At 41.6% G+C, this 111,201-nt stretch overlaps 4 protein-coding genes across 7 annotated transcripts; 2 read left to right on the top strand and 2 right to left on the bottom strand.

Annotated features, from left to right (window-relative positions):
- Positions 1-18,731: 18,731 nt before the first annotated feature.
- Positions 18,732-26,705, bottom strand: LOC139469732 (uncharacterized). Of its 2 annotated transcripts, none has more exons than XM_071251998.1 (5): positions 26,513-26,705; positions 23,980-24,096; positions 23,691-23,774; positions 22,196-22,354; positions 18,732-19,512 (listed from the first exon to the last, which is right to left on the bottom strand). In XM_071251998.1, the coding sequence occupies exons 1-5, from the start codon at positions 26,700-26,702 to the stop codon at positions 19,436-19,438; spliced, it is 627 nt and encodes a 208-aa protein (XP_071108099.1). In that variant the 5' UTR covers positions 26,703-26,705; the 3' UTR covers positions 18,732-19,435. The 2 variants fall into 2 exon arrangements, with proteins under 2 accessions (XP_071108099.1, XP_071108100.1); XM_071251999.1 differs by having other exon boundaries at positions 19,428-19,512; positions 22,174-22,354.
- A 1,543-nt stretch (positions 26,706-28,248) lies between these two features.
- LOC139468578 (calcium-activated chloride channel regulator 1-like) lies at positions 28,249-48,599 on the top strand. The gene is made up of 12 exons (XM_071250642.1): positions 28,249-28,556; positions 33,002-33,287; positions 34,028-34,320; positions 35,176-35,421; positions 38,572-38,799; positions 39,937-40,123; positions 40,965-41,074; positions 41,646-41,873; positions 44,119-44,389; positions 45,061-45,228; positions 45,671-45,925; positions 46,693-48,599. Exons 1-12 carry the CDS (start codon positions 28,377-28,379, stop codon positions 47,166-47,168), a joined length of 2,928 nt encoding a protein of 975 aa, XP_071106743.1. The 5' UTR covers positions 28,249-28,376; the 3' UTR covers positions 47,169-48,599.
- A 5,453-nt stretch (positions 48,600-54,052) lies between these two features.
- LOC139468577 (major facilitator superfamily domain-containing protein 6-like protein B) lies at positions 54,053-62,613 on the bottom strand. 3 transcript variants are annotated; one of them, XM_071250640.1, is made up of 2 exons: positions 62,550-62,613; positions 54,053-61,820 (listed from the first exon to the last, which is right to left on the bottom strand). In XM_071250640.1, the coding sequence occupies exon 2, from the start codon at positions 61,738-61,740 to the stop codon at positions 59,785-59,787; it is 1,956 nt and encodes a 651-aa protein (XP_071106741.1). In that variant the 5' UTR covers positions 61,741-61,820; positions 62,550-62,613; the 3' UTR covers positions 54,053-59,784. The 3 variants fall into 3 exon arrangements, with proteins under 3 accessions (XP_071106741.1, XP_071106740.1, XP_071106742.1); XM_071250639.1 differs by lacking the exon at positions 62,550-62,613 and adding an exon at positions 62,441-62,468; XM_071250641.1 differs by lacking the exon at positions 62,550-62,613 and adding an exon at positions 62,032-62,098.
- A 168-nt stretch (positions 62,614-62,781) lies between these two features.
- Positions 62,782-110,793, top strand: LOC139468576 (putative pyridoxal-dependent decarboxylase domain-containing protein 2). The gene is made up of 24 exons (XM_071250638.1): positions 62,782-62,969; positions 64,977-65,053; positions 67,069-67,143; positions 67,474-67,557; positions 71,653-71,808; positions 73,538-73,727; positions 74,549-74,617; positions 75,523-75,601; positions 75,909-75,993; positions 76,589-76,709; positions 77,094-77,249; positions 77,934-77,984; positions 80,204-80,278; positions 80,751-80,814; positions 83,280-83,368; positions 84,041-84,146; positions 84,544-84,602; positions 84,755-84,867; positions 85,906-86,030; positions 86,600-86,718; positions 88,217-88,309; positions 89,438-89,534; positions 102,321-102,633; positions 104,581-110,793. Exons 1-24 carry the CDS (start codon positions 62,793-62,795, stop codon positions 104,624-104,626), a joined length of 2,619 nt encoding a protein of 872 aa, XP_071106739.1. The 5' UTR covers positions 62,782-62,792; the 3' UTR covers positions 104,627-110,793.
- Positions 110,794-111,201: the final 408 nt, after the last annotated feature.

The following is a 111,201-nucleotide window of genomic DNA, read 5'->3' as shown; positions in this document are numbered from 1 at the left end:
TTCTGTATATTATAGCATTTCAGATATTGATGATGGTGCCCATTCCCCCTGGTATCTGCGTAGTGTTGGCCGGATGCAGCAGCTAGCACTAGCAAATGCGAGGAGGAAAAATCACCCGGAACCAGCTTCTTTTCTTTGTAGATGTCATGTATTGCAAAAATACGAAGAGGACTAAGTGATTGCAGCCTAAAAGGAAACAGTATGGTTTTTCAGATTGCTAAGATGAAAAGCCCCAATTGGATTGAATGTGTGCATAGTATGTAATTGTTCACTCTGCCGGACACTAATCCTTCGCCATCATGCTAAGATAATAGACCCAATCAACAGCTTTTGTCAGTCGATCATCTTGCAGTCGGACACCACTCAATGTGCAGTGACAGGTGCAGCTTATTGCCGTGTCAGCGTCTCCTCTCTGTCATGAGAGTTGGCTATATTATGAAAACGCATTTGCTTGATGGACAGTTGTATCTTTCCATTGCAAATCAGACAACATAGGAAGAATGAAGTCCAATCAGAACGCATGCCACTTGATTCCTTGCATGTGTCTGTTGCTTGTTGGATAAACATGACTAGCACTAGCGTATGCTGGGGGTTACTCGGCAACACTCATCCTATTTCCCGTAGTGGCAGCAAGAAGAAGTTTGGAATTGTCAGCAAGCAAATGGACCCTGTATGCGTCCCGCATCTGTTTTGTGCATGCTTGGATGAAAGGCTAGCACTAGCACATGCTGGGGGTTTACATGGTCACTAATCAAGGCGACCTTTTTGAGTATTTGACATGAAGAAAATCGGATCCAAGTCTGCTTGACTTTTCCTTGCATCTGTTATGTGCTGGTACAAAATGAGAACTAGCACTAGCATATGCTTGGGGAAGTTGGCAGGAAATTCAACTCTCTCAAGCTTCAGCATGCTTCATGCATTTGGATGAAACCGAGGTTAAATCGCTGGTATTTGACATGTGCTTGCAAAAGTTTCAGCTAGCACTATCAAATGCTAGGGGTTTTCCCAGGGTACTTTCTGCAAGGTCGTTCTGTATATTATAGCATTTCAGATATTGATGATGGTGCCCATTCCCCCTGGTATCTGCGTAGTGTTGGCCGGATGCAGCAGCTAGCACTAGCAAATGCGAGGAGGAAAGATCGCCCGGAACCAGCTTCTTTTCTTTGCAGATGTCGTGTATTGCAAAAATACGAAGAGGACTAAGTGATTCCAGCCTAAAAGGAAACAGTATGTTTTTTCAGATTGCTAAGACGCAAATCCCCAAATGGATTGAATGTGTGCATAGTATGTAATTGTTCACTCTGCCGGACACTAATCCTTCGCCATCATGCTAAGATAATAGACCCAATCAACACCTTTTGTCAGTCGATCATCTTGCAGTCGGACACCACTCAATGTGCAGTGACATGTGCAGCTTATTGCCGTGTCAGCGTCTCCTCTCTGTCATGAGAGTTGGCTATATTATGAAAACGCATTTGCTTGATGGACAGTTGTATCTTTCCATTGCAAATCAGACAACAAGGGAAGAATGAAGTCCAATCAGAACGCATGCCACTTGATTCCTTGCATGTGTCTGGTGCTTGTTGGATAAACATGACTAGCACTAGCGTATGCTGGGGGTTACTCGGCAACACTCATCCTATTTCCCGTAGTGGCAGCAAGAAGAAGTTTGGAATTGTCAGCAAGTAAATGGACCCTGTATGCGTCCCGCATCTGTTTTGTGCATGTTTGGATGAAAGGCTAGCACTAGCACATGCTGGGGGTTTACATGGTCACTAATCAAGGCGACCTTTTTGAGTATTTGACATGAAGAAAATCGGATCCAAGTCTGCTTGATTTTTCCTTGCATCTGTTATGTGCTGGTACAAAATGAGAACTAGCACTAGCATATGCTTGGGGAAGTTGGCAGGAAATTCAACTCTCTCAAGCTTCAGCATGCTTCATGCATTTGGATGAAACCGAGGTTAAATCGCTGGTATTTGACATGTGCTTGCAAAAGTTTCAGCTAGCACTATCAAATGCTAGGGGTTTCCCACGGTACTTTCTGCAAGGTCGTTCTGTATATTATAGCATTCCAGATATTGATGATGGTGCCCATTCCCCCTGGTATCTGCGTAGTGTTGGCCGGATGCGTCAGCTAGCACTAGCAAATGCTAGGAGGAAAGATCGCCCGGAACCAGCTTCTTTTCTTTGCAGATGTCGTGTATTGCAAAAATACGAAGAGGACTAAGTGATTCCAGCCTAAAAGGAAACAGTATGGTTTTTCAGATTGCTAGGGCGAAAAGCCCCAAATGGATTGAATGTGTGCATAGTATGTAATTGTTCACTCTGCCGGACACTAATCCTTCGCCATCATGCTAAGATAATAGACCCAATCAACACCTTTTGTCAGTCGATCATCTTGCAGTCGGACACCACTCAATGTGCAGTGACATGTGCAGCTTATTGCCGTGTCAGCGTCTCCTCTCTGTCATGAGAGTTGGCTATATTATGAAAACGCATTTGCTTGATGGACAGTTGTATCTTTCCATTGCAAATCAGACAACATAGGAAGAATGAAGTCCAATCAGAACGCATGCCACTTGATTCCTTGCATGTGTCTGGTGCTTGTTGGATAAACATGACTAGCACTAGCGTATGCTGGGGGTTACTCTGCAACACTCATCCTATTTCCCGTAGTGGCAGCAAGAAGAAGTTTGGAATTGTCAGCAAGCAAATGGACCCTGTATGCGTCCCGCATCTGTTTTGTGCATGCTTGGATGAAAGGCTAGCACTAGCACATGCTGGGGGTTTACATGGTCACTAATCAAAGCGACCTTTCTGAGTATTCGACATGAAGAAAATCGGATCCAAGTCTGCTTGACTTTTCCTTGAGTCTGTTATGTGCTGGTACAAAATGAGAACTAGCACTAGCATATTTTTGGGGAAGTTGGCAGGAAATTCAACTCTCTCAAGATTCAGCATGCTTCATGCATTTGGATGAAACCGAGGTTAAATCGCTGGTATTTGACATGTGCTTGCAAAAGTTTCAGCTAGCACTATCAAATGCTAGGGGTTTCCCACGGTACTTTCTGCAAGGTCGTTCTGTATATTATAGCATTCCAGATATTGATGATGGTGCCCATTCCCCCTGGTATCTGCGTAGTGTTGGCCGGATGCGTCAGCTAGCACTAGCAAATGCTAGGAGGAAAGATCGCCCGGAACCAGCTTCTTTTCTTTGCAGATGTCGTGTATTGCAAAAATACGAAGAGGACTAAGTGATTGCAGCCTAAAAGGAAACAGTATGGTTTTTCAGATTGCTAGGGCGAAAAGCCCCAAATGGATTGAATGTGTGCATAGTATGTAATTGTTCACTCTGCCGGACACTAATCCTTCGCCATCATGCTAAGATAATAGACCCAATCAACAGCTTTTGTCAGTCGATCATCTTGCAGTCGGACACCACTCAATGTGCAGTGACATGTGCAGCTTATTGCCGTGTCAGCGTCTCCTCTCTGTCATGAGAGTTGGCTATATTATGAAAACGCATTTGCTTGATGGACAGTTGTATCTTTCCATTGCAAATCAGACAACATAGGAAGAATGAAGTCCAATCAGAACGCATGCCACTTGATTCCTTGCATGTGTCTGGTGCTTGTTGGATAAACATGACTAGCACTAGCGTATGCTGGGGGTTACTCGGCAACACTCATCCTATTTCCCGTAGTGGCAGCAGGAAGAAGTTTGGAATTGTCAGCAAGCAAATGGACCCTGTATGCGTCCCGCATCTGTTTTGTGCATGCTTGGATGAAAGGCTAGCACTAGCACATGCTGGGGGTTTACATGGTCACTAATCAAAGCGACCTTTCTGAGTATTCGACATGAAGAAAATCGGATCCAAGTCTGCTTGACTTTTCCTTGCGTCTGTTATGTGCTGGTACAAAATGAGAACTAGCACTAGCATATGCTGGGGGAAGTTGGCAGGAAATTCAACTCTCTCAAGCTTCAGCATGCTTCATGCATTTGGTTGAAACCGAGGTTAAATCGCTCGTATTTGACATGTGTTTGCAAAAGTTTCAGTTAGCACTATCAAATGCTAGGGTTTTCACACGGTACTTTCTGCAAGGTCGTTCTGTATATTATAGCATTTCAGATATTGATGATGGTGCCCATTCCCCCTGGTATCTGCGTAGTGTTGGCCGGATCCGTCAGCTAGCACTAGCAAATGCGAGGAGGAAAAATCGCCCGGAACCAGCTTCTTTTCTTTGTAGATGTCATGTATTGCAAAAATACGAAGAGGACTAAGTGATTGCAGCCTAAAAGGAAACAGTATGGTTTTTCAGATTGCTAAGATGAAAAGCCCCAAATGGATTGAATGTGTGCATAGTATGTAATTGTTCACTCTGCCGGACACTAATCCTTCGCCATCATGCTAAGATAATAGACCCAATCAACACATTTTGTCAGTCGATCATCTTGCAGTCGGACACCACTGAATGTGCAGTGACATGTGCAGCTTATTGCCGTGTCAGCGTCTCCTCTCTGTCATGAGAGTTGGCTATATCATGAAAACGCATTTGCTTGATGGACAGTTGTATCTTTCCATTGCAAATCAGACAACAAGGGAAGAATGAAGTCCAATCAGAACGCATGCCACTTGATTCCTTGCATGTGTCTGGTGCTTGTTGGATAAACATGACTAGCACTAGCGTATGCTTGGGGTTACTCGGCAACACTCATCCTATTTCCCGTAGTGGCAGCAAGAAGAAGTTTGGAAATGTCAGCAAGCAAATGGACCCTGTATGCTTCCCGCATCTGTTTTGTGCATGCTTGGATGAAAGGCTAGCACTAGCACATGCTGGGGGTTTACATGGTCAATAATCAAAGCGACCTTTCTGAGTATTCGACATGAAGAAAATGGATACCAAGTCTGCTTGACTTTTCCTTGCGTCTGTTATGTGCTGGTACAAAATGAGAACTAGCACTAGCATATGCTTGGGGAAGTTGGCAGGAAATTCAACTCTCTCAAGCTTCAGCATGCTTCATGCATTTGGATGAAACCGAGGTTAAATCGCTGGTATTTGACATGTGCTTGCAAAAGTTTCAGCTAGCACTATCAAATGCTAGGGGTTTCCCACGGTACTTTCTGCAAGGTCGTTCTGTATATTATAGCATTTCAGATATTGATGATGGTGCCCATTCCCCCTGGTATCTGCGTAGTGTTGGCCGGATGCGTCAGCTAGCACTAGCAAATGCTAGGAGGAAAGATCGCCCGGAACCAGCTTCTTTTCTTTGCAGATGTCGTGTATTGCAAAAATACGAAGAGGACTAAGTGATTCCAGCCTAAAAGGAAACAGTATGGTTTTTCAGATTGCTAGGGCGAAAAGCCCCAAATGGATTGAATGTGTGCATAGTATGTAATTGTTCACTCTGCCGGACACTAATCCTTCGCCATCATGCTAAGATAATAGACCCAATCAATAGCTTTTGTCAGTCGATCATCTTGCAGTCGGACACCGCTCAATGTGCAGTGACAGGTGCAGCTTATTGCCGTGTCAGCGTCTCCTCTCTGTCATGAGAGTTGGCTATATTATGAAAACGCATTTGCTTGATGGACAGTTGTATCTTTCCATTGCAAATCAGACAACATAGGAAGAATGAAGTCCAGTCAGAACGCATGCCACTTGATTCCTTGCATGTGTCTGGTGCTTGTTGGATAAACATGACTAGCACTAGCGTATGCTGGGGGTTACTCGGCAACACTCATCCTATTTCCCGTAGTGGCAGCAAGAAGAAGTTTGTATTTGTCAGCAAGCAAATGGACCCTGTATGCGTCCCGCATCTGTTTTGTGCATGCTTGGATGAAAGTCTAGCACTAGCACATGCTGGGGGTTTACATGGTCACTAATCAAAGCGACCTTTCTGAGTATTCGACATGAAGAAAATGGATACCAAGTCTGCTTGAATTTTCCTTGCGTCTGTTCTGTGCTGGTACAAAATGAGAACTAGCACTAGCATATGCTTGGGGAAGTTGGCAGGAAATTCAACTCTCTCAAGCTTCAGCATGCTTCATGCATTTGGTTGAAACCGAGGTTAAATCGCTGGTATTTGACATGTGCTTGCAAAAGTTTCAGCTAGCACTATCAAATGCTAGGGGTTTTCCCAGGGTACTTTCTGCAAGGTCGTTCTGTATATTATAGCATTTCAGATATTGATGATGGTGCCCATTCCCCCTGGTATCTGCGTAGTGTTGGCCGGATGCAGCAGCTAGCACTAGCAAATGCTAGGAGGAAAGATCGCCCGGAACCAGCTTCTTTTCTTTGCAGATTTTGTGTATTGCAAAAATACGAAGAGGATTAAGTGATTCCAGCCTAAAAGGAAACAGTATGGTTTTTCAGATTGCTAAGACGCAAATCCCCAAATGGATTGAATGTGTGCATAGTATGTAATTGTTCACTCTGCCGGACACTAATCCTTCGCCATCATGCTAAGATAATAGACCCAATCAACACCTTTTGTCAGTCGATCATCTTGCAGTCGGACACCACTCAATGTGCAGTGACATGTGCAGCTTATTGCCGTGTCAGCGTCTCCTCTCTGTCATGAGAGTTGGCTATATTATGAAAACGCATTTGCTTGATGGACAGTTGTATCTTTCCATTGCAAATCAGACAACATAGGAAGAATGAAGTCCAATCAGAACGCATGCCACTTGATTCCTTGCATGTGCCTGGTGCTTGTTGGATAAACATGACTAGCACTAGCGTATGCTGGGGGTTACTCTGCAACACTCATCCTATTTCCAGTAGTGGCAGCAAGAAGAAGTTTGGAAATCTCAGCAAGCAAATGGACCCTGTATGCGTCCTGCATCTGTTTTGTGCATGCTTGGGTGAAAGGCTAGCACTAGTACATGCTGGGGGTTTACATGGTCACTAATCAAGCGACCTTTCTGAGTATTCGACATGAAGAAAATGGAATCCAAGTCTGCTTGACTTTTCCTTGCGTCTGTTCTGTGCTGGTACAAAATGAGAACTAGCACTAGCATATGCTGGGGGAAGTTGGCAGGAAATTCAACTCTCTCAAGATTCAGCATGCTTCATGCATTTGGATGAAACCGAGGTTAAATCGCTGGTTTTTGACATGTGCTTGCAAAAGTTTCAGCTAGCACTATCAAATGCTAGGGGTTTCCCAGGGTACTTTCTTCAAGGTCGTTCTGTATATTATAGCATTTCAGATATTGATGATGGTGCCCATTCCCCCTGGTATCTGCGTAGTGTTGGCTGGATGCAGCAGCTAGCACTAGCAAATGCGAGGAGGAAAGATCGCCCGGAACCAGCTTCTTTTCTTTGCAGATGTCGTGAATTAAAAAAATACGAAGAAGACTAAATGATTCCAGCCTAAAAGGAAACAGTATGGTTTTTCAGATTGCTAAGACGAAAATCCCCAAGTGGACTCAATGTGTGCATAGTATGTAATTGTTCACTCTGTCGACACTAATCCTTCGCCTTCATGCTAAGATAATAGACCCAATCAACAGCTTTTGTCAGTCGATCATCTTGCAGTCGGACACCACTCAATGTGCAGTGACATGTGCAGCTTATTGCCGTGTCAGCGTCTCCTCTCTGTCGTGAGAGTTGGCTATATTATGAAAACGCATTTGCTTGATGGACAGTTGTATCTTTCCATTGCAAATCAGACAACATAGGAAGAATGAAGTCCAATCAGAACGCATGCCACTTGATTCCTTGCATGTGCCTGGTGCTTGTTGGATAAACATGACTAGCACTAGCGTATGCTGGGGGTTACTCGGCAACACTCATCCTATTTCCAGTAGTGGCAGCAAGAAGAAGTTTGGAAATCTCAGCAAGCAAATGGACCCTGTATGCGTCCTGGATCTGTTTTGTGCATGCTTGGATGAAAGGCTAGCACTAGCACATGCTGGGGGTTTACATGGTCACTAATCAAGGCGACCTTTCTGAGTATTCCACATGAAGAAAATGGAATCCAAGTCTGCTTGACTTTTCCTTGCGTCTGTTCTGTGCTGGTACAAAATGAGAACTAGCACTAGCATATGTTGGGGGAAGTTGGCAGGAAATTCAACTCTCTCAAGCTTCAGCATGCTTCATGCATTTGGTTGAAACCGAGGTTAAATCGCTGGTATTTGACATGTGTTTGCAAAAGTTTCAGCTAGCACTATCAAATGCTAGGGGTTTCCCAGGGTACTTTCTTCAAGGTCGTTCTGTATATTATAGCATTTCAGATATTGATGATGGTGCCCATTCCCCCTGGTATCTGCGTAGTGTTGGCCGGATGCAGCAGCTAGCACTAGCAAATGCTAGGAGGAAAGATCGCCCGGAACCAGCTTCTTTTCTTTGCAGATTTTGTGTATTGCAAAAATACGAAGAGGATTAAGTGATTCCAGCCTAAAAGGAAACAGTATGGTTTTTCAGATTGCTAAGACGCAAATCCCCAAATGGATTGAATGTGTGCATAGTATGTAATTGTTCACTCTGCCGGACACTAATCCTTCGCCATCATGCTAAGATAATAGACCCAATCAACACCTTTTGTCAGTCGATCATCTTGCAGTCGGACACCACTCAATGTGCAGTGACATGTGCAGCTTATTGCCGTGTCAGCGTCTCCTCTCTGTCATGAGAGTTGGCTATATTATGAAAACGCATTTGCTTGATGGACAGTTGTATCTTTCCATTGCAAATCAGACAACATAGGAAGAATGAAGTCCAATCAGAACGCATGCCACTTGATTCCTTGCATGTGCCTGGTGCTTGTTGGATAAACATGACTAGCACTAGCGTATGCTGGGGGTTACTCTGCAACACTCATCCTATTTCCAGTAGTGGCAGCAAGAAGAAGTTTGGAAATCTCAGCAAGCAAATGGACCCTGTATGCGTCCTGCATCTGTTTTGTGCATGCTTGGGTGAAAGGCTAGCACTAGTACATGCTGGGGGTTTACATGGTCACTAATCAAGCGACCTTTCTGAGTATTCGACATGAAGAAAATGGAATCCAAGTCTGCTTGACTTTTCCTTGCGTCTGTTCTGTGCTGGTACAAAATGAGAACTAGCACTAGCATATGCTGGGGGAAGTTGGCAGGAAATTCAACTCTCTCAAGATTCAGCATGCTTCATGCATTTGGATGAAACCGAGGTTAAATCGCTGGTTTTTGACATGTGCTTGCAAAAGTTTCAGCTAGCACTATCAAATGCTAGGGGTTTCCCAGGGTACTTTCTTCAAGGTCGTTCTGTATATTATAGCATTTCAGATATTGATGATGGTGCCCATTCCCCCTGGTATCTGCGTAGTGTTGGCTGGATGCAGCAGCTAGCACTAGCAAATGCGAGGAGGAAAGATCGCCCGGAACCAGCTTCTTTTCTTTGCAGATGTCGTGAATTAAAAAAATACGAAGAAGACTAAATGATTCCAGCCTAAAAGGAAACAGTATGGTTTTTCAGATTGCTAAGACGAAAATCCCCAAGTGGACTCAATGTGTGCATAGTATGTAATTGTTCACTCTGTCGACACTAATCCTTCGCCTTCATGCTAAGATAATAGACCCAATCAACAGCTTTTGTCAGTCGATCATCTTGCAGTCGGACACCACTCAATGTGCAGTGACATGTGCAGCTTATTGCCGTGTCAGCGTCTCCTCTCTGTCATGAGAGTTGGCTATATTATGAAAACGCATTTGCTTGATGGACAGTTGTATCTTTCCATTGCAAATCAGACAACATAGGAAGAATGAAGTCCAATCAGAACGCATGCCACTTGATTCCTTGCATGTGCCTGGTGCTTGTTGGATAAACATGACTAGCACTAGCGTATGCTGGGGGTTACTCGGCAACACTCATCCTATTTCCAGTAGTGGCAGCAAGAAGAAGTTTGGAAATCTCAGCAAGCAAATGGACCCTGTATGCGTCCTGGATCTGTTTTGTGCATGCTTGGATGAAAGGCTAGCACTAGCACATGCTGGGGGTTTACATGGTCACTAATCAAGGCGACCTTTCTGAGTATTCCACATGAAGAAAATGGAATCCAAGTCTGCTTGACTTTTCCTTGCGTCTGTTCTGTGCTGGTACAAAATGAGAACTAGCACTAGCATATGTTGGGGGAAGTTGGCAGGAAATTCAACTCTCTCAAGCTTCAGCATGCTTCATGCATTTGGTTGAAACCGAGGTTAAATCGCTGGTATTTGACATGTGTTTGCAAAAGTTTCAGCTAGCACTATCAAATGCTAGGGGTTTCCCAGGGTACTTTCTTCAAGGTCGTTCTGTATATTATAGCATTTCAGATATTTACGATGGTGCCCATTCCCCCTGGTATCTGCGTAGTGTTGGCCGGATGCAGCAGCTAGCACTAGCAAATGCTAGGAGGAAAGATCGCCCGGAACCAGCTTCTTTTCTTTGCAGATGTCGTGTATTGAAAAAACACAAAGAGGACTAAGTGATTCCAGCCTAAAAGGAAACAGTATGGTTTTTTAGATTGCTAGGACGAAAAACCCCAAGTGGATTGAATGTGTGCATAGTATGTAATTGTTTACTCTGCTGGACACTAATCCTTTGCCTTCATGCTAAGATAATAGACTCAATCAACACCTTTTGTCAGTCGATCATCTTGCAGTCGGACACCACTCAATGTGCAGTGACATGTGCAGCTTATTGCCGTGTCAGCGTCTCCTCTCTGTCATGAGAGTTGGCTATATCAGGAAAATGCATTTGCTTGATGGACAGTTGTATCTTTCCATTGCAAATCAGACAACATAGGAAGAATGAAGTCCAATCAGAACGCATGCCACTTGATTCCTTGCATGTGCCTGGTGCTTGTTGGATAAACATGACTAGCACTAGCGTATGCTGGGGGTTACTCGGCAACACTCATCCTATTTCCCGTAGTGGCAGCGAAAAGAAGTTTGGAAATGTCAGCAAGCAAATGGACCCTGTATGCGTCCCGCATCTGTTTTGTGCATGCTTGGGCGAAAGGCTAGCACTAGCACATGCTGGGGGTTTACATGGTCACTAATCAAGGCGACCTTTCTGAGTATTCGACAGGAAGAAAATGGAATCCAAGTCTGCTTGACTTTTCCTTGCGTCTGTTCTGTGCTGGTACAAAATGACAACTAGCACTAGCATATGTTGGGGGAAGTTGGCTGGAAATTCAACTCTCTCAAGATTCAGCATGCTTCATGCATTTGGATGAAACCGAGGTTAAAACGCTGGTATTTGACATGTGCTTGCAAAAGTTTCAGCTAGCACTATCAAATGCTAGGGTTTCCCACGGTACTTTCTGCAAGGTCTTTCTGTATATTATAGCATTTCAGATATTGACAATGGTGCCCATTCCCCCTGGTATCTGCGTAGTGTTGGCTGGATGCAGCAGCTAGCACTAGCAAATGCTAGGAGGAAAGATCACCCGGAACCAGCTTCTTTTCTTTGCAGATGTCATGTATTGAAAAAACACAAAGAGGACTAAGCGATTCCAGCCTAAAAGGAAACAGTATGGTTTTTCAGATTGCTAGGACGAAAAGCCCCAAGTGGATTGAATGTGTGCATAGTATGTAACTGTTCACTCTGCCGGACACTAATCCTTCGCCTTCATGCTAAGATAATAGACCCAATCAATAGCTTTTGTCAGTCGATCATCTTGCAGTCGGACACCACACAATGTGCAGTGACATGTGCAGCTTATTGCCGTGTCAGCGTCTCTTCTCTGTCGTGAGAGTTGGCTATATTATGAAAACGCATTTGCTTGATGGACAGTTGTATCTTTCCATTGCAAATCAGACAACATAGGAAGAATGAAGTCCAATCAGAACGCATGCCACTTGATTCCTTGCATGTGCCTGGTGCTTGTTGGATAAACATGACTAGCACTAGTGTATGCTTGGGGTTACTCGGCAACACTCATCCTATTTCCTGTAGTGGCAGCAAGAAGAAGTTTGGAAATCTCAGCAAGCAAATGGACCCTGTATGCGTCCTGCATCTGTTTTGTGCATGCTTGGATGAAAGTCTAGCACTAGCACATGCTGGGGGTTTACATGGTCACTAATCAAGGCGACCTTTCTGAGTATTCGACATGAAGAAAATGGAATCCAAGTCTGCTTGACTTTTCCTTGCGTCTGTTCTGTGCTGGTACAAAATGAGAACTAGCACTAGCATATGTTGGGGGAAGTTGGCAGGAAATTCAACTCTCTCAAGCTTCAGCATGCTTCATGCATTTGGTTGAAACCGAGGTTAAATCGCTGGTATTTGACATGTGTTTGCAAAAGTTTCAGCTAGCACTATCAAATGCTAGGGGTTTCCCAGGGTACTTTCTTCAAGGTCGTTCTGTATATTATAGCATTTCAGATATTTACGATGGTGCCCATTCCCCCTGGTATCTGCGTAGTGTTGGCCGGATGCAGCAGCTAGCACTAGCAAATGCTAGGAGGAAAGATCGCCCGGAACCAGCTTCTTTTCTTTGCAGATGTCGTGTATTGAAAAAACACAAAGAGGACTAAGTGATTCCAGCCTAAAAGGAAACAGTATGGTTTTTCAGATTGCTAAGATGAAAAGCCCCAAATGGATTGAATGTGTGCATAGTATGTAATTGTTCACTCTGCCGGACACTAATCCTTCGCCATCATGCTAAGATAATAGACCCAATCAACAGCTTTTGTCAGTCGATCATCTTGCAGTCGGACACCACTCAATGTGCAGTGACATGTGCAGCTTATTGCCGTGTCAGCGTCTCCTCTCTGTCGTGAGAGTTGGCTATATTATGAAAACGCATTTGCTTGATGGACAGTTGTATCTTTCCATTGCAAATCAGACAACATAGGAAGAATGAAGTCCAATCAGAACGCATGCCACTTGATTCCTTGCATGTGCCTGGTGCTTGTTGGATAAACATGACTAGCACTAGCGTATGCTGGGGGTTACTCGGCAACACTCATCCTATTTCCAGTAGTGGCAGCAAGAAGAAGTTTGGAAATCTCAGCAAGCAAATGGACCCTGTATGCGTCCTGGATCTGTTTTGTGCATGCTTGGATGAAAGGCTAGCACTAGCACATGCTGGGGGTTTACATGGTCACTAATCAAGGCGACCTTTCTGAGTATTCGACATGAAGAAAATGGAGTCCAAGTCTGCTTGACTTTTCCTTGCGTCTGTTCTGTGCTGGTACAAAATGAGAACTAGCACTAGCATATGTTGGGGGAAGTTGGCAGGAAATTCAACTCTCTCAAGCTTCAGCATGCTTCATGCATTTGGTTGAAACCGAGGTTAAATCGCTGGTATTTGACATGTGTTTGCAAAAGTTTCAGCTAGCACTATCAAATGCTAGGGGTTTCCCAGGGTACTTTCTTCAAGGTCGTTCTGTATATTATAGCATTTCAGATATTTACGATGGTGCCCATTCCCCCTGGTATCTGCGTAGTGTTGGCCGGATGCAGCAGCTAGCACTAGCAAATGCTAGGAGGAAAGATCGCCCGGAACCAGCTTCTTTTCTTTGCAGATGTCGTGTATTGAAAAAACACAAAGAGGACTAAGTGATTCCAGCCTAAAAGGAAACAGTATGGTTTTTTAGATTGCTAGGACGAAAAACCCCAAGTGGATTGAATGTGTGCATAGTATGTAATTGTTTACTCTGCTGGACACTAATCCTTTGCCTTCATGCTAAGATAATAGACTCAATCAACACCTTTTGTCAGTCGATCATCTTGCAGTCGGACACCACTCAATGTGCAGTGACATGTGCAGCTTATTGCCGTGTCAGCGTCTCCTCTCTGTCATGAGAGTTGGCTATATCAGGAAAATGCATTTGCTTGATGGACAGTTGTATCTTTCCATTGCAAATCAGACAACATAGGAAGAATGAAGTCCAATCAGAACGCATGCCACTTGATTCCTTGCATGTGCCTGGTGCTTGTTGGATAAACATGACTAGCACTAGCGTATGCTGGGGGTTACTCGGCAACACTCATCCTATTTCCCGTAGTGGCAGCGAAAAGAAGTTTGGAAATGTCAGCAAGCAAATGGACCCTGTATGCGTCCCGCATCTGTTTTGTGCATGCTTGGGTGAAAGGCTAGCACTAGCACATGCTGGGGGTTTACATGGTCACTAATCAAGGCGACCTTTCTGAGTATTCGACAGGAAGAAAATGGAATCCAAGTCTGCTTGACTTTTCCTTGCGTCTGTTCTGTGCTGGTACAAAATGACAACTAGCACTAGCATATGTTGGGGGAAGTTGGCAGGAAATTCAACTCTCTCAAGATTCAGCATGCTTCATGCATTTGGATGAAACCGAGGTTAAAACGCTGGTATTTGACATGTGCTTGCAAAAGTTTCAGCTAGCACTATCAAATGCTAGGGGTTTCCCAGGGTACTTTCTGCAAGGTCTTTCTGTATATTATAGCATTTCAGATATTGACAATGGTGCCCATTCCCCCTGGTATCTGCGTAGTGTTGGCTGGATGCAGCAGCTAGCACTAGCAAATGCTAGGTGGAAAGATCACCCGGAACCAGCTTCTTTTCTTTGCAGATGTCATGTATTGAAAAAACACAAAGAGGACTAAGCGATTCCAGCCTAAAAGGAAACAGTATGGTTTTTCAGATTGCTAAGACGAAAAGCCCCAAGTGGATTGAATGTGTGCATAGTATGTAACTGTTCACTCTGCCGGACACTAATCCTTCGCCTTCATGCTAAGATAATAGACCCAATCAATAGCTTTTGTCAGTCGATCATCTTGCAGTCGGACACCACACAATGTGCAGTGACATGTGCAGCTTATTGCCGTGTCAGCGTCTCTTCTCTGTCATGAGAGTTGGCTATATTATGAAAACGCATTTGCTTGATGGACAGTTGTATCTTTCCATTGCAAATCAGACAACATAGGAAGAATGAAGTCCAATCAGAACGCATGCCACTTGATTCCTTGCATGTGCCTGGTGCTTGTTGGATAAACATGACTAGCACTAGCGTATGCTTGGGGTTACTCGGCAACACTCATCCTATTTCCTGTAGTGGCAGCAAGAAGAAGTTTGGAAATCTCAGCAAGCAAATGGACCCTGTATGCGTCCTGCATCTGTTTTGTGCATGCTTGGATGAAAGGCTAGCACTAGCACATGCTGGGGGTTTACATGGTCACTAATCAAGGCGACCTTTCTGAGTATTCGACAGGAAGAAAATGGAATCCAAGTCTGCTTGACTTTTCCTTGCGTCTGTTCTGTGCTGGTACAAAATGAGAACTAGCATATGTTGGGGGAAGTTGGCAGGAAATTCAACTCTCTCAAGATTCAGCATGCTTCATGCATTTGGTTGAAACCGAGGTTAAATTGCTGGTATTTGACATGTGCTTGCAAAAGTTTCAGCTAGCACTATCAAATGCTAGGGGTTTCCCAGGGTACTTTCTGCAAGGTCGTTCTGTATATTATAGCATTTCAGATATTGATGATGGTGCCCATTCCCCCTGGTATCTGCGTAGTGTTGGCCGGATGCAGCAGCTAGCACTAGCAAATGCTAGGAGGAAAGATCGCCCGGAACCAGCTTCTTTTCTTTGCAGATTTTGTGTATTGCAAAAATACGAAGAGGACTAAGTGATTCCAGCCTAAAAGGAAACAGTATGGTTTTTCAGATTGCTAAGACGAAAAGCCTCAAGTGGATTGAATGTGTGCATAGTATGTAATTGTTCACTCTGCCGGACACTAATCCTTCGCCTTCATGCTAAGATAATAGACCCAATCAATAGCTTTTGTCAGTCGATCATCTTGCAGTCGGACACCACTCAATGTGCAGTGACATGTGCAGCTTATGCCGTGTCAGAGTCTCCTCTCTGTCATGAGTGTTGGCTATATTATGAAAACGCATTTGCTTGATGGACAGTTGTATCTTTCCATTGCAAATCAGACAACATAGGAAGAATGAAGTCCAATCAGAACGCATGCCACTTGATTCCTTGCATGTTCCTTTGTGCTTGTTGGATAAACATGACTAGCACTAGCGTATGCTGGGGGTTACTCGGCAACACTCATCCTATTTCCCATAGTGGCAGCAAGAAGAAGTTTGGAAATCACAGCAAGCAAATGGACCCTGTATGCGTCCTGCATCTGTTTTGTGCATGCTTGGATGAAAGGCTAGCACTAGCACATGCTGGGGGTTACATGGTCACTAATCAAGGCGACCTTTCTGAGTATTCCACATGAAGAAAATGGAATCCAAGTCTGCTTGACTTTTCCTTGCATCTGTTCTGTGCTGGTACAAAATGAGAACTAGCACTAGCACATGCTGGGGGAAGTTGGCAGGAAATTCAACTCTCTCAAGCTTCAGCATGCTTCATGCATTTGGTTGAAACCGAGGTTAAATCGTTGGTATTTGACATGTGCTTGGAAAAGTTTCAGCTAGCACTATCAAATGCTAGGGGTTTCCCACTATTCTTTCTGCAAGGTCGTTCTGTATATTATAGCATTTCAGATATTGATGATGGTACCCATTCCCCCTGGTATCTGCGTAGTGTTGGCCGGATGCGGCAGCTAGGTCTAGCAAATGCTAGGAGGAAAGATCGCCAGGAACCAGCTTTTTTTCTTTGCAGATGTCGTGTATTGAAAAAATACGAAGAGGACTAGGTGATTCCACCATAAAAGGAAACAGTATGGTTTTTCAGATTGCTAAGACGAAAAGCCCCAAATGGATTGAATGTGTGCATAGTATGTAATTGTTCACTCAGCTGGACACTAATCCTTCGCATCATGCTAAGATAATAGACCCAATCAATAGCTTTTGTCAGTCGATCATCTTGCAGTCGGACACCACTCAATGTGCAGTGACATGTGCAGCTTATTGCCGTGTCAGCGTCTCCTCTCTGTCATGAGAGTTGGCTATATTATGAAAACGCATTTGCTTGATGGACAGTTGTATCTTTCCATTGCAAATCAGACAACATAGGAAGAATGAAGTCCAATCAGAACGCATGCCACTTGATTCCTTGCATGCGTCTGGTGCTTGTTGGATAAACATGACTGGCACTAGCGTATGCTGGGGGTTACTCGGCAACACTCATCCTATTTCTCGTACTGGTAGCAAGAAGAAGTTTGGAAATGTCAGCAAGCAAATGGACCCTGTATGCGTCCTGCATCTGTTTGTGCATGCTTGGATGAAAGGCTAGCACTAGCACATTCTGGGGATTTACATGGCCACTAATCACGGCGACCTTTCTGAGTATTCCAGATAAAGAAGATCGAATCCAAGTCTGCTTGACTTCCCTTCCGTCTGTTCTGTGCTGGTACAAAATGAGAACTAGCACAAGCATATGCTTGGGGAAGTTGGCAGGAAATTCAACTCTCTCAAGCTTCAGCATGCTTCAATACATTTCTGTTGAAACCGAGGTTAAGTCGCTGGTATTTGACATGTGCTTGCAAAAGTTGCAGCTAGCACTATCAAACGGTAGGGGTTTCCCACTGTACTTTCTGCAAGGTCGTTCTGTATATTATAGCATTTCAGATATTGATGATGGTGCCCATTCCCCCTGGTATCTGCGTAGTGTTGGCCGGATGCAGCAGCTAGCACTAGCAAATGCTAGGAGGAAAGATCGCCCGGAACCAGCTTCTTTTCTTTGCAGATGTCGTGTATTGAAAAAATACGAAGAGGACTAAGTGATTCCAGCCTAAAAGGAAACAGTATGGTTTTTCAGATTGTTAGGACGAGTGGTAGCCCCAAGTGGTTTGAATGTGTGCATAGTATGTAAAGTTTCACTCTGCCGGACACTAATCCTTTGCCATCATGCTAAGATGATAGACCAAATCAACAGCTTTTGTCAGTCGATCATCTTGCAGTCGGACACCACTCAATGTGACCCCCCCCCCCCCCCCCCTCAAATACATTCTTACTGTACCAATTAGATTTTAACTGAAATGAATTTTAAATTTCAATGGGTAAATAAAGAAAATAATTCAACCGATAGAAGACTATTAGGGGCCACGGCGGGTACCGCTTGATTGTAAACATAACGGTCAGTCAGTTGCGAGTACAACGCCGCCAATGGTTGTGGTCTCTCATCACAGTGGGGAGCTTTGACTGGTGGGTGCGATGGCACCGAGAGCTCGGGAACGGACGGTCGCTGGGAGGCGCTTGATATGAACCACCGATAATGCGTTTTCTGGGTGTGTATTGTTGTGGGGAATGGGGATTGGGGACTGTGGGATATCGAGTGTTAGTTTGTTTGATTGTTGTTTAACGACGCAATCAGCAATATTCCAGCTGTATGACGGCGGTCTGTAAATAATTGAGTCTGGACTAGAGAATCCAGTGATTGACATCACAAGCATCCATCCAGGCAATTGGGATACGATGACATGTATCAACCAAGACAGCGAGCTTCACCAACCGGTCCCGTTAGTCGCCTCTTACAAGCATAGTCGCCTTTAACGGCAAGCATGGGTTGCTGAAGGCCTGATATCGAGAGTGAGGTCATCAGAGTGAAAGGGTTTAACTCCGCTTTAAGCAGTATTATGTCACGGCGTGTTGGATTAATGTGAGAGGAAAGCTTGAAGTAATGCAAGTCTCGGACGTATACTTTCTGTTGAAACCTATGAGCAAGGGTTTGGTGCCGACAAACCTAGATACATACTCCGGGCGAACCGTCATTCAATGGAAAAGGTTTAAGTCGATTTTATGTAGACGCCGCCCTGATCCACATTGGGTTTTAATGCCAATGCAATTAGCTGTGTTAAGTGTAAGAATAAGTTCCTTAACAACTGTCAGTGCATGGTGGATGCATCATCCTTGAAGTATTTATTTTGGCTAAACACAAAGTCCCCAGCCCCACTGAACATGGTCAATGCCACCTATCAAAGAGCAAAAAGAAGATCATCTTATGTTACATTTAAACTTAGAAAATATAGTGAATATGATTTTAAAAATACATACACATTACTGATATATTAAATTAATACAAAAACCAGTCACAATTTAACAAATAATAGTGAAAACATATGTATAAACTCGTGCTTGTGAAACCTGTGGCTATTAATTCAATGACATTTCCACCATGACTCTTTGACATATGCACAAATTGTGTGGGACTAAAGGGAGGCTGGGTGGATTTTCGATTATAATCCACCATCAACATAAAAAGTACCTTGCACGTTTACCATTGGTAAAAATAATTCTCAAAATAATTCTCAAACATGAGCTTCCTGTAAAATGTCAGCCCTCATATCATATGAGGAAAAACGGGTTGGACAGCGAATCGCAGCGCCTTAGTGGGTCAGGGCCAAGTGAGCTCTTGAACCTGGAGCGTTTGTGATGAGCAGTCAGAAACCTTGTTCTGTATGTGGTACCAATGCAGACTGTAAGCATGGAAAGTATTGCACTCCGTGAATGGTGTGTTGACTAATGATGGTGTTAATGGTGCAGTATATATCCTGTAGTTAGGATCTGGGGGTTTCGGCCACACCTCGTACTGTCTATGATGGATCATGTTGTTGTTCAGTTAACCCAATTTCAGCAGTGGGTGCCGTTGAACCCCCACCATGGTGGGAATCTGAAACGACACATACATCGTTGAACTAAACGAAAGTATTATTGTTTTAATTAGCATCCACCATTCCTTTTTCAAAGAATATTATATAAACACATGTTTTAAATATAGTGTAAAAATATAAGCATACGACCGATATGTATGTAAAATCCGGTCTTCTATGCAGATTAAAAACAAATGTATCACAATGTTATAAAGTCTGTAAAGTTTAGAACATGAAATCAAAGAATACCAGTTGTTTGTTTGTTGTTTAACGCCGCACGTACAACAATATTCCAGCTATATGACGACAGTCTGTAAATAATCGAGTCTGAACCAGACAATCCAGTGGTTGATATCATGAACATCTATGCCCGCAATTGGGATCGAAGACATGCATCAAACAAGTCAGCGGACCTGACCTCCCGATCCCGTTAGTTGCCTTTTCAGAAAGTATGGGTTGCTGAAGACGCGTCTGTTGAGAAGGGTAGATGGATTAGACACACGTATACCAAGTATGTAGTAAGGCCTGATAGTAATACTTACTGAGTGAGTGAGTTGGGTTTAACGCCGTTTTTAACATTATTCCAGTTATATCACAACGTGTTAGCTTAATGTGGGAGGAAAGCCCGAAGTGATGCAGGTCTCAGACGTTTACCACTTCGGTGAAACCCACGAGCATGGGTATGGTGCTGACAAACCTAGAAACATAATCGGGGCGAACCGGGATTCGAAACCATAATCATAGGTTTCTGGCGTGCCCAAGGGACGCAAATCTGCACAGCAAAATGCGGCGCCTTAGACGACTGGGCCACCCGTGCCCCCTGATGGTAATAAGTTAAATGTCTTCTTTAACATAAATAATGTTAGAATTACAAACGTTCGAACAAATAATTACCATTATTTTGAACACCATGAAGTAATATTGTTAACCGAGAGCCAATGATGTTGATTAAGTCGACCTCCTCCTGTCGGTGTCATCCTCAGCTTATACTGGTATTTACGGCACGCATCATATTACTTTGTTAACTTGAAGATTATTTATTAAGTCACCAATCTCATTCATTAATACCATCAGTTAAGTTTAGAACATGTAATCAAATTTTATCAGCTGAGGACAGATGGATTCGATACACTTATGCCAAGTATACAGTACGACCTGATGAGTTAATGAGTTACATATCATCTTGAACAATAATAACGTGTGGGAATTACAACCTTTGGAACAAATAATTGATTTATCTTAAAAATCATGAAGTAATACCATTGTTCAATAAGTGTTGCCGTTGATTAAATAAACTATCATGCACACGCCTTCGCCTACCAGTGCTATCCTCAATTTAAGTTTGTGCTTTTGTACGTTTAATATATCATTGTATAATCTGAAGCTGTAATAAAGTTAACTTCGTTTATAACGAACACGCTTATAACGAACTTATTTTTTGGCCCCGGCCATTTGCTGTATACATGCATATAACGAACTGCGGTTGTAACGAACTAGAATTAGTGGTCCCTTTGAGTTCGTTATAACCGTAGTTTACTGTAAAGTAAATTTGAGTTTAGTTGAGTTGATAAAATCTTCTGGAGATAACTCTCGATCAATTCTATTTCCCCCCGATTCCCTTGCCACCTACTTGTCGCTATTCTCCAGAAACCGAGGAACGCAGCGTCATCTGCACAGTTACTAAAGGAGGCAAGGGCAGGGTTTGTTTTATTTGTCTGTTGTTTAACGCCGTGCATGGCAATATTCCAGCTATATGACGGCGGTCTTTAATTAATCGAGTCTGGACTAGACAGTCCAGTGATTGACATCATGAGCATCGATTCACGCAATTGGGATACGATGACATGCATCAACCAAATAAGCGAGCCTGACCACTCGATCCCGTTAGTCGCTTCTTACGACAAGCATAGCCGCCTTTTACGACAATCATGGGTTGCTGAAGACTTATTTTACCCCGGATCTTCACGGTCGATGACAGATTAGGAAGCAAACTAAAACTGTCATCTGTTGAAGATCCACATACAATTTAGTTTCCTACTTTGTCCCCCGTGATACACAGCCATGTGAGTGTGTGTGAGTGTGTATGTGTGTGTGTGTGTGTGTGGGGGGGGGGGGGGGGGGGGGCTAAACTTTGGGTCGAGTAGTTACCATGTGTGACATGGATGACCGTGCACTATTGTCCCCCCCCCCCCCCCCCCCCCCTCCCCCCGGCGACCCGACTGATGCCCTTGGTATTAAGTGTTGCCTACTCCAGACAAGAACATTTAGACTGTCTGGATGCAGCTGTTATATATATATTACATTTCTGTCTAAAAACATTTATCCACTCACATTCATGCCTGTCTAAGACTTCACACTTTCCCTTTACTTACCTGTTTTAGCCAAAGAGAATATTTCAACACATTCTTAGAAAAAACAACTTTGATTCTTTGTTATCTTTAAAATATATATTTCTTACTTCTACTTTCTAAAAATCATTACCGCATCGGTCTTGATATGGGTCTGTATCTGAAGAAATTGGGGGCGGCCTGTTGCCTAGTGGTTAAAGCGTTCGCTCGTGGAGGACCCGGGTTCGATTCCCGACATGGGTACAAGGAGTTGAAGTCCATTTCAGATGTCCCCCGCCGTGATATTGCTGGAATATTGCTAAAAGTGGCGTAAAACCATACTCACTCACTCACTTAAGAAACCTAGGTGACGCACCTGGATCCTGGAGAGGCGCATGAAAGAAAAAACATCTGTATGAGTACTTCCTGACTTTCCTCAACTTTAGGAATGCCATAGTCGTTACAGCTGCTGCAGATAAGGTCACGATCAACACTGCTACGAAGGTGACTGTGACAACAGCATGGTTGGTTGGATCTGTGGAAGTGAGTGTTCACGTTTAGACGCCTTCAGCCCAAGTCAAAGTTAAATATCAAGATCATTTATAAATTAGGAGACACATACTGTGTAGAATCAATGAGGTGTATTAAATTTGGAACTGAATCCACGTGAGGCTTCAAATGTTTAATTTGGTGCAGGCCACGATGCTGAGTGAAGTGTTGAGTCGAAAAGCATAAGTGGGTTTATAATAGCCAGTATTTCATTTGCTACAGTATACGCAAAACACTGTTTTTTACATCATACACGTGTTTATACTAGGCAGAGAAAGCGTGTAGCACGGCTACTTCCCAAGCCAACATGAAGAGGGCACCCAAACACTTTATCTTAACCGCTGTGACCAGTCAGAATCGAGTGATTTCAAAATTCCTGGGAGAATACCTCATTAGCCGGGGTCTCTTCACTCATCTCAACTTTGAGAGAGACTTAAATTATAGCATACATTCACAAGGGATAGATTATTCCGAATTTCAAGAAGTCTATACTTTGTATTAATTAGGCACTGTCATATACAGGATGAATATGAAAAAACGAATCAAATGTACTCCCTGTAAACGATTTCACTGAAGTCAACCTACTGTTCAGATGAGACATCAAGAACAATGTTCTGAACAATGAGGAATGTGAGTGACATGGCTTCAATTAAACAATCAGCATGGAGAATTGCTAAAATCTGTGGATATACTGGAAATACATTACATTCTCGTGTCTAGTTTGTTTGTTTGTTTGTTGTGTAACGCCGCAATCAGCAATATTCGGCGGTCTGTAAATAATCGAATCTGGACCAGATAATCCATTGATTGATATCATGAGCATCGATCCACGCAATTGGGACGCGATGATATGCATCATCCAAGTTAGCGAGCCTGACCACCCGATCCTGTTTGTCGCCTCTTACGCCAAGCATAGTCGCCTTTAACAGCAAGCATGGGTTGCTGAAGACCTATTCTACCCCAGATCTTCACGTGTACTTGTGTCTAGAATGTACTTGAAATAGAACCTCTCGCAGATCAACGAATCTCCGGTTTTGTAAAAAAACAACATCTACTGTGGAACCCGGCCATGACGACTACTGAATGTGCTAACCCTTATCTACACTGAAATCAGTTATCTCTTAATAAGCAGAAAACTAAACTGTGAAAGGCATGTAGAAGTGATACACATAAGGAAGAGAATTTATGGTTTTCAACTTCTTGATTATGGGGAACACAACGTTTCGTTTCCTGATGAGGGATATACTCCCCAAAGTTGTGTTCCTCATAATAAAGAAGTTGACATCCATATATTTCCCTTCTTGGAAAACTAAAGTGTTTACGTCCAGTCCTCCTGTTGTCTGTAGGAGTTGGCGACGGAAGGTCTCGGGGAATGGGCGTTACAGTTTGCCTCACTGGTGTTTCAACTACAAAAAAGGGTAAAACGTTAGGAAGTGCAATGCATACTGTCATGTGTTTTAATGATGGATCTAGACCATTGTGAATATATATATAGACTTGTTGACGTTCGCAGTGGCTTCTGTTAATTTTTGCGTTACAAACTTCTATGTTCTCGTTATCACCTGGAAACCTGATGAGTTAACATGAAGAAAGAAAGTTCGTGTGGTGTACCTGGACATAAATCCATACATTTGTTTTGAGTTCCCCTCGCTTCCGCCTGATGACAGAGTTCGGCACAACTTCGACATCCGCCCACGTCAACGTCGTAGTAGTAATCAGACTGACAGGCTGCAGGATTAAAAGTGACACGTTCAGGAATGGCAGTACAGCTCGTGAGTGAGTGAGTTTGACATAAACATAGTTCCTCTTGTACTGGCTAGGCACCAGCTTTGTGTGTTCGTGTTAGGTGATGTTAGATACTGCCTCGTTCCAAATTCGGCAATGGGCGAGCTACTCTGAAACGTCTGCTGGCCGCTCCTCACTGACCTGCTGTCAGTTTTACAATATAAGATCCTTCCAGCTAGGGACCAGAGCTATATATAAGCAGCGTATTTGCGTAAAATATTCCCAAAAAATATTCAAAACCCAATTACTTTCAATTCACTTGCGTACAGAAACGCATGCATTAAATGAAAACCTCAAATGTATAAAAACAGCACGCGTAAATACCCAATGAAGCTTTTCCAGCATGCGTTCAAAACAGCTAAATTCCGAAACACAATTACGACCTCATCTAGTCAAGCCTATATATTAAGAAAAGTAATATATACATCTAAAACATTATTTCATTTTTTTAAAATCTTGCAATGTTCACCAATTTTGGGAAAAACCCAGTAGAGTGATGAATAAATGAGTGAAAGAATATTGCATTGGTTGCCCAATGAGAAATGTAATCACCCAATTAAAATAGAAACCTAGAGTAAAAATTCAGTTGCTCAAAGAGTTATCTGGAGCTCTGAAGGGATATTTTCAGTGAACTGCAGTGGACTAGATGAAAAGTTCATAAAGACACTAGGGTGCGTCATGCTGCGGTAGGTGTTTTGTTAGCCTTGCTAGTTGGCTGTACTGAATCATAAATCCATGGGTGTATAGTAATTCTATCCTTGTAATAAACAAGTCTACATCTATCCACTAAGTGGTACACTTCGAGTCAACATCAGCAAAATAAAACTTTGATTGTAAATGAATTTGAATATCGTAATTAACAAAACAGTATCTGTCCTTCAAGAAACTTTGATTGGACCCAAACAGGCCTTGAATTTTCAAAAAATGACTTGCAAATAAACAATATCAAATTCCACTTTAACAGATACGTTAACAGTAGCTTCTGAACTTCTGAATATCATATTGTTTATAAGAGGCTAACGTATCAACATCACCGAGAATCTTTCAAGTCGCACTTGTGTCTCTTACCAACAGTGACATCCATACACCATAACATATTTAGAAAGAAATGAATGTTCGTTGTTCTGGCTGACATGATAATGACATTATGTTTGCAGATACACAAGATTACTTCGTCAAAATGTTTAGAAAAGTAAGGAACTCAATCGATCGATCGATCCCTCTCCCGAACTCATTCGATGGTCAGTTTGTTAGCATAGTGCAAAGAAAGCTTTAATAAGTGTAACGTCTATTGCTCATAAAGTTGGAACGATATCACCTAATATCTTCTTTCAGCTTTTTGATACTCAGATACGACCAATTTTATTGTGTGGTTCTTAAGTATGGGGATTTCAATGTCCTGACTGTTAAGAGAAGGTTCACTTATTAGCATGTAAAAACAATTGTTTTTACTTGCATTTCGCGGCAATCGATCGTTCTGACCATTGGGACAGATTAATACTGGCGAGGGTCAATGATCCCCGTCGGTATACATATAACTTCTACAGAAAAAGGTCTGGCACTACAGAAGATAACACAGTGACAAAGCTTTGTGGTGACAATGTAATGTATATGTCTTAAAACCATGTGCGGGGGACATGTAAAGTTTGTACAATCACAAGGTATTTCCGGTATTGCCTTGGAAATTTTCCCACGAAAGACAGCTCTTAGTTGTTTTGTGTATTGACGGAGGGACATTAGTGACAATTAGAGTATAAGTTATTGAACTTTTTTATATAGGAAACTATTGGTGGTGGAGGGACAACACAATAATGGAAACGTTCCACTTAAGACAAGATGACTATTTTTTCTTATTATTTATATAATCTAGAAGTTATGCTTTAAACTAATAAGTATTGCCTGATAGACATGTTTCGTGTGTTCCGTGGTTGCTATCTTAATTGTCCCTGCAAACACGGACCAGGTCGTTAGGAAAGCATCATCAGCCGTTAGGAAAACATCATCGTCCAATCCCGCTGATGGTCCGACAGTTATGTGCAGGAGAGCAATTTGTCCCTAATGTCCGCTTATCTAGACTTGCCTGGTACAAGAATAGAATAACTATACACCGTGGACTTTAATTCAGTCAAGGCTACACGTACAACGATATGCATTCTAGCTATTTTTAACCTACTTTCCTTCCGGGTCAATGGAAAAGTCGCTGAGGTGATTACGGTCTGAGTTCAAGTGCAAGTTCACTGTGTTACGTAAATGCAAAGTCAACTAACAGTTTATGACTCTACCATGTCTCATCAGTACAATACAGCCATGCATGTTGAAAGCTTCATTTGATAATGGTATAGCTACATTATCTGCAAACCTTGATACCTGCACCCGAGATGACAGTCGACGCCACCTGTGCACTGTTCGGAGCAAGGTTGACAACTCCGGGTACTGCTGTCAAAATATTCACCGGGGCTGCACACCTCTTTGCTGCCCGACGGGCACACTAACACGTACAAACACATGCCGAGTTCGGAGTAACCTAACTCCATATTACGCAAGCACATATTTGATACTACGCAGTTTGTTTGTAAACAACACCTTATATGGACAGTGGCTGCTACTAGCTATACAACAGTTGTTTACAATCAGACTCAGCTGGGACCCGCGTTTGAATATTTGTGAATGTTTTGGTGTAATTGCTTTCATAATTGTATCTAGATTAACTGAAGTCGTTGTTTACTTTTGTGGGTGAGATGAAATGGAGTATACGTCGCGTCCAAGATTACTGTACTTATATAGCGACGTGCATGCACGTGTGTGTGTGTGGCTGCTTGTACTAGTCCGGGCTGATGCCGATTTATAGTGCTGGCCCACTGAGATACCATGCCGCAGTTTAACATGAAAACCCCACTCAGACACAGTATACTGACTCCGAGCCAACCATGCAGTCCTTGTTTTAGCTCCTTAATGTCGAGCGCCAGACAGGGTAACAACAAGTACCATCTAAATGTAACGTCGCATCGGCATTATTTCAGCTATCTGTAGTGGTCTTTGCATATGTACTATTATCAATCAGACAAACGTGTGTGTGTGTGTGTGTGTGTGTGAATGCGTGTAAAGTAACCACCTGAGTTTATTTATTTCATCGATTTTGTCAATAGTCCATGGTATTTATTATATAATAATGGGACTCTCGCTGCGTAATAGGGTATTCCGCTCACAAGGGCCGAAGGTTCAAGTAAACTTGTTGTATGGCCCGTTGTCCGTTCCTCCATTAAATTTCCATTTCTTCGCCGAACCGACTAAAGGGATGGCAAAATAGGTACTGGGAGAATATCATGACGTATGACCAGTACGACTCGTGTATGCTTAATGATAATAATAATAATAATAATAATAATAATAATAATGATAATAATAATAATAACAACAACAACAACAACAACAACAACAATAATAATAATAGGGAAATATCATCAATTGACCCATATCAGATATAATTAATTAAATGTAATGATTCACAAATTCGGGTTATTCCAACAGCATAATATCTATCTTTTACTGACTTTCACTTCCATTTGTTTCTCCTGACAAAGATTCACATGCGATCTACCGCAGACAGTGATATTGTAATGTTTGGGGCGTGCTGTCTTTCACCTTTCACGCATGTGTTGTTTGTTTTGTCTGTTTTTTGTTTAACGCCACACTCGGCAATATTCCAGCTATATGACGGCGGTCTGTAAATAATCAAGTCTGGACCAGACAATCCAGTGATTGACATCATGAGCATCGATCCACGCAATTGGGATACGATGACATGCATCAACCAAGTCAGCGAGCCTGACAACCGACCCCGTTAGTCGCCTCTGACGACAAGCATAGTCGCCTATAACGGCAAGTATGGGTTGCTGAAGACCTATTCTACCCCGGATCTTCACGGGTCTTCCACTCATGTGTATGCATGTATAGGGCCATATTCCCAAGATACGTACACGTTGCTTTATCACGATGAGTGTTATCACTGACATGGCAGTTATCCTATTTGTGAAGTACATCCAACACCGTCATCAATAGAACTTTGATCGTATCGCCACTGATAACTCTGCAGTCGGTGGACAGGTAAATATACAACTAACGACCTGGTCTTCACAAGCTTAATACAAACATCACGAAAACAACGCCAAAGGACCAAAGGCAACCTTGACACTAAGACAGAATGTAAAAGTGGTTACATTGTGATGGAGCCGTGTAGACCAGTACTAACGATATACCTGCTGCTGGCGTACCTAACCGCCAAGCAGACTCAAGCGATAACCCGTCCAACAGCCATAAAACTGGAGAACAATGGATATACTAAGGTTTTGTTTGCTATACACCAAGACGTCACAGAGAGTCAACCACTACTGGACTCTATTAAGGTGATTTACTGGATTATGTTAGCTTTCTATTACACAATATGGACATTAATACTACATGAATTATTGAGTGTTTATATTAGGTAAGATCTGTATCGCTTCTTACGTCATATATTCGAGGAGGAGTTGTACTTGAGTGTTTGAGACGTAAAAACTGTTGAATGGATTCTAAAAGTATGTTTGTGTTTCACGGTTTTATTATAACCGAGCTAGCCATTTATTGCTGCGAAGGCCAAAGGTTAAAATTTTAATAGGCATATTGGTTTGTCACTACCTTATGTCGCCCATGTAACCTTTATATGTGCCGCCAGTTTCAATTTACATCTTTTCCAAACAATACGTCTGGTCTGTGTCAATCATTGGCATTTCATTGTTTATGCATAATACAGAACGAGTGGTTATGAGAGACTATGGCAGAGAATAAATGTTGCATAACGGCATCGCATGAACTTTGATAAGTCATCAATCGTTCCATTTTTTGGACTGATAAGAAAACATTTTACTTCCTAAAGGTTGATAGTTTGTACACTCAAGACGAAAGTAAAATCATTTTTCAATTTTAATCAAGTTACATTAAAAAATAGACATAATATGTTTTTTTTTGTCCCTTCTGACATCGTTATATAAGAACTGAAAGTAAAAACAGATTTTGTCCACGAGAGCTACATGTACATCTGAACTGAATATATTTCTGAGTAGATAACAGTTACATATACCCGATAGCTATGAACATGAAAACTACTTTGCCAATAGTTTTCACAGTTTATGATAATTAAAAATATACAGTGGTGACTGTCAACATTCTCCATATACAATACTATTGGGAGTATTTTTCATGACTCCTTAACATACATGCGCGGGCTGGTCAAAAAGTTCTAAGCCTAACAAACAACACAATTTGAAATTGTGAAACTGTTTTCAATTTTATTTTTCAACATAATCTCCCTGCTTTTCAATACTCAACGATCGTGAAGCCTTTCGATTCCAGTAAGGAAGAAGTTTTCTGAAGCCACCCTGAAAAACCCATTCACGGCAGCTTTGAGGTCACCGTTGTCATAGCGCTTTCAATGATGGTGTGGAAATCACTTTGTGCCAGGTCTGGCGAGAATGGAGGTTGAGGAAGATCTTCGTACCCACATTATCGTAGAGCAGCCTTTACAAGTCGAGAGATGTGAGAAGAGGCATTGTCATGAAATAATAGAACTCCATCAGCCAGCATTCCTCGCCGCTTTTGTTTGATAGAATCTTACAGGCGATGAGGCAAATCAGTATAGTAGGCACCGGTAATCGTCTTTTGACTTTCTGTGTAATCAACAAGGATCACACCTTTTGCATCCCAGAATACAGTGGCCATAACTTCCTTCACTGATCTTGAAGACATGAATTTCTTTGGTGCTGGAGAAGTGGAATGGTGCCATTCCATGGATTGATGTTTTGACTCGGGATCATAGTGGTAGACCCATGTTTCATCACCCATTACTAATCTCTTTTTGAATTTGACGAAATCTTCCTCAATATGCTCTAAATTGTCTCTGGCAATGTCAGTTCTTCTTTCCTGAAGATCCGAATTTAGAAACTTAGGCACCCAATGAGCAGATATATTATTCATCTGTGTAAATGTTTATGACTAATAGTTTCAATGGATCCATGGCTCAGACCTGTGTCTTTCTCAAGTTCTGGAATAGCAATACGTCTATCTGATAGTATAAGTGTTTCTATCTCCTTGATTGAATCTTCATTAATGGAGCGTTCAGACCTAAGGTCATCATCAAGGCTTGTTCTCCCAGACTTAAATATAGCTGCCCAACGTTTAACAGTGGAATAGCTAGGTCACATATCTCGAAACACTTGTGACATGCGGTCGTGAATTTCTTGGAGAGTTCTTTTCTCTGAGGTCAAAAACATGATGGCTGCTCAGTACTCGTTCTTTTCCATTTTGGTGTCCTATTGGACCCCTATCAACTGGCTGTCACTAATATACAAACGGATGAAATATACTTGCAATGAACTACACTGGCTAGTTCACTTTGTTATGGCCCATAGTTGAAAGTAAGTCAGACTTAAAACTTTTTGAGCAGCCCTCGAACATACATATAAACTTATTCAACAGAATTATACACATTTCACCTCAGATCCATGTAGGAGAACGGGATATATTTTTGCAACCACTTTTTAAATAACAATAATACTTTATAAGACCTTTTCAAAATCTGACAATGCTCCCAGAAGAACCCTCTTGGTTTGTGTTGCAGCTCTATTGGCGTGTACATTTTCCATGTAATTGTATGAATGAATGGGACTCCCGAGATATGCATTTGATGCAACTACCTATAAATGTTCTATCCGCGTATCCTTTCATTCCCGAGCGCCTCCGTGGTCTAGTGGTAGAGCGTCCGCCCAGAGAGCGGAATGCCGCGTCATACAAAAACAACGTTTAAAGGTGGTACATTTTGTTACCCTGTCTGGCGCTCGGCATTAAGGGCCAAAACAAGGAGTGGTCGGCTCGGAGTCAGTATACTGTGTCTGAGTGGGGTATTCATGTTAAACTGTGGCATGGTATCTCAGTGAGCTAGCACTATAAATCGGCATCAGTCCGGACTATAGTACACACAAACACACGCACGTACATGCACGTCCCTATATTAGTGCAATAATCTAGGACGCGACGTTAAACCCCACTTCACCTCACCTCACCTTCTTTCATTTCTTGGTAATTGTGTTCCACATTTGAAAGCTAGTTTTGAAATTTTACTTTTGTTGGCAATAACAGTTAATCTGATTTGTAAAATTTTGTGAGCCACGCATCGTCCTTGATATTACAATATCACCTGCCAAGTGAAAAAGAAATACCTTAATGGTTCCTGAGTGGAATTGTGTAGCAGCTGCAGGATCTTTCTGACTTCTGTATCTGAACAGCGTGGCCGTTCATAAAGAAGGAGAAGGGGCATGGACTTACAATACACCCTTGACCCACACTCATATTACACATTTGTCTAAAAGATAATCCTTGTGACATGTATTAACACTTTGATAAGACCTGCACAACGTTCTCCGCACCTTGTTACTACTATCATATGTCTGAAATAGTCATCACAGATGAGTCAGATGTGAACATATGACCAATGTACATTGCATAGAATGTGTCACGATTTGTGTAAATGTACTTAGGTATTGTTAACATCAGCCTGAAAATGTAATCAACGTCGAATACCTGTGTTTTCATTGGACCAAAATAACATTTCGTTGGTTATAGATGTCACCATTTCTCGGAGAACGGATAACATAGTAATACCACGATAATTATTTTGATCATTTGTTGCACATGGTTTTTTTAAACGGGATCATAATTCGGATCGATAAACCAATCAAAATGAATGTTCATTGTACCATTACTGTCTCGAGTAGCATTGTATCAATACTGTCATCACTAGTATTGCGTAAATACCGTCATCCCCAGCATTGTACCAATACTGTCATCACAAGCATTGGATTTATACTGTCATCACTAGCATTGAATCAATAATGCCATCACTAGCATTGAATCAATACTGTCATCACTAGTATTGGATCAATACTGTCATCACTAGCATTGCTTCAATACTGTCATCCCCAGCATTGTACCAATACTGTCATCACAAGCATTGGATTTATACTGTCATCACTAGCATTGTTTCAATACTGTCATCACTAGCATTGGATTTATACTGTCATCACTGGCATTGCTTCAATACTGTCATCACAAGCATTGAATTTATACTGCCATCGCTAGCATTGCTTCAATACTGTCATCACTAGCATTGCTTCAATACTGTCATCATAAGCATTGGATCAATACTGTCATCACTAGTATTAGATCAGTACTGTGCCATCACTGGCATTGCACCAATACTGTAATCACTAACATTGCATCAATACTGTAATTACTAGTATTGCGTTAATACCGTCATCCCCAGCAATGCTTCAATTGTGTCATCACTAACATTGCATCAAAACTGTCATCACTAGAATTGCATCAATACTGTTATCACTAACATTGCATCAATATTGACATCACTAGTCTTGGGTAAATTTTGTCATCTCTGGAATTCCACCACTGGTATTGCACTCATACGGGCACCGTTCTGATCGCATCGCGTTCGAATGATTATTTCCTTAGCTTTTCAAGGCCGTATACCCGTGCTAGTTGGGTTCACGAAAGTGGTAAACACCTCACACCTACTTCACTTCGGAGTTTCCTCCTACATCGATCTGACACGCCGTGATATGACGGAAACATTGTTCACTCACTCACTCACTCACAATGAACGCCTCATTTTCAATGATCGTTTTCATTGCATCATCAACACTGTCACATCAGTGATTTGTTCGTTTTTCTGTTGCTTACATTGCTGTCATAGCATGTAAAGACATGTTTAGGATACTGACGTTACCAGGGTTACTTTTGGCAGGACATGATAACGAAGTCATCAGCCTTCATGTACACGGCAACACAGAAACGCGCGTACTTCAAAGAGGTTACCATCCTTGTTCCGTCGACATGGACGGGAAGCTACAGCGACGCGACCTCCGAGGTATACACAAACGCCGACGTTGTTGTCGAGAAGGCCGGCAGTCGGTACGGCAGCGAGCCCTACAGTCGGACGTACAGTGGGTGTGGCAGGGCGGGCATCAGGGTGTACCTCACTGAGGCATTCATGACCAGCTCGTCAGCAGTCACACAATATGGACCGAGAGGTGAGTGAGTGAGTGAGTGAGTTAGCGAGCGAGCGAGTGAGTTAGTGGGCGAGTGAGTGAGTGAGTTAGTGGGCGAGTTAGTGAGAATGAGGCAGTGAGTGGGCGAGTGATTGAGTGAGTGGGCGAGTGGGCGAATGAGGCAGTGAGTGGGCGAGTGAGTGAGTGAGTGGGCGAGCGGGCGAGTGAGTGGGTGAGTGAGTGTGTGAGTGAGTGGGTAAGTGAGTGAGTGAGTGAGTGAGTTAGCAATATTCCGGCAATATCAAGGCAGGGATCACCAAATGTGGACTTCACACATTGTGCCTGTGTAAAAAAAATCCTTTATTTGGTTACATTGGAGAAGATGAAGAAATAAGCTTATTGTGATTAGAACAATTTCCTTTTACTTGTGGTTAAAATAGTATATGATGTCAAATCACCGAAGAAGTATTTGGTGATGGAAGAGTATATTGAACGTGTATAATTGTACGCCGCTGTCTATGTGTTTGATAGTTTTACTCATGCAATATCAGGGCGGGTGACACCAAGAATGGGTTTTATACGTTGCACCCAGGTGGTGAACTCGTGACGTGACGTGACGACCGTCAACACTATAACGTCTGGGTTATTTATGGGTGTACATGAATTCTCTCTGGCACACCCCACTGGGTTGACGTTCAATGCCCAACACCGCCAAAGAGTGCTGTTCTGTCATCAGTTCTTTTTTCGCATTACCATCTACCATTTCGTTTCCATGGTTACAGAAAAGGTTCTCACCCACGAATGGGCTCACTTCCGGTGGGGCGTGTTTGACGAGTACCCACAAGAAGGAGAGCAGAAGTTTTACTTCTCTCCATCGACAGGTAAGATGGAGGCTGTGCGTTGCAACATCGAGATCTACGGACAAATATATATACGGTATCCTAACGGGACACTCATCTTCTGCCGCGACCTTGACCCTCATACTGGGCGGTTCCCGGATGATTGCTCTTACCGACCGGATGCTCGCAGAACTAAAAGTGTTTCTTCCATCATGGACAGAGTGTCCATCCGTTCGGTAAGAGTTTGTAATTGTCTGGAGTGAGTGAGTGAGTGACTTGGGTTTAACGCCCCTTTTAACAGTATTCCAGTTACATCACGGCGTGTCAGCTTAATGTGGGAGGAAAGCCCGAAGTGATGCAGGTCTCAGAAGTTTACCTCTTCAGTGAAACCCACGAGCACGGGTATGGTGTTGACAAAACTAGAAACATAATCGGGGAGAACCGGGATTCGAACCCACAATTGGCCAAAGGACGCAACTCTGCTGAGCAAATCGCGGCTGCTTAGACGACTGGGCCACCTGTGCCCCCGTAATTATCTAGATTTGCTATAGTGAGTGAGTATTTCAGCAGTATTTCAGTAATAGCACGGCGTCCCAGCTTGATAAGGACGGAAAGCCTTAAAGAATGCCTTAACTTGTAAAGTATGAACGTCGACTGTGTAAGCCCATATAGAAATACAAAATAGTACGACTTCGTTTTTCATTTATTGAAGATAAGTACGTGCATTAGAGATCTCTTACCCGATATTGGGGGGCGTAGGGTAGCCTAGTGGTTAAAGCGTTCGCTCGTCGAAGACCCGGGATCGATTCCCGACATGGGTACAATGTGTGAAGTCAATTTCTGGTTTCCCCCGCCGTAATATTTGTGAAATATTGCTAAAAGCGGCTTAAAACCTTCGCCATTCCCTCTTACCCGATGAAACATATGAAACGTTAAAAAATGTTTTGGACTGTTTTAACGAGTCGCAATCTTCTTCATTATTATTATTATTATTATTGTTGTTGCTGTTGTTGTTGATGATGATGATGATGATGATGATGATGATGATGACATGATGATACTGCCCTGCTGACTACCTAACTGTTGTGCAGATCGTGGACTTCTGTGACGACGATCAGAGTAACACAGCCAAGGTCCACAACAGGGAGGCCCCCAATAAACACAACCGGATGTGTGGTCAACGCAGCACGTGGGCGGTCATCTCGGAGACGGAGGACTTCAAGGAGGGTAACAATCGTCCAAGGGACGGGATAGATACCACGCCCACTATCAAGATTGTCAAAGCAACCACAAAGAGACGTGTGGCACTTGTGCTGGACACATCAGGGAGCATGCTGGTAATGTTCCACACTACACTGTCGGGCAGAAGAAAGTATACAGCCATGTTTGATTGTGGCTAATAATGAAACAAACAAGAAATGGTTATTCGATGGTGATGTATTTGCACGAGTATCATAGTAATGTAATGCAGAGATAACTTTTGTAATTTTGTTGGTAAAATTCAATTTTCCGAGATCCGGGTTAGAATACGTCTCCATCAACCCATTCTTGTCGTAAGAGGCGACTAACGGGATCGAGTGGACAGGCTCGCTGACTTGGTTGATGAATGTCATCGTATCCCAATTGCGTAGATCGATGCTCATGGTGTCAATCACTGGTTTGTCTGGTCCAGACTGCCGTCATATAGCTGGAATATTATTAGGTGCGGCGTTAATCAACAAACAAACAAATCCTATTTTCAAGACTTAACTGTACACTTTCTTTGGCCCGGCTGTTGATATGAGATATTTACATAGATTTACTGTGAATAGTGAGTGAAAGTTAAAGCGACATTAAGTCATATTCCAACTATATCATGGCGGTCAATAAAACATCGAGGTAGGGTCAGGCGAACCAGTGACTGACAGCATGAACAATTATCAACGCCATCGAGGCATAACGACACACACTCAACACAGTCTACGAGCCTGACCACCCGATCCTCTATAATAGGCGTTTACGCATGCGCGAGTTACTGGGAGATAGTGTTTACTCGGAATCACCACGTGGGTGTATTTTCGTCTTTACGTGAGTGAATACGTTAAGGAAGCTTCCACGATATCAGCCCCAAACACAGGTGTTACAGAACGTATGTTGTGGTGACAGACATAATGTGCTTCAATGTACACTCCCACCTTGACATTGTAAGATTGTTACAACAGCCGCCGAGTGTTTGTGCTGGATCAAGATAGAGGGTGCACGAGATAACGGATGATCAGCATTATGTTATTTCTATATTTAAGTCACTTCTAATCTGGATGACACGAAGGAGTGTCAGGGTGTTGTTTTTGTGAAATAGTGATGACGAACTCCGAACTCCAGATATTTCCGGACATTTGGATAGCCTAGACACGCTGATTTCGATGGCCTGGGTTCGATTCCCGACGTGTGCAATGTGTGAAGCCATTTCCTAGTGTTCTCTGTCGGGATATTTGTGGGCTCGCTGGCTCACTCACTCACTCACTCACTCGCTCTCCCACCCACCCACGCACTCACTCACTCACTCACTCGCTCTACCACCCACCCACCCACTCACTCACTCACTCACTCTCTCACTCACTCACTCGCCCACCAACCCACCCACCCACCCACTCACTCACTCACTCGCTCACTCACTCACTCACTCGCTCACTCGCTCACTCACTCACTCACTCACTCACTCACTCACTCGCTCTCCCACCTACCCACCCACCCACCCACTCACTCACTCACTCGCTCACTCACTCACTCACTCACTCACTCGCTCTCCCACCCACCCACTCGCTCACTCACTCACTCACTCACTCACTCACTCGCTCTCCCACTCACTCACTCACTCACTCACTCACTCACTCACTCACTCGCTCACTCACTCACTCACTCGCTCTCCCACCCACCCACCCACCCACTCACTCACTCACACACTCACTCACTCGCTCGCTCTCCCACTCACCCACCCACTCACTCACTCACTCGCTCACTCACTCACTCACTCGCTCGTTCACTCACTCACTCACTCACTCACTCACTCACTCGCTCGCTCTCCCACCCACCCACCCACTCACTCACTCACTCACTCACACACCCACTCACTCGCTCTCCTACCCACCCACCCACTCACTCACTCACTCACTCGCTCGCTCGCTCTCCTACCCACCCAGTCACTCACTCACTCACTCACTCACTCGCTCGCTCACTCACTCACTCACTCACTCACTCACTCGCTCGCTCTCCCACCCACCCACCCACTCACTCACTCACTCACTCACACACCCACTCACTCGCTCTCCTACCCACCCACCCACTCACTCACTCGCTCGCTCGCTCTCCTACCCACCCAGTCACTCACTCACTCACTCACTCACTCACTCACAGATATAACCGTTCCGATGTATTTGAAGAAAATGGCGTTGATATGTCGCATAAATATAAAACTAAAAAATGAATAAGGTATTACAGGATGCAAGCAAGATCTACCCAAAGTTGTATTGCAAATAGTGACTGAGTGAGTTTCACGCTTTTTCATTTATATCACAGCGTATCAGTTAGTCGTGCATATTTAATTGTGTGACTTGTGCTACCTGACCTATTGTGGGTTTGGGCCGAAATGTAGAAAAGCGGTCAGAAATGGATGAACAAATTTGTCTAAAATGCTGCACTGACTATGGTTGAGTAATTACAGCCTGTCTACACGGTAGTACTCGACTGAGACAAGCTCACATCGGTGTGTCTACACATAGGACTGACACCTCTCCTTTTCTGGGTACAGCTAAAGTTATTTGGTGTCAGACGTGGCCTGGAAGTTCCATGTGTGTAGGTGGGGATTGTTACGTAAGCCTATATCAATTATTTTCTCGTTACTTCGATTTTTTTCTTGTAATTTTGATTATTTTCTTGTTATTTCAAGTTTGTCTCAAAAACTCGAACATGCGAGAAAATAATAGAAATACCGAGAATCGAAATAACGTGAAAAAAAACTCGTACTTTCGAGGTGAGGTGGTGTGTGTGTGTGGGGGAGGAAATAACGTGAAAAAAAATCGAAATTTCGAGTTTTTGAAATAAACTTGAAAAACATAACTTGGAAAATAAACGAAAACATATTCGGAATAACGAGAAAATAATCGAAGTAACGAGAAAGAATTCGAAATTTGGATAAAATAAATGAAAAAACGAGAAGTTTCATTTAAAAAAATGAATGCTGCCAAAAAGACACCGTAAGGCTTTCGATAGACATAATTTACTTTGACAGTAAGAATGAGAAACCCGCGTAAGCGGTAAACAAACCAAGGATCTTAATCGGGTCAAATATGTGAAGATCAGATCCCGGTACGGCAAAGATACATAGCCGCGAACAGTGGCGCTTCAGACGACTGCAGCTTGACACGTGTCCTCTGAATCAAATAATAGATAAATCTGTTAAAAGATCAATACCTTAGAAATTTATCAATTTTTATTTTTTGTTCTCACAGAATGAGGACAAGCTTACCCGACTACGGCAGACGGCCTCCAATTTCATCATGAACGGCGTTGACAGCGACGCTGACGTCGGAGTAGTCTCCTTCAGCAGCACAGCCCACATCATCAGCCCCATGACGCCGATACAAAACAGCTCCGCTAGACACGACCTGAAACTCTCCCTCCCTCGGACTGCCCTTGGGGGTACCAGCATCGGCAAGGGGGTCAGGACGGCGCTTGAGGTGAACTAAATTATGTGATGTAGCCATTTTTGGGTAAATCCAGTTCTGTGAATATGTTTCTACAGTTATAATATTTAAATGCTGTATGTGTATTTCCTGGTACTTCAAAGATTATCCAGACCATTTTGTCTCAGTCACTAAATTAATACCCGTGAAGATCCGGGTTAGAGTAGGTCTTCACCAACCCATGCTTGCCATAAGTGGTGATAATGCTTGTTGTAAGAGGCGACTAACAAAATCGGGTGGTCAGGCTCGCTGACTTGGTTGATGCATACTGGGGTATGCGTCATCGTATCCCATTTGCGTGGATCGATGCTCATGATAACAATCACTGGTTTGTCTGGTCCAGACCCGATTATTTACAAACCGCCGTCATATAGCTGGAATATTGTTGGTACTATATTCTCCGTATTAAAACGTTACGATAAAGGAAAGGTGAGAAAGTTCCACTTTTGGCCGTTTTTGGCCATGTTGTGGTCTCTACGAGTAGCGAGTTAATGAAGTCAATTACATACCACGTAAACAAAATTCCTATGGCGATGACGTACAATATAAATTTCTAGAGGTAAATACTTTCCCAAAGTCACTTTAATGCTATGCCAAGGCCATGTGGATTGTTACAGTACGTCGTTTGGTTGTAAAGCTATGCCAAGGCCATGTGAATTGTTACAGTACGTCGTTTGGTTGTAAAGCTATGCCAAGGCCATGTGAATTGTTACAGTACGTCGTTTGGTTGTAAAGCTATGCCAAGGCCATGTGAATTGTTACAGTACGTCGTTTGGTTGTAAAGCTAGGCCAAGGCCATGTGAATTGTTGCAGTACGTCGTTTGGTTGTAAAGCTAGGCCAAGGCCATGTGAATAGTTACAGTACGTCGTTTGGTTGTAAAGCTATGCCAAGGCCATGTGAATTGTTACAGTACGTCGTTTGGTTGTCTGTTCATCAACTATAAATACGTGTTACGTCAGTCGTAAGTTGCTGCATATCTGCGTGTTGTCCATGAGTGTGTAACTGTGCCCCCCCCCCCCCCCCCCCCTCCCCCGGTAGATGCGTGTTGTCCATGAGGGTCTAACTGTGCCCCGCCCCTCCCCCGGAACATGCGTGTTGTCCATGAGTGTCTAACTGTGCCCACCCGGCAGATGCTGAAGGACAACGGCGAGAACGCCAGTGGGTCTGCTATAGTGGTGTTGACAGACGGTGTTGAGACAGTGCCCCCCTTTCTAAAAGACGTCCTACCGGAAGTAAAGCAGGCGGGTGCCATTGTCAGTATCATGGCCTTCAGCTCCGACCCCGATGACAACTTCGCCAGCTCCGCAACAGACACCGGTAAGCCCTGCCAATAGATACAGTACAAAACAACCTTAGCGCTACGACTGTCGTCAGTCTATGTTAAGGTATGGGAGTTACGATCACCTTAGCACTAAGATGGCTTTATGCAACGGCACCATGCTGTGTAGGATCATCCTTAGGACAGACTTTTTTGGAAATTGGCTTACGAATTCGCCGACTCAAAAAACTTGAAAAAGGATTATATAGATATATTCCGCCCACCTGAAATAAGTTAAATATAAAAAAAACCTCTTTTTTAGCTGTCGCTGTCACTATAAATTATTAAAAATACTATACTTAAAACCTTTTGAAAATCTATATTACAAACTTCAAAACACGAAGTATGACTCCTACCTATTTCAGATTTTGAGAAAGTGAAAAAAGAAATTTAAACTGGAATTTTAACTTTTAATATTTTCGATCTGAAACTTTGGGTCTAAAAATTCGTCTCACGAGTCGTAGCGCTTAACGGTATCTGTTTGAGAGCCGTTCCTCGAAGAGATCTTAGCGCTCAGTCTGTGTTACTATCCGTTAATACGGTCGTAGCGCTAAGATCAGTTTGAGAGGGGCCCGGTTCATAACACAAGCAACCTTCTCTGACTTTATATGTGTGAAGTACTCAAGTGCTCACCAATTTCCGAACGCATGATGTCACCGCCGTCACAACGATCCGTAGATTCCTAGTGTGTTGCTTCTAATGTAGATGGTCCTCCTGAGATAGAGATACGAGCTTGGGTTTAACAAAGGCTTAAACAATTTGTTTCATTGGATTGTTGTTTTCAAGAACTTATTTGTATGTTGGAAAAAACATGTTTTAATTGAGCGTTTTGTCCGGCAGGGGGCCTATTCTACTATGACAGCAACGAGGCAGGTTCTACTTCTCTCGGCGACGCCGTGTTCGACATCTACACCACCTTCAGGCATGACAGACAAGACAACGCGGTTCAGGTGATATTTGCGTTTTAGTTGAAGGGATGTATGTTTATTCAGGCCAGTGTTATCAGGGTAGCACAGACCCGTGGCTAACAATTAAGGAGATAATCCAGTGATTGACATCATGAGCATCTACCTACGCAATTGGGATATGATGACATGCTTCAGCCAAGTTAGCGAGTCTGACCACCCGAGCCCGCCAGGCGCGAATGGCTCATTTGCCTAGGACACCGTAGCTCGTTATGCAGGATTGCCTTCCTTAGCAATGCCAGGAGCCGCTGGTTGTAGGGTGGAATCAATCTTGATCCATGTTCCGCCAATGCCACACCTGCCCCGCGTCAGTTTGGCATGGCTTTGCTGTCACATTAAATCCAACTCCCTCATTCACTCTTCCAATGTCAATAACGCGCGCATAAAGGGAAATAATGTAATATTTGGAAAAGTCCAATTTTCTGACTAATTACACAAGAAATATAGGGAGGGTATGATGCATTCGCATGTTTATAATCATCGTTTTATTCATAATCTAAGAATGATCTAATATCTATAGTAAACACAGTACACACACAGTTTCCGTTACTTACAGTTGCTGAGCCGGGCCGCGGGTCTGGTGAAAGGAGATAACATTTCTGGTGAGGTTAATGTTGACGTTGACATCGGCAGAGACACACATTTCTTTATGACGTACCTACAAAGTGAACCTGACGTCACCATTACGTCACCAACAGGGAGGATATACAAGAAAGTATATCCCGAGTACTCGTGTGATAACGAATTCAAGACTATCAAAGTAGCCATCCCTGAAATTGCAGAGGTAAGCGGACGGACATCCGGGCACCGGGATATTGTTCATTATCATAAAATGATCAGTGTATAAGAGTTATGGCAGTCTCAGGTATCTGGCATCTACACTGCGACTTACGCACGACTAGCTAGCCCTCGTTAGTCAGCTGTCTGTCAAGGCTCACCTTCGATATAATTTTGATTGCGTTGATACGGTTTACAGATCTAAATTGTGTTTGCTGTATACTCCAAAGGAAGCTGAGAATGTGACTGTGGCGATGAATAAGTCGATGTATTATTATTATCATCCTGTCTGGTATGTTGTCATATGTATTGACCAGTAAAGTACGTTGGCAATCAATGTTAAACAGTTAATCAGATGGTCCCCATGTGACATTGGAAGGTGGATAAATAGCGGAGAGAAACAAATGTCAGACGTGATCTGCAGATTGATTATCATTGTGGCTCTTTGTCCGTACTACTAGTTATTATCTCCAAACTACGGTGCGAGGTGGGTGAGATGTACTGCCCAAAGGAGGTTAAGGAAGTATATATATTACTAAAAGAGTCCCCGTTAGATTCCGTTTATATTACGAGTGTGTTTCAAAAGCTCAAGTTAGATACCTTTTGAAATACACGTATTGTAATAAAATGTTATCTAGCGGGGAAGAGTTTAGTAATTTATTTATTACTCACTTGATAAAACTTTGCACATTGTCGAGATTCAACGTAGAAAAACGATATGAATACAACATTCGGAGGCGATGATTCGAACACAGACTGTTCTCTCTAGATGCAACCGGGCGTAAGAAATGATAAGTGCCGGCTCTAATATCATGTCATTAACGACATTTACATACAGAAACATTACCAAGTTAAAGACATCTGCATTCAACGAAAGATGTAGCTTCAATTTCGGTTCAGTGTTGGTGAGGGGAGCTAGCAGACGACTGACTCATCGAATCATGTCGCCCGATAAAAGTTTGAAAATCTCAGGCTTGCCAAGTAGTTTTCAACTTTTATCGGCAAGTGCCTATGTAGCCCTATTTATGGCCCAGGTTTGATTACGGTAATGTCGTTGTGACAAAGCCATGTTAGAGACTGTAAAGCCAGGCCTCTGGTTATCGACTATTTGACACCAGTGAGTTGCCTCGTGGCCTCGTACGAAAACTCATGATAAAGAGTCCAGGAACTCCAGTACAAAGTTTTGAAAGCACAGCTGATGCTTCATACAAAAACCAATAACACTGAAGCGTGAATCTGATCCCAGGCCTAATTTATATAGTTGTATTTAATTTTGAATTCGTTTCTTTGCGAATTTGTATCAGCTTCCAACATATTGATTTGGTGCACGGACATTACATAAGGAGCCAGGTAACTCCATGAGAATAAGTAGCCAGGTAACTCCATGGGAATAAGTAGCCAGGTATCTCCATGGGAATAAGTAGCCAGGTATCTCCATGGGAATAAGATCAAGGTATCTCCATGGGAATAAGTAGCCAGGTATCTCCATGGGAATAAGTAGCCAGCTATCTCCATGGGAATAAGTAGCCAGGTATCTCCATGGGAATAAGATCAAGGTATCTCCATGGGAATAAGTAGCCAGGTATCTCCATGGGAATAAGGAGACAGGTATCTCCATGGGAATAAGTAGCCAGGTATCTCCATGGGAATAAGTAGCCAGCTATCTCCATGGAAATAAGTAGCCAGGTAACTCCATGGGAATAAGTAGCCAGGTATCTCCATGGGAATAAGATCAAGGTATCTCCATGGGAATAAGTAGCCAGGTATCTCCATGGGAATAAGTAGCCAGGTAACTCCATGGGAATAAGGATCAAGGTATCTCCATGGGAATAAGTAGCCAGGTATCTCCATGGGAATAAGTAGCCAGCTATCTCCATGGGAATAAGAAGCCAGCTATCTCCATGGGAATAAGAAGCCAGCTATCTCCATGGGAATAAGTAGCCAGCTATCTCCATGGGAATAAGTAGCCAGGTATCTCCATGGGAATAAGTAGCCAGGTATCTCAATGGGAACAAGTAGCCAGGTATCTCCATGGGAATAATGGAGCCAGGTAACTCCATGGGAATAAGTAGCCAGGTATCTCCATGCGAATAAATAGCCAGGTATCTCAATGGGAATAAGTAGCCAGGTATCTCCATGGGAATAAGTAGCCAGGTATCTCCATGGAAATAAGGAGCCAGGTAACCATGGGAATAGTGGAATTTCAATCCAGCTGGCGTCGCACCCATTTATTTACTCACTCTGTTTCCCAGAGTGGACGGTGGAAATACTCGATGACCAGCACAGATTCCGACTATCAGAAGGTGTCCATCATGGTGGTATCCAGACCAGTTGACCCCAAGAGGGCCCCCATCAGAGTCGAGACGTCCATCACGTCCAGCAACACCAACTGGCCAGCACAGGTTATCCTGTACGCTGACGTGACCAAGTCTATACACCCTGTTACTGGACTGAGGGTACAGGCAGTTGTGGATAGACCTTTTGCAAAGCCTTACATTGTACACCTTCTTGACAACGGAGCAGGTGGGGTTCACATTCTTCTATAAAATGAGACATTTAATACTTGTATCCGCTGCAATCGTGTTGGTTTAGTGTGAATTGGTACTCCTATGGCGTCCGTGGGGTATCCCACTCTCAGTCTGTAACCTAACCCGGGACATTGTGGGGATTCCGGGTTACATTTGATCCCCAGGAACGTATGCTGATCGGAACAGTCTGTGAAGTGAACCGGGTGGTCTGATTCGGGGGCTTGGTTGATGGCGTGTCACTGTAAGCTTCCGCGTGGATCGGTGCTCACGGTATCAATCAGTGTATTGTCTGGTGTAGATTCGATTATTTACGCCCATCGTCATATAGCTTGGATCATGCTGAATGAGTCGTCAAAGAACAAACACAACGCGCACGCACGCACGCACGCACGCACGCACGCACGCACGCACGCATACACACATACCTTACCCGAGATATGTAATAATGAAAAGTGCTCATCTGATGTTTGAACAGAGGTGGATATCCATCGTTCACTTAATTCAACCAATGAGTGACCTGTTTTACTCCACTCGAAGCATTCTTCAAATAATATTACCCTCATTTAAATCAACATGTGGACTTGTTGTAACGAACACATAACGACAACTCAAATATGCCAGGAATAAAAAGAAAAGTTGTTTTTTAGACACCCCCCTGTATTCTAGGTGCTGATATCACCAAAGACGATGGAGTTTATTCTCGATATTTTACCAAGTTTTCCGGAAACGGTCGATACAGTGTTCGGATCGAAGTAAGCGGAAAGGGTATACTCAAAACATACCAGCATCCATCCAACACAGATGGCTTTCTGTTGGAGGACCACTTGCACCCAGGCGAGTACACTTTGTGTTAAATGGTATCACGTAAGACCATAGCGGGCAATGGTAATTATGCGCAAACTTTATTATTAATGTTTGAAAGAAACATCAGTAAGACCCAAGCGGGCAATGGTAATTATGCGCAAACTTTATTGTTAATGTTTGAAAGAAACATCAGTAAATCTGACGATGCGGGTTATATGACTTCATGGATTTGTCAACACTTAGGCTTGTGTACTGAAGTTAAAAGCGGGCACTTTGGTGTCATTTGTATGCGAATTGTCTTCACATCTCATAACGTTTCTATCCCTTCAAAACGATGTCTACACGATTTGATGATAATCGGACATTGTACCACAGCGTGTGTACAGAACAGGAAACTTGCAAGGCAGAATATTATAAATTGTCCCGTGGGCCTTTGCGAGTTTGGTACTATACGGTGTCTTGTATTCTTCAGAGCCCATTGTCCGGAGGTCAGTCTTCTTGTACCCCCTGTCCTCGCCTGTCAGTCGAGTAACTTCAGGGGGAGCATTTGTGGTCAGCCACCCCAACCTAACCAAGTCATTTATGCCATTCGACCCTGCAATGCTCAAGCGTGATGACCTTGCTCCGGTCAGGATCACAGACCTCAAGGTCATGAAGACGTCACACCAAGAGGGCACTGTGGTGTTGTCGTGGACGGCGCCGGGAGACGACATCGACTACTATACAGGTATATAACAAGGGGTTTAAGCGCCACGGTTCCACTGCGAAAACGTTGAAATCAGTTTCTTGTTTGTAATTAAGAGTAACAAATTGTGCTGGTTTAATCAAGTAAATGTGTCCAAACACGGCAATACTACACTGGATTGGAGAGTCACACATTGCAACACATCCATGCAGAATGTTTGGGATGTATGAGGTGAGGTGAGGTGAAATTGGGTCTTGGTGTGTGTGTGTGTGCGTGTGTGGCTGCTTATACTAGACCGGACTGATGCCGATTTATAGTGCTAGCTCACTCAGATACCATACCGCAGTTTAACATGAATACCACTCAGACACAGTATACTGACTCCGAGCCGACCAGTCCTTTCTTTAACCCTTAGTGCCAAGCGCCTGACAGGGTAACAACAAGTACCATCTTTTGACGTCTTTTGGTATGACGCAGCCGGGGATCGAACCCCGGGCCTTCCGCTCTCCGGGCGGACGCTCTACCACTAGACCACGGAGGCGGTCTCGGGATGTATGACATAATACAAGGGAATTTATTCAGGATAACAAACACGTATGTCGGCAATCGACACTGAGCCATCGGCCAACAATTACTCTTGACTCGTTCATGTCTGGCGGCTACAACCTCATAGTTGAACAATATTAACTTAACTGAACACTAATTAGTAATCCAATTTCTTATCGTATTCCTCACAGGGGAATATCTAAAGTATACTTAATTCTTACAATGGGCATTTCCGTTGTCAAATGTTGTCAAACTGATTTCAGCCCAGCGTTACCAGATCCGTATTGCTCCAAACGCCGACGACATGATCAACGACCACCCCACCGTCAGTTTAGTCTCTCAAAAGGATGTTCTGTTCGGAGATCTTGGAAGTCCCAAGCCAGCTGGTTCCAGTGAAGTGTTTAAGCTGAAACTGAACGTGCCGCCACTGACTAACGCCAGCTTCGTGTTCTCCATCAGAGCCATTGATGACGTCGGAAATTGGGGAGATAACTCTAATTATGCTACAACTGCTTTTGGGTTTGTACCTGACTACACAGACCCTGACTATGTAGCTCCAGAGATGGAGAAGTCGAGTCCAACCGGGCCCTCTAGTAGCCAGAAACTGGTTATTTCAGGCGTTGTTGGGTGTTTGGCAGTACTATTGGCGTTGGTGATAATGGCGTCGCTGGTGCTGTTCAAGTGTGGACGAAAACCGAACTATGCTGATGAGAAGAAACTAAAAGGTGGAATAGTATAGAATTCCTCATGTTACCGGTAAATCCGTCTTCTATTGTGAATGGACAACACCAACTTTAGTGAACAAAACACGTTAGAGATCATAACTATTTTGGGGGATATTGTTTTGATGTGAAGACTCACAATTTCATGAAAACAACACCCTTAAAATTATTCATGATCTCAAAACTTTATTGATGAAATGTTTTCTTCAGTATATTATTGCCGCAATAAACCCAGCCTGTTATATTAATTCATGAAAATGCGATTGTTCATAAATCATTTAATTTCACACGCACGCACACGCACACGCACGCATATACATTGTCAATTGCGGAAAAACTTGGGCTAGGTCAGACCAGTCCGTAGGGCATTGGAAGTCGAAATGTTACACTCCGGACTGCTCTCCTAAATAGCCCCTCAGAAACATGATTCGGCTAGAATGTGAATGTGGAATAACAAAATTTAACAGTATAATAATCATCTGATCAAGACCCCGAACACAAAAAAATATGTATGTGTTGTAGTAAAGGATCATAACACAGCATTGATATTGGTTATATATACTCCTGGTGTTGAAAGAAGCGTCGAGGTAGCCGAGATGTCAAAGCGTTAGCTTGTCACGGGCAGGATTCGCGACCTGGTCACCGGTTTGAAGCCCATTCTATTTGTGTCTGCGATAGCTACAAAGGCGGCTTAAAGTCTCACTCACTCTACGTTTATTTCTATGGCGGGCACTACCGGTAGAGTAGAAATACTTACATCTTTCGTGAACACCATTGGTTTTCAGTGATCCATCTACATCATTGTCACTACTATCTTGTCTCTTACACCTAATAGAATTTGTTGATGCAGATAATCGAGACTGGTTCTTCCTGGCGTTGACGTTCTATATTTACATGATATCACATATTCCGTACTGCAGGGGCAAACTGTAGAAGATGTTTACATGATATCACATATTCCGTACTGCAGGGGCAAACTGTAGAAGATGTTTACATGATATCACATATTCCGTACTGCAGGGGCAAACTGTAGAAGATGTTTACATGATATCACATATTCCGTACTGCAGGGGCAAACTGTAGAACATATTTACATAGCTTGTTATAGCTATTTCATGGTTACCAACTGTGATGGTTGATATGTGCGCTTCGCGCCCGAGTGGGCGGTATCCTAGCTATAATATGACGGCCTGTTAGTAACACATCATGAACTGTTACAACGCTCGTTAATAGAAAAATAAACTATTATCATCTGTTTATTAATCACTGTAGTGTGAATGAGTATTTGTTTGTAGACCGAAAATCAGGCTAGTGGTTGATAGCACGATCAACGTTTCGCACCGTCGGGGCCCGATGACACACAATCAGCTGCATAGCCCGACCACCAAGACCTCCCGATCTCAAGTTATTTAGCTCCTACGACCACAGGGGCATCCCGAGGGCCTAGTTTGACCCCCACACGGTTACAAACAATACGTACATTGTAGATTACAAGTGACATTCCGACTATGTTTTCTTGTATCATTACAACCGTACAATAAACTTGTCCTCGGCCCTTAATGCTTCAAGGGATGTCTGTCCTAATTATCCTGTTCTTATTGTATGGGTATGGTCATGGGGTGAAGGGGGTTTAACGTCGCGTTCAAGATTGTTGCACTTTATATTGCGATGTGCATGCCGGTTATTTAGTGCTAGCCCACAGAGATAACATGCCACAGTTGAACATAGATACACGCACGTCGCTATATAAGTACAATAATCTTGGACGCGACGTTAATCCCAATTTCACCTCACCTCACCTCACCTCACCTCTCCTCTCCTCTCCTCACCTCACCTCACCTCACCTCACCTCACCTAGCAGCGAAACAACAAGTACCATCTGTAACATATTTTGGTGTGACGGGCAGTCGCTCTATCAACTATACCACGGAGGAGACGGTATGGATACTACATGGGAAGATCAGCTCTCACATATGACCTGGCTGGTTAAACGTTAGGTGTGTCTTCGTATTGTGATAGCTGGAGTGAGTGAGTTGGGTTTAACGCCGCTTTTAACAGTATTCCAGTTATATCGCGGCGTGTCAGCTTGATGTGGGAGGAAAGCCCGAAGTGATGCAGGTCTCAGACGTTTATCACTTCGGTGAAACCCACGAGCACGGGTATGGTGCTGGCAAACCTAGAAACATAATCGGGGCGAACCGGGATTCGAACCCACAATCATAGGTTTGATAGCTGGAAACTGAGGCCCAACAAGACGTACATGCCGACCACATAACGTTTCTATTCGGATACATTATTGCTGAGGGTGCCAAGCCTCTCCTCCCGAATACCATCTAATTTTTCACTCTGAATTTCATTGTTCACCCCGAATCCCGATTCTCAAAAGCATTGAGAAAAGAGGGCAAACACAATATATCATAAAGGAAATATTTCCGTACATCATTAATTGTTTTTTAAATGTTCAGTCTGCGTACCAAATACGATCTTATTTGCGTCCCGCGTACCAAACTGCCGAGTCCCAAATGCCCTCTAAATAGACCCCCGAGTCTCGCATACCAAAAGGGGATTGGCAGCCTCATTACTAATAGTAATAATCATGAAGATACTACATCAGCTATCATTCACATTACTATTGGTGAATCGTTCATGATATCACGGATGTTTATTAGTTAGTTAGTACATATATCCGTGGTCAAATGCCCCTATACCCAAGACTTTCAATGAAATATATCGAACAGTAACAATACTGAGGATGTCAACTCCACTCCCTGAAGCCCGAGTACCATCTACATTTTCACTCTCATTGCTCACCCCTAAATCCCTAATACTAGTTAAACCAAATCTCAAAAGCATTGAGAAAAGGGTGCGATTTGACGACAAATTACTGAAAAATATTAGAATGTATAAAGCATTTTTACGTCCCCATTGTTTTGTAATGTTGACTCTGCGTAACTAATGCGATTTTATCTGCGTCCCGCGTATGCCACTACAGAGTCCCGAACACCCTCTAAACAGACCCTAATCCCGCGTACCAAAATGGTTCGCAGTCTCCATACTTACTGCAGCCATTCATACTGTAGTACCTGAATTGATAGGAAGCAATTTAATCCCGAGATAATATCCCGATAATACGATCTTTAATCTTGCGCACAAAATATCAAGCCTGTCATGAAAGCCGATAATAATTTCGATCAGGGCCAGGAGCTGTAATAAAGGCGCCCTATCTCCGTATTCCCTGTGGTGCAAGTGCATTCGCCAGCTGTGATACTGTAGAGAAGACAGGCTATCCAGTAACGCCGATATGACAGCTGCCTGCCTACTCCATATAACATGGCAACATCTGGCCAAGCCTCACTGGGTCGCACAACCCTGAATCATCAGAACTACCTCAGCTAACTACATACAACAGGCAGAACCATACAGCAATAACCATAGAAGTGGATCTCTGTAACAACATAAATTCGGACTCCCTTGCTCCAAACCATTTTTGTTTCAATCAATATGATCAGTGAGTCTATATATTTTCTTATATAGATTCCGTGTTGAGAAGTATTTGAATTTTTGCACTGTAACTATGCTTGTTTTCAAAAATGAAACTATTTATAGTTGTACAATGTCTTGTAATTATTTATACATAGTGACTGCTTTCAGGCTATGTGTATATGTGCATTATTGCATCATAAGTTGAATTAAGAACTATTGTATACTGTCATCTGTATATCTTATTGCTCCTTACAATCTAACTGGCCTAACAGTCGGTAAGTCAGTGAGTATGGTTTAACACCACTTTTAGCAATATTCCAGCAATATCCTGTGGAGGAAACCAGAAATAGGCTTCACACATTGTACCAATGTGAGGAATCCAGACCAGGTCTTTGGGTGACAAGCGAATGCTTTAACCACTAGACTACCCCACCGCTCCGGCCTAATAGTAATATATGCTAGGAAACACCAGCATCATGAGTATGAAGCCGTTGACACGAGTGAGTGAGGGAGTCAGGTTTTATGCCCCTTTTAGCAATATTCCTTTATCAAGTCCAATGTCATAGCTGAGACCACCAAGATCCAGGAGTTGTGAATGCTGTAACCACTAAGTTACCCCAGCAACTCACAAAACAAGTACCCATGGAGATTCCTGGTCAGAATATGGACCCCAGGAACCTTTGCTTGTCCTAAGAGGCAACTAAATGGATCGGGTGGTCCCGCTCTGGGACTTGGTTGATTGGATGTCATTGTATCTCAATTGAGTGAATCGATGCTTATGATGTCAATCACTGGATTACAGAATGACATCATACAGCTTGTATACTTGAGTTGCATGTTAAACAAGAAACAAACAAACAAACCACAATAACACAAGCATGGGATGAAGACTTGTCAATAGGACTAATCTCCTTGTTCATCTTCCCATCATGTCCACACCAGTGCCTGGAGAGCTGTCAAATCTAATTTATGGTTTTCAAAATTGATCCAATATATATATTTGTCAAACATGCTAAATCACAAATGGATTCTGCAGTAGACAAAAGTATTCTTACCTTTCATGATCCAGTCATCAACATATGCTACATCCAGGTGCGTCAATGAAATGTTCAATAACACCCATATTACTAACTTACCTTCAAAATCAATACACACTATCAGCAAGGTCAATAGAAAAAGAACATATTTCTCCATTTCAGTCCAATATTTAAACATAAATTGGCAATCTGTTGCACTTTTTACGGAAGTAATTGTTCCACTTGTCTACTTTAAAACTGAGAGACTGGACTCAATATAATATGTATCATACACGAAAGTACTCACCACTTGAAATAATGTGTGTGCTCATCTCAAAGTAGGTCAAAAGAACCTTAAATACAGGTACGTGTTTTCTTTCAGTTCGTGATGTTAATAATGTATGCTGTTAGTATAGTTGTTCACAGTCTCCTGTTTGCCAACCCTTACCCAGATTGTAACCAATGGATATTTCTTGAACATGTTAAAAAGCATTCTTTGCAAATATTGTCATTACCTTAAGTAATAGTCCTTATCCCAAGAATAACCTTTTTTCACATTATTAGTATTTGAACTCATGCAGCTTTCTGACCGCTTCCGTGGTCTAGTGGCAGAGCGTCTGCCCGTAGAGCGGAAGGTCTGGGGTTCGATCCATTGCCGCTTTATACCAAAAGATGTTAAAAGATGGTACTTTTGTTACCCCGTCTAGCGCTTGGCATTAAGGGGCTAAAACAAGGACTGGTCGGCTTGGAGTCAGTATACTGTGTCTGAGTGGGGTATTCATGTAAAACTGCGGCATGGTATCTGAGTGGACTAGCACCATAAATCGGCATCAGTCTGGACTAGTACAAGCAGCCACACACATACACACACATGCATGCACGTCGCTATATCAGTGCAATAATCTTGGACGCAACATTATACCCCATTTCACCCTCACCTCAACTCACATGAAGCTATCTTTCATTAATTATTAATCGCGACATTTTTTTATTCTATTTCAAGCTGAAAGAACTATAGTGGTGTCACAAGCATTGTACACCCAGAGGGACAACATAACTCACTTCAAATAAGGAATTAATAGCTTTATTTTCTCATCTGGAAGGATTAATTCATTTAATCTTTCATGAAACTATCGGAACATAGTGAAAATATTTCATAACATAGTCAAGGAAAAAACGAACAAATGTATACATTATTGCTATCAGCAGTAACACGAAGGCCCCGTCACACACTTGAGCAAGAACAAGCAGCCAATTATGCACAAAACTCACATATCCTTTCAGGTATATAATCACGTATATCCTGCCAATGGAATGTCAATGTCTTCTTTATAACTACCAGGCAAAGAAGAGTATACACTTGACAACTGGACTTGACAAAAGAAATTCAAAGGTTACCAAAATTACTAGGCTGAAAACAGTCGACGAAACAGTGAAAACTGAGTGTATATTTTCTTTTGCCTGGCAGTTTATAAGTTCTGATTGAACTAAGTCTTGTCATTGAACACCTTTTGGGATTTTGTTTTTGGGAATGATATACATCCTAAATGGAAAACATTATGGTATCAGTGCCTCCTAGTTGTAACAACCACTGTGACACACACTCTGCAAGTATGGCCATTCAGTATATACATGTCATAGTGCTGGTTAGTGTGAATATACAAGACTCTGAAAATACCACAACAATTGGAATTCATAACAAACTACTTCCAAGATAATGGTTTGTATCCTATACCGAAGTACTGAAACACTGTGTCTTTCTGTGTATGTGTGTGTATCTTTCTCTGTGTGTCTGTCTTTCTGTCTGTGTGTGCAGCTGTGTGTAAGTCTTTGCATGTGTGTCTTTCTGTGTGTGTGTTTATGTGTCTGTGGGTGTGCCTGTCTGTGTGCATCTGTGTATGTGTCTGTGTCTGTGTCTGTGTATGTCTCTGTAACAAACACATACAAAACCAGGCAGGTACATGGTATACCCATGAAATATTTCTATTGTCATGGAATGCTTGCAGACAAAACACTGTTTCAAGGTAACAGAAAAGAATTAACAAGAATATATGCCCAAACAAAAGACAACATAAAAACAGAGATTATCCAGACATAAATACATAAATAATTGGAGTAAATAATGTGTATGAAGACATACACCTGTCACTCAGGCAATAAAAAAACAGAGACAAAACAAATAGAATGTGTTAATATCAATAGCTTGTATATGTTGTATATTGGATTTCAATTGAACAAATAAGTTATACATAAGAAACAAGAAAAGTAAATACTTCATGATCTGACAACAATTTATACTACAACCTACAGTAAATCAAAGTAAATAAAGTTGACTTAACACTAATATTTACAATACACACATAAACTTGATAAAGATTTTCCTAAATGATTGTCAAGTAAATATGAAGAGAACTTATGAAAAAATATAACTTATTAGACTTTAACATGATGAACTGGTTCAATGTTTAACTAATAAAGCCTGACGTAAACATGAGGAACTGGTTCATTAATATATCTTATACAGTCTGACGTAAACATGAAGAACTAGTTCATTATTTTAACTAATAAAGTCTGACGTAAACATGAGGAACTGGTTCATTAATATAACTAATAAAGTCTGACGTAAACATGAGGAACTGGTTCATTATTTTAACTAATAAAGTCTGACGCCAACATGAGGAACTGTTTCAGTAACACAACTTTAAAGCCTGACCTAAACTAGACAAACTGGATCAGTAAACTAAGACACAAGCCTTAAGCTCAATATAACTGTTACTTTGTGAAATCTAAACAATACATATTGTCATGAAAGATTATTTACAACTTAACTGGCTGAAAATACTTCCCACAACCTCATACACTTACAATGATATAACTGTTATATTTTGATACACAAAACAATATTTTAAGTAATCATATAGTAAAATTATCACAAATCACATATAATTGCACTCACAATAATACATCTACTGGTCACATGGTACCATGTGATGCAGTTAGCTGGTAAACAATAAAGGTAAACACCATCAATTAATACTGACCATACAAAACTGAAAATGTCCCCAGCATCATGTACCAGGTACAGCGTTCATCCAGGAGGAGATTTCATACAAATTGATTACAAATAACATAAAATGTATAATTGGATGTGTGAGATTCTCAACAAGACACAAAGAATAATAAGAAATGTGTCTGTACTTGAAGAATGTGTACCAGCAGTTGTTTCATATGCATCGACAGTGACACAAAATGTTCAACTATCCACCAGCTACCAAAGATCAATTAACAAAAACAAACCATTCTGACTAATGATAACCATAAATATATGTTTCTATATCCATATTACAAAGTAAGACCAAAACAAACACGCCACATTTAATTTGTTAAGAGCTGATTGAAAAGCTGTTTCAAGGATAAATAATATGATGAATCCGATTATATGAAAATAAGGTTTGCATTAGGCTGCAGACAAATCTTATTTGATATTTGATGAGAATGTAAACATATATTTATTTTTCAGCACCAGAAACATAAACAAATGGTTGGTTTCAGAACAGCAATATATTTTCTGCAGCTAAATAATGACCTTATATGTAAACAATAAATACTTGAGATGTATCACATGGAGCATATTCAGTAGTTTTACTCACGGTCCTGAACGTTCCTACCCAGTGACATGGTATAAACACAAGCATCATTCTCCAGGACAATCATTTTCTCACCAATCTTTCAAAGTTTTCTAACACAAAAGGTAACCAAGTTTCAAAGACAAAAGCAAAGGCACATGTTTCATGGAGCATCTGTGACAGGATTATCTGTAGGAAAAGGGATGACAATACACACCAGCTGATGGACAGAGCAAGTTTGGTCCACAACAAAGCCATGGCTAATGCTCCATGTTAATGCAGATACCTACACAGAAAGGCTCTATGATGCCTGTTCTAGAATCAACGCTGCCCACAATTTAACATTAACACATGCAATGTATATCCAAAACATATTGCAACCTCTTTAATAACCATGCATTTTAAAAGAATAATTCATCATATAGATAAATATACACATGTTGGTTGGGTGTGACAGTGAATAATTTAGCCGGCTGAGGGAATGTTTACGAATATATAAACATGTATACAACAACACAAACGGTCGTGAGGAATTATGTCAAGAATGGTTGCATTCTTAATAAGTTTCAATAATCATCATGATAATCCAATATGTCCTGTTCCTTAACACTCTGGCTTAACAGACGCTACCACACTAACTATTTATAAAATAATCATAATACCTATTTTGCTGTTCATTGATGACATGTCAGTATTGAAAAGAAGCAAAACAAACATGAAATGATATTTCCATTGTATTATTGTCAGCCCAAGACAAGGGCCCACTCAGCTTACTCCACTACTCCAGTACATAATACCTCAGACATCAATGGAGTGCAATATTGCATGAAAGCATGTAAACCATGTCGTGTCACATCCCGCTGCATGTATAACATGACGTCCTTTTCTATAAAGACTAGTTCTTCTGTGCTTAACAGACATAAGTATACACTCTTATTTGAAGACAAAAGCACACAGATACCAACAGTTACATGAGGTTCATGCCTTCCATCAGTTTCTGTCCTAGCATGTGACAGTCACATACAGGAAGCTAGGTCCAGTGTTGGCGAGGAGAGTGCAGATCATAGATCTGGGTAATCAGGGTACAACTACACACTGACTCAGCCAGTGACAGTCACATACAGGAAGCTAGGTCCAGTGCTGGCAAGGAGAGTGCAGATCATAGCTCTGGGTAATAATGGTACAACTACACACTGACTCAGCCAGTGACAGTCACATACAGGAAGCTAGGTACAGTGCTGGCAAGGAGAGTGCAGATCATAGCTCTGGGTAATAAGGGTACAACTACTCGCTGACTCAGCCAGTGACAGTCACATACAGGAAGCTAGGTCCAGTGCTGGCAAGGAGAGTGCAGATCATAGATCTGGGTAATAAGGGTACAACTACACGCTGACTCAGCCAGTGACAGTCACATACAGGAAGCTAGGTCCAGTGCTGGCAAGGAGAGTGCAGATCATAGCTCTGGGTAATAAGGGTACAACTACTCGCTGACTCAGCCAGTGACAGTCACATACAGGAAGCTAGGTCCAGTGCTGGCAAGGAGAGTGCAGATCATAGATCTGGGTAATAAGGGTACAACTACACACTGACTCAGCCAGTGACAGTCACATACAGGAAGCTAGGTCCAGTGCTGGCAAGGAGAGTGCAGATCATAGCTCTGGGTAATAAGGGTACAACTACTCGCTGACTCAGCCAGTGACAGTCACATACAGGAAGCTAGGTCCAGTGCTGGCAAGGAGAGTGCAGATCATAGCTCTGGGTAATAAGGGTACAACTACTCGCTGACTCAGCCAGTGACAGTCACATACAGGAAGCTAGGTCCAGTGCTGGCAAGGAGAGTGCAGATCATAGATCTGGGTAATAAGGGTACAACTACACACTGACTCAGCCAGTGACAGTCACATACAGGAAGCTAGGTACAGTGCTGGCAAGGAGAGTGCAGATCATAGATCTGGGTAATAAGGGTACAACTACACACTGACTCAGCCAGTGACAGTCACATACAGGAAGCTAGGTACAGTGCTGGCAAGGAGAGTGCAGATCATAGATCTGGGTAATAAGGGTACAACTACACACTGACTCAGCCAGCTTCAAACACCCCCTGCAGGTTTTGTCCAGCTAATCATAACTTCACTATCAATAACATGGAACGGATTCAGGAGAGCTTTCTGTCCTTCAGTTTCCTATGGTAACTCGATGAACAACAAAAGATGCAATTCTGTCAATGGTAAATGACTACGCTGCTCCAAAACATGCAATTCTGTCCAATGGTAAATGATTGTATAGTGGCAAACAAAACAAGATGTAATTCTGTCCATGGGTAAATTATTGTATACTGCTAAACAAAACAAGATGCAATGCTGTCCAATGGTATATGATTGTATATTGCTAAACAAAATCCAGATGCAATTCTGTCCAAGAGTAAATTATTGTATACTGCTAAAGAAAACAAGATGCAATTCTGTCTAATGGTATATGATTGCATACTGCTAAACAAAACCCAGATGTAATTCTGTCCAATAGTAAATTATTGTATACTGCTTAACAAAACAAGATGCAATTCTGTCCAATGGTATATGATTGTATACTGCTAAACAAAACAAGATGCAAATCTGTCCAATGGTATATGATTGTTTACTTCTAAACAAAACCCAGATGCAATTCTGTCCAAGAGTAAATTATTGTATACTGCTAAACAAAACAAGATGCTATGCTATCCAAGAGTAAATTATTGTATATTGCTCAACAAAACAAGATGCAATGCTGTCCAATGGTAAATGATCATATACTGGTTATGGCAAGGGCAGCACATCGTAGTATTGTGGAGACATCAAAATACAAAAGCACATGATTTCTATTTCACAAGCAGCACAATCCATGTAGTATCAGGTCACATCATAAAGAAAGGCCACATACATTATATATGACATAAAATATTCATGTGAAAATATCTGATTCACAACCAGTGTTTGATAGAGAATAAATGATGTGTGATTTCAACTACCATGTCAATAAAATGTGGGCTTTGAGACTTTTGTAAACTCTCAGATGAAAATGGTTAATGCTTCACAATATAAAACATATTCCACAGCTTCCTGTAATCAGGTTTAAGTGGACATTTCAGTCTATTTCCTTTTTTTTAAAAATGAAAAAAAGCTCAAATAATCCAAGTCCATGGGTAATCAAATACTGTATTCCAGTATTTTACTCATCAACGAATATTTTATGAAGGCCTTTCCTAGGTGTATTGTACACAACTCTTTATTTGGTTACGTATAAGTTTGAACAACCCCACAACAACAAAAAAAAGAAGACACCGCCCACCCACACTATATTTTCAAAACCCATTGCCTGAGAACAAATTCTTTTATTTTTTTTAAAAATACTTCTTCAAACAGGACATACAACATGTACAACCCTTGTCCTTAAACAACCCGAATGTCCATGTTCTCTGTAACATACAAGAGAAACAAAAAGAACATAATTATTCAACAAAAAAAACAGCATCATCACCATGCAGTACTACCATGTGTACCCACCAACATTACTGACACACTACTGGCACAAACATTATATCTAAAACAAATTCTATAACAATTCTTATTACACAACGAATTGGAATTTCAATCACTTTAAATCAAATAACCTTTCCATGAAAATAATAGGGAGATTCAAAATACTTCAGCTGATTTTGAGAAACATATACATGTAGTACCTGACATGCATAAGCATGATAAGTATAAGTATTCCTATCCAACATGTTGAAAAATGTTCAAGTCTCTTCTTTCAAATACCAGTTGCCATGTTGCATTAGTTGGCATGGTTCAGGTGCCAGACACAAGGCACTAGCTGTGAACATGGTGAATAGTACAAACTGACTGGATACTCCTTCCAGTCACACATTCTCCTATCACATCAGAGACTTACTGAATGATGACATATGGTGTTTAACTGATGTACATGGTCAATGCTTTCATTTTCAGGTAAATAGTATGATGTAGGACTGGGACGGTTAACTCGGGTACTTGTGTCGGTTTGGTACTGAGTAGGACCCGGGTAAACACAGGACTACCTGGACCTGTGCCTAGTCACGTGATATATAGTTTAATGACAGAAATTACTCCATGGTTACACTACATGTCTCTAATACAGGCATTTCTTTATGACTTATATATGTTTGAATAAAGATAAAACTTTAGTCAACTTCAGTGTATGCATAACCAGATCATTTTCTACGTGTATCTACATTTTAACAGGAGTACAGTCAAACTATTCCCAAAAGGACATTTTGTACCGATCTCTAGAGACCTACAGTGGGTACCTGGGTAGTAAATTTAGACTCGTCCCAGCCCTAGTATGATGCCATATTTCTTGCAAATTCTCTATTCCAAAATGAACTGATATGACTCCATTTATATAAATTCTGCAAACATGTTACCATGGTTACAGTAATAGTTAAAAAAAATACAAAAAAAATACTTAAAATGTTGATAAATGCCAGAAATATTTTACTGGTCCTTGAGAGCCATCTCGAGCCAGTCGTCAGCATCTCCATCCGAATCATCAGCATCTTCTGTTCGGAGAAGACGCACATACCTTATCTTCTCCTTCTTTGGAAGACAGAGAGAAATGACCAGGTACACCAATGCCCAAATCCCAGTGAGAATACTTCCTGTCCAGTACAACACAGAGATACCAAACAAATCATACAATATGCCTGAAAACACACTTCCAGCTGAAAACCCAACACCAAAGTATACAGACGATAGGATGGATCGGATACTCCGGTCAACAGCAGGACCGACATTGAAATCATCATAGCTGAGAATAGCATACCACATCGCAGTGTGGGTGAACGCATGCAATAATTCAGCTGGAAGTACTGCCCATGGCACCCACAAGAAGGAATAATATAGCGTACGAGTAGTCATTGCCAGGAGGGAAAGTGTCACAACTCCAGCGTTTCCGATTTTATTCACCAATTTACCGCTAAACATGAGCATTGGGATTTCAACAAAGGCACCAATAGTGACACATAATCCCATGTTGACTTCCTTTCCTCCTCGGTCCTGGATGAGCCAGAAGAGGTAGTTGTGTACCGAAGCATAGGTACCTCCCATGATGAGCAGAGTGACTACATATAGGAAGCCACGGCAGTCACAGCAGATTATCTGCAGTCCTCTCACAACCTTACTCTTGGTCCTCTTCTTCTCAGGAGGTGGCACCGGGTAGAAGAACGCAATCAGGAATGTCAGTCCAATGAAAACACCAAACACATAGAAGTGGATGAGAAAATGATGGATGTCGTATGGCAGCAAGCAATTTGAGTAATCAACAGCCAGGGACACAATGAGCGGGAAAATTGTGAATGCGATTGACCCTGATAGTCTCTGTTTCCCATACTTCTCGAGATCATCCACTCTGTCCAGGAAGTCGAACCAGGAATCATCAGCCACTTTCTCCACAGGGGAACACATGAACTCCCCCAGCATCACGACCACCAGGACGATGAGGAACACCTCCATCTTCCTCTCCTCAATCTCAGTCACTAGATTCGTCATCTTGTCCCTTAAGGAGTTCCATGTCTCATGGATGTCTCTGGTGTCCCTGTGGCTTACTTTGTGGCTGCTTTTACCGTCAGACTTCATCAGTTTCGGCCAAAGGTCATTAAACACAGCCTGTGATAACCCTGTGTCTGGGTAGTGTGTGGTAATCAATACAAATGCCTCCTCAGCAGTGACTTTATTGTCCTTAATATCCTTTATAGAGTATCCTATTTGTTTCAACATTTTTTTAACAAGACCAACGATTTCTGCATCTGTTTCGTTAACTGACTTATCCCGATCAGAGACAGGTGAACCAGTAGCTGATGGCTCTTTTCCTTTGACAGTTGTTGGTGGTGGAAGAGTCGTAGATGAGCGGGTAATTTTTGTTGTGGTGGTCAGTATTGTTGTAGGAGTTGCTTTAGTTGTAGTTGTAGTTACATTGGTTACTCCTTTACCCAAAGCTGATGCAGTAGTTAGTTTATCAGCTACTGAGTCATCCTTCACAGCATTTTCAATATGCTTACTGACTGGTGGGTGTGTTGCCATGGCTGTACTAACATATGACTGACTAGTGTTTCCACCATGTCCATTCCTGGGTGTCGGACACATAGTCTTTGCATTTTTTAGATGACTGAACACAAGTGACAGTGAGAGATATGTTGCTGCCATGATGAACAGAGAGAACATGAGAACAGTTCTCCTTTTGTTGTAAGCTATTGCACACTTGGACCATAACGGTGCCCACACAAACCCTGTTACAGTCTTAGCAGCCATGATAATGCCTGTTTCTGTGGCAGACAGGCCAATCAGACGGCAAAAGATTGTCAGAAAAGGTATGAGTGACGCCTTAGCTGCTGAAAAACAGAAGTGGAATATGTTGCACACCAGAACAGATCTTGTTAAGTTGACAGTCTCCATCTTTGTTTTTGATTATTCACTTTTGCAGTGTGAGGTATTCGTGGGCTAGGTATGGCTGGTTCGAAAAGGGAGAATATTACCTGAAAGAGAAGAAGGTGATATTCAAAAAACATGTTGTATGTAAATATACAACCTCCATTTTGATTCACTCTTTTTCAACAAGTCAGCTTATTCTTTCCTGAATCAGTAAATGTTTCTTATAAAATGTTCACAAACCCTCAACCATTGGTTAAGTTTTGATGTAAACTAAAAGAATAAAGAAACTGGTTTGGTTCATAATGCATATGTCACCTTGCGAATAATTATTCCAGTTCTCTTTGATGACTCATCCTGCTACAGTTAACGTGGTTAATTCAGGATGCATGCAAGAAAACCAGTAAAATAAAACCAAAAAATAATCAGTAAGTGATGGAAATACGGAAATGTTCTGTTCAGTGATCATGGACAAATGAGTTCAGTTGGACCAGCATTAGATCTATTTGGTAACATTCTGAGACACCAATGATTTTAAATACATCAAAATATTAGTCTAGTCACTAACGCCAACAAAAACCTTTCAATGAGTAAACCAAAATAATATCCGTACAGGACAAATGAAAACATCACAGCAATACCAGAGTTGTGTACGGAATGTTTTTGTAACAAAATGGCAACAGAATCTGACAAATTAGGGTGTAAAAACTGAATATTTCAAGTCTACCTCTGTACCGCTACCTGTTGATTCTCACAAGTTAACAGATGTGGAAATGTCGTAAAAGGATTAAATACATTCTACAAAATAAGACCTAACAAAATTTAATCACGTATACCTGTTTCAATCTTGGCATTACTTCCGTATCACTATGTGATACATATAGACTTTACATATGCGATATATCCATTTACGACTGTTATGCTTACAACATTTCAGAACAATTTACGATTCTCTCCCACCAAGCTCCAATACAGTGTTTTTCAATGCCACCACGTTGCACTCGCCTAAGGAAACGATCCGCGGCCGGAAACGACGCATCTCTGTTAGGAGCTTGTGTGCCAGCGTGTAATAACTTGCAATGGCCGATTCGTCATCTGCAACTGAGAATTCCAAGGTACAACAGGCTCCTGACAGCAAGACAACTGGCGTGCCAACGATGGAAAGAGGTGCAGTGGCCGTAGAAAAAGTTAAACCGAAAGGCATCCTCGACCAACTCGATGAAACTACAAGACAAGCTGAAAGGAAATTCCAGGGTGTAAGGATCCATTAATGTTCTTCTGCTAATGCGATCTGTCTCAGTGTTTGGGTATCTTGTTGCTATATCTACAGGTGTTGTATTCTCTAATTTTCAGCGTGTTATGTATCATTGACTGAATACTATGAATTCATCCATTTGTAGTTTGCATTGTCTAGTACGCGTTTCATCCAATGCATTTCATACATGTATTGATGTACCAGGAAATAGTCAATAGATTATCTGAGCTGGTCTTTTGAACTTTGATTTTATTCTTCATTTTTAATTTTACCACCTACATCTTAGAATCCATTTTAATTAGATCTTTTATGTAATGTTTGACATGGGGTGACTTACCATCACAACCAGATCAACAACCTAAGGCATGAATAGCAAACACTTTAATCACCACACCAACATCATACTTAACTACAAATGCAAAGCTACTGATCTTACTTATAAGTTTCCAATTACTTTCAAATATTGATCAGTTTACCCACTAATAGTGACAAGATTAATTGGCCAACCATAAGTATGATACAATAACATATTACCATTATTACAACAATTATAAATGTTTAACAATGAGTAAGTCATATGTTTCTTTCAATTTCAAATATTTGACTTTTCATTAAACATTTACATGATGAAATGACGTAAACAACATACTGATAGTATAATGACAAGATAAGAAATTCTCATTGACTTAACACATCATGTATACTACATGACTAACAACATGAACAAATAACAGAAAACATAAACATTAATATAATAACACAAATGATAATTTCAAATGACAATCATGATCACTGGTTAATGATGTCATAATGACATGTACAAATCACTAATACATGATATCAGCAGCAGCAATCCATCTGTACAGAAATCATATATTCTTGACTCTTTACAAAATCTTCAATAGATTTAGCAATGCTAGTGTTAATATACAGACTATTATCTACACTTACTACTACAATTGGTCAGAACAAATTTACTACTGTTAGACTTGAGCTTTGGACAAGTGTATTATTGTGGATGGAGTTGGAAACTGCACCACAACAAGCCACTCCATGCAATGTTTTACATTAGGCATGAAAGTCATGGTGTCATTGTCATCACAATAATGTTAACCGTTAAAGATTTACTACATTTAGGGGCCCCATGGTCAAATAATAAGGCAGCAAATCTCGAGTACCCCTATAAATTTCAAACAATGATACATGTGTCAAAAACCTTGTCAGGATTGCGGTTTAGAATAACTTCCTGGCAACCTGGCCTTACCTTGGCGACTAGTTATTTTGGGTGGTCAGACGTGGTGACTTTGTTGATTGCACATCATCATACCCTTGAACTGAGGCATGATATCTCTGTAGACCAGGGACCCGTTCCACAAAGAGATCTTAGCGCTACGACTGTCATAAGCCTATGTTAAAGTATGGGAGTTACGATCATCTTACCGTTAAGATCGCTTTGTGGAACAGGGCCCTGCACTATAAAACTGACATTAGTCCGCACTAGTACAAACAGCTAAACACATGCATACACGTCTCCGTTTAAGTGCAAACATCTGGAACACGAAATAATACACCATTTCACCTCACCTGTTGTCAATCATCAGGACACCAAGTCATGTCTTACCAACATATGCCATGGTATAAACTTTTTGTCTTCAGAGTTGTTCCGATTTATTGAGGAATGTTTCATTTAATGTTCAAAGTCTATATATTTTTATTGTCTTAGTTTAGTTCATTTTGATAATAATAAAAATGAGTATACTATGATAAAGACTAAAAACTTTCATGACAAACAAAAGGTTTCAGCCATGTTGCTGTTGCATGTTGTCCTGGAGGCTGTGTTTTTGAAATATCATTTAAGAGTTTTGCTGTTACATTTATCATGTTTATTATGACTTTCAACACATACAAGGAGGATGCAAAGAATAAATGCTCCAGATATAGGATTGTAATATTGTCACACACAGGGGATCATCAGATGTTGTATTCATTATATGTTGGTTCTCTTCAGGGTTTCCTGACCCCCATGCTGGCAGAACTAGAGAAAAATGTGGCGAAGAGTAATGAAGTCCTGGATAAGATCAACCAGTAAGTACATCAGAATTGTAGGCATTTATAGCATCATCGGCCACGAGAAGACAACCGTTTTTTGAAATTTGGGAAATAATTGCAATAACAATGTTACTATAAAGCATTCATGTTTATTGTATTCATATATTAATAACATGAATGTGTGTTGTTTGTTTATCATGTATTTGTAACTCCCTGACCCATAACAAAATGTGAAGTCATATGTTTTGTGACTTCTATTTTGTCTTCAGTCAGTTGTCCTGTTTGGTTGACATGTAAAATAAGCCTTGTTTGCCCACATTACATTAAAGACCTGACGATGGTGATTTCCTGATTAAGATAGTGCTGTTCACATCCCCCAGGCTAGTTTCAACACGACTGCTTAATGATGCTCTAAGCCTGAAGGTCTTTCTTACTTGCTGTTAACCTGACTCACACAAAGACTTGATATCTGTTCATTATTCGTCCCTAGGCTATATTTGCTGCAAGCTGCTACCATGCCGTGATAGGGACATTGATAACAATATTTCTTGCTGAAAGTTAGCAGATTTCTGAAGAAATAACCAGATATTGAGTAATATTTTCATAATCAGAATAATCTTTAAGAATATAGATCTACTACTACATTGCAAAGACCAATTAAGACATGCCCAAAATAGTACCCTGATTGGATTTATGAGACTTGATGAAGGACTGGAAAAATAGTATGTATACAGGAGAGTGTTTTGGGTTGCTTGCTATAAGGTACGAATAAGTCTAGAGGATGCATTACCATATGAAGCATTGTGTAACAGGTAAGGCTGTTACGATTCACTCTCATATTCGGTGAATCGAACCATAACCATTCATGAATTGAATTTGTTAATCATGGCCACTCAAATTGAATATTTATGAATATGCAAGCATGTACATTTACATAAAAATACCCATAAGAACATATTATAGGTATAGATTTCTTCAAAAGACAATACTCTTATACTATTTAATTTGACAGTATTGTGGTCACTAGTCATTGTCGCATTTGAGCAGATACTAGTACCTGGATAAGTGCAGTATATAAGTGTATAATATATTAATAATTAACAAACCATTACAAGCATTTTGATATGGTGTACAATCACTATCATCATATAACCTTATCTTTATATGTAATCTGTAAGTAATCAATTGACATGATTAAGGCATTTTCAAAGTAATATAATCATGAAAAGAAGCATGCCACTAATATCGTTATGGTCAAAGTCTCTTACTTCTTATATTAATCTACTTTTCGGTTAATTTAACCCATGTTGTTTTGTAGAATCAGAGACCGGTCATTTATTATAAGGGGGATAGGTCGGAGGGGATGAGGGGAGGGTCACCCCAAATTATAATGGGAAGGTCATGAAATAATACACACATATTTTGGGAGCGTTATGTAGAAGTGGACCTTTTACAATAAAATATTGAGTGCTTTTGCATTTTGTCTGTTCAGGGAGGGTCATAAAAAAATATCTGAATATATGACAAGCGTTAGGGGAAGTTCATTATATTCAGTACATCAGCATGTGGTCAGTGCATCATTAAGCTGTGAACAGCCTTCTTTTACCCAGTAATAAATGACCTGTCCCTTAACCAGTTTTGCTTCAGTTATCATTTTCCAGTAAATCATATTTGATATTTATATTGTTTGTATGTTATATTATTTGTTGTGTTGTTCAATATTTTTATACTGATACAACTCATTGAAATTTCCCTCTTCACTTTGATCATTTGACGTAGAACCCCAAACTGCCTCTTCTACCTTTTGGAAACCCCTTGCTCTTGGGTATCAATCTGGAGTTATCTGTCCTTGATCCCTCACTTTCTTTCTAATTGGAAATTACAATGTGTTGTGTCAGGATAAGTAGCTAATATCATGAATATCTGGTTTGATTCTTGAAAAAAACTTCTTTTTTCGAGTAGTCACATCACAAGTTTTTCTCCTTCATATATTTTATTATTGTTCTTCTGAAAGCTGCAATACATTCACAGCCTGATGTTTGTTATTTCAGAGGTATGGAAGCCGAGAGACAGGAGAGGCTGAAGGCCAGGCTGACATCTCACATTCCAGAGGCAATGAAGGGAGGGTAGGTCATGTCTTAGTATATGCAGGAAACAAAAGTTACAGCACTGATCCAGAGGAAGGGGTGGGGTGTGTGGGGGGAGATACACGATAGCTGTGTAAGTACTGCTAAACAAGTCTGTGTGAACATTTAACAGGTGACTGCAGTGGAGTGTGATGAGGTGCCTCGTCATCTGGCACAAGCAAACCTTCCACCCCTGCTGTTATTATCGACTGCATTGATATCTACATTTTTGGTGCATAGTTTAATACCAGTACCAATAATTGTAGCATTGAGGGTTCTAATATTTTGATTTACCACTGGAATTCATTTTGTTCTTCTTTCTTCTTTTAGTGGACAGAAAATAGAGGATGTTTTAAGAGCAATTGAAGAACTGATCCTGTATGGAGATTCTGATACAGAGACGGTGAAAGACAGGTGAGTCTCACCATCGGCAGGGCCAGATAGAGTGAGTTTGGTTTTACGTCGCTTTTAGCAATATGACGGCGAGGGACACTAGAAATGGGCTTCGCATATTGTACCCATGTGGGGAATCGAACCGGATCTTCGACGTAACGAGCAAATGCTTTAACCACAAGGCCCCCTCCCCCAGGCCAGATAGAGTTGAGTGGGGAACAGTATCTGTGTGAACCAAAAGTTGGAACAGGAACCATCTCAAGTCGGAGCATGGATTCTACACCACTGTCCCCTACACCCAGTTGTACACCCACGCTGTACTTGTACTCCCACGCTGTACTTGTACTCCCACGCTGTACTTGTACTCCCACGCTGTACTTGTACACCCACGCTGTACTTGTACTCCCACGCTGTACTTGTACACCCACGCTGTACTTGTACTCCCACGCTGTACTTGTACTCCCACTCTGTACTTGTACTCCCACGCTGTACTTGTACACCCACGCTGTACTTGTACTCCCACGCTGTACTTGTACTCCCACGCTGTACTTGTACTCCCACGCTGTACTTGTACTCCCACGCTGTACTTGTACACCCACGCTGTACTTGTACACCCACGCTGTACTTGTACTCCCATGCTGTACTTGTACTCCCACGCTGTACTTGTACTCCCACGCTGTACTTGTACTCCCACGCTGTACTTGTACTCCCACGCTGTACTTGTACTCCCACGCTGTACTTGTACTCCCACGCTGTACTTGTACACCCACGCTGTACTTGTACTCCCATGCTGTACTTGTACTCCCACGCTGTACTTGTACTCCCACGCTGTACTTGTACACCCACGCTGTACTTGTACACCCACGCTGTACTTGTACTCCCACTCTGTACTTGTACTCCCACGCTGTACTTGTACACCCACGCTGTACTTGTACTCCCATGCTGTACTTGTACTCCCACGCTGTACTTGTACACCCACGCTGTACTTGTACTCCCATGCTGTACTTGTACTCCCACGCTGTACTTGTACTCCCCCACTGTACTTGTACACCCACTCTGTACTTGTACTCCCACGCTGTACTTGTACTCCCACGCTGTACTTGTACTCCCACGCTGTACTTGTACACCCACGCTGTACTTGTACACCCACGCTGTACTTGTACTCCCACTCTGTACTTGTACTCCCACGCTGTACTTGTAAACCCACGCTGTACTTGTACTCCCATGCTGTACTTGTACTCCCACGCTGTACTTGTACTCCCATGCTGTACTTGTACTCCCACGCTGTACTTGTACACCCACGCTGTACTTGTACTCCCACGCTGTACTTGTACTCCCACGCTGTACTTGTACACCCACGCTGTACTTGTACTCCCACGCTGTACTTGTACACCCACGCTGTACTTGTACACCCACGCTGTACTTGTACACCCACGCTGTACTTGTACACCCACGCTGTACTTGTACACCCACGCTGTACTTGTACTCCCACGCTGTACTTGTACACCCACGCTGTACTTGTACACCCACGCTGTACTTGTACTCCCACGCTGTACTTGTACACCCATGCTGTACTTGTACACCCACGCTGTACTTGTACTCCCACGCTGTACTTGTACTCCCACGCTGTACTTGTACTCCCACGCTGTACTTGTACTCCCATGCTGTACTTGTACTCCCACGCTGTACTTGTACACCCACTCTGTACTTGTACTCCCACGCTGTACTTGTACACCCACTCTGTACTTGTACTCCCACACTGTACTTGTACTCCCACGCTGTACTTGTACACCCACGCTGTACTTGTACTCCCACGCTGTACTTGTACTCCCACGCTGTACTTGTACTCCCACGCTGTACTTGTACACCCACGCTGTACTTGTACTCCCACGCTGTACTTGTACTCCCACGCTGTACTTGTACTCCCACGCTGTACTTGTACACCCACGCTGTACTTGTACTCCCACGCTGTACTTGTACTCCCACGCTGTACTTGTACACCCACTCTGTACTTGTACTCCCACACTGTACTTGTACTCCCACGCTGTACTTGTACACCCACGCTGTACTTGTACTCCCACGCTGTACTTGTACTCCCACGCTGTACTTGTACTCCCACGCTGTACTTGTACTCTCACTCTGTAATTGTACACCCACGCTGTACTTGTACACCCACGCTGTACTTGTACTCCCACGCTGTACTTGTACTCCCACGCTGTACTTGTACTCCCACGCTGTACTTGTACTCCCACGCTGTACTTGTACACCCACGCTGTACTTGTACTCCCACGCTGTACTTGTACTCCCACGCTGTACTTGTACACCCACGCTGTACTTGTACACCCACGCTGTACTTGTACTCCCACGCTGTACTTGTACTCCCACGCTGTACTTGTACTCCCACGCTGTACTTGTACTCCCACGCTGTACTTGTACACCCACGCTGTACTTGTACTCCCACGCTGTACTTGTACTCCCACGCTGTACTTGTACACCCACGCTGTACTTGTACTCCCACGCTGTACTTGTACTCCCACGCTGTACTTGTACTCCCACGCTGTACTTGTACACCCACGCTGTACTTGTACTCCCACGCTGTACTTGTACTCCCACGCTGTACTTGTACACCCACGCTGTACTTGTACTCCCACGCTGTACTTGCTATGTCAGCAGTAATCAGTCTGCATGGCATTTGTTCCATCCAGGGTAAATGTATCATGGAAAAGTTTGCCTCATAACAACTGTTCAATGGGAATAATTACTCTAGAGGAAAATACTACAAAGGAACATTTTCATTAGAGGTACAGATACTCTTTGACCACTGTACCTAGTAATATAGTTCTGTAAAAGATATTTGTGAGATGCAAAGTGAATTGAGATGAAATAGTTAATTGTAGTCTTTGATCGGCATTTAGAAGTTGGAAGAATTGAATGCATGACGCTTTTTGTGTTGATAAAACAACTTCTTATATTTTTTGTAATGAAGTTTCAGAGGTGAAAACTGTTTTCACCCGATGAAAAGTCAAGCAGTAGCCTGGAAGTGTTGAACAAAGAATGAAAGAAGTTTTTATCCCCCCAAAGTGTATTCATAGTTAATTGTAGCTCTCCCACAGTTCTAGATCTAGTCTGTGTGTACAGTTAGCATAGTTAAGGAATTTTACTCCACATTTTGAGGCAAAGAATCTCAATTTATTATGTACAGCTTTGTTTGACAGGTATACTGCAATGTTACCTGCTAATAATTTTAATCATGCCATTTACAGTTACATAGATGTATGTATTAAGGAATCAGTTCTGTGTATTAAAGTTAGTTTTGTATCGATGAAGTTGTAAATAGTGGTTATAACATGGGTGTATGTAATCCTGATCTTTGAAAATGAGTGTCTGAATGGTTTTATTTGCAAAGTGAAGTTTCGTAAAATCACTATGACACAGACTCAAGGCGAAGTTTCATAAAATCACTATGTAGTATTCAGATATAAATTTGATCTCTTTGTTGCCCACACATGTTGTTGGTTGTGTGTTGTATATATAACTGCATGGAAAACAACAATGATAGTTCTACATACAAAAACGCTGTAGTTAATGTGTAATACTTGTGACTGGCTTTGTATACAGATGTTGACATGTGCTGTGTATATGGATGTTGACATATGCTGTGTATATGGATGTTGACATGTGCTGTATATATGGATGTTGACATGTGCTGTATATATGGATGTTGACATGTGCTGTGTATATGGATGTTGACATGTGCTGTGTATATGGATGTTGACATATGCTGTGTTTATGGATGTCGACATGTGCTGTGTTTATGGATGTTGACATGTGCTGTGTATATGGATGTTGACATGTGCTGTGTTTATGGATGTTGACATGTGCTGTGTATATGGATGTTGACATGTGCTGTGTATATGGATGTTGACATATGCTGTGTTTATGGATGTTGACATGTGCTGTGTTTATGGATGTTGACATGTGCTGTGTATATGGATGTTGACATGTGCTGTGTTTATGGATGTTGACATGTGCTGTGCATATGGATGTTGACATGTGCTGTGTATATGGATGTTGACATGTGCTGTGTTTATGGATGTTGACATGCCTGTTGTCCAGGGAGGTGCTTCTACAGAAGCTGGACGATCACGGCCAGGTGGCTGTCATGGCCCACAGTTTGGCTGCATATGTCTCAACACTGGACGAGGAACATCTGAAGAAGTTCACAGCCAGGATCACTTCCGACTGCCAGCTATGGCTGTCCAGACTCTTCAGGTACCTAACAGACATGGTCATACCAGGGTCCAGTCAAAGCCAGGGTCCCGTCAAACCAGGGTCCAGTCAAATCAGGGTCCCGTCATACCAGGGTCCTGTCAAACCAGGGTCCCGTCATACCAGGGTCTCGTCATACCAGGGTCCCGTCATACCAGGGTCCCGTCAAATCAGGGTCCCGTCATACCAGGGTCCCGTCATACCAGGGTCCCGTAATACCAGGGTCCCGTAATACCAGGGTCCTGTCAAATCAGGGTCCCGTCATACCAGGGTCCGGTCAAACCAGGGTCCCGTCATACCAGGGTCCGGTCATACCAGGGTCCGGTCAAACCAGGGTCCGGTCATACCAGGGTCCCGTCATACCAGGGTCCAGTCAAACCAGGGTCCCGTCATACCAGGGTCCGGTCATACCAGGGTCCCGTCATACCAGGGTCCCGTCAAACCAGGGTCCCGTCATACCAGGGTCCCGTCAAACCAGGGTCCCGTCAAACCAGGGTCCCGTCATACCAGGGTCCCGTCATACCAGGGTCCAGTCAAAACCAGGGTCCCATCATACCAGGGTCCAATCAAAACAGGTTCCAGTCAAATCAGTGTCCGGTCAAACCAGGGTCCCATCATACCAGGGTCCGGTCATACCAGGGTCCAGTCAAACCAGGGTCCCGTCATACCAGGGTCCAGTCAAACCAGGGTCCAATCAAACCAGGGTCCCGTTATACCAGGGTCCAGCCAAACGTGTCCCGTCATACCAGGGTCCCGTCAAACCAGGGTCCCGTCAAACCAGGGTCCCGTCATACCAGGGTCCCGTCATACCAGGGTCCAGTCAAACCAGGGTCCCGTCATACCAGGGTCCAGTCAAACCAGGGTCCCGTCATACCAGGGTCCAGTCAAACCAGGGTCCAATCAAACCAGGGTCCCGTTATACCAGGGTCCAGCCAAACGTGTCCCGTCATACCAGGGTCCCGTCAAACCAGGGTCCCGTCAAACCAGGGTCCCGTCATACCAGGGTCCCATCATACCAGGGTCCAGTCAAACCAGGGTCCCGTCAAACCAGGGTCCCGTCAAACCAGGGTCCCGTCATACCAGGGTCCCGTCAAAACCAGGGTCCCGTCATACCAGGGTCCAATCAAACCAGGGTCCAGTCAAATCAGTGTCCGGGCAAACCAGGGTCCCGTCATACCAGGGTCCGGTCATACCAGGGTCCCGTCATACCAGGGTCCAGTCAAACCAGGGTCCCGTCATACCAGGGTCCAGTCAAACCAGGGTCCAATCAAACCAGGGTCCCGTTATACCAGGGTCCAGCCAAACCAGGGTCCGGTCATACCAGGGTCCCGTCATACCAGGGTCCGGTCAAACCAGGGTCCGGACATTGACTGTAAATGACTGATACTCATCATGTGTGTACATGCAGTAGATGTAGCTTGGAGGCTGCTTTGTGAAAACAAGTCAAGCAGATGGCAAATTCATTTACTTACCTGGCATGTTTCCTATCAATTTGAGTTTTCTGACTTCAGTGATGTGGCCAAGTTCTTATGTCAGAGCAATGAAAAAACTCTTCATTAAGAAAGCAGTTTTTAAATGTGAATACAGCTTATAAGATTTGAGTATGTCATTTGTATTCTTTTGAATATTGTAACAAGTACAGAATATTAGAGTGCAGCATGATTTTCTTTTTTGAAGATTTCAAAAATGCCATAACTATTTATACTTACACTAGCGTGTTTATTTGTATTAGATTTGAAGATTCGTCAGTGGTGTACCATGAAGATCCACGAGATGGTCTTGTCAAGATATGTCGCCTGGCTCTCTATCAGAAATACCCCAAGTATGCTACTGAAGGGTTCGAGGCACTGTACTCTCGGCCCCCTGTCATCTACATCAGTGCTGCGTCGCGACCTGGCCTCGGACATTACCTGTGTCTACAGGTGAGACATTCTAAAAGTTACAAAAAAATCAATAATCCCACGTTCTGTCATTGCAGGAGGAGTACATATTTAGTGTGATGCATTACCTGGTTGGCTGTACTTTAACACTCTATAGCTTCAACTAGTTGGAAAATAGCATTCTGCAGACAAAGGGGAGATAATTCAAGCAATGGTGTTAGTGAGTGAGTTTGGTTTAACGCCGCTTTTAACAGTATTCCAGTTATATCACGGCGTGTCAGCTTAATTTGGGAGGAAAGCCCGAAGTGATGCAGGTCTCAGTCATTTACCACTTCGGTGAAACCCAGGAGCACGGGCATGGTGGATTAAATGGTGGACACAATCATTGATTTCTGGCATGCCCAAGGACAGCAACTCTGCACATCGAAATGAGGCACTTTAGACAACCTTTAAGTAAAGGAAAAAACTATAACCTGTGTTCAATTCAGGGGTGCAGGTCTTCTGTTTACTGTGGCACTGATAGTTATAATTATTGGTTATCATGATATCATTTATGCCGTTACTGTACCTAATGTCCAGTTAGACAATACCACATGCAGCTAGATGTAAATGGGCCTCAAGATGTACCCCAAAACTACATCCACTAATACTACCTGAGATCAAGTTCCGTTGTTATTGTTTGTAAATTTTCTTCCTTCCTTTTATGAAACAATAGATCCTCTTTGAGGTAGTGTTCCCTGTTTTCTGCCATAGAATATTACTTGACAGTGATTTAATTTTTTTAGATATGTCTTTGAAAATAATGTTCATGCTCAGTCAGTTATTTTGATAGTAGAAAGTCATTCCCATGTCGTGTGTTTCAGCTTGGCTTGCCCTTGTCCTGCATCTGTACAGTTCCCTGTAACACCATGTTCGGATCCAGCAGCAAGATGGTGAGTGGTGATGGACTGTAGCTGCTGTCACACGACATCCGTCCATTTGATTGTGGCTCTCTTGAACTTCACATCATAGTTGAACATCATATATCACATAAAAACTATATAAGATTCGAAATTATATATTCTTTTCAATATTTCTTTCTCATGTTCTCTTTGTTAAAAATACCCGTGAAGATCCGAGGAAACAGGTCTACAGCAACCCATGCTTGCCATAAAAGGCGACTCAGTTTATAAGAGGCAACTAACGGGATCGGGTGGTCAGACTCGCTGACTTGGTTGATGGATGTCATCGTATCTCAAACATGTAGATCGATGCTCATTATGTCATCACTGGATTGTCTGGCCCATACTTGATTATTTACAGACCGCCGTCATGTAGCTGAAATATTGCTGAGTGTGGCGTTAAACAACAAACAAACAAACTTTGTCAAAAACGCAACATCAATTGTAAAGGTAATCAGAATTAATCCAGTGTACCGAAACCTTTTGTAAACTGGCATATTCTGAGATAAGAATGTATTGAAAAATTAATACTATGGCATGTGGCGATCATTTTCATTGCCTAGGGCAAATATCACATGGTCGTTTTCTTACCTCCAACTCTAGATGGCCCGTGTGTGACGATGTCATGAGACATCCTGATTTGTGTGTAATCTGTTGCAGGATGTGGCCATGTGTGACGATGTCATGAGACATCCTGATTTGTGTGTAATCTGTTGCAGGATGTGGCCATGTGTGACGATGTCATGAGACATCCTGATTTGTGAGTAATTTGTTGCAGGATGTGGCCATGTGTGACGATGTCATGAGACATCCTGATTTGTGTGTAATCTGTTGCAGGATGTGGCCATGTGTGACGATGTCATGAGACATCCTGATTTGTGTGTAATCTGTTGCAGGATGTGGCCATGTTGGAGAAACTCATCCAGGATGACATTGCAGCAGCCAAGACCCCGGTCCTCCTTGTGGCTTTTGCAGGTATGTGATGTACGACGTGTCACGCCACTACCGGTAGCTGCTACTCTGGATCATTGTCGTGTCATTCCTGGCTCTGTTGCTGGTACTGCTACAACAGAAGATGTAACAGAAATATTCCTTTACTAACTACGAAACTGTTCACAAATATATGGCAATTGTCATTCATTTTGAATATTTCAATTGTTACCCCACAGACATTGTTACAAATATTGCCATGTTTACATGGTTTAGGCAGCAAAATTATTATTTTCATTGTGTTGAAGGAAGATGTAAGATTGTTACTGAATATGTAATTGTCATATTTCAGGTACACCAGTAGTTGGCCATGTTGACAAACTCGGAAGACTTCAAGAAATTTGTCAGTCCAATTCCATCTGGCTACATGTGGAAGGGTACGTCTCCTTCAGGGACATATTGGTCATAGAGGTCAAGCGTGGATTATAACGTTCAACTTAAAATGAGTTAAAGCACACCTGATTCCTTCACATTACGTCATGGCATACTGATTATCTGTAGTAAAATACAGGGGCAGAGGTGGCCCAGTAGTCTAAGACTGTGTAGAGTTGCAGCCCATGGCCACGCCAGAAACCTACGATCCTGGGTTTGAATCCTGGTTTGCCCTGATTATGTTTCTAGGTTTGACAGCACCATTCCCGTGCTCCCGTGCATCGCATCAGTCACTATAGTAATATGAAAGGATTGGTGTTCTTTAACTTCTTTTGAGTAGTATATGAAGTAAGATTTATCATTCTGAGCTTTCGGTTAGATAAATAATATGTATGCCATTTGAACAAGTATTGACATTAGACTAATAAGCAACTCATTGATAATGTAACAGCAGAGTTCAAGGTGAAGAGGGCCCTTGGGACCGTGAGATTATATCATACACTACGTTTATCAAGGATGCCCTCTATCTAAATGACAAGGACACCTTGACCTAACACTAATATAGGTAAAATATATTGATGAAGTGTAACTATTTTTCAGAAACAACTTGGCAACACTGACCATGTTCTCAGTCCCTACCTCTGTGCAATCAGCCAAGTCTGGAGACAGTCTCACGATCAACGTCAGCAACTGGCTAGGCATCCCCGCCCTCCCACATGCAGTATCCTTATATAGCACCGCCACATATAGTCTTGCCTTCAGAAATTGTAATGGTTAATTTACAGGATGCCAATATTTGATTATATCGCTGGACTATGATTGACTGTAGTGGTCACTTGTTCATTACCAAGTTGAACTCAATTTCTTTGTCAACAGAGAATTATTGCACTTTTCTGAAAATGTTCCATGGAATCAACACCTGATGCTGTTTTGTTTGCTTTACAAACAAGTCAGCATTCTTTATTATTCCCCAAATTAATAAAAGTGAAAAAGTTTGCAATTAATTTATTTTTATTGATATTCAGTTCAAACAAATATTTTAATCAGGCTATATGTGTGAAATGTAGTATGCAGTGTTTGGTCTATTTCTTTAACGTTGTCCTAGACACTGTACAAATCAACCGACCCAACTCTTGACCATGCAGCTGGCCTCAACACCTTCGTGTCACAGCTCAAGCTGAGTTGTCTCCCTTTGTGGATCTGTCTGCAGAGTCTCGGCCATGACGGTATCGTGGAGAGAGTGAAGCATTCGTGTGATTTGGTGAGTGAACATTCAGCTGACATTCATAGTTATCAATATCTTGTTCATATTAACATTTTCTTGCACTTTTTATCTATTGTTTAATCCTATCTGTAGTGTAAGCTCTGAATGTTTCATTTTCATTCCTGTCACTACAAGATAATAGGACGAATTATATGTGTGGTGACAGGGAGGTATTGTTTGTGTGGCGTTGTTGCAGGGGTTTTAGGTGCATGCTGAAAGATTTCAGGAACGGTGATGTTAAATTCAGTTCTATTTACTAGAGTGTCAACATTGTTCTTGCTAAAAAAATAATAGTCTTGGTTCTCAGTGCCGCCCACATCGTCATACAGTTCGTCGCATGTTTCGTTTTTATTATAAAAAAAATAAATCTTTAAATGTTCCAAGTCCAGCGGTAGTCAAATACTGTTTTCCAGTATTTTACTCATCAAGGAATACATTTATGTAGGGAGGCCCTTTCCAAGGTTGATTGTACACAAGTGTTTATCTGGTTACACACTAGTTTGAACAACCTAAAAAATTAAAAGGCACTGCCTGCCCACACTAAATTTTCAAAAAAACATGAGAACTGATTCTTTTCTGTTTTTAAGCCTTAGGCTTTTCATTTATATGGCAAGAAGTGTGTCTTGTACTTGTACTTACATAATCCTCGTCTCTTGTTGATCAGCTTCTTTCATGTTTCAGGCCAAGTCACTGACAGAGTTGTTGGGAGAGATATCAACAATAAAACATGTGGTGAGTGACGTGTGTGTAAGTAAGGATAAGATTCATGGATGAACAACTTTATTACAGTTAGGAACAACCTACATCGAAATGTCGCTCCCAACTGTAATAAAGAAGTTGTTCATCCACATATCATATCCTTTCTTAGTACTCAACTTCTAAATGCCTCTCAAAGAACTTGTGTGTGTCGGGTGTCAAACTGAAGCACCATGTGTTGTAGTACTAGTACCAGTTATTTCCCTCTGTGTTGAACATATCTTAGTTAAATCCAAGGTGATTGTACTCAGTTACTATGGAAACCTACCATAGCCCCCAACTTACTCATAAGGTTATTTAGGGAAAATGCTTCCAGTACCATCAACACAGAGAATAGTCAGTGGTGTTAAAGGGAGTTAACTCCTGAAGGAATCACGAGGGAATCATTAAGTAAATGATTATATGAGTGCTTTCGAAAACATCACATTCTGTTCAGTTGCATGAACATGATACAGGTTTGGAAAGGTTCGCTGAAGTTACAAGACATTAAACAGCTTGTCCATGAGAGTGAATTGGAAGGATGAGGTGGCCAGCCTGGGCTTACGTACCAGTCATTCCTCATCATCAACGTACAGACCCCGGAACGCCACCTGCTGATGTGAAACCTAACGTATAGAGATAAACGTACAGACCCCGGAACGCCACCTGCTGATGTGAAACCTAACTTATAGAGATAAACGTACAGCCCTGGAACGCCACCTGATGATGTGAAATCTAACTTATAGAGATAAACGTACAGCCCTGGAACGCCACCTGCTGATGTGAAACCTGACTTATAGAGATAAACATACAGACCCCGGAACGCCACCTGCTGATGTGAAACCTGACTTATAGAGATAAACATACAGACCCCGGAACGCCACCTGCAGAGGTGAAACCTAACGTATAGAGATACACGTACAGACCCTGGAACGCCACCTGCTGATGTGAAACCTAACTTATAGAGATAAACATACAAACCCCAGAACGCCACCTGCTGATGTGAAATCTAACTTATAGAAATAAACATACAAACCCCAGAACGCCACCTGATGATGTGAAACCTAACTTACAGAGATGAACATACAGACCCCGGAACGCCACCTGCAGAGGTGAAACCTAACTTATAGAGATAAACATACAAACACCGGAACGCCACCTGCAGAGGTGAAACCTAACGTATAGAGATAAACGTACAGACCCCGGAACGCCACCTGCAGAGGTGAAACCTAACGTATAGAGATAAACGTACAGACCCCGGAACGCCACCTGCTGAGGTGAAACCTAACTTATAGAGATAAACATACAGACCCCGGAACGCCACCTGCAGAGGTGAAACCTAACGTATAGAGATAAACATACAAACACCGGAACGCCACCTGCAGAGGTGAAACCTAACGTATAGAGATAAACGTACAGACCCCGGAACGCCACCTGCAGAGGTGAAACCTAACGTATAGAGATAAACGTACAGACCCCGGAACGCCACCTGCTGATGTGAAACCTAACGTATAGAGATAAACGTACAGACCCCGGAACCCCACCTGCTCATGTGAAACCTAAAGTATAGAGATAAACGTACAGACCGCGGAACGCCACCTGCTGATTTGAAATCTAACTTATAGAGATAAACGTACAGACCCCGGAACACCACCTGCTGAGGTGAAACCTAACTTATAGAGATAAACGTACAGCCCTGGAATGCCACCTGCTGAGGTGAAACCTAACTTACAGAGATAAACGTACAAACCCCGGAACGCCACCTGCTGAGGTGAAACCTAACTTACAGAGATGAACATACAGACCCCGGAACACCACCTGCTGAGGTGAAACCTAACTTATAGAGATAAACATACAAACCCCGGAACGCCACCTGCTGAGGTGAAACCTAACTTACAGAGATAAACGTACAGGCAGACCCAGAAACACCACTCACCCCTTATTGTACAAAATTAGTTTGTGAAATGTAAAATCATCATTAAGAAAGACAGACATAAATAAAAGCTTTTTTCTTCTAGTTAAATATACCTGTATTGGAACAGTTGTCTGTGCATTGGTCCATGCTGTCTGTACATTGTAGATACTGAGGTTGTATATGTTGGAGTGACTGACCCTTGTGACTGACCCTTTTGACTGTTCCTTGTGACTGACTCTTGTGACTGACCCTTGTGACTTACTCTTGTGACTGACCCTTGTGACTGACTCTTGTGTTTCAGAGTGTAGAAAAGAAGGAATCTAAGAAGACTGCTCGGTCATTTGGGGACCTCATCAGTCAGGCTATCAGTGCACTGGTAAGATTCTTCTTGACATACAACGAGTAATAGTGCAAGGTCTTGGAGCTTGGAGATAAATGCCACCAGTCTTTTGCTGATTAAATTGTGATCCCTGTGGGGATTCTGGGTTAGATATAGCAACCTATGCTGGTCGTAAGAGGTGACCAATGGATGGAGTAGTAAGGCTCGGTTACTTGGTTGATAGAGTGTCATCATGACCCAATGGTGTGGATCATTGCTCACAATATTGATCACTGGATTGTCTGCTCCAGAATCAATTATTAACAGGCTGACCATGTATTGTTGGAATATTGCTGAGTGTGGTGTAGAACAAGAAACAAACTATCATTTTGTGAGCTTTTCGTATGATTAGAAAATTATCAATATTGAAAAGGATTATGATTAATGATCTTGATCATTTGCTCAAGATGGATGTTTAGTTATAACATAGTCCTGTGATGTACAGGTAAATACATTCGTGTGATTTCAGGTTGTGTTTGAGATTGTCACGCCTACCGTCGTGTTTCGCTATTGTGAAGACCCCACTGCTCCAGGTAGAGTATTTGCTATATCTGCTCTTCCATGCGTTACCCAGTAACTCAGACACGCAGCCACTGGAACTCCCTGTGTTTCTATTCAAACACTTGCTAGAAAGAGAAACAGTAACAAGATGAAAGTCTCTGAAAAGTTACAAGTGACCTGCTTGTATACAGCAGTTGAGTTCTTATAGACAGGAAATAAGTTAAACCAGTCTATTTGGGTAGTCCAAGAATTTGGGTATCTAGATTAACAGGAATTAACTTTAAGTATAATGTCAAGTAGGGCTGGCTAAAAAGAATAATAATCAGAATTATCATTGATGGGAAGAAATATTAATGATTATTGATATGAAAATTGTGTCATCGATAATATATTACATGATGTGATGAAATAAAGTTTAGATTTAGACATGTTGTTGTCAATCATGTCAAGTGATGATGATGGATAGCAACTGTTTGTTATATCTTAAATGTCTAAAAGGTGATCCATGCACAAATGTGCTACCAATGTGAAATATTGCTTTCTTTCGGACTTTTTTTTACGTATTTGTTCAAAGTACTTCTCCGATATATTCGATAATTGATCGATATTGAGTTAATAATTATCGTTCTCTATGATCTGTATCGATAGCCAGCCCTAGTCTAAATGTTAACAGGACATCTCTCCATACAAACAAACTAGACAGTGCTAGGGAACATTTCATATCTGAGAGTATGAAACTCTGAGGGGTTGTGACCCCTAGTCTTGTGTGAGATTGATATCCATGTCTGTGTGTCTCCAGGAGTGGTTATGGCCCCCTACACTTGTGTGAGATTGATATCCATGTCTGTGTGTCTCCAGGAGTGGTTATGGCCCCCTACACTTGTGTGAGATTGATATCCATGTCTGTGTGTCTCCAGGAGTGGTTGTGGCCCCCTACTCTTGTGTGAAATTGATATCCATGTCTGTGTGTCTCCAGGAGTGGTTGTGGCCCCCTACTCTTGTGTGTGATTGATATCCATGTCTGTGTGTCTCCAGGAGTGGTTGTGGCCCCTACTCTTGTGTGAGATTGATATCCATGTCTGTGTGTCTCCAGGAGTGGTTATGGCCCCCTACTCTTGTGTGAGATTGATATCCATGTCTGTGTGTCTCCAGGAGTGGTTATGGCCCCCTACTCTTGTGTAAGATTGATATCCATGTCTGTGTGTCTCCAGGAGTGGTTGTGACCCCTACTCTTGTGTGTGAGATTGATATCCATGTGTGTGTGTCTCCAGGAGTGGTTGTGGCCCCTACACTTGTGTGAGATTGATATCCATATCTGTGTGTCTCCAGGAGTGGTTGTGGCCCCTACTCTTGTGTGAGATTGATATCCATGTGTGTGTGTCTCCAGGAGTGGTTGTGGCCCCCTACACTTGTGTGAGATTGATATCCATGTCTGTGTGTCTCCAGGAGTGGTTGTGGCCCCCTACTCTTGTGTGTGATTGATATCCATGTCTGTGTGTCTCCAGGAGTGGTTGTGGCCCCTACTCATGTGTGAGATTGATATCCATGTGTGTGTGTCTCCAGGAGTGGTTATGGCCCCCTACTCTTGTGTGTGATTGATATCCATGTCTTTGTGTCTCCAGGAGTGGTTGTGGCCCCCTACTCTTGTGTGAGATTGATATCCATGTCTGTGTGTCTCCAGGAGTGGTTGTGGCCCCCTACACTTGTGTGAGATTGATATCCATATCTGTGTGTCTCCAGGCGTGGTTGTGGCCCCTACTCTTGTGTGAGATTGATATCCATGTCTGTGTGTCTCCAGGAGTGGTTGTGGCCCCTACTCTTGTGTGAGATTGATATCCATGTGTGTGTGTCTCCAGGAGTGGTTGTGGCCCCTACTCTTGTGTGAGATTGATATCCATATCTGTGTGTCTCCAGGAGTGGTTATGGCCCCCTAGTCTTGTGTGAGATTGATATCCATGTCTGTGTGTCTCCAGGAGTGGTTGTGGCCCCTACTCTTGTGTGAGATTGATATTCATATCTGTGTGTCTCCAGGAGTGGTTATGGCCCCCTAGTCTTGTGTGAGATTGATATCCATGTCTGTGTGTCTCCAGGAGTGGTTGTGGCCCCTACTCTTGTGTGAGATTGATATCCATGTCTGTGTGTCTCCAGGAGTGGTTGTGGCCCCCTACTCTTGTGTGAGATTGATATCCATGTCTGTGTGTCTCCAGGAGTGGTTGTGGCCCCTACTCTTGTGTGAGATTGATATCCATGTCTGTGTGTCTCCAGGAGTGGTTGTGGCCCCTACTCTTGTGTGAGATTGATATCCATGTCTGTGTGTCTCCAGGAGTGGTTGTGGCCCCTACTCTTGTGTGAGATTGATATCCATGTCTGTGTGTCTCCAGGAGTGGTTGTGGCCCCTACTCTTGTGTGAGATTGATATCCATGTCTGTGTGTCTCCAGGAGTGGTTGTGGCCCCTACTCTTGTGTGAGATTGATATCCATGTCTGTGTGTCTCCAGGAGTGGTTGTGGCCCCCTACGCTGTGAGTGGAGAGGAGAAGCAGGAAGAGGATCAGGAGGCAGTGTACTACGATGCTCTCAACACATGGGTAGGTCACCAGCAGCAGTAACCAACCAGTGATGGGATGTCAGTCAAGCGTGACGACTTCTGTAAGCTCTGAGCCTTTAGCAAGGGACTTGCAGTGTTTGTCTTGGAGGATATATAAAATGTTGTTTTGAGCGTAGTTTATTGTATTTTACCTTTATTCTTAGCTCATAGACCCCCAAATCATGTGACTGACAGTGTCACTGACCTCACATATAGACTCGTACCATGATCAGTATTGATCTGTCACGTGATGAATAGTTACTCGTCTGCTACAAAACAAGATGGTGTCTGGTACTAAAATATTACAGTTTGCAGCTAAGTTACTGAAATCAAACAGAGGATGGTTTAAAAGCTTCATTAAGTGAATTTCTGTACAACAATACGAATGATTACCCTTTATGAGGTCAATATGCGGGAAAAAAAGGACCCTTGGACCCGGCCCATTCAGCAGTCTGACAGGACCTCGGCCAGCCATTTTGGTCCAGGCAGACCACCTAAGGGGTCGTTAATAATTTGTTTGATGAATGATTTAAAGAAATTTGAATGTGCAATAGAACCAACACACAGATGTCCATATCATAGGGGTGTAATAACCAGACCACTATTACACCCCTGCTGGTTTATAGGGCTTGTGAATGCATTTTGAATGGGATTGTATACTGTATTTCCCCAGCTTGCTGAGACCCTGCAGACCAACTGCCCGAAGGTTCCAGTGCAAGCCGTGGAGGTGGACAGAGAGGGCGTGTGTATACGATACGCTCCTCTAGAGACAGCACAAGGTGGGCTTCCTACTGTCAGTAGCCTGGCCAATGGCTTTATGATGTAAAATAGGCAATTATGTTCCCTATAAAAGTGGAATGAATGAGTGACTTTTTACAGACATATTTCATGCTGATTTTGGCAGTACTCGAGGCATATCATGACAGGGGACACCTGACCTGTGCCCTTGTGGGGACTCAGACCTGCTTTAGTGCTTTAACAACTGGGTTACCCCACATCCCCGAGGAAATATCTGAAATACTGATGATTATGTTTCAAAAAGTAAGATGTGTGTTTTAATTGATAACAGATTATAATATTGTTATATTATTTCGAGAAGCCTTTAAGTAATATGTAATTTATTTGTATTGATGTAATAAGTTTACTTATTTGTATGTGAATTAATTTGTCTTCCAGGACGAGGCACATCAGAGGAGGATGTGAAGAACTTTGTAATTTGTATGAGGGAAAATCTGGTAAGTTTATTGTGTGTTTACTACCATGGAATTCTGTGTCATTAAATCATATTCCTTGAAACTTAAATCTTTTGAGACTGCCATAACTATGTTTGGTCTTAAAAACCTACCGTTTTTCCCAAATCCACATCACTGTGTACTCCCTGTTTCAGTCCGTGTTAGATGCCACTTGTCTTCAGCGGAAGAGGTTCCGATCTATAGTGTCGTCTCACAGCAATCTGGCTCTAGTGGACATAGATAACTGGGCCGGTCTCGGGGCTGTCAGGTACGTCTGCTGCCCAGGGTTGAACCCTCATTGGACTGCATGGTCAAATATCATCATCTAGCTTTCAAATTCAATCTAGTCTGCTGGCCCAAGACTATTAAATTATGCTAAGGAGAAATGAAAGTCCATTGATGGTAGTCCTCATTAAGTAGTAGTGTTTGAGGGCTATAATTCTGACAATCTCATTAAAATCAGATCTTAGTTTTCACTACCAATAAACAAAGATCTGAGGACATCCCATTACAGGTCACGTCAGACCGATCTCTGACCTTGCGCGATCTCTGACTGACCAATGGAATGACCAATCGGAAGGCATTTTTCTCGTACTTTACGGCACTAATTTCAAATTAGCGACTACGCTTCGAAACATATTTTGACAATTTCTCGATTACATATTAAAACCTAAACAAAAGAACACTCTGGAATGGCAAATAGTCTAGATTGGTCTAGATTGTATGGATTCTGTCGTTTAACCCGTAACTAACGTTCACAATACCCTGTGTTAAAGTTTTCGAGGATGTATGATTAGAAATCACATTCCGACTGTCACTTTCATGATCTGGTAAGCGACGCTCTGATTGGTTGGATGAAAGGTCGTTCTGACGTGACCCCTAATGGGATGTCTTCAGATCTTTGTTTAGCGATAGACTGTCAATTCCACACAGCCTTATTAGGAGAAGACTGTCAATTCCACACAGCCTTATTAGGAGAAGACTGTCAATTCCACACAGCCTTATTAGGAGAAGACTGTCAATTCCACACAGCCTTATTAGGAGAAGACTGTCAATTCCACACAGCCTTATTAGGAGAAGACTGTCAATTCCACACAGCCTTATTAGGAGAAGACTGTCAATTCCACACAGCCTTATTAGCAGAAGACTGTCAATTCCACACAGCCTTATTAGCAGAAGACTGTCATAACTTGCAACATAGACTCTTGACAGTCATCATAGCAATAAAACCAAATTTGGAACATAAGCCTTAACTGTGTTTTGTAACTGATTTGTGAAAGTGACCTTGAAAGTTACTTGTTTTCAGGTACATCCCGGAGATGTGGCTCAACAAGATGGCTGACCTGCCCGACAATGGAAAGAATGAGGTCAACAATCTCAACAGTGAACTGGTCCATAAACTCAAGGCTATGGACACCGCATTCTCTACAGGTAATTGCCCACTCCTATATCAGTATATGTAAAGCTCTGCTTATCAAAGCATGTATCTTCCATGACAGAACTCTGTGTTAGTGCTGACTTTGTCTCCTTGCGGACATAAATAGTGTAGTTGAAAGGAGAAAATACATTTCAAGTATAAAATATATTTCAAGTATAAAATATATTTTCAACCCTTATTCTGGATTGTAGATTAAGTGCCCCGGGCCGGCAAACTGGAACACAAGTGTTTTTTTGTTCAAAATTGAAATATTTTTTAAGTTTTTTCATTTTTGTAAATTCAGAGGTATTTTTACATTGCATTCAATGCAGTAATATAAACTTGGCATGAAAACCCCCTTTTCTCAGTGAAATACATGTTACCTCTACAAAGCCCTTAAATTAGTAATTAGTTATTATATATCTTAACATGAATTGGCCAATTTTTAACATCCCTTAGGGAGTTTCTACTGACATTTGCTGCAGACGTAGGTCTAACATTGGGCTCAGCAGGTCTAGGTAACTAACTCCCTGCTGTGTCAGGAAAGTTTGTTGTTTTAACGATGCTGACTTGTCCGTCACAGGCCACACAGATGACGACTCCGTGTGTGTGAGGTTTGGGCTCATCACAGAAAGCACTGACATCGAGGAGCTGGTCTCCCTCGTCTTCACCACAGGCAAGGAGGTGGAAGAGTCATCTAAGGTAGACAACTCTTTCTTATATTTGAGGTTGTAGCACCATGTGCATACCGGTATGCTGTTTTTTCTGGATAGAGAAGTGTAATTGTGTACTTGCAGTAACATCATCAGTACCGACGTGAAGCTGAAGTATTCTCTACACTAGAAACAATTGTATCCTCTCAACGGAACATTAGGCCAAAAAGATAATAGGCTTGGTTCCTAGGCACCGCCCGCATTATCATTAAGTCTGCCGCAAGTTTCTTTTTTCTTTCCATTTTAAGAAAAAAAATCTTTGAATATTCCCGACTCGAACACATGACCCCGGCAGTGAAATGTTACAATAATTAAGAACAAGATGATTTCGCAAAAACTATTTATAAACAAAATTTGGTTACGTCCTAGCTTGAACAACTCAAAAAAACAAACAAAAACCCCTGCCTGCCCCCACTATATTCTCAAAAGCCATTGCCTGAGAACCAATTCTTATATTTTTTTAAGCCTTATTGGAGGATCATTTGCTAAAGTAGCATATTTGTAATGAGTCAGCACAAAGTAATGTAATGTTAGAAATAATTTTTTAGTACATGAAAAAATGTGATGCCATTGAAAAGGTACCGGGTATGAGGAAGTATGCCATTTTATGATGCCTACTATTTTAAAGATATTATTTCTATGTATATATTCATTTTTAATAGTAAGTGTGGGACATATTAAAGCTAAAATTTATATTAAGAATCAATAACTAATGTGACTTAAAATGTTTTGTTTTGTTTTTTCCCTGCCTATGTTCTCTGTCCATGTTCTCTGTTCATGTTCTTTGTCCATGTTCACTGTCAATGTCCTTTGTTCATGTTCTCTGTCCTTGTTCTCTGTTCATGTTCTTTGTGGATGTTCTCTGTCCATTTTCTTTGTTGTTTTCTGTTCATGTTCTCTGTCCAAGTTCTTTGTTTATGTTCTTTGCTCATGTTCTCTGTCCATGTTCTCCATCCATGTTCTTTGCTCATGTTCACTGTCCATGTTCTCCATCCATGTTCTTTGCTCATGTTCTCTGTCCATGTTCTCCATCCATGTTCTTTGCTCATGTTCTCTGTCCATGTTCTCCATCCATGTTCTTTGCTCATGTTCACTGTCCATGTTCTCCATCCATGTTCTTTGTCCATGTTCACTGTCCATGTTCTCACCTGGTTCTCTGTCTATGTTCTCTGTTCATGTTCTCTGTCCATGTTCTCTGTACATGTTCTTTGTTCAAGTTCTCTGTCCATGTTCTTTGTTCAAGTTCTCTGTTCGTGTTCTCTGTTCATGTTCTCTGTTCATGTTTTCTGTACATGTTCTCACCTGGTTCTCTGTCTATGTTCTCTGTCCATCTTCTCTGTCTGTGTTCTCTGTTCGTGTTCTTTGTTCATCCTCTCTGTCCATCTTCCTTGTTCATGTTCTCTGTCCATCTTCTCTGTCTGTGTTCTCTGTAGATGTTCTTTGTTCATGTTCTCTGTCCATGTTCTCACCTGGTTCTCTGTCACCAGTTCCTGGAGTCCATGTCGGAGATGATCATGAAGGGTATTGAGGAGGCCAACAAGGAGCTGCAGAAGGAGACGGAGGAGAAGCTTATACAAGAGGTTGGTACAGCTGAACATGGTACTCCATGCAGTAGAGGCTTTGTACTAGACAAATGGATCAAATTTGCAATTTTATCATAAAAAGATCTGAAACTTGTAATCCTACCATAAACAGGTCTGCCTTGTGGGGACCTCGGGTTAGACTTGATCCCCAGCAACCTATGCTAGTCGTATTAGGCAACTTGATGTATAGGTCTGTCAGTCTCTGTAACCTTGATGGCACAGATCGTTGCTCATAATATTAATCACTAGATTGTTTGGTCCAGACTCAATTATTTTGCAGACCACAGTCATATAGCTGAAATATTGCTGAGTGCAGTGTTTTACAACAAACACTTAAACAGGTCTATCCATGCCTATGTCAAATATTCATTGATACTGCAGAGTACTGGCCTGTAAACTCCAGCTAGAAGGAAGCACATAGAGATAGATATATGGTGCAGAGATATTCAATACAAAATAATATTTTGACTGTTTTATCTTAATTTTTCATGTAAAGTACCACATGGTATTTTCCGTAATATAATGTTTCAGTGAACTTGAATTGTTATTGGTTTACAAATATTCTGTTTTGAAAAAACTAATGGATAGGTATTACATGGAAATGGAAATATGAGTGCTACACTTAAACCCAAAGTTCAGAAATGTCTGAATATTTTTTTATCTATCATCTTTTTTTTAGGTATTTTTCATAATTTTCATGCAGCAGCGAACTTGTCATTGAATCGGTTAACTAAGGAAATAAATATAAATGAAATCTAGATTTCAGCATTGTTCAGTGTGAGGTGATCAGCATGTTGAGTATGATTATAGATGTGATGTTTCATTACACTGAGTACGATGGCGTTGACTTTCAACCCGTGAAGATCCGGGTCTTCAGCAACCCATGCTTGCCGCTAAACACGACTATGCTTGTCATAAGAGGGAGCTAACTTAGTTGATACATATCATCGTCTCAAAATTCATCGATGCTCATGATATCAATCGCTGGATTGAATGGTCCAGACCCAATTATTTACGGACCGACGTCATATAGTTGGAATATTGCTGAGTGTGGCGTTAAACAACAAACAAACAAACAAACAAACAAACGGAAGCGTTGACTGTCATTACTTGTGACTGCTTCAGGGTGTGTTGAGACAAGTCCCACTGGTGTCTTCACTCGTCAACTGGTTCTCTCCTCCTAAAGAAATAGCAAAAGGAAGAACATTTAACCTATCATCAGGTAAGACTTGCTATCCATGTGTTGTGTGTTATGCTAGCTTGTTTGAGTCGACTCTTTGGGACATCTCCCGGTTGTCTTTCCTGGGTAAGACTGATTCCACATGGGAAGACAGCGAGAGAAACTAACAGTTTTAGCCCAATAGTCCTTATAATGATAACAAAACCCTTAAAATGGCAAAGTTCTACTAGTCCTTAGGATACCTTAACTATTGGACAGGTTGGCAAGGACTAGGACTAGTGCCAATTTCTAATGCTGGAAGAGTGGGGGCACAGGTGGCCCAGTCGTCCAAGGCGCTGCGATTGGCTGTGCTGAGTTGTGTCCCTTGGGCACAGCAGAAGCCTATGATTGTTGGTTCGAATCCAGGTTCGCCACAATTAAGGTTCTAGGTTTGTGATCACCATACCCGTGCTCATGGGTTTCACTGAAGTAGTAAACGTCTGAGACCTGCATCACTTCGAGCTTTCCTCCCACATTAAGCTGACCAACGTGATATAACTGGAATACTGTTAAAAGCGGCGTTTAAACCCAAGTCACTCACTAATGCTGGGTGAGTCGTACCTTGCACTCAGTAGCCCTTCATGTGTGATTCATGTGGCACTGTGCCGCCTAGCAAAGCCCCCCCCCCCCCATGGGGAAACCTTGTTACAGTTTGTCCCCAGCAACCGATGCTCGTCATAAGGAGCTATTTAATGGATCGGGTCATCAGGCTCAGTGACTTCACTGATTGCTCGTCAACAGCATGGATTATTGTTCATAATATCAGTCACTGGATTGTGTGGTCCAGCCTTGATTATATTCAGGCCACTTGGAAGGGATTGGTATCATATCGCCTACACTCCACTTTGCCTACAACAAGTTATGGTCTGATAGTCACACGTTATGGTCTGATAGTCACAAGTTATGGTCTGATAGTCACAAGTTATGGTCTGATAGTCACAAGTTGTGGTCTAAGAGTCACAAGTTATGGTCTGATAGTCACATGTTATGGTCTGATAGTCACATGTTATAGTCTGATAGTCACAAGTTATGGTCTGATAGTCACAAGTTATGGTCTGATTGTCACAAGTTATGGTCTGATAGTCACATGTTCTGGTCTGATAGTCGCAAGTTATGGTCTGATAGTCACACGTTATGGTCTGATAGTCACAAGGTATGGTCTGATAGTGACATGTTATGGTCTGATAGTCACATGTTATAGTCTGAAAGTCACAAGTTATGGTCTGATAGTCACAAGTTATGGTCTGATAGTCACAAGTTATGGTCTGATAGTCACAAGTTATGGTCTGATAGTCACATGTTATGGTCTGATAGTCACAAGTTATGATAGTCACAAGTTATGGTCTGATAGTCACAAGTTATGGTCTGATAGTCACATGTTATGGTCTGATAGTCACACGTTATGGTCTGATAGTCACATGTTATGGTCTGATAGTCACATGTTATGGTCTGATTGTCACAAGTTATGGTCTGATAGTCACATGTTCTGGTCTGATAGTTGCAAGTTATGGTCTGATAGTCACACGTTATGGTCTGATAGTCACAAGGTATGGTCTGATAGTGACATGTTATGGTCTGATAGTCACATGTTATAGTTTGATAGTCACAAGTTATGGTCTGATAGTCTCAAGTTATGGTCTGATAGTCACATGTTATGGTCTGATAGTCACATGTTATGGTCTGATAATCACAAGTTATGGTCTGATAGTCACAAGTTATGGTCTGATAGTCACAGTTATGGTCTGATTGTCACACGTTATGGACTGATAGTCACATGTTATGGTCTGATAGTCACACGTTATGGTCTGATAGTCACATGTTATGGTCTGATAGTCACACGTTATGGTCTAATAGTCACATGTTATGGTCTGATAGTCACACGTTATGGTCTGATAGCCACATGTTATGGTCTGATAGTCACATGTCTACCCTTTGTGAAGAATGGACAGGATCATGTGGTATTCAGCAACAAGACAGACAGTGGGTATTAATGTAAGAGATATTATTTATGATGCATAAAATAAATGCACTGCAATGATCTGGTCTAACAGATAACAAGTCACAACAGTTCAAATTGACTAGTCATTTAAACTCCACTAGTTGGCCGGCAGCATGGAGGGACTGAAGTGGTGTCTTCCTTCCAGTGGCAAGGTGCTCTCTCAACCTCACATGGCTGTTTTCCAGGTCGCGATACACTCTGGGTCGAGGGTTGTTAGCAGCACCATGGTGACAACCTGAGATCACAAAACAATCTGTAATTTAATCTTTTTCACTGTGAGATAAAGCTGTATGAACAGTTAATTTCAGTAGTCTTATCTACTGTGAAATGTTTTAATGGCATGTCGGGACAGTCTATTACTGACATGGGGGTGTGCCCTACATAAAACCTTTAGTGCATTTAAGCGTAGGAGATATGGAAGTAAGCCCCTGGAATATTATATAGTGTGATGCTGAGCAATAAAGTCACACATACTTGGCACACTGTTCACAACTACCAACTGTTGATGAGAGTTGAATATCACATCTTGGATGGGTGCACAAAATTAAGATCCTTTAAAGCCATTTAGAAGTGATAGACATAAGAAAGAGAATTTATGGATGTCAACGTCATTATTATGATGCACACAACGTTGCGGAGTACATGTATATACTTACTCCTTCATCAGGTGAGTAAATGCTATGAGGCAGAGATCATATACATGTACCTGTAAGGACAACAAAAGTATTTAGATAACAAAGATGGAAAATTAACAAGGGGAGCCAACAGATAATTGCAATGGACAAAGGGAAACCTACACTTAACATAGCACCGATTGCTAATACAATGAGCAAACAGGAGGCCGGGGGTAATTAACATAGGGAATAGATGGGAAATTACGATGGACGAATGGAACCCAGCTAGATAATTAGCACCCAAAAAGATCCAAGGAATAAATCCCAAGCACTGGGCAGATAGGTTCCCTGTCACAGTATATGCTTAAATGGGTTTAATTGAGAATATCATGTATCATTTCTTTAACCAGTGATAAAACTGTTTCATCTGTAAAACTGATCTATACTTCTTCTATAACCATTGCTAACCATTTTGTCAGTGGTACTTATTATGTATATTGACATAAGATGTTCATGTGCTACCGGGTCAGTGTTCTAGTTGTTAATAGATAACTTTGGCATGAAATATTTTTATGATAATTATAAATTATTGAATAGTGTTGAAGCAAATGCAACAGAAAGTCATATGTCAACTGGATAATGTTTGATGGTAGCATGGCATACCCATGGAGTGAGTAAGTGAGAGAGTGAGTGAGTTGGGTTTAACGCTGCTTTGAACAGTATTCCAATTATATCACGGCGTGTCAGGTTAATGTGGGAGGAAAGCCCGAAGTGATGCAGGTCTCTGACATTTACAACTTCGGTGAAACCCACGAGCACGGGTATGGTGCTGACAAACCTAGAAACAAATTCAGGGCCAACAGGGAGTCGAACCCACAATCACAGGTTTCTGGTGTGCCCAAGGGACGCAACTCTGCACACCATGCCCTTGCAACCCATAGGAGCAGTTCGTTATGCTCCAGATCAAAATCATACCCCCCCATGGCGGTCATATACTTAAGAAAAGGTTTTCATGCCGTGTTGGTTTAGTGGAGTATGAACGCTTTGAACTGTGCAAGTTTAAATCATGTAAATGCTGGAGCTTGTGACTTGCGTTCCAGTTCCAGTCAAAAATCATGTTAATGTCAAAAGGTGGAGTTTATACTTTTTAAACATCTCTTTTCTAAGTGTGTTTCAAAATGAACAGATCATGTGAGCCTCAAGTTAACCAATCACATCACCAGAAATCCCTAAAACTTCAAAATAAGAATTTATATGCATGTAAATAATTGGTCTTGCTGTATGAAATGAACAATTTGAAGATCTTTGTTTTGTAAATTGGCTAGATAGGGAGTAGTGCTCTGTACCAGATGCACTTATTCGGATTTCAGTTAGCTCTGTTGGGAGGATGAAACTCACATTGCCAGGCTGAAGCTGTAGCCTTTCTTCTGCACAAAACTCGAAACTTCATAAACATTGTATGTATTTCCCTCAAATTACTTTGGGTTAATTCGTTGAACGATGTGAGATAGCCACCCCTAACCCTAATTACAACTTAGGCTAAGGATTGAAAAGGGATGTTTTATCGGAATGTGGAACCAAGGGCTAAGGATAGAATTGGGGATAACCTACTTTATCATATAATGGGTAGGTTTCTCGGCAGGATAAAGCCAACGGATAAAAATGATATCCGTTGGGGTCATATGCGGATAGAGATGCAAATATCAAAGGTCAAGTAGGGACTACTTTCAGTGTTTATGAAAATAAACAAACATGGCGTCGCACTTGTCATTCGACGATCGAGTCAGAATTAACCATCGTGAATCTGGATAAACTACAGGGAAAATTGATACAATTATTTTAAAAAAACAGTCTTATATACTGAAAGTCAGTGTCGAACTGCGACGTAACTAAGGCATTTTATAGGTTTGGGCAACGAAACAATTTTGTGAGGGCACTAGGCCTAGCCAAGCGGGATCAGAAGCCATATGTGTGCTTGTAGACCTCTGCGACTTGAAACCTTTTCCACAAATAAAAATAGTTCGGTTTAGGCGAAAGATGTATGAATTGTTACCTTGTTTCGTTTTGGCGCTGTGTATACATCTGACTACACTTCTTAACGTTATGACAGAACAGGCCGACTGTGAACAATCACTGGCCGTGATGTCTCATAGACTAGGGTTAGAGTAGCTTCCCTTTGACAAAGGGCAGTTACTCTAGCGGACAGACCGATGGATTGTCGCGAAAGGCAAGTAAAAACAATTGTTGTTTTGCGTATATGTTGCTTCGCCACTGTATAAGAAACAGATTTCAGTTGGAACTATATTGGCTACTGTCACTGTCCGACTGACACATCACCTACCCTGTGACGTAATAAATATTAATGCGCGCATTCCAGGAAAACTCGCAATGTTTCGGTAATGTTTGTGAGTGAGGGGAAGCGATTTTCAAGCACAGAATTGAAGAATGACATTATATGATAAAGAGGTTATCACGCTTGTGTGTTTAGGGATGGTAAGTATCCTGTATTAGGAATAAACACTATGTATTTAGCTCGCCAAGGCTCGCTAAATACAATGTTTATTCCTAATGCAGGATATTTACCATCCCCAAACACACTCGCGTGATAACCTCTATATAACCCCATCACTACTAACTTTAAGAGTCGGAGAAGCAGCGCGATCAGTTGAGAGCCATAGTCTGCAGCCTGTGTCATTTAGTGCTGTGCCCAGTAAACTGCTGTATTGGTGCCATGAAGTATTACCTTTATTAATTCTTTCAGGTTTTTTAAGGTTTGTTAAACAATAATGCAGGTACTTTCTTCTCAAACCTTCATCTTTGCAAAGACTGACGTTTCTTTTGGAATATCAATTATTTTCTGTAATTAGCCCAAGGAGATTTTGTAGTTCTTGTTATGATTGTCGTTAGAGGTGACTAACGGGACCAGGTGGTCAGGCTCGCTGACTTGCTTGATGCATGTTGTTGTCTGTGTTTATCTGCTGCTTATCACAACGTGTCATGCCTGTATACCTCTCATCACTTGGTTGTCGTCACTCCAGCTTGATGTAAGAATCTACATAGAAACGTCACTATATGCAATAAACCAGAAGTTGTTATCCATAAAGATGTACTTATTTGCCAACTACTAGAATGCCAATCAAACAGTTTGTATATTTTAATTGCAAATTTAAACAAGTTCAGCGTTTCAAATTAATGTTCTGATTTGCAATGTTTCTTTTCTATTAGAAAGGTTAGAATGAAACAACTGTTTTCATTCTCTATAATACATTAGCAGAAGTTTGAAAAGGAGTAATAATTCTGAAATGTGCACTTAAATGGCATAAACCTAGCTTTGTCCCTATTAGTGATTACTTTGATGTGTTCACACATGAACCTGATTGTTCCGTTTGTCATATGGGGCACAGGTGGCCCAGTCGTTTAAGGCGGTGCGATTTGCTGTGCAGAGTTGCATCCCTTGGGCACGCCAGAAACCTATGATTGTGGTTTGTCAGCACCATACCCGTGCTCGTGGGTTTCACCAAAGTTGTAAACATCTGAGACCTGCATCACTTCGGGCTTTCCTCCCACATTAAGCTGACACGCCGCGATATAACTTGAAAACAGAGCTACGTTAAATACAACTCACTCACTCACTCACTCACTCACTCATACACTATTATTCAGGTCATCATTATCAATTTTCAACTATCGCCATGATCAACAAATGAATAAGATCATAGTTATTTTTGTTTGGGAGGTTACGTGCTCTTCATTGACTTGCATATATGCAAGTTAACATATTGATTGACTAATGTACACAATTTTCCCTTAAAACTGCCTACTATGAACTGTTGTCTAAACCAGACTGACATTAGTCCCAGACAAATCTGTTTAGACACTGTACATCTCAGGGTGTTGATGTACTGAAATCCTGTGCGGGGAGTCCCGATACGCTAACAACATGTAACAGTAGTTGTGTTGCCCCCTAGGGCCTCATTGGCACCATGTCTACCCCCTCTGCCCTAGAGCCTGCATCACTTTCTGTGAATATAGGGTAGCGTCGCTGGCAGGCTGTGTTGCAGTCACCAGTAACCTTGTTGAGATCAGTAAGGAAAACAGCATTGTTTACACTTTTAAAGGGACAACTACAGCTTCACGGTTTTGTTAATACAGTTTATCGATTGCCAACTCACATGGGTTTAAGAAATGTCACATGTGGCAATGCTCATATATACTTGTTCCTGACATAACTATCTTGTGTTATGTTCATCAAATTGTGTGTAGAGTCTATTTTTAGCTAACAACCATGTTGAGAATGCCCTATGTATTTTCAGATTGCATTTTGTTTATTTTATGTCAAGAGCTGAGATGAAAAACAAATGAGCCTTAGGTATCAGATATGTAGAATGTATACAGTTCCAGTGATTTGTTCCTTGACAGTGAAAGTGACAGTGCAATGAGTATGTCAGTGAAAGTACAGTGAGTATGTCAGTGAAAGTACAGTGAATATGTAAGTGAAAGTACAGTGAGTATGTCCGTGAAAGTGAAAGTACAGTGAGTATGTCCGTGAAAGTGAAAGTACAGTGAGTATTTCAGTGAAAGTGAAAGTACAATGAGTATGTCAGTGAAAGTGAAAGTACAGTGAGTATGTCCGTGAAAGTACAGTGAATGTCAGTGAAAGTACAGTGAATATGTCAGTGAAAGTACAGTGAATATGTCAGTGAAAGTACAGTGAATATGTCAGTGAAAGTGAAAGTACAGTGAGTATGTCTGTGAAAGTACAGTGAATATGTCAGTGAAAGTACAGTGAGTATGTCAGTGAAAGTACAGTGAATATGTCAGTGAAAGTGCAGTGAATATGTCAGTGAAAGTGAAAGTACAATGAGTATGTCAGTGAAAGTACAATGAGTATGTCATTGAAAGTACAATGAGTATGTCGGTGAAAGTACAGTGAATATGTCAGTGAAAGTGAAAGTACAATGAGTATGTCTGTGAAAGTACAATGAGTATGTCGGTGAAAGTACAATGAGTATGTCGGTGAAAGTACAGTGAATATGTCAGTGAAAGTGAAAGTACAGTGAGTATGTCAGTGAAAGTACAAAGAGTATGTCAGTGAAAGTACAATGAGTATGTCGGTGAAAGTACAGTGAATATGTCAGTGAAAGTGAAAGTACAATGAGTATGTCAGTGAAAGTACAATGAGTATGTCGGTGAAAGTACAGTGAATATGTCAGTGAAAGTGAAAGTACAATGAGTATGTCAGTGAAAGTGAAAGTACAATGAGTATGTCAGTGAAAGTACAATGAGTATGTCATTGAAAGTACAATGAGTATGTCGGTGAAAGTACAGTGAATATGTCAGTGAAAGTGAAAGTACAATGAGTATGTCTGTGAAAGTACAATGAGTATGTCGGTGAAAGTACAATGAGTATGTCGGTGAAAGTACAGTGAATATGTCAGTGAAAGTGAAAGTACAATGAGTATGTCAGTGAAAGTACAAAGAGTATGTCAGTGAAAGTACAATGAGTATGTCGGTGAAAGTACAGTGAATATGTCAGTGAAAGTGAAAGTACAATGAGTATGTCAGTGAAAGTACAATGAGTATGTCGGTGAAAGTACAGTGAATATGTCAGTGAAAGTGAAAGTACAATGAGTATGTCAGTGAAAGTGAAAGTACAATGAGTATGTCAGTGAAAGTACAATGAGTATGTCATTGAAAGTACAATGAGTATGTCGGTGAAAGTACAGTGAATATGTCAGTGAAAGTGAAAGTACAATGAGTATGTCTGTGAAAGTACAATGAGTATGTCAGTGAAAGTACAATGAGTATGTCAGTGAAAGTACAATGAGTATGTCGGTGAAAGTACAATGAGTATGTCGGTGAAAGTACAGTGAATATGTCAGTGAAAGTGAAAGTACAATGAGTATGTCAGTGAAAGTACAAAGAGTATGTCAGTGAAAGTACAATGAATATGTCAGTGAAAGTGAAAGTACAATGAGTATGTCAGTGAAAGTACAAAGAGTATGTCAGTGAAAGTACCATGAGTACATTAGTGAAAGTAGAATGAGTATGTCAGTGAAAGTACAGTGAGTTTGTCAGTGAAAGTGAAAGTACAGTGAGTATGTCAGTGAAAGTACAATGAGTATGTCAGTGAAAGTACAGTGAGTATGTCAGTGAAAGTGAAAGTACAATGAGTATGTCAGTGAAAGTACCATGAGTACATTAGTGAAAGTAGAATGAGTATGTCAGTGAAAGTACAGTGAGTTTGTCAGTGAAAGTGAAAGTACAGTGAGTATGTCAGTGAAAGTATAATGAGTATGTCAGTGAAAGTACAGTGAGTATGTCAGTGAAAGTGAAAGTACAATGAGTATGTCAGTGAAAGTTCAATGAGTATGTCAGTGAAAGTACAGTGAGTATGTCAGTGAAAGTGAAAGTACAGTGAATATGTCAGTGAAAGTACAATGAGTATGTCAGTGAAAGTTCAATGAGTATGTCAGTGAAAGTACAGTGAGTATGTCAGTGAAAGTGAAAGTACAGTGAATATGTCAGTGAAAGTACAATGAGTATGTCAGTGAAAGTACAATGAGTACATTAGTGAAAGTACAATGAGTATGTCAGTGAAAGTACAGTGAGTATGTCAGTGAAAGTACAATGAGTATGTCAGTGAAAGTACAGTGAGTATGTCAGTGAAAGTACAGTGAATATGTCAGTGAAAGTGAAAGGAACAGTATGTCAGTGGGGCCACTGACTCAAGTCCTCTATACTTTGTCCTTTTACAGTTGGTTTGACGATAACAAAACATAACCAGTACCAGGCCAGAAATAAGCGTTTGACCTGTAGCATGTCGATATCAGTGTGGCCAGAGAGGCAGTCTGTGCCTTTCGAACATACCCACTGTTTTGCATCATGTGCTTAAGGGGATGCTAAACTTGAGACACTTGTGTAGAGAAGTGGTGTAGTCTGATCACATGCTGATCAAGGGGTGAGACGTCCAATAATATAGTTCAACCAGATCCAATATCTGTCCCTTCAGGATTTCAGCCGTGATGACACTTTTTAATTACGGTCATGGTTTCATGCCGGAAAACCATGCCCTTGTCTGTCTCGCAGACCCTAGAGAATAAATTAAGAAAGGAATCCAACTCAAGTCTAGAATGATTTGGCAAGTCTAGATTGCCTCAGATTGCCATTATTCTGGGCTGCATTTGGACTTTTGTTGTTGTAGATTTGTGTTTTTATTTCTGGGACTAAATGTATGTCTATGCAATCATCTCAGATCTCTCCCAAATTGATGAGCCTTTGAGAAGTGATGTGCACAAACTACAAGTGGCTGTCACTCAATGAACTTCAGTATCATGGGAGGGGCTTTCTAGAGCATTTGATAAAACTAAGTAAGGATAAGATTTATGGATGAACAACTTCTTTATGACAATTAAGAGTGACGTTTCGGTGTAGGTTCTAATACCGTTATCAACATACAATTGTCTTTACAATCACGAGACCTGTGAAGTTTCGGGTAGAGAATAGGTCTTCAGCAAACCATGCTTGCCGTAAGAGGATCGAGTGGTCAGGCTTGCAGACTTGCTTGATGCATGTCATTGTATTCCAATGGCCTAGATTGATGCTAATTCTATCAGTCATGGATTATCTGGTCCAGACGCGATTATTTATAGACCGCCGTCATATAGATGGAATATTGTTGCATTAAACAACAAACAAACAATAAAAACCACAAGTAACTTGTGAGAATTCTTCGTATTCATCTACATCATGGAAACTTTTCACAAAGGACACACACTCCAGCACGTCCAGATTGTACTTGAATGTAGAGACTTGGTTACACTTTGTCTCAGTACATTTAGGGCCATGATAAGCTGAAGTATTGCGAGGAAGTGGTAAGTTTGACACTGAAAACTGTTCATTAAAACCTTAATTTCTTCCAACACATTCTCAGGACTGCAGATGTTTTGCTGAGGTCCGTGTTCATGAAGAAATTGCTTTTTCGCAATTTCATGTGTATTGCTTTTACAAATGTCTTCTACCTGATTATAAAATCAATATTGCAATCTCTCATTTCAAAATGGAAGTCTAATGCAATTACTGGTGATTGCGTGCGTAAGTGTGGTCACTGTAAGTAGGTGCAACGTGGGGAGAACGGCCCTAAAGTGCGTGTGCCGTAGCCCCAGTGTTTATTGTGCTATAAGATTAGATGTCACCTCGGCAGCGTAAATTACCGGTGATGTCTTTTACAAGATCCTCATCCTTAGGGCAGTGGAGTTTTCATCAGATTGGGAACCCCTTGATTGAATTGTACAAAGTCTCCACCGCCTAGAAACAGATCCATTTCATAGCTGCTCTGAACTCTACATCTTTGAAATGCTTTAACAAGCATATCAATTACAGTTATTTGGGGGAGATATTTCGGCGGGCCGAAGTGATTTGGAGGAAATGAAAGATAACTTACACCACTTTAAAGTATGCATCCATATCTACCACCTAGTTTATAATGCCCTGGGACTTAGCACTGTTTCAATTACATGCTTTGGATAATAAAGGAAGTGACAATTCTTGGGGGCAAATAGCACGCTAGAGATTAGGGGTAATTATTGGGAGTGAGCATCTTGCTTCGCAAGTTTTCAGGTTAAGTTGGTTTAAGTCAAATAGTAAGCCAGTCCTTTGTTGACCTGATGCTATTTTCAAGAATAGGAATATTACTCATATTTTGGAATATCCAAAGAATCTGGGATAATTGAGATGAAAGATTTGGAGAAAAGGTTCGCTCTTGCCACACCTGGAACTGCATGCAAGTGCTTTAAGCCTTCCGGACAGTTCACTTTGTTTCCTTGTTTAAGGGATTTGTCGACCCACGTTTGAAGTCATCATGATCATGGACAAGTCAGATTTGTGTTTATTGATTTCCTGTTGGCTTGGCCAATCCCATCGCAGTACAGTATGACCATCACACTCGGCAGGTTGTCCCTATGTGTATCTTTCTGGTAGTTATCTCGCAAAATCAACTAACTTTTGTCTACCCATTCTGATACCTACGTAAGTCTTATATGATTTGAACATATTGTAGGTACCTGTGAAGATCCGGGTTAGAATTGTTCTTCTTTAACCCATGCTTGTCATAAGAGTCAACTAACGGGATCGGGTGGACAGGATCGCAGACTTGGTTGATGCATGTCATCGTATCCCAATGGATTGTCTGGTCCAGACTTGATTATTTACAGACCGCCGTCATATAGCTGGAATATTGCTGAGTGCGGCGTAAAACAACATACCCACCAAACCAATCTGTTATATGCTCTGTGCACTGATCCTGGCTCCATCAGTCCCATACAAACAGTTGCCATGATGAAGCAGACATGGGTGAGAATGTCATAACACAACACTCACGCTGTTGCACCAGAATGAATGACATGGTCCAGGCTGATGTATCCTGCTGTCTCAACTCTCTAGTGGAGTAAGGGGACATGATCCAGGCTGATGTATCCTGCTGTCTCAACTCTCTAGTGGAGTGGAGTAAGGATACATTTTCTTAACATGATGTACTGTACAAAAAGAGCCAGTTGGCCAGAGTTGATTTTCTTTCAACTGGATTGATAATCTTTGTTAATATACTTTTCTGCATGGGATCATTGTCTTCGAATTGGAGGATGTTTCTGATCAACTCTAAACATTATTGTCACACACCTGGATAGCCTTGCTTGGATGATATGATATAATTTACGGGTCGGTCCAGAAGCATGTTAAAAAGTGTCAGTGACACCTTACAAGTTATGGCTATCCAAGTTTGCCAGCTAAAATATGTGGTTGAACAAACTCAAATATAAACAACAAAGATTTAATTACTTTACAATATTTTAATTGATCCGACATTTATAAATACCTTAAGTCCAAATTATTTCGGTGATGATAATTATATTACTGGAACCTGTCTCCCATAACCTTGTGCAATGACGTCGTCACACATAAATACCATACTAATTGGCACCAAGTCCTCAAATTGCTACCCCCTGTTGCATCCTAAGTACAGGTTGTATTCATGTCTGAACAGTCAGGTGTAATACCTACAGAGTGTGTTGCATGTCAAATAATTTATTGTGAAACCAAATTGGAATGTGTTCTAAATAGTCCAAAGAAAGGGATTACTGGTATGTTTTAATCTTAATATTCTCTCGCACTTTCTTCCAGGCAAGATTTTGAGCACAGAGAACACATACAAGTACCACATGCAGATTCAGGAGGGCAGTGGGGAGAGTGATGCTGGTCCGGCACGGTCACCGCAGGCGACAGATGCTCCCAAACCTGCCACCCCAACCAGCAAGACAGCTGGGGAAGTGAAAGCTGGACTTATCAACCAATCGGCTGTCAAACAATCGGCTCAAACCAACCAATCGGCTGCCAGTCAACCCGCTCAACCCAGCCAGTCCGATCCCGCTCCTCAACCCGATTCATCCGATGTAGGAATTGAGATTGGAAAAGAAGTAGTGGAAGGGAAACCAAGGTGAGTTGTTGAGTATGTAAAAAATGCCTGGAATCCATTGATAAAATCTAATATTGTCATCTCAGCATATTTTCCATGTCAAGATGTGGGTTAGAATGGGTCCTCAGCAACCCATGCCTGTTGTAAGAGGCAACTAACGGGATCAGGTTGTCAGACTCGCTGACTTGCTGACTTGGTTGATACATATCATCTTATCCTAATTGCATGGATTGATGCTCATAATTTACAGATCGTCATCATATAGCTACACGAAGAGTTAAACAACAAACTAACAAATGACAGTACCTTCACCTCTTCATCCTGTCATTCGATCTTTTCTCCACAACCCCTCCCTTCCCCTCAACCCCTCCCCCCAAGTCTCCCCCCACTCTTAATCAGCCTGCCACCTTCCCTGCTAACTGCATGGGTCGTTGCTCATAATATCAATCACTGGTTTGTCTGGTCTATACTTGATCATTAACATTGTTGAGTGTGGTGATAAACAACCCAAAAACTTGAACATGACTTTGCAGAGCCTAATCCCTTTTATCTATTTATCTTTTCTCCCTTTCTCTTTTCCATTGGTGTTCCTTGCCAAGATTCAATTACTCCCAGGCCACTTTGACATAGCTACAATATTGCTGAATTTGTCATAGAACATTCTCTCTTCTCTTTAGGTTTTATAGCCCCTCCCTCCCCCTACTCTCCATCAGCTCGCCACCTCCCCCTAACTGCTCTCTTCCCCACCATTTGATGTTGTAGCTTTGATTCATCACCTTATTGATTGCACTGTCTAGTTGTCAATCTGAGTAGCTGTCAATGAGAGATTAATGATCAACAAACACTCATTAGTGTTATTGGTGGCCAGAATTAGAAGCCTCTGAACACTGCCAGTATCTACTGATGACTACTTATCACACTGAGTGCTAACTCAGGTTTTATAAGGACATGAATAGCTGGGTTACGGTAACTACCGGTACTTTCTGTAAGTGCTTCTAGGAATAACTCTATGATGGCTGTAAATTGAGAAAGGCCTATAGGATTTATACCTGTTTCAATAAAGGCGAATGTATTTTAAGATGCGGTATTTTTGAAGCACATTATGGGAGATGCTGCTTGATACTGATCTATATCACTGGCACGTACATGATGGATGGCCCAGTCATCCAAGGCACCACACTTCTCTGTGCAGAGTTGCATCCCTTAGGCCTGCCACAAAATAATTAATGTGTGATTCCATTTTCATGTCGATTATTTTTTGTTTGTCAGTACAATGGCCATGGTTACATGCTAGACATGTAAGCCTTCATGCATGATAAATAACTGGAATATGGACGGCAGTTTTAAACTCACTCACTGGCAGCACTGTGTGACCTGGTTCTTTGTGTCATTCTGACTTAACAGAAAGACATAAAAAGATGGTACTTGTTGTTACCCTGCCTGTCACTCGACATCAAGGGGCTAAAACAAGGACTGGTCAGCTCAGAGTCAGTATACTCTGTGTGAGTGGGGTATTCATGTTAAACTGCATCTCAGTGGGCTAGTACTATAAAAAAACGGCATTAGTCCGTGTGTATGCAGCCTAACACATACACACACACATGTGCATGCATGTCGCTATATAAGTGCAATAACTTTGGATGCGACATTAAACCCCATTTTACCTCACCTCTGACCCAGCAGCATGGATCATTGCTCATGCTGTCAGCCACTGGTTGGCCTGTGTGATGACTTACAGACCAATGTGACTGAGCTGTAACATTGCTGACTACTGTGCAAATCATCATGTACTCACAGAGTGTAGGCAACAAAAGGCCAATGATCCCCAACAGGAAGCAGTGTAGCTTTGAGGGGGAACAAAGCCGATAGTCACAGGAGCACTGAAGCTGTCACCCCCATAGTCATGACAGTACAGATGTGTCCTTTCAATCATGAAACACTCAGTAAGTTGCTTTTCTCATCTTTCAGTTCAGCGGAAGAGCCCAAGGTGGTGGAGGAGGCCAGCAAGTCATAGAGAAGCCTGGGAGGGTCACCTCCTCCTGTGTCAGTCACACACTCCATCCAGGCTAAACCAGTATTGCTATGCATAATGACACTCTAGAACTTAATGTACATAAATGTTATCACTGTACATGAGCTTGGGGCACCAGCTTGGGGCACTCTTCTAGAAATCCAACTTCAGTATCTGGTGATCATTCGTGTTGGGAAGAATACTTAAATCAGTGTTGTGGAATTATAATATGGTCATATCACAAGGGTAGATTCAAATATGTAGCTTTTGGGATATGTTTCAACATGTCTTTATGGATGGATCACTGGTTTGATAAATGAAAGGGTTCTTTTCGGGATAGTTTTGTATTCATGTTGCTTTGTTCTGAGATGTTTTGAGGATCTCTATGTGGGGGGGGAGCACGGGTGGCCCTGTTGTCGATTCGCTGTGCAGAGTTACGTAGTGGGCACACCAATCCTGGTTCGCCCCGATTATGTTTCTAGGTTTGTCCGGACCATACCCTTGCTCATTGGTTTCACTTAAGTGGTAAACGTCTGAGACCTGCATCACTTCGGGCTTTCCTCCCACATTAAGCTGACATGCCGTTATAAAACTAGAATACTGTTAAAAGCGGCGTTAAACACAACTCACTCACTCACCCAACTCACTCACTCTATGTGGTGGGCAAAAGGTGTTGCACTTGGTATCATGCATTTACCAAACATGTCAAAGTTTTGTATTACTGAGAGCAAGCTGTGGCTGATATTGTCATTCAGTGTATATGTGTCATCGGTTTGTTTTCTATGAATTGCAGCAAACAAATACTCTGCTTGTTATGTGTCATCTTATTGTTTGAATGGACACGGGAATGACAGTGAAGGTGATAATCTGTTGGGAGATGTGTGGGATTTCAAACAGTCACCATGTTTATTGACATCACATTAGCTTGCCTGAATTTCATTGTTTTACTTGGTTTTAACCTGAGCAGTTATCACAGAAATCAAAGTATCTTCGCACATTCCTACGTCAGACAACACCCAACCATACAGTAGATTTTGTCATAGGATTACCGAAGCATTTATTTCAGCATGAATGCCCTTGTAAGACGTGTTGAAATTAGTTAGTTGGTCATTATCAAGATGAGTAATCTAGGTGTGTTAAGAATCAGTGCTTGCAATGGGGAGTCTTACTATATAGCTGTATATATGGGTTTAAAATGATAATTTATTTTTCAAATTTATTTGTAAATATTATGTGGTGTAAATATCATTGGAAAACCATCTAACCATATTATCATATAGTTTGTGTGGGAGTGATTTAGTTCCAGTTTACTGGTTGTGCTTTAAGGCTTTGTGTGCACTCGCCGGTTGTAAGGCTAAATATTTGGGGGTTGACCTGCTGCTGACCATGACCTCTTGTGTTTGCAATAACCTTGGATTCAATTCGCTAATCCCACCTTTCCTCTGTTTATGAGTTGTCTGTGTGATGTCAACTCATGCCAGACTTCCCCTGTGATCGGTATGTGGAGCCCATGTAGATATTGTGTTTTTGTTATTATTGCGTTTCCTCCTGTTGCCTTTGAAATAGAAATGTTAAGTGATAAAAGAAAGGCCAGACTAATTTAATTTGCAAAACTGCCCTTAAGTTTTAAGCCTTTTTCAAAACGAAGTAGAAATTAATAAGATACCTTTTAAACCCACAATGCCATTTAGAAAGTGGTAAAATGTAAAAGATTTTATATTTAGGATAACGCCTTCTTAGTAAAGTACAGATTCTAGTACTTTTAGAACTTGAGTCCCATCCGGGATTCGAACCCACACTGCCAGAGTGAGCACAGCACACAAAGTCAGCGCCCTAACCCACTCAGCCATCTAACCCACTCAGCCACTGGGGCTACCACAAAAATGGAAGTGCGATAACTGGTAGTCTAGATCGCTGAGTATGAGAATCTGTACTTTACCAAGAAAGTGTTATCCCAAATATAACCTTTGTTGCAAGAAACCTTTTATCTCAAAAGTTTGTGTCACATTGACATTTTGACTGAGCTCTCCTGCTCACTTCAGCAAAGATTTCAGCTTCAGTGAAAGGATAGAATATTTTCCCGAACATATATCCCCAATATGTTGGGTTGTATTGTTGTACACAAGAAAATATCATTATAGGCACAAGGTGTAATAAATTGAGGCATTGATTTTTTATTTTATAAATACTTCATATTTTATTCCAAGATACAAATGTGTAAAATAATTAATTAAGTTTATCTGGTCTAAATATGATTGACAATTTCAAGATGTATGACGTTTAGATTCCAGTTAGGCTTTCTTGGTATTGATATCATATAAATACAAATGTAAGAAGACTTTAATACGTAGAAATTCATTTAAATGTAGAATAGACAATGCATAATTAATATAATGTTCTGTATGTTTATTTGTGTCTCAGCATTCTTTGTTGATTAATATTGCGTCATGAAACAACAAACAAACAAACAATGTTCATTTGAAGTCCCAACCACACTGATTCCACTAGACACCGTACTGTTATGTCCAAGTCATTGTGGCCACTACAGCACTGTTCCTGCATGTCCAGTCACAGCCTACTTATCCCCCATCACTGCTCTTCAGACACATGGTACTTTATGAATGTAGAAACATAATGGCATCTCCTTGGGTCTACTCTAGTTCGGGCTAACAACCTTCATTTGTAATTGAATAATTGAAGAATACCTGTGGCACCACAGGGAATAACTTCCCATGTTGATGTGAACAGAAATTAATTGGGAAACATATTATGGTGCGATGTATATTGCATGAAATATGTCTTCTGAATCCATAGTGTACCTAGGAAAACAACAACATATCTTTTCATCTGTGAATCGTTCTGAAAGGATTTAGCCATGAATACACGGTATCTGCCACCAACACCAGACATTAACCATGTTAACACAAGGATACGAAACGCCCGGTAAAAAAACATATGCTCTAATTTTGTTAATGAGAGCTTCAAATTCTTGCCTCTTTTCTTTATCCATTCTGTGTCATATCAGTCTCAAGGATCTTGATAATAGATTAATGTAACACAAATTATCAATATAATTGTGTCTGCATTTACTGTATTATTATAAGGGTAACGCTATTTTTCAGGGCATTATCATTTGCAGAAGCTCAAGGTCTTCTTTTAACTGCCCGACGAAGAATCTACCATATTTACCACATTTAATGTTTGAATATGGCGTTATGGAATAGGTACTTAGACGAAATCGACTTGAGGAGTCCACATTGCAATGTAGATGAACAAAGATGCGTCAATGTGATGTCTTGCCATGTGACGTGTCAGAGCTTAGTCTAACTAACCCTATGAAGTATGTTTTATGTAAGGTATTTAGATGAGATCTATGGTAGTATATTTACACTGTAATATATCATTAATTTACAGGGTCAACATTGCAGACTATGTAATGCTATTACTGAACCTCTCTTTATGTAACCTGGCACAAGCATGTAGATAGGTTGTGATCTGTCAGATTCTTACTTAAGATTGCTGACAACAGACCACCATTTTCCATGATGACAGACGTCCATGTTTTCTGACAACAGACCACCATTTTCCATGATGACAGACGTCCATGTTTTCTGACAACAGACCACCATTTTCCATCATGACAGACGTCCATGTTTTCTGACAACAGACCACCAGTGTCCATGATGACAGATCCCTACGTTCTATGACGACAGGCCACCAGGATGGTCTGTGTTGGTCTGACACCAGGGAAGGTCCCGGAGAGACAGTAATGAGTGTGTTTTTGTTATCTCGGGGCAATCAACACAGCTACTCACCATCATTATACAGGGGATATCATGCTTCTCTGTACAGCAGGTAGTTATTGTACATTCGAAATCACCGCTTGTTTTGTACCACTTTGTAAAATGAACATTATTTCATTAGCATGTGATCTTGAAAACTATGTGGAATTTGTATATGAGTCAATCATGTTCTAGAGGACAACCGTGATGACTGGATTAACACATCCCCTTCCTGCTTCTATAGTGACAATTGATATTATCAAGCAGGATAAACAGAATTTTTCATGGTGATAATCATTTGGTAATCCATAATTTCTTTCTCTCTTAATTTTGGAAGTAATATTAGGTCAGATATAGTATTGTTGTGTTTAGGTAAATTTACATGAAAGGTGAAAGAGGACAATGTGACAATGTATGCTTGAACTTAAAAATTCAGGACAATGAAAAGTTATCCTCAGTAGCTCACATCAGAACTGTCCTCAATAATATTTTCATACTGACAAAATCCTTTTGATGATCAAAATCTTTTTCACTCAATTTTGGTAACAATATAAGATCAAGTGTCACAAATGTCCTGAAAAATATGTTTAAACTGGTAAAATTGAAGAACTACAAATACAATCAAGGTCATAAGAAACAAATTACACGTAGCATCATAGGTAAGATTTATTTTGTGTCTGGAACTGAAATTATATTGGTTGAGTTGCAGCTGTAATCCTATAAAACTTTCCTTTAATTGCCAACCTTCTCTTCAAAGACTTGACGGAATTGTTTTCTTTATTCCATACATGTCTGAATACTTTTTATATTCTTTGATGGCTTACACATAACCACACAACACATTTGGTACTGGTGTTACTGGAGCAGAAATGTCTATCCTATTTTTTGTTAAATCAAACTTGCCATTATGTTTGTTATTTCCTTCAAGAGATTACGACTTTAGAAAAACGGCAGGGGCATGTTTAAAATGTATTGATTTGTCCCTGTTTGAAATACGTTGATTGATAATAATGAAGGTGAGAGGAGACAGTTAGGGTGTCGTTTTTCAGTCTTAAATAAGCATGTGCTTGTACGTAGACAGTTGATCAAATATTAGGAGGATGTTAATTGGGGTCAGACTGAGTTGTAGCAGATAAGATACCTCCATCACATCATTATTAACTTCATTGAGCCTGGTTTATTATTCTGAGTTTATGATATGACAAAAATGTGTGTTTCTGTAAACGCTAATATTCTTTGAGAAAATGCATCAATTGTGTGTGGTAGGATGACAAAGATAATGAGATTTGACCAAGCATCTGTACTTATTTTATTGTTTAGCGGGGGGCACGGATGGCCCAGTCGTCAGGTGCTGCAATTCACTGTGCAGCGTTGCTTCCCTTGGGCACGCCAGAAACCTATGATTGTGGGTTCGAATTCCGGTTTGCCCTGATTATGTTTCTAGGTTTGTCAGCACATCACCTGTCCTCATGGGTTTCACCGAAGTGGTAAACGCATCACTCTGGGCTTTCCTCCCACATTAAGCTGACATGCCGCGATATAAGTCTAATACTGTTAAAAGCGGCGTTAAACCAAACTCACTCAGTCACTTATTGTCAGAACAAATGTACTATGATCTGTGACCTATCAGTTCCATGACTAACCTTACCAAACCCACTGTGTCTGGGACAACTGTGGTGGGCAGTCGATGCTACCAGATCTCATTCATATAAATGACCTGTCTGACGCTTGAGGAAGACACAAGCAGCTCCTGTTAGATTCAGATTCAGAAGACTTCTTGGTCCCAGTCACATCCTCACCTGATGTTATATATACAACTCCCATAATGGAATATTGGGGATAATTGCTTCTATTTTCATTTAGAGTCTTTTTTGTCAAGCGTTAAGAAGAATCGATGTTTCATTGCTAATTGGTTCAAAGGATTATGTTCCAATTTGATCCCATTAATGGTTAGATTTGACAAATGTGAACATACAGAGGGCACCTTTATCTCTCTCAGTCTGTTAATACAACCTGATGTATCCTTGTATATCATGTTCAGACTAATATTTTAGAAGCCTGTTATTTAGGTATTTGTATGTGATATTATTTATTGCTACACAAAATCTTGTTTTCTGTGAATTTATATTTTAGTGAAATAATGTTAAAGAAACATTTTGTTGAAGCATTTAACATGCTTAAACCATAAAATGTGATTTAATTTATTGTTTCCTTTTGTTATCCTTATATTTCACATTTTTGTCTATCATAAACTGTTTCCGTTTTTCATATGAATAGTATACTTTTAAGTATTTGTTGGGACATTTGTACATATATCCTGGTGGTCCAAATGTCATAGGGACAACATATTGAAACAAATGTGGACTTTATTGAATAAAATGGTAAAAAGCCAGTTATTAGCAGTTGTGTTTGATGTAAACATTAAAGAGGATTTCAATCAACAAATGACCGCCTCTGTGGCCTAGTGGACAGAGCGTCTGCCTAGGAGTCGGTATACTGTGTCTGAGTTACACACACGCACAGGCATGCAGGTCGCTATGTAAATGCAAGGATCCTCAGCACGACATTAAACCTCACCTCAGCATCACATCACCTTGCATGGCAGCGCAGGGCATAATACAGTGTGAGAGAAAATGTAGTGGAGAAGTACTTGTATCATACTTGCCGCGACACCCCACTGGGCCACCTCTTGTGTCTCGATAACATCATGGCTTGCTTCCAAACTTGTCTGTAATCGTTCGGAGCAGAACTCGAAAAATATTCAGTTTCCTTTTGAACTTTGCATATTTAGTAGCC

Source organism: Haliotis cracherodii, unplaced genomic scaffold (genome assembly GCF_022045235.1).
Source record: "Haliotis cracherodii isolate W230 unplaced genomic scaffold, xgHalCrac1.p SCAF_2, whole genome shotgun sequence".
NCBI lineage: Eukaryota > Metazoa > Mollusca > Gastropoda > Lepetellida > Haliotidae > Haliotis > Haliotis cracherodii.
Note: the sequence above shows the minus strand (reverse complement) of the source record. Positions and strands in the feature narration are given on the sequence as shown.

Bases quoted from the DNA above. Each gene is read 5' to 3' on its own strand.
- LOC139469732 (XM_071251998.1), bottom strand. From the start codon at position 26,702: ATGTGCTTGCGTAATATGGAGTTAGGTTACTCCGAACTCGGCATGTGT. The intron at 23,775-23,979 runs GTACACCACACG...CCTTTTTTGTAG, and splicing joins ATGTATGGATTTATGTCCAG to TTGAAACACCAGTGAGGCAA. The intron at 19,513-22,195 runs GTGCGTCACCTA...GTGTCGTTTCAG, and splicing joins TGCGCCTCTCCAGGATCCAG to ATTCCCACCATGGTGGGGGT.
- LOC139468577 (XM_071250640.1), bottom strand. From the start codon at position 61,740: ATGGAGACTGTCAACTTAACAAGATCTGTTCTGGTGTGCAACATATTC.
- LOC139468576 (XM_071250638.1), top strand. From the start codon at position 62,793: ATGGCCGATTCGTCATCTGCAACTGAGAATTCCAAGGTACAACAGGCT. The intron at 75,994-76,588 runs GTACGTCTCCTT...ACTATTTTTCAG, and splicing joins ATCTGGCTACATGTGGAAGG to AAACAACTTGGCAACACTGA. The intron at 80,815-83,279 runs GTAGAGTATTTG...GTGTGTCTCCAG, and splicing joins TGAAGACCCCACTGCTCCAG to GAGTGGTTGTGGCCCCCTAC.
- LOC139468578 (XM_071250642.1), top strand. From the start codon at position 28,377: ATGGAGCCGTGTAGACCAGTACTAACGATATACCTGCTGCTGGCGTAC. The intron at 33,288-34,027 runs GTGAGTGAGTGA...CCATGGTTACAG, and splicing joins CACACAATATGGACCGAGAG to AAAAGGTTCTCACCCACGAA. The intron at 45,926-46,692 runs GTATATAACAAG...AACTGATTTCAG, and splicing joins CGACATCGACTACTATACAG to CCCAGCGTTACCAGATCCGT.